The 144179-nt window shown below is 39.0% G+C and overlaps 2 protein-coding genes and 1 pseudogene across 9 annotated transcripts; 1 reads left to right on the forward strand and 2 right to left on the reverse strand.

Moving 5' to 3' along the window:
* Positions 1-15599: 15599 nt before the first annotated feature.
* Positions 15600-64776, reverse strand: Fhl5 (four and a half LIM domains 5). 6 transcript variants are annotated; one of them, XM_087547889.1, is made up of 8 exons: positions 64498-64776; positions 64032-64371; positions 63200-63264; positions 29350-29520; positions 28318-28492; positions 26537-26706; positions 22806-22992; positions 15600-15838 (listed from the first exon to the last, which is right to left on the reverse strand). In XM_087547889.1, the coding sequence occupies exons 4-8, from the start codon at positions 29506-29508 to the stop codon at positions 15675-15677; spliced, it is 855 nt and encodes a 284-aa protein (XP_087404015.1). In that variant the 5' UTR covers positions 29509-29520; positions 63200-63264; positions 64032-64371; positions 64498-64776; the 3' UTR covers positions 15600-15674.
* Positions 64777-69578: 4802 nt separating this feature from the next.
* Positions 69579-102713, reverse strand: Ufl1 (Ufm1-specific ligase 1). 3 transcript variants are annotated; one of them, XM_087548845.1, is made up of 19 exons: positions 102046-102687; positions 101608-101753; positions 100372-100400; positions 99577-99674; positions 98989-99103; positions 96660-96790; positions 91743-91801; positions 89278-89424; positions 87909-88084; positions 86311-86490; positions 84234-84354; positions 78594-78716; positions 75615-75732; positions 74360-74523; positions 74101-74231; positions 72575-72655; positions 72076-72161; positions 71467-71647; positions 69579-70854 (listed from the first exon to the last, which is right to left on the reverse strand). In XM_087548845.1, the coding sequence occupies exons 2-19, from the start codon at positions 101633-101635 to the stop codon at positions 70636-70638; spliced, it is 2187 nt and encodes a 728-aa protein (XP_087404971.1). In that variant the 5' UTR covers positions 101636-101753; positions 102046-102687; the 3' UTR covers positions 69579-70635.
* Positions 102714-137581: 34868 nt separating this feature from the next.
* Positions 137582-137680, forward strand: LOC120103222 (U6 spliceosomal RNA; annotated as a pseudogene).
* The last annotated feature ends 6499 nt before the right edge of the window (positions 137681-144179 follow it).

The following is a 144179-nucleotide window of genomic DNA, read 5'->3' on the forward strand; positions in this document are numbered from 1 at the left end:
TTCAGCTCTGCAGCCTAGAGTAGACTTCTGTGGTTAGTGGAGTGGACCATATTCTAGCATCTTGATCTTTAGGCTGCTAACAGTTCACGTAGAATTTCTTTTCTAAAAACAGTTTCAGAAAAGATAGCAGCTATTGGACAAGACCAGCAGTGCCTCAGTGACACCCTTTACAGATCCTTTCATGATGCTTTCCTCATAAGTTACTTTCTGGAAATCAGATTTCATTCCCCAGTGCCCAACCATACTCTCCAGGGCCAAATAATTCAATGATGAATTGTTCTAGGCGAAATTTAAAAATATGTATATATTTCTTTAAACATAATTCAATATTTTTGTCTTCCTTAAAAGATTTCTTTAAAATATTGATAGATGAATACTGTGATAATATGGTGTTTGCTTCAAAATAAATCAAGTAGGAGGAAAAGGAATATGTAGGGATATAAAAAGTCAACTTGGATTTAGTAGTTGAACTTGTCAAATAGCTTTTAAATATGTATTGTTTATACTTTATACTTATTACATATATTATATGCTTTTGCATATGTTAAGACAGTGTCATGTGGTGGTCATCCTTAGAAATATGTAGTTTACTTGGAGATTATTATCTTCACAATCACATTGCCCTAAAGGTAGTGAGACTGAATTTTCCTCACTGGTTCCCTTTGCCACAGGTCAACTTTAGTGAGCTACCTTAGCAAAAGCTGTAGTGGCTTCAAGGCAGGGCTACGTGCAAAGAATACAGTCTAATGGGCTGAGCGCCCTCACTGACTTCAGCTGCCTTAAGGAAGCCCTTCTCCCTGGATCCAGAGACCAGACAGAGAGCTGGAAAGACATGAGACTAAAGAGGAGGCAAGAGAATAGTTAGCATTTAGGTTCTATATCTAAAAGCCCTAGAGTCAAATTTATACACATTAAAGCTTGTAAGATTAGTTTAATTGGAAAATTAATGGAAAATTTTAGTGTCTGCATAGTATACTTTATGTCTTGTTTTTCTCCAAAATATTAGCCAGGGCTTGCTGAGTAGAAACACATTTAATCCTGGGATGTAAATGCAGTTTTGGAGTCGGTCTACCCTAGGTTATATTATGCCTTTTCAACTGTTCTATTAGATATAGAATAAGGCAGGGTTGATACCAGGAAATAATTTTTTTATGTATGTAGACACAGATATGGGTAAGTTCTTTAAACAGTCAACAATTTATTAGCAAATTATGGATAGCATTGTATTTTCTAACATCCCATGTACCTGTGAGGGGCACCAAGGTAAACTATGAAACATTCCCTTGGGCTCTCACAGTACAGCATAACCAAATTGGTATTTGGGAGAGATCTAGAATGGGCACAGCACTTACATTTGTTGCCCTTACAGTAATAGACACAAGGTTAGATGCTATTCGGAGCAGAAGTCCTGCATTATTAGTCTACTCCTCCCAGTTTACAGTTGAGGGTTGGAGACAGTTCATTAGCAGGTTAACTGCCTAGCATATATTAAGCTACAGGTTTGATCTCCCGGACTAGAAAAAAAGAAACCCACACTAAATCAAAATAAAATCAACTTCAGGGAACTTGGCCTGGGAACCAGCCATCGTGAGACCAAAGGTTCAAGATAAATCCAGACCCCCGCAGCTAGGGGCTTCCCGTTTGTGTCTCTCCAGCATCATGAAGGATAGATAGTGCCTGTGTTCTGCCCTGCCGCTCTCCCAGGATCCTACAGCTGTTCCACAAGGCGAAGCAATGCATCACAACCTATCATTAGCTGGCTCATACCTAATATTTATTGCCGTGAAAATGCCTGACTTCTCTTTCTCAGCTAAAAAATAGTGGTTTGCTTTAAATATGACATTTTTAGAAAGGGCAAGTGTTGCTAGGGGCAGAGTGGAAAGCAATGTGCATACTGCTGGGATCCCAAACTGTGGCTAGTTCAGTGACAGTGCTCTGGGCGGTAACAATTTTCTGCCATCTAGTGGATAACTCAGAGAATAAAGTGACTTTACTGAATCCTGCGAATAGGAGGACTTGTGCTGGTAAAACAACAATTTCCCCACCTACAAACTTAATTTCAAATGAATTTTTCCAATAAAAGATTAAATATGAAATTATAGCATTTTACTGATTCTCTTAATGCTGCTAATAATTACAGACATGCACAAAACATAGACACCCCATTTCTGAATGTTTAGGGAGATGTGTGATATGGGTAAATGTGCTTATATTTAGCTTTTAAATTTTTTCTTTCCTGTCTTGGAAATAGTAGTGTCCAGAGAAAACAGCAACAAATCTTCCCCTTCACCCTCCAACTTAAAATGTTGATTTTATTTGAACACATCTGTGGGGGCATAGAGAATAAATACTGCTTCTTTGTGTTTCTGTTTCTCTATCTGATAGTGGCAGCATATACCTCCTAGACTGGCTGGAATGATCTAATCCAGGGCCAAACAGTTTTCAATGCCATTGTTTCTACAGATACTGTTAGTGTGTTAACTTACTCCTCATGTAAAAGATTAGAAGAGGCCTTTCCTTGTGACAGGAGCCAGTTTACATATATGTATACAACAACAGTTAATGAAACAAGAGGTCATGAGTGTGAAAGAGAGCAAGAAAGGATATACGGGAGGGTGTTGTGTGAAGAAACGAAGGGAGAAGATGATGGTATTTTATTATATCAAAAATGAAAAATTGGAAACAAACAAAACAACAAAAACCCAGCCAGTAGCATGGTACAGTAACCTGTAGAATACAGTGGTGGTACACATACCTTGGTACTAACAAACAGCTCTCCAATTGACTTAAGGTAGGTTCAACAAGATGGAAATTACTCCTGGTACTGGAAACCCAGGCAACTACCCAGGGCTAGTGAAGACATAGATATTAGAGAATTTATAACCATGGCTTTACTAAAACAGCACAACCCATAACTCCATGGTAACTATTTATCTTTATTCTTTATATGATGGTAACCACATTGTAACTATTTATCTTTATATCATGGTAGTAGAATAGACAAATACTCCATTCTCAAGAATGTTTATTCCAGTGTGGAAAATACTGAGAGAGAGAGAGAGAACTGTAGAGGGGACAGATTTTGGAAATGAGATAACAGAGAGAGTGGAAGGCAGCAAGGTAAGATTGGTCCATGATCAGATTCAGAAACATTGTCAGGGAAGGATTATGTATGGGAAGGAAAGACAAGTGTGTTTTACATCACTGCAGCTGAGTAACTCTGGAGATCTGAAGCAGATGAAGAAACCAAGTAAACCTATCTGTGCCTTTAAGCCTGTGTTTATATCAGGTGTATATAGAGGGGAGGTTAGGTGATGATTTCATATACACAAGATAATTCACAGAGAACTTAAAGTATTACTCGCCATTGGGATCACAAATAAAAGGTTATCATTTCATTTTTGAATTTGAGAATCAAAGTAGTTATTAATTTTGATATTACTGTCCCTAAAAAAGTAGCAACAGCTTTACTTTGGCAGTTAGAAACACCTTACAATGAGGACTAAAAAGATTTTGTGGGGAGGGGGGGAGATGAAAATATCAGAATGCAGTCTGTTTTATTTCTTGCAGTTTTAACTCTTGTGGACTTTGGTTTCTCTTCCTCTGAGGTTTCATGTTGAACTTACTGTAGAAATATTTGGCAGCAGAAATGCTGCGAAGGTAGTGACTTTCTAGAGTAACCAGTCCCTTATTTTTTGCAATTCAAGCCAAAGTAACTGTATGTAAAATCTGAACGTACACTACTCAGCTATTAAAAACAATGACTTCATGAAACTCATAGGCAAATGGATGGAGCTAGAAAATATCATCGCGAGCAAGGTAACCCAATCACAAAAGAACACACATGGTATGCACTCACTGATAAGTGGATATTAATCCCAAAGCTTGGATTACCCAAAATACAATCCACAGACTTCATGAAGCTCAAGACGCAGATGCTTCAGTCCTTCTTAGAAGGGGGAACAAAAATATTCATAGGAGGACATATGGAACCAACATTTGGAGCAGAGACTGAAGGAATGAGCATTCAGAGCCTGCCCCACCTGGGTCCAGCCCATATACATAGAGCCACCAAACCCAGACAATGCTGCTGATGCCAGGAAATGCATGCTGACAGGAGCCTGACATAGCTGTCTCTTAAGAAACTCTGCCAGAGCATGACAAACATAGAGGCGAATGCTCACAGTCAACCACTGAACTGAAAACAGGTCTCTGTGGGAGGAGTTAAAGGATTAATGGAGTTGAAGGGGCTTGCAACCTCATAAGAACAACAATACCGACCAATCAGAGCTCCCAGGGACTAAACCAATGCCCAAAGAGTACACATGGACAGATCCATGGCTCCAGCTGCATATGCAGCAGAGGATGGCCTTGTTGGGCGCCAATGGTAGGAGAAGCCCTTGGTCCTGCTTAGGCTGGACCCCCAATGTAAGGGAATGTCAGGGCGGAGAGGCAGGAAGGGGCGGGTGGTTAGGTGGGGGGTTTATAGATGGGAAACCAGAAAAGGGGATAACATTTAAAATGTAAATTAAAAAATCCCCCCCCCCCAAATATCAGGGAGACATGGCAGTGCCGGGAACAGGTTAAGCTTACAGAGCAGGACTGAGAGGAAGGACCTATCAGTGAATGCAGTGAATGTATGATTAAGCAGTCTTAGGTTTTATTGCTGTGACTATGCCCAAGGCAACTCTTATAAGGAACAACGTTTAATTGGGGCTGGCTTACAGGTTCAGGGGTTCAGTCCATTATCATCAAGGCGTGAAGCATGGCAGCATCCAGGCAGACATGGGGCTGGAGGAGCTTAGGGTTCCACCTCTTATTCCAAAGGGAGCTAGAAGACTGGCTTCCAGGCAGCTAGGATGAGGGTTTTAAAGACCACACCCACCGTGACACACTTACTCCAAGAAAGGCACACTTACTCTATCTAACAAGGCCACACCTCCAAATAGTGCCACTCCCTGGGCCAAGCATATTCAAACCATCACAAGCTCACACTCAGCAGTGGGTTAAAAAACATTGTATGTAATTTTGGGGGACTCAGTAAATACACCTTGCAATTTGTTCTAGTTTTGCGGTTTCTCTGATAAACACCATGACCAATAGTATCTTGGTTTTATTTTAGCTTCTATTTCCAGGTCACAGTTCACCACTGAAGGAAGTCAGGACAGGAAGTCAAGCAGGAAATGACACGGAAACTATGGAGGAACTCTGCTCTCTGATTCTTTCCTCTGTAGCTGGGGCCCACCTGCTTAGGCTTGCTGCTGCCCACAGTAGACTGTGCCTTCTCAGTAAAATAACTACCCAAGGCTACAGTCCAATTTGATTGAAGCAATTCTTCAATAGAGGTTCCCTCTTTCCAAGTGACTTTAGATTGTGTCAAGTTGACAATGAAAGCTAACCAGAACACAGTTTAAGATAATTAAATGCAATTATATTTCCAATGGGCTATAATCCCATGATATGACAAATGATTCTTGATTTGGGGTGCTTGTTGGAAAAGGCATACAAACTCAAATGGTCAGAAGAAACTGGTGTCAAAATGGAAGGATCTAAGTGATTATTCGAACTTGCAGGAATGAATTTTCTATTTAGCTGCTTTTCACACAAGCAATTCCATATATCATGATTGAATTGACTTGCCATAGATACTTACACATGAATCATAGTTATTTTCAGCATAAGGAGAACATCAATGTAGCAATAATTCTTCCATAACTACAAGTTTGCTACTCACTGGGCTGTCAACCAAGTGTTAGACATTTATTTAAAGTGCTAATTCTATAAAATACAAATGCACATATGATCCAGAGCACACAGTAGGCCTAATTGATATTCATAAACCTATAATACACTGGAAAATGCCAGCTAGGTTTGATGGAGTCTTCATATATCTTTTTCATCTCCTCAGCTTTTTAAGGTTTATATTATAGTTTACCAATTGAAAATAGAAAATGGAGGTGAACAAAGTTTAGTACTTCACTAAATGCCACAGAGCAAGCAAGTAGAAGAGCTGGGATTCTTTTATTCTTTTGTTGAGATTATAATCACATCATCTCTCCCTTCTCACTCCCCCTCCACACCCTTCCACCTACCCTTCCTTAGTCTTTAAGTCCATGGCCTCTTACTTCATGAATTGTATTATACATACACACATATATACATAATTATTTCTAAATATTACCTGCTCAGACTGTATGTTACTCACATGTTTTGGGGCTGACTATTTAGTATTGGGTAGCCATGCTCTTCACTGCCATGACTATTTCTCCCATCTCAGCACTCCTTAGTTAGCTGTAGTTCTTTGTGTAGGGCTGAGGCCTCATGGACTTTCTCCCATACACTTTGGCGTGTCCTTGTTTGACTCACGTATTTAGGAAGTAGTGTTAGCGAGACTATATAGATGTAGTTTCCAGGATTACTAGGAGACAGGGTCTAACAGCAAACTCCCTGATCCTCTGGTTCCTGCAATCTTTCCATTTGTCTTCCACAATGATCCCTGAGCCTTAGATGTGTTCATTGCTATGTAGGTGATTTCACTGAGACTGCACTCCCCAGTTCTGCATTTTAATTGGTTATGCTTTTCTTTGATGGTCTCCATCTCTTTCAAAAAGAAGTTTTCTTGGTGGGGGATGAGGCATACATTTATCTGTGGGTATAATGAGCCACAACAAGGACCAACATGGCACACTAAGGGTGTAGTTGCAACATACATAACTGTACAGCAACTGGTGATTCCCTAACTGGACTTAAGATCTAGTTAACGCAGAAGAAATCATGCCCAGTACTAAAATCTCAGGGCTACCGAAGTCATGGATCTTAGAGAACATACAGCCATTATTTTACTAAATGAGTATACTCGCTAACTACATTCTAAACTTTTTTCCTATACTCAGAGAACTGGGATTTTAAACTGTTTTTCTTGCTATGAAATAATTTTTTTTGTTTAGAACATGTAACACCAGTTTATTGCTATATTAAAATCTTGACCAAAGAAAGTTATCTTTTTTTAGTATTTTTTATTGGATATATTTATTTATATTTCAAATGTTATTCCCTTCTCCAGTTTCCTGTCCATAAGCCCCCTATCCCCTCCCCCTTCCCCATAAAGGTGTTTTCCCCCATCCATCCCTCCCTTACGATTCCCCATGACATTTCCCTGCACTGGGGGTCCCACCTTGGCAGGACCAAAGGCTTCCCTTTCCACTGGTGCCCCAACAAGGTTAGTCTCTGCTGCATACAGTTGGAGCCCTGTGTCAGTCCATGTACAGTCTTTGGGTAGTGGTTTAGTCCTGGAAGCTCTGGTTGGTTGGCATTGTTGTTCTTATGGGGTTGCAAGCTCCTTCAACTCTTTCGATCCTTCCTCTAATTCCCCCAGGGGGGTCCTGTTCTCAGTTCAGTGGTTTGTTGCTAGCGTTTGCTTCTGTATTGGGCATGCTCTGGATGTGTCTCTCAGGAGAGATCTATATCTGGTCCTGTCAGCATACATTTCTTAGCTTCATCCATCTTATCTAGTTTTGGTTGCTGTATATATATGGGCCACATGTGGGGCAGGCTCCGAATGCTTCTTCCTAACTCTGATAGACCAAGATGTTTAAACATTCCAAAAAATTATACAACAAACTGAGGAAATGGATTTTTTCTGAAGGGGTATTATGAAGGGCTCTAGAGGTGGCTATTTTGACTTTGCTTCTGATGTAAATTAAACATTTGATAGGTGGGTGAGAGGGTGAATCTTTTGGTAAAATCAAACAAACAATAGGGCAGACCTGCAGAAAGGGCGAATCGTGACTCAGAGAAGGGATTTCAGTGAGCAACTGAGAAATTGCAAGTTTTCTCACGGAGCTTATTTCTGGGGGATTTAGGGGAGGAAGACAAATATGTTATTTTTAAAAGTCTCTTTGAGACAGTTTACATATCAGAGAGTTTACTAACTTTAATTGTACAAATAAATTATTTTTACTACTTTAGGAAAATGTTGCAATCATAACCAGGAGTCAGTTCTTGTTTTACTTTCAATCTTCCTTGGATGTTTTGATTGTACATGGTAGCACGTGAAGACATTTTCATATAAACATGTAATGTGTGTTGAGCATATTTACATCCATGCTGTGCGAATGCGTTTTAAAACATTAATTTCAAATTTAAGTTCTGGTGCTTTGTTTACATGTATTTTTGTCCATCAGTTCATGCACGTGTTGGATACCTTAGAACTGGAGTTACAGACAATTGTGAGCTACCCTGTGCATCCTGGGAATTGAACATGGGTCCTCTGCAAGAGTAGCCAGTGCTCTTACCATCGAGCCATCTCTCCAGCCCCCATAAATCAGTGTTAAAGTATTTTTGGTAGCAAAGATCTTCATGTCCATTTGTAGTGAAGAGAGAGCACAGAGAATTAGGAGAGGCACGTATCATGGATACCCTCAGAAGAAAGAATTCAAAGGAAGAAAGGTTAACAAAAACAGGCTCCTCACAGCAGGATACAAAGAGATCAATGGTGTTTTAGCTGCTGGCATCTGGGGAACTTCCATGGAAAGCAAAGGGTGATATTAAAATATAGGTATCAAGTCTACAATTTTATTAATTTTGTTTAATATATTTTGGTTCCTTGGAATTTCATGTAATTGTGATAGATCTTTATTAAATAGGAAAACCAGTGTTCATTGAAGTTCAATTTTAGCCTATATTTTTAGGAATGCCATTTTTTAAACCACCACTCCCAATTCCTCCTACTCCCATACTGTCCACACTCCACGTTTCATTTTCTGGCCAAGACCATGAGGAGGACCTACCAGGAAAACAATCTGGTCAATGACTTTGCAGGCACAGCTCAGGATTTAAGGAGAAAACCATTGTACTCAGGATGTGAAGTGAAAACAAAGGTTCTTTGGAAAGTCAGCTGTGTTAGGTGATGCTTTGCTGGGGCAAACGCGCGAAAGACTAAGGCAGACTCATGAAGGAACATTTCGCTCAAACATACACAGGAGCAAGGATGTTCTGCTAAAGCAAGCACATGAAAGGACCCGTGGTGAAAGATTCTTCGCTAAGGGCAAACATACATTGTTCTGCTCCACAGTGTGTAGTTGAGTCCCATCAGTCGGGACTCCATAGAGGGAAACACACCAAAAAACTTCTGGTGGTGTGCTACAGTTTCTTGCTTCGTTGGACTTGGCCTGATTGACTGAGCAATGTCAGTTGGGACAAGACATGTGCTGAGAGAAGATACATAAGACAAAAACCACTGAGGACACGTGATGTTAAGAGAAAATATAAATAAAACTTGATGGACAGTGATGGAGGCAGAGTTCCACTTGCTCAGAGAGCTATCCATACACTTTTTGGTCTCTCTTTGCTGACCTTTGCTTCGCTGAGAGATACAGCCAAGAACTTTTCTTAGTCTTCCTCCCTGGTCTCTCCTGGTGACTTATGCTGAGGCTGAGGCATGGCTGTCTCTGCTAGTATCACCACTGTTGCTAAGCTAGACTGCTGGTATATCTGTAAAGCGTTTGCGAATGGATGGAGCTGCCATTGCTGACCTGTGAACTAAACCACAGATCTCTGGACCACACAGATGGGAGTTACTCCAAAGAATCATTTCTAAACAGGTCCACTTCCCCATATCATTTCTCTTCCACTATCTCTGGAGAGTGATAGACTAAAAGAGAGGTTAAAGCATTTAAGAACCATGATTAAAAATAGACTTAAAAATAATTAAAGTTATAAGTGTGACTCATTCCACACACATCAAATTAGATTTTCCTTTCTGAATAAGGTAATGTCATTACTATGTCATTAGGTGAATGCTTGTTGAGCTCATTATTATTACATGGCCAAGCAACCTTTTATAGACATCTATTTCATATGTTTATGACTATTGCTGAGAAAATACATGATTAAAATACTCTTGTTTTAATTCTATAATTCTATATAATTATAATAATTAATTAATAATATAATGATTAATATTATATAATTATTATAATTCTATATAATTATAATAATTAATAATATAATAATTCTATATAATACTATAATTCTATCAAAGTGTGCTGTTCCTTTTCCCAACCATAGATGTATCCAGATCTGTGGCTACAGAAACACAAACTGTTTCTTCTTTAATACACTTAAACTTTGAGCCTGTATCTTTTGTGTTTGATTTTTCTCATTCTGATTTCCAATTTAAGAATTACTCTCCCTCCATCCATTATTCCAGAGTATACCAGACCCTGCAGCTAATCAATCAGGTAAAGGCAGAATTGTTCTAATTCTAATAATGAATTTTTCTATTTCTGGATGTATTTTGGGCCCATCTAAGCCCATGAGACATGAGTGACTAGTTAGGGAAACTCATTTCTATGTTCTCTTAAAAGTGGGGATTAGACAAAGTTTCATAAAGCTTTGTGTTATCCATATAAACTTTGCTTTTAATATAATAAAGTCTTAAAACACTAAGAGTTTTAACAATTCTTCCCACTGAGAAGAAATTCATGGATCAAATGAAGATTCTTACTGTCTTCTCCCATGGCATCTTTCTGTTATTGTTGATAATATATAATTTATATAAAGTTCAGATTTAGTAATTTCTGAGTTCTGAGTTTGCACCTGCTCTTTAAGTATACTGTCTCAAGTCTTGATAGGGAATGGTGAAGGACTCAAGAGCTCTGAGGTGTTGCTTTCCTTATTTGAAGCAGATCTTGCTATGTTGCCAGGTCAGCTTCAATGCTCCAGGCTGAAGTTTTCCTTCCCAATCCTTTCTCCTAAGACTCCAAGGTGCATGGATTATAGAAGCTCCTAATTTACCCGGCTCAGACTTTTTTTTTCCACTTTAAAAAGGATTTATTTTCTTTTTAATTGTATGTGTGCATGCATAAATGCATGCATGTGCATGAGTGCATGTGTGAATGTATGAGAGAGAGAGAGAGAGAGAGAGAGAGAGAGAGAGAGAGAGAGAGAGAGAGAGAGCTCATCAGAGTGCAGATGTTTGCAGACTTTAGAGACACTGGGTCCCCTTGGACCTGGAGCTACAGGTGCTGATGAGCAACTGGACCAGTATGAGGCACCCACACTGTTGGGTCCTCTCCAACAGTACTTTGTGCTTTTAACTGCTGAGCCATAAGCAGCCCCCAGACATTTCATGATGGTGAGGATATATGACATGTTCATAGTTTAATGACAACTGGTAGTTTAATGAGAACTAAAGGTTCAGTGGTCCTTCAGGGAAATGTTCGGGATGAAGGCAATTTTCCTAGCCACCATGATATCTAGTGATAGATTGACTCTCATAGAAACAATATTTGAAGACACAAGATCATAAATTTTAACTTTCATATATCCATATAAATAACGTGACTTTTAGAAAGTCATTAAAATAATAATAGCAACCTATAAATGTCTGTTTAGAGGTATTTTTCCAAACATTTATTGGTTCAAGCATTAAACAAATTTATTGTCTAAAGTAATTATGGAATGAAACTGGGTTTCAGAAAATTTTATGGGTACAAAAGCCTTGATTTCAATAAAATAGGCAAAAGCTTAAAACTACCAAGAGTTTTAACAATTCCTCTAACTCATAGAAAATAAGTAGACTGTAGTGAAAATATAGTCTGGATTATGGCAGGAATATCTTTCTAAAATGAGCTATTTTCCTGATCTCAGAGATAGTAATTAGAAATAAAAAAATCTTAATTTAGTAGTCTTCTAATCTGACCACTGTAAAAAAGAGTCAGGCAGGACATAGGTTATTTACTGATAAAGGCGTTCTGTTTGGATCAATATTTAGTTAAGATATTTCTCTATTCACACCTTGAGATGTTTCTAAATGTAATTTATTATAAAATGATAAGGAAGATACATAAAATAGAAGTAGAAATAAAAAAGAAGTTATTCTTTATCTGTTGTGTTTACAGCACAGGCAATGTAAAAAATTAATCTCCAAATCCATTTCAAAAATATCTACCATATGAAGTATATATATATATATATATATATACATATACATATATTTGTTCAGTATAAGAAACTTCTGAAAAACCACCATTTGTAAAACAAAAAGTTGTATTGTGGCAGCTACAGAAATAAAGTATCTATTAAAGCATTAGAGAATAATTTATGTGCTCAGTTAAATATAACCATATCGTAGTATAAAATTCATTTTTAAACTTAACACATGAACTATGTCAGCATGTCAAGTACTTTAAAAAGCATTTTTACTCTTACATTAAAAAGTGATATTACTAACATCAAAAATGCTTTGAGGCTAATTTTTCATGGTGGCATTTTGCAGTAGGTTTTTAATGAAGGTCTTTTGAGCTCAGAAGCACGCATTTTTCACCCTGACTGATCTCTTTTACTGCAGTGTATATAATGTGGTGTTCCTAAAATCATCATGACTGCGTTTTGAACCCATGATTGTGACATGGTCATGTCTCAGTTCCCCACTGGTACTAATCTGTCTCCGTCAAGGTTTTTAATGATTCTGTTAATTCAAGCTCGAACCCTTGGGAATTCTACCCATTTTCTCTGAAAGGGGAAATCCTGTTTTATCAGCTTCAACTCCAAATGTAACAGTGTAAGGCATCTTGCCACTTTCATTTGTACACTCACCTAGGTTGTCAAACACACGTCTGGCTTAACTTCCTGCTGCTTATTCCCTCACTGTTGCAGCCACTAATCCATGCACATGAGGAGCAGTAGGAAATCCAACTATGGAACTCCTGCCCACTCGACTCAGGTCCTCTGCCTCAGTATTCATACCAGCATAACTGACTTTGAACACTGTCATAGCATTTTTTCAGTCCTAACCAAGAATGCTGGTAACTCCCATGGCTTGTTACATACATTTGCATCCTTTGTCCTGACAGTTGACTTCCTCCCTTCCTCTGATTTTCAGTTGCGGCAATATCATTTCTCTCTGATCTATAGCTCGGTATCTTGGCAGTTGCCAAGGCATTTGGTGGGAGACTTGATTCTGACTACTCCCCTGCCCATGCAGATGTCCCCCTGCATCGTAGATGACCACTGCTCACTGAGGCAACTCATTCCACTTTTTGATTAAGTTAGTTAAGAGAACTTTTCGGTTTATAAATCAAATAAATTACCCACGGTTTCCACAGGTGTCTTTGTGTATGCCACTATGAAGAAGGCTTTCTTAGTTGTTTTGCATATGAATGCTGTGTCTACAGTAGCACTTTTCTTAAGCACCACGGAAGAGCTTCTTTGCAAATGACACCTCCAATTTTTGAAACTGGATCTGCCCTCTTCCCAACTCCAAGTCCCAGAAGCATTACATTTATTTCTGGGCAGCGCATATTTGACATATATGTGGTGACTGAGCAATGTTAAAGTAGATAATTATTTCTGTATATTTGTGAACTATACTCAAAACATGATGATAAAATATTTATCTAGCAAGTACTTCCATGCATTTAATTGTTAAGATGTAAAGGATGTGTCCCAGTGGTAGAGTCTTTGCACAGCATGTGTTAGGCCTGGGGTTTAATTTTCATTACAATCTCCACATGCCACAACAAAGACCTTATCTTATAAATTGTCTAACCAGAAAATATCATATGCTACATGCTTATCTGTAATTGGCTAATGGAGAGAATGCTGTATATTGTATGTGTATATAAGTTTTGAAGAACTTAGATTTCTAAAGAAGTAAATGCATTAATTTTTCTAGATCACAGAACAGTCAGCATGTTTAGTATTAGCTGTGCAATTTCACTCAATGCAAGAAAATACTGATTAATGTGCATATTACAATATTAATATGAGAAAATATTTTGGCCACCATTAATTTGAAAGTTCAATTGTGATTTTCAAATTTTATACGAGCCTGTCACTCTATTAGTTTCTCAAAATTTCTAACATCTCTAAACATCCCTTATATTTTACACTATTTTAATTGTTGCCATAGCAATTGTAATTGTATCTCTGGTGATGCAATTTCACCAATGTCATCTGGCATGATCTTTTGTTCTACTTGACTTAGGATTGTAACTTTTAAAGCATTTTCACTAGTCTGAAACTCAACATATTAACTACATCTGGGAGAGTTTTTCTCCTGAACTTTCTACAGATGAGTCCTTGTAAACAAGGGTGATGACCAAGCCCTGAGAGAAGAAACAGCTTTCTGTTTATCCTAGGCTAGAGAGGGCTGTGATCAATTGGTGTTTGAGACAAAGGTTGTATGAATGTAGAACCCCCACTAAATTTCCTATGTGACAGAATAAATGTTGATTTGTGGACTGATGTTTAATGTTTGGAAGTCTCCAGCATGCAGCAGACTAGAGCCCTGGGGTTGTTTGCTGGCTTTGGGACAGGTGGGTATGTGAGCATCACCTGGGGAGGTCAGGAGGGTGGGGGCTGTTGCACTGTGCTTATTTGCAGGTCCTGAATAAGCAGCAGTGATTTATTATTCATATGTTATTACTTTTACTAGCTTTCTTTAAGTCCCACTTCTATGTTTGACCATTAATCATCTAAGTAATTTTTGAAGGCAAAATGTGTGAAGTTTAGAAATAATTATGCATTCTATTATGCCTTAGATATCTGGATGAAAGTCATGTTCTAACATTGAATTGATTCCCTAACATTATTTTTTATGAGTGAAAATTTAATGATCTATTTACTCTAAAGTTTTGCTCTTGGGGAGAACAATTATTCTGGTTAGATTCACTTAAAAGAGTAGATAGAATGTGTCAGCATTTAGAAAGGCCATTGTGCCTTGGAAGTACAATTAATGTAAAATATGTTGAAATCCATGCTTGGCTTTCCCTGGGTAGAGATGATGCCCTTTTACTTAGTGTAAAGGTACTATAATTGTCCAATTCTATTGACTAAGGGGCCATTGGTAGTGGGGAATTTATATGAGGAAAACCCACAGTTTTGTTTTTCAACTCTCATTCAGTACTTGTGAACAAAGAATGACTTTAAAATCATTCTGAAAGAATGATCTGAGAAGCCCTTGGTCCTGCCAAGGCTGGAGCCCCCAGTGTAAGGGAATGTCAGGGTGGGAGGCCAGAAGAGGGGGCGTTTGGGGAGGGGGAACACCCTTATAGAAGAATGGGGAGGGGAGATGGGATAGGGGGTTTATGGATGGGAAACTGGGACAGAAGATAACTTTGACATGTAAATAAAAAATCCAATAAAAAAGAAGGAAAACAAATGTAAATAAAATAAATTTTAAAAAATTCTAAAGTATGGTGATTACTAATTAATTTTCTCATAAATCTTTTCCTGCCATTTATATTCAATCATGTTAGATGTAACCAACTAGCTAAAAATGCAGACATTTGTCTCTTGTATACTTCTCAATCTCGTTTTTCTTCTGCAGTTTGGAAAAATGTCCATCAGCAGGAACATTCACAATCACTAAGTATAGGCCATAAGTTCGAAAAAAAGGTATAATCCTGTTTCGAACAGTAGAGTGCAGTATTTAGCAAGGAGATATAGGTTTGATTGAGGCTTAGTACTTCATTTCCACTGGAGTGTGGTTTCTGTGTGTTTCTTATGATAGAGTTCATTTATAAGGCGTGCTAAACCTTTTATGCTATATACCCCACACTAAACTGCTTTCTAAAATAGAAATTAAAAAAATATTAGTGCCAATAAGTTCCAGATTTAGTGAGAGCAAGGACAAATTGGATTTCAGGTGGGGAAAGACTTGTCTCTTTCTACATGTCAGTGTCTGCTCCAGAGCCACACTTGCGGCATAAGATTTCCATGTTCTGGGTCAAGAATCCTTCCCCAACCAAGGAGACCGAGCACTTTCCACAGTTGAAGCACTCACTGTGCCACTGGCGGTCTTGAAAGCAGATGAACTTGGCACCTCTGAGGCCTGTAAAGGAAGTGGAGATGAATAGTAACTCATTCTTTCAATGACTAAAGTCAACAAAATCTCTAGAAACTCCTACATAGGGAGAGCCAGACAATGTAGACCTGAGTGACTCCACAGTGTGTGGCCCTCTGGCCTCATGTTCAATTGAGAATTTCAACGACAGAAGATTCCTAACTCAGTTCTTCTGTAATCCAAGAAGGTAAAATGAACTGAATATGCATTTTTAAATAATTATTTTGGGGAGGAGGCAGATGAAAAGTGTATGAGGTAGTTAAGAAGCTGCAGAGCAGAGGGGATATAGAAGTACACAGTATCCAAACATGAATATATTTTGCCCTCCTCTTCATGTGATCAAGTTTTCTTAGCTGCAAATTGAAAATACAATAAAAGGAATGTATACTTCTGAGCCTGGCTTGGATATTTTAGTGACTTTTCCTCATTTTTCAATGCTCAATTTTACTTGGAGTAAGTAAAAAAAATTTTTATTGGGAGGATTGAGGCACAATTTTCTGAAGACTTGAGTTGAGAATGTCTTCCAGACTATCCTAGAGCTATTCTATAGTAACAATTATAGCTTCAGCTCAGAATTTGAATGTAAATGGAGGAGTCTCTTCACTCTAGATACCTGGCCACTTTATTCAGAGATGAATTCCAAGATGGCTGTCAGCCCCCTCCACAACTTTGACTTTACTTGAGCTAAATTAGTTTTTAAAGTACACACTGAAAGACTGACCCTTGTCTGTCTAACATAATTTCAAGATACATTTCAACAAACTTATGTCTAATAGTTGTAGGGAGAAAGGAAGTTGGTAAGTGATTGGAATGTTACAGGTTGGATATTCATTTCATTTGACGTTTCTCTCCAAGTCATGTTCATGTCATGGGTTTCTGGTGACTTACGAAGCAAAGAAAAATATGTCCTTTGCTGATTCACATGCATTACCTAATTCTCTTATGATAAATGAAGCACAAAGTTCCTTGAAAATGATAATGGAGTTTTTTTTAACATTTTCTCATTTAAAAATGTTCGTATTTGTGTCTGTGTGCTTGTGCACATATGTGTGCAACTAACTGTCTTAGGATGCCAGACAAAGGTGTCAAATCTATTGGAGCGTATTCATAGGTGGTTGTGAATTAATAACATGGATGCTAGCATTTGAACTCTGGTCTTTACAGTTGAGCAGTAAGTGCTCTAAACCATTGATCCATCTCTTTATCTTTATACAGAGGTTAGCTCAGAAAGAAATTAACTCCTGCTAAGTTTCAAACCTGGCTTGGGTGACTACTTACCGTATCAAAGGGGCCTTGGCTACCAGGTTTTCCCAGTATCCTTCAGTCCTTACCTATATAGGATATGGCAGGCATATCTGGCCCTTACCCTAAATTCTCCACCACAGAGACTGACCTGGCCTTTCCCCAGAGGCTTTTTTCCCTATATAATCCAAGCCTTTTGTTTTCCACCCCTTTTGTATCTTTGGCCTCCTGGCTACTGTATTTGGTTCTCCTCTCTCCCTTCCTTCTTTCTCCTCACATGACTCATGTCTACTCAGAACTCTCCCAAATGTGTCTGTCTCTGTCTATGCTTTCCCTTTTACCTATAATAAACTTTTTCCTCCACCATACTTAAGAGCAGTCATGTCTTTCCCTTTTTTTAAAATTTCCTTTTCCACTCATATCTGACCTTCTTTTCTTTTATTGAACATGTACTTATGTATCTGTGATAGTCCTACAATAAGAGTAAATAGTAGTATAGTATACTCACTATTTTTTGTCAGCTTGACAGAAGCTTGAGTAATCAGAGAGGAGGGAGCCTCAACTGAGAAAATGTCTCCATAATATCTAGCTGTAGGAAACCCTTAATTTTCTTAATTACTAATTGGAGGGGGGTGTCCCTGGGTGAGGGGGGTATTGCTGGGCTGGTGGTCCTGCGTTCTATTCAAAATTAGGCTAAGCAAGCCATGGGAAGCAAGCAAGTAAACAGCATCCTTCCATAGGCTTTGCATCAGCTTCTGCCTTCAGGTTTCTGCCCGGTTTGAGATCCTGCCCTGACTTTCTTCAATGATAAATAGTGATAGGGAAGTTTTCAGTGATGGATATGGAAGTGATATAGAAGTACAAGCCTTCCTCTCCCTTTGTTTTCCTTTCCTTCCCTGCCCCCAACTTGCTTTATGGCCATAGTGTTTTATCACAGCAATAGAAACCCTAACTAAGATGTATACCAATTAATTAAAATTTTAAAGCTTTAATAAGATAACTGTAACAGTAAGGGTCCATAAATAGTCTCTCTCAAAGAACTAATGATTGAATGTGTATGACATTGATTCTTATGAGTTATTCGCAGTTTTATTGGAAAGCCATGTACAAGTGGCAAATGTAAAAGTAGCCGTGGAATTTTACAAGGAAGAAAAATGAGACATTTACAAGTGAAATTCTAAGCTCTTGCTCAACTTGGTAGTTTTGTTCAAATTGTTGCAAATTTGATTATGTTTATTTCTGTAGGACACCAGGGTCCTTTTCAGTAACGAACCCTTTTCGGAATCAATCCCGTTGCTAGATGTGGTAGTGCATGTGTTTAATCCTAGGATTTGGTAGGCAGAGGCAGGCAGATCTATGGGAGTTCAAAGCCAGCCTAGTCTACACATTGAGTATTATGTATCTGAGTATCTATGGGTAGCCAGAGCTACATAATGAGACCCCATCTCAAAACAACAACAAAAACGGAACAAGAAATTTTTGATACCAATTTCAACTGGTTTCCTTTGTACCTGATAAACCAATAAAATAATGGATAGTATTCATTGAGTTCTGCGGTTTGTCACTCTCCAACCTAAGTCCCAACATGTGTACAGAGCTCTTGTTTAACCTTCATAGGATAAATATGAGCATCACATTCAATTTGTAGATAAACACTAAGGAGCAGTGAGGTTCAGCCAGTTACTTAAGCTAACAGTTATCAAGATCTGTCTCAGACTTTGCAGTCTGGCCTCACAGCCTATGATATCGACCTCACTAAGTTAACTTTATCTTTATGAAGAGCACATTAATGCATCTTTCTGTAGAAACTCCATTTTTCTAAATCAAAAGAATCGGAAGGAAACTATTAATGATCCTTTCCTGTCTCATTTTGCAGTGATGGCAAGTGTGGGTATCCAGGGGGAGTTATTTACCAATAGTCACACAGTAGCCAGCAACTCAGACAGAGCCAAGGTCCTGTAGTGCCATCTTTAGAGCACTTCCATTGCATCAAGCTTCTTCATCTAGCTCAGAGAGTTCAAGAGGTAGTGAACATCTTCAAAGAAGAGAGATATTTACACTCCCAAGTAAGTGTGGCTCTCATCTCTTATAAAAAAAGCTTCTCTTTATAACAAATGGAGACCATTACCGAAAACCACAATTAGACAAAATACAGAGATCAATAGGTGGTGTGGAGCCCAGCCCCAACAGTTACAGCTCCAACACAGCTCCTGCATTTGACTATTGGGGGTATCTTTGAAGAGGGGAAGGACTGTGAAGTGCGTGAGATGTGTCTCTTAGAGAAAGCTGCATTAGCAGGATCTGAATAATGACATTACCAACAGACGCAGTGGTCGAGAAAAAAATCCCACTGATTCCAACCCCTAGACAAAGAACTACAGGGAACTCATGATCTCGAAGCAAGGTAGATTTGGTTCCTCCTAAGGAGTTCTGCCTTAATTAGTTATCTAGTACAAAGTAGTCATCCCTGAAAACATATGCACACAAACAGACTTAGTAGGTTGTACTTACTATATATCTCTACGTGTGTGTGTGTGTGTGTGTGTGTGTGTGTGTGTGTGTGTGTGTGTAGCATACAGACAATAGAAAGATCAAATTAGGAGTGAAGGGGGAAATGGGAGGAGTTTGACAAGAAGAGATGGGAAAGGATTGAGAGAGGAAAGTGAATGGAAGAAGTGATATATTTTAATTAAAAATAAAACTGGAGAAAGAAAAGTCATATCTGAAGTTAGATCAACTGAAGCCAGTTCATTGTAATGGCATCAGCAAATTACATGCAACCACTTTGTAGGTAGATTTAGTTAACATAGGATACTATACTAAAAGCATTCTAACATAAATAGATTCTCCTTAAAATTAATATTGATTTTAAATTGTATTTATCTACAGTATGCAACATGATGTCATATGCAAGCATTATAGAATGCCTAAATCAATCTAATTAACATGCATCACTTCAGATACATCCCTTTAAAATTCAATCTTTTTTAGATTTTCAATTATATAATAGGTTATCATTCACTGTAGTCAGCACAGTGTGCATTAACTTTCCCAAACTTGAATGTATCTGTAAGAATGACTAGCTCCTTAGATGCCTAAGGGTTTCCATGAATTCACAAATCTCTGAAGCATTCCCAGCATTCCCTGTTGTGTGTTAGCTCAGAGGGCTTCAGTTTAAAGAAGCCTGACTTTGGGCTTTATATATATTTAAGAAATATTAGAATGAGCTCGAAGGTTTTGTAGACATTTCAGTCTGGAGACAATCCTTAGAAATTCCTTTAGATTGTCTCTTCTCATTTAAATGCTACCACATTCAGATTAGATTTTAGTCTGGTATTTCGTTTTATGTTGTTCTGTAAAATAGTATTGGCTTCTCTCTCTATGGAATGAAGCTTGCTGCGGTCTGCAGATGGTACATTCACCAGAAACATCACGTAAGCACATGAGTCTGCCATGGATCAGAATTGAACCCCATCAAGTTAAGGGCTTTGTGTAGGCTCTATGAGATCACCATTAGCTGTTAGAGTTCTCAAAGAGCTGTAAAAATATTTTGAATTATTTAACATCTTAATTTTCTCATCACAGGGCCTCTTTTCCTCGCCTGATTCAAATGAAATTAGAGCAGCCAGGGATGGGAGGTTTTCCTAGGGAGACTCTGGAGTTCTGGTGCTATCGAACATCAGAAGCCCCTCATTCTGATGGAGGGATGGAGCTGGTAACTGCCTCCCTTTGCAGGGGCGACTAGACGAATAGAAGGAAAGAGAGTTGAGTGGTTAGGAGCACATTCTCAAAAGCTCAGTAGTCCAGAATTGTTCATGTGAGACCTTGAGAGAGCCAAGGAGTTAGGTAATGTAGTTTAATGGCAGAGGTAGATGTGAGAAACAGGTTGAAGGAACGCCCATTCAGAACCTGCCCCACATGTGGCCCACACATACACAGCCACCAAACTAGATAAGATGGATGAGGCAAAGAGGTGCAGGCCGACAGGAGCCGGATGTAGATCGCTCCTGAGAGACACAGCCAGAATACAGCAAATACAGAGGCGAATGCCACCAGCAAACCATTGAACTGAGAATAGGACCCCCATTGAAAGAATCAGAGAAAGAACTGGAAGAGCTTGTAGGGGCTCGAGACCCCATATGAACAACAATGCCAAGCAACCAGAGCTTCCAGGGACTAAGCCACTACCTAAAGACTATACATGGACTGACCCTGGACTCTGACCTCATAGATAGCAATGAATAGCCTAGTAAGAGCACCAGTGGAAGGGGAAGCCCTTGGTCCTGCCAAGACTGAACCCTCAGTGAATGTGATTGTTGGGGGGAGGGTGGTAATGGGGGGAGGATGGGGAGGGGAACACCCATAGAGAAGGGAGGTGGAGGGGTTAGGGGGATGTTGGCCCGGAAACTGGGAAAGGGAATAACAATCGAAATGTAAATAAGAAATACCCAAGTTAATAAAGATGGAGAGAGAGAGAGAGAGAGAGAGAGAGAGAGAGAGAGAGAGAGAGAGAGAGAGGGAGACGGAGACAGAGACAGAGACAGAGACAGGGAGGATCTGCCATGTAGCAGGGCAGCTGCTCCATTGCTTAGGAGTATCACTTGGGAGCTGTGGAGGCAGCCTGACTGTGGCAAGCTCTTAATTTGCTTTTAGTTGCAACAATGCATTTAATATTAATTCCCTCCCCAACCCTGGCAATTAAATATCGGCCAAGTCAAATCTGTCTGCTAGCCTAACACTTCCATGGACTCATGTGAATCTGAAAAACATGGCGCCCCTGTATAGACAAACAAGATTGTGCTTAACCTGGAAACCACCTCCTCTTTTTGCAAGTGGAAAACCTTCAATTTTAGCTTAGAGAGAGGGAGAGAGAGAGACTAACTTGAGGTTGGAGGAGGAAAGGGAATAACAATTTTTTGTTGTCCAATCAGAGAAAAAAATTAAATATGTAAGAATACTGGGAATGGAAAGTGGAAATATAGCTCTGTCGCATTATTAATGACAGTAAATTGTCTGGAAGGATAGCTGCTGGGTTTCTCAGGTCTCATGCTGGCTTCAGCCTCTTTCCCACAGGATTAACAGTTCAGAGAAGGTTCTGAGAAAAACATAAGGCACTCTTCCAGCCCTGTGAGAAGCTACTTAGTATGGGTCGATTTGTCATCTACATTATTTTTTCAAGCCATGTTTCATGTACTTTGCTTCTTTAGTAGAATACTATATCACTTTCTTTCATAATCAAAAGTTGCTGCAAGTGGAATACAGATAAGGGAGTAATGCATTTGTTAAAGGCATCTAAAAAAAGAAATCCAACTATTTCTGTTCTATGTTACTCTATAGCCTTGGATATTTTATAGAATAGTTGAATTTAATTAAAACCTTTTGTATTTTAAATCTGTTTTGGCTTTTGTTGGAAAGTAGCCCTTCTGACTCTCAGTTGGGCCTCTTTATTAGAGCTTTCTCTGACTTTTAGCTTACCTGTTTTCCTACCTTGGACTGTGACTGTCCTTAGAAACCATACCAGTAGGTTTAGTATTTACTTTTTATAGTGTCCACGTCTACATTATACTATAACATTTCCTTGAGAGGCCCCATGTAAAATTTAAATTTGTAAGTGAGTGATCTACTTGTGTTTATCTCAAAAAATGTAATTGATAGAAAATACATATTTATTTGCATTTCCATAGTTATGACCGCATCATGATGGAACACTTACCAGTGATGGGTTTGGTGCAGGCTGCACACTTTTTAGCATAGAGATGGTTGTAGCAATCCAGGCAGAATGGGAAATCATCCTTTGACATAAATGCCTCCTCATAAAGCTCTTTCCTGCAGCCGCTGCACAGAAAGCACTCTTTATGCCATATCTGGTCACGGAAGGTTATCCCACCAGAAGTTATCACCTGCGAAAGCATCATCAGAAAGGTAGTGAGCACGGGTACCCTTGCAATTCAGACCATCTCATGCTTCCCTGTCCCCACACTTGGTGCTGTGAACTATGTACCACACTGTGTTAGGATGCTTTGCTTCCTTGAAAACGTCTGTGAGTTTTTAGAAAACTACACGAGAAGCCAAATGTTATAGAAATCATACAGAACATCAAAGATGAAAATAACATCCGATTTCTTAAGCAATGGATCAGAAAAGAGGCAGAACCATTTTGGACTCAGGGACACTGTAAAGGAAGCAGGTACTTGATTTACTTCGCCTTTCAGGAGGTTTCCTATCTGTATCTTCGAAGATCTTTTGCTAGGTCTATTATAGTTCTACCCGACATATTTATATCAATTTCTGACCTCAAAGAATGCTGGAAAAGAAAACAGACACCGCAGTACTTTTCTTGAAACTTTTCAGCATGTCTGAGAGGACACTGAGGGGTGGAGATCCTGGGTAGAGCTGATGAGCATCAATCATTGTGAACAATGACCAGCTTTTTACCCCATCCTCAGTACTGGATTAAGGATGGGCCTTTGCGGATATCCTCAGCACCTCTACATGGCATAGACTTGGTCTTTCTGGAGATGAGCAGTCTCCAGATGATGTTTGATGGTAACAGGGTTATTTGCTATGGGTCCTGAGATTTTGAACAAGGAAGAAGTTGAAACTAACGGGTGATTTTTCAATTTTAGGGCTCAAATGATGTACAAAGTTTAGATTCCTAGCACCTGCATAGACTCACAACATTTGTGACATTGTACATTGAGCCTCAGTTGCTTCTCAGGTCTTCATTTTGCTCATATAAGTGCTGAACCCAGGGCCTTTTAGCTAGGGGGATATTTTACCGCTTAGTTAGCCCACACTATATCCTTTTAAAAGCCAGGTTAAACTTCATGTTCTTTTAAAGGCTGAAACATCTTTACTGAGTATCAGGTTGATAAATACTTGCTATGTCTTCCTGTGTGTAGCTACATTACAATCATCTCTTCTTTGAAATCCACAGATGTTGACCCTCATAGAGCTGCTGAGGAAACTGGAAGATGTTCAGGTCCATCTCTTACAAAGACCAAGGAAATGCGATATTGAAGGTATTAGACTGCTACAGATCTGTATCAATTTTACTAGATGTTAAAAATGTAGCCCCACGTTAAGCCATCTTTGTCTGCTAGTAAATACACGCATATTGTTTGTCTATCATATGAGTTTTTGAAAAAATATTCTAAACCCACTTTAACTTTCTATCAAGATTCTTAGAAACTAAAGATTTTTGGTATGAGTCAATTTTCCTAGAAGTGGAAAAGCATACTGCACTGTTCTGAATACGTAAATGAGGAGCACAGTGGTATTTGTGAGGCAAAGCAATTGAGAAGGCCTCCCACTGACTTCAAATGCCTGTCAGCAGGCGCAGGCAAAATCATGCTTCCTTTGATTTGTTTGGTCAAATGATTTGTAGGCTGTGCTTAAAAGATCAGAAACTTGAAAAATGGATTCTCTGCAAAAAAAAATAATATATCCCAAAGCTCTGGAACATTTGAAAAAAGTTTGCTCGTGATTGCATTCCTTTTGAAGAAGTAGGCAGCACAGATGAAATCTAATATCCAAGTTTGGTTTGGCCACTGACTTAGAACAAGTTTCTTCCCCCTGCAAAGTGGAGATAATAGTGTGTGTGTGTGTTTGTGTGTGTGTGTTTGTGTGTGTGTGTTTGTGTGTGTGTTTGTGTGTGTGTGTTTGTGTGTGTGTGTTTGTGTTTGTGTGTGTATATATGTATGTGTTTGTGTGCGTTTGTGTGCGTTTGTGTGTGTGTTTGTCTTTGTGCATTTGTGTTTGTGAGTGTATATGTATGTGTTTGTGTGTGTATAAGTGTGTGTTGTGTGTGTGTATTTGTATGTGTGTGTGCGTGTCTGTCTGTCTGTCTGTCTGTCTCTGTACAGGTTAGAAGTTCGCCTATTGCTCCCCACCTTAGTTAGTGAGACAGGGTCTATCGCAGGGCTTTGGGTTTTCCATTTCATCTGGACTGGCTCTGCTTGCAGATTTGTGTCCCCAGGCCCAGCTTTTAGGTGGGTGCTGGGGACTCTGAACTCTTGTTTGCAGGCTTATACAGTAAGTGCTTTACCCACAGTGCCATGTCCCCAGCCACGGTTTTGAACATAGCAGAGAGCAACTGAAGCATTGAAGAGCACATTAACTCTACTTTTTCCTGTTAAGAAATGAATTTGAAGCATTTCCAGTCTGACCTACCAGCTTTTTAGTAGAAAATTTAGTAACGAAATACAATGGGGGGTTACAATGGTATTTAAAGGTCTGGATGTCAAATAGTTTGGCTTTATTTAACCAAAGTTTTGGGTTTTCTGGTTTGAATTGAAAAGAATCTTTTTCCTTTCCTTTGATAGCAATTGTTTATATCCAGATTTTTTTAAAGGACTATATAGTTTAAAATTTTAAATAGAAATAACCTGCATCATTCTCTATATACAAGCTAATAAGAGCATTTCATTAGTGTCTAGTGCTTCAAATCCTATCCTCCATGTAGCACAGTCTTCCACAGCCTGGGAAGGTGAATGAGTCATCCAGCTGTCCAAATGCAAATGTAAAAATGGTTTTAAGAGAGCTGTCAGGACACTTAAAGCATCACAGTATTCCAGAACCAGCGTACCAACACATCACCATGATTCATTGTTCTTCAATGTACATCGTCATTCTAAACTCCTGATGCTTCATGAGTTAAGGACTTCTTCAAGCCTATCAATATATATTTTATGAGACACAGACAGGATTCATCAAGATGATGGACATGCGTTTTCATATAAAAGCATGGAGGATGAAGTACCAGGTCATGTTTGCTTTTTAAAAGTGACTTTTCCCTACTTGGAAGTGTGCTTTGAATAGAAAGCAAGTCAGCATACGATTCATTTTTGTGCTGCCATGAGAAATGAAAGAATTCGTAGCTCTTGGACTTTCTGTGTCCGCGTGCCAAATGGATTTCTCTCATGATCTGTCACCTACTTAAGCCAATCTCTTGAAAACACAGAGCCTGGAGCCCAGAAGAGATAGTTACTGGAAAATAATAGGAAGGTTTCCTAGTACCCTGTTTCCCTTAGTCACTCTGAGAGGCAAATCCTTGTTTCTCTGAAACACATAATAGTAAGTGGATCAAAACTGCATACTACATGGTTCAAAACTGTCTTCTAGGAAGCAAAGAGGAACGCACCTGTACCAGAACAAAGTCTCTATGAAGCAGTGAATGGGACTGGGAGATCAAGTCACCTGTTTACCATTGAATATTAGATTCATGATCTAAAGTGGAATTTAAGGCTACTAAAAAGAGTAGGCCATCTTAATGGTGACAGTTTCGGTTTGGGATGTGTTGAAATTTAAAAATTACCTCATGTATTAGTTGTAGTATGATTGGGTCACTTCATTCCAAATACTTAAGGCAGCTAAAAAACAAACAAACAAAACAAAACCAATGTTCTGGAAGGTTCTACAGCTATACCCTCCTTAGATAGTTACCTTCTTACAGAAGTTGCAGTAATGAGCAAACTCCTTCTCAAAACAGGGCACACAATAATTGCCACTCTCTTTCGAGATCAAAGGCTTGGTTCCTATTGGCTGTCGGCAGTGCTCACACACAAAGCAGGTTTCATGCCAGTAATTGCCCTTAAATTCCATTTTCCGAGAACCTGAACCCCAAAGTAAGACACCGTTAGTACAAGTCAGGCACATTTGTGTTTCCTATAAGAAAACATACTACAATATTTTAAAAATAATAGTAATAAAAGAATTGCCCTTTAGAGCAACAACATTTTTCGTTTTCTGAGACATTAGAGAAAAGAAGGATTGCTGAATATCTGCTATAATAAGAATGGGACACCCATAAAACAAAACAAAACAAAACAAAACAACAACAACAAAAACATCTTACAATCTCTGCATAAGCAATGGGAAAGTCCTGCATGTAGAGACTTAGAATTGCTCACGGTTTAAGCTGAGTCATCCTCATCAGGGATAATTACCAATACCCAGAGCACTACCCCTGAGATCCATATTGGGAGAAAGCCTTCTGAATTTATTTGAGTTCCCAACAATGATAGTGCTGATAGTAATAATAACTAGAGTTGGGGGATTGGTTGACTCATGGAATAGGAGAGGACCAAATTAGCAGAGAGGGAAGAAAGATTTTAAGAGCCAGAGAAACAGGAAATCTGCCATCGAATTGACCCTTTTAGCTACGAGAAGGGAGCTGCATCCACGAAATCTCAACATGGAAGCCTAAAGTAGACCCGAACACTTCCCAACACAGTTGATGTTCTACCATAGGGGAAATTCCATCAGGCCTCATACCTAGGTGAAGAACTACGATTAAGGGATGCTGAGGGAGAGATTCTTAGTATTTCCCGGATCTGAGTCCCGACTAGTTATCTAATAGTAAATGGTCAGTTCTAGAAAACACACCTGGAGGGAACATTAAAAAGACTCATTAGGTTGTGTTTAAATGCTTATTTGCTTACATATCCATGTAGGAACAAAGGTTAAAAGGAGGTTAGAAATTTGAGAGGGGACAAATTTAGGAGGAGTAGGAGGGAGAAGATGAAGAAGGAAAATGATATAATTATATTTTAATTAGATTTTAAATGAAGTTATCTACATGGACCATCTTCTTCCCTGAAAGAAAACAATTCCCCTCAAACCTGTTTGAAAGAAAACAATTCCCCTCAAACCAGTTTGAATCAAGCTATCAAATGATGCCTTTTGGTCCAGTGAAAAGGCCAGATAGGTAAGGGAGCTTTCTGCTCTGCCTGATGACTTAAGTTTGATCCCTGGACCCCACATGGTGAAAGGAGAGAACTCCCTCACACAAGTTGTCCATTCACATTCCCAAAAGAAAAAAAATACACGCAAATGAATGAATGAATGAGCGAGGACTATGACCAATCTCTTGTGAAGATTAATCCCTTTAATGCCACCGATCATGCTCAAGATAAGGGTGTTTTCAGTTTTCTGGTCTAAGCTTTATCCTTCAGTTCTATCTGTGGCTCAACAAGTCTGAACTGGATTTTATGAAAAGACGACATTGGTCCCTGCAATAATATTACAAAGTCGCAGAGCACCGGAACTTATTTGTTCAAGAAGAATAGATGAATTGGAAACCAGAGGAAGAAAGCAAGAACAACACTTCTTAAATCAGTGTTCTGAGCCAGTGATGCTCTGTGAATAGAGATGCAGTTTCCTTAGGCAGGGCTAAGGGGACCTCGCCCGGCATGATGGCTCTCACCCAGCAGGATGCCTCTCACCTGGCATGATGGTTCTCTTGCAGTGGAAGCACTTGGAGGAACACTCATTGGAATAGCAGTCTGTGCACAGCAGGCGCTCATCCTTGGCAACAAAAGGCTTTTCCACCAAAGAGTGATGGCACTTGTTGCACCTGAAGCATCCTTCATGCCAGTGACGGTTTTTGTAACAAAGATCCTTTCAGACAGGAGATGAAGTTAATTAAATGAGCTTGCAATAAAACAAGATGCGACCTTCTTGGGACCTAGTACCCAAGTAAGTTGTGCCACTAGCTTGAGGAGAGTTGTTGATACTGTTATCTATAAGAAAGAAGACTGGGACATAACCTGGGGCTTGTCTGGCCACCAAAGGCCACTGAAACAATAATCTCACTGGATTTTGTCAATATTCTCTGTCTTTCTCTTATAGCCTACCAGACAGGTTTTACATGGAGTAAATGTAATTTTTTAGTTGCAGTATCGTATTGTTCACTGAGACTTCAAACAAATGACAAACACTTAGTTAAAGCAAAGGCAAGAAAGAGGCGAGAGTGAGTACTAAGCACGAAGGAGGAGAGAGTGTGACGTGAGAAGGCACAGTCTTTGGGGCTAAGGGAGCAAGGCAGACTTTTAAGACGGAAAGCACAGGCTTTGAATCCAATTTTTTAAATGTATTTTTGTAGACCTTAGCTATTCCAGAAGTAACTCAACATTTAGGTTGTAAAATTCCGGGGAAACAGTTTAATTTCTTATATTTTTTTACTCACCTAAAAAAAACAGGTAACACACACACACACACACACACACACACACACAGAGAGAGAGAGAGAGAGAGAGAGAGAGAGAGAGAGAGAGAGATACCACAGGACACCATCAAATACATGAACCACACCCTACCACACACACAAGTCTTTGGATAGTATGAGATTAAAACATGTGTTTCACAGTCCCACACAGTAGAAAATGTGGGCAAAGCCAACACAGAGAAAAGGAGCATCCCGAAGCAGTTACCTACTGTACACGAGCGGTAGCTGTGTGAACAGAAGTAATTCCTACCTTAGAATCTGATTCGATTGGTTCTTTACACTGCTCACAATAGTTAGAAAAGATACGATCGTAGCAGGAGATGCAGTATAGATTATCATCCTTGAGTACATACTTCTTCCCAAGAAGGGATGCTGTGCAGTATTGACAATCAAATTGTGTACTTGTCATTTCAGTTGTATCCTGTGGATAATAAAGTGATTTTTGTACATTACATATTGGCATTACAAATGGTAAGTCCTTGATAAAATGTGAGTCAAGCATTTGAGTTTATACATTACTAGGCGAAATTTCACAAATTTGGGAAGTTGATTGTAGATGATTTAGGAAAGGCTACCCATATTGGCAGTTCTTTGATTTTTTTTCTCTCTCTCTTTTATTTTGCTTTTATGAGACAGGGTTTCTCTGTGCAGCCTTGGCTGTCTTTGAACTCTCTCTATAGATCAGGCTATCCTTAAACTCATGGAGATATACCTGCTTCCCCACCAAGTGCTGAGATTAAAGATGTGTGCCACTGCCACTCAGCCAGTGCCACCACCACCTGGCCTTCTTTTTCTCAAAACTGAAAGCACCCAAATCCTGAAACAAAATGTTTTTTTTTTTTTTCGGAGCTGGGGACCGCACCCAGGGCCTTGTGCTTCCTAGGCAAGCACTCTGCCACTGAGCCAAATCCCCAACCCCTGAAACAAAATCTTTTATTCACCATATGCCAATGTGGAAATCAGTGAGAATATGGTACACAGGAGATATCCCGCATCAACGTGATGCTGGGACCTGTAGACAGCGTAGTTAAAACTGGCATTACATAACTATCATGAGTTCTGGAAGTGGAATTTCACAGAAATAACAATTCCTTTTTTCAAACTTGCATAATTAGTACATTCCCATTTTTACTGCATTTTTTATTTCTATACATATTAAATTCCCAATAAGGGTCTTGCATATTAATCCCAAGGCCTTCCTGTTTTCTTCTCCTCACCTGCTCTTCTAGACAATGACTAAAAAAACTGTTTCCTGCTAGGTTTGGTCATCTGGAACTGTGCCTTGAAGTGTCCCCACTAATCTGAAAACACAAAGTTTTTCTGCAGGCAGGATTCAGTCCACACGCTAAATTTTTATGACTTTGGTTGAGTAATATCCCAAGTATGGAGTTGCAGGAAACACTATAGTATTCTTTAAGTTCCAGCACAGGACCAGAATACATATGGTACAAGTCAGTACAGTAGCCTCTAACAGAATAAAACAGACTTAAAATATAAATCTAGGGTTAGGGTAAGACTTGGAATTATTTTATAAACCCAGAAAAGCAGTGAGCATGCTATTTTCATTATAGCTAAGAACAATAGTACTGATTTTCTTTGGAAAAATAGAATTCACAATCTCTGGATTTGTTAGAATGTATTTTGATTCTCCCATCTAGATGTCTTTCATTTTAGAAAAACCAGTAGATCAAGTAATTCATACAATAGGGCTTTAAAATATTTGATGCTAATTTTTGCCCACTCCATGTAAAAGGCTATTATTAAACCTTATTTTCATATTTCAGTGGTGGAGTCTTTAACAGAGTTTCTTGGCAAATCCATTGTTATTAATTCCTGGGGTAGTGGTTTTGTTTATTGCTCTTCACAGCTAAGTAGGGGGAGGAAGGAGGATCTGGAACACAGGGGTCTTTTCCCAGGAAAGATACAGACTCAAACTAGAAAGCTCCCAAAGGGATGTGGCCAAAATTATCTGCAAGGAACACTGAATTCCTTATTTGATTGATTTCACAGAAATGTCTATTCCTAGTGAGTACAAACATACTCAAAGGAGCCTGAAAACAGCAGGAAACAGATCTATTCCCTTGAAACGTTAAAAATATTTCAAATTACATTTACAGCGATCCATAGGATACCTTTAACTTCTTTCACTTAATATGGAGATATCATTTTCATTATGAATATGTATTTAGTTTAAAATGAATAGTGTACCACCAAGGAGCATGGGTTCCCTCCTGGGATGGGAATACTTAGAGGACTTCCATTTTACGAAATTTTAGTATACTGGAAAAATAAAGACAAAATCCTTCAAAAGTGGTACTACTCCAATAGTTTATTTAAAACAATTATTTATATTCAACACTAAATATAAGGACAAGAACACACCATCCTCCTTTCCCAACTACACAACAGCCTTTGTTCTACAGAAGAATTCTTAAATAAGCTTAATCATATCTCTTTACTTTCTAAAAGATTAAGGAAAGCTGTTATATTCTCATTTGTAAAAACATCAGAGATGGGTAGGTTAAAAGCAAAATATGTTCAATATTTTAAAAATCTTATAAGTTTGCATCTATAAGATTATACTCAATATTAACTCAGTGTTAGTTGACTTTTTTCTACCAAGACACAGTTTCCTCACCTTATTCAGGGGATTGTGAATATAATCTGAAGTAAACAAGCAAACAAACTGTTTACTTTTGTCTTGGCAAAAAATGGAGTAAAAAACTCAGACCTCATTTCAAGATGTCCATCAGTTAACTATGGATGTATAAGTATTCAAATATTTTATTAAAAATAATAGGAATATATATGCATACACACATGTATATATATATATATATATATATATATATATATATATACACACACACACAATTTTTTGGGATTCAATAGAAAGACCAGTGGGAAAGGACTTTCCTTGGAAAAGATTAGGGGAGTTCAACTGCCAGAAATCTGCAAATGAAGAAAGGAGGGAAGGTGGAGTATCTTTTGGGTATATGTCTAGGAGCAGTATAGCTGGGTCTTCAGGTAGAACTCTTTCGAAATTTTCTGAGAAACCTCCAGGTTGGTTTTCAGAGTAGTTGTACCAGTTTGCACTTCCACCAGCAATGGAGGAATGTTCTCCTTGTTTCACATCTTTGATAGCATGTAGCATGTGCTGTCACTTAAGTTCTTGATATTAGTCATTCTGATGGGTGCATCATGGAATCTCAGGGTCCTTTTGATTTGCATTTTCCCGATGACGAAGAACAATGAACATTTCTTAAGTGCTTCTCGGCCATTTGAGACTTTTCTGTTGAGAATTCTGTTTACCTCTGTACCCCATTTTTTAATTGGGCTATTTGATTTGTTGGTATCTAACTCATTGAGTTCTTTTTATATTTTGTATATTAGCTCTCTGCCAGATAAAGCATTAGTGAAGATCTTTTTTCAATCTGTAGACTGCCATTTTGTCCTATTGACAGTGTCTTTTGCCTACAGAAGCTTTTCAGTTTCATGAGGTCCCATTTATCAATAGTCAGTCTTAGAACCCGAGAGCAATTGGCGTTTTGTTCAAGAAATTGTCTCCTGTCCCAGTGTGTTCAAGGCTATGTCCTACTTTTTTTTCTATTATATTTAGTGTATCTGGTTTTATTTTGAGGTCCTTGATCCGCTTGGACTTGAGTTTTGTGCAGGATGATAAATATGGATCGATTTTCATTCTTCTACATGCAGACACCCAGTTAGACCAGCACCACTTGTTGAAGAGGCTTTCTTTTTTCTAGTGCATGGTTTTGGTTTCTTTGTTAACTATCAAGTGTCCATTAGTGTGTGGGTTTATTTCTGGGACTCTGAGTTGATTCCATTGACTAACCTGTCTGTTTCTATACCAATACCATGCAGTTTTTATTATGATTACCCTATTTATAGTACAGCTCCAGACCAGGGATAATGAGGTCTCCAGAAGTTGCTGTTGTTGTTGTTGTTGTTATTTTTCTTCTTCTCCTCCTCCTCCTCATCCTCTTCTTCCTCCTCCTCCTCCTCCTCCTTCTCTCTCTCTCTCTCTCTCTCTCTCTCTCTCTCTCTCTCTCTCTCTGTGTCTCTCTGTATTGGGTATTTCTTATTTACATTTCAAATGTTATTCCCTTTCCAGAAGTTCTTTTATTGTTCAGGATTCTTTTAGCTCTCCTGGGTTTTTTGTTTTTCCTTATGAAGTTGAGAATTGCACTTTCAAGGTCTGCAAATCATTGTGTTAGTTTTGATGGGAGTTGCACTTAATTTGCAGATTGCTTTTGGTAAGATAACCATTTTTTGCTATGTTAATCCTACTGATCCATGAGCATGGGAGATCTTTCCATCTTCAGATGTCTTCTTCACTTCTTTGTTTTTTTTCCAGAGACTTGAAGCTCTTGTCATACAGGTCTTTTATTTGTTGGTTGGGGTCACACCAATGCATTTTATATTATTTGAGTCTATTGTAAAGGGATTGTTTCCTTGACCTCTTTCTCAGCCCATGTATAATCTGTATAATGGAGGGCTACTGATTTTTTTAAATTAATTTTGTATCCAGCCACTCTACTCCTGAGTATATGCCCAAAAAGATCCTCCGCCTTATCACAAGGACACATGCTCCTCTATGTTCATAACAGGTTTATTCATAATAGCCAGAAACTAGAAACACCCCACATGTTCCTCAGCCAAAGAATGGATATAGAAAATATGGTTCATTTACACAACGGAATACTACTTAGGTATTAAAAACAAGGGCATCACGAATTTTGCAGGCACACTATCATCCTAAGTGGGGTAACCCAGACCCAAAAGAACATGCATGGTATACTCACTTCTAAGTAGATAGCTATTACCCATAAACTACAGGATACCCATGCTGCTTGTCATAGATCCAAAGAAGCTAAACAAGAATGAAGGCTCAATCAAGGATGCTTGAGTATCACTTAGAAGGTATAAAATAGCCATACGATTGAAAGAGAGAACTGCATGGGTGAGAGGATGGGGAGGGGAATGGGAGTTTCAGGATCAAGTGTGGAGTGAGACAGAAGAGAGGGCCAGGGGAATGACTAGAAATCTGCAGCTGGCAGGTGTGGGGAGTGGTAGAGGGCATCTCTGGGATATACCAGAGACTGGGATGGGGGAGGCCCCAGGAGTGTATAGGAGTGACTTTAGCTAAGACTCATAGCAGTGGGGATCTGGAACCTGAGTAGGCCACCTCTTGTAGCCAGGCAAGACACCCAGTGGAGGAATAAGAACACCAATAAACACACAAAACTTTTGACCTAAAATTTGTCCTGACTACAGAAACTGCAGGGAAAAAGATGAAGCAGAAAGTGAGGGAATGCCTAACCAATAACCAGACCAACTTGAGAACCATCCCACGGGCAAACACCAATCCCTAATACTGTTAATGGTACTCTGTTATGCTTGCAAACAGCAGCTTTATAGCTGTCCTCTGAGAGGCTCCACCTGGAAGCTGACTGAAAAGAGAGGCAGAGACTCAGAGCCAAACATTGGTGAGAGCTCAGGGACTCTTATGGAAGAGTTGGGGAAGAATTGAGGACCCTGAAAGAGATAGGAAGTCCATAGTAAGTCCAACAGGGCCAATTAATTTAGACCCTTGGGAGCTCTCAGAGAACGAACAACCAACTGAAGAACATACACGGGCTGGATCTAGGCTTCTCCCTGAACTCCACACGCATGTAGCAGACATGCAGCTTGGTATTCATGTAGGTCTCCCAACAAATGGAGCAGGAGCTGTCCCTGAAGCTGTTGTCTGTCTGTGGCTAACTGGGTTTTCTTGTCTGACCTCAGCGGGAGAGGATGCACCTAGTTCTGCAGAGACTTGATGTGCCAGTGTGGAGATATGGGGGGAGGGAGAGGAGCTCCACCTCTTTGAGAAGGAAAGGGAGCGAAGTAGGGAGGGACTGTGTGAGATGGGCAATGATCAGGATGTAAAGTGAATAAATAAATAAATAAATAAATAGGAATTAACAAAAAGAAGGGAAGGAAGGACGGATGAACAAGCAAACAAGCAAGTAAGCGAGCAACCATTTTCAGTTTAAAAGGAAGGAGAAAAGACACGTAGGAGGTTGCTTCAGGAAGTGAGAACAGATTCTTACTGGGGTTGATGAGGCATACAGGAAGACCTTGAAACTGTAGGACTTTGAACCTCTGTCTAAATGGAGAGAGATGGAGAGGTTAGACAAAACACAAACAAACAAACAAACAAACAAACAAACAAAAAACTAAAAAAAACCCTCCGTTTAAGTTGTATAAAAATTTACCAGTCATCCAGTCATTGTGTGTGTGTGTGTGTGTGTGTGTGTGTGTGTGTGTGTGCGCGCGCGCGCGCGCGCGCACACACACCATTTTGTATTTTTCTTCTCTCCCTTGTGTACGGAATCACCATCATGTTTTAAACTCATAGCAGAACTGTATTGCCCAATGGGTGAAGCTGCAGACAAGAGGATGGGGCGTACCCCTCTCCTGGTGCTAACTTGTCAGAGACAGCGAAAAGTTTGTTTTTGAAGGTTTAAACCTGCTTTGATTATGAATCTTAAGAACTATTAGTATTAGTAATATGCCCTCCATGCGGTATGTCAACACATGTCGGTATACACTCCTAGTCATTCATGTGTGCTATATAACTGTCAAGCTTCCAAATTCATCCCACAGTAGATATAAATTTAAGCTCATAATTTTTATGCAGTACAGGTTTAGAAGGTTGCTTTAGAAGTGAAACGATGTATCACCCAGCACAGGGAGATAAACAAGATTGTGTTTTTCCTATTCTTGCTCTAGAGTTTAAATTTGTGTATACAAGTTTCCCAGCCGAGGAGGATGTTTCCTAGGTGCTAGTTTTCAAGTAAAGAATAGTTTTCTGTCAAGTTATATTTTATGTTGAGGAACTGATGAGGAGGCTGAAGTTGTGAGCAGCATATCTACTTATATTTTTTTAACTCTGCTGGCCAGAACCAAGAGACTCACCACTGGAATACTTGACAGAGCATGCCAAGCAAGGCGAGGGCAGTGAGGACTGGCAGCCATCCTTGAGGTCCTTAATATGCTCACAAGGCATTTACATACCTTTCCTTTATCTATAAAGTATATTTTATTTGTAAAAGAGCCAGCTAGTGGTTGTAAAGGCTATATAAAAACACATGACACTTACAACATGTTGGCAGAGAGTATGTATATAATCTACTAAGAGGGTTAGGGCATCTTATAAACATCTAAATCGGGTTAGGAAGTAGCAAAGTGAAACAAAAAGCTACAGTCACTGAAGCAGCATCCTATGCAGGCCAAATGTTAAAATGTTTTTTTTTAAACCCAAATCAGAATTTTGAGGGTGGAGACTGAAGATAAGTATTTTTCATTTCTCATATGATTTATGTCCAGCTGAAAATTACTTCCTCAAGGAAGGAGGCAGACACTATTTTCAGCAATCTCAGATTCAGGAACTACTTGGAGAAGCTGAATCTGCATGGGTGCAATGAGCATATTATAAGTCCGTCAACCTTGGCTCTCTTTTCTTTCTAGGTGAAAACATTTGTCAGCCCTAATTATCTCCTGGGTCTCCTATCAGTGAGCGAGTATTCGGGAAACTCATTTAGCCCTGCTAACTAGAAGTCTAGAAAGTAGATGTTTAGTGAATGAAGTGTTCCTTCCTAGTTTTGTATAGCATTTTCCTTTGAGCAGCTTCTTGGAAGAGATACTCTCTGACCTACAGCAAAATTTGTACTGTACTCTAGGGTCCCAGTATTCCTGAAATGTAGCCCATGCAGGGGTGAGCTTCCGTGATGCAACTGTCTTGAAGTCATTCCCACACTCCCGTAAGTATCTACAATAAACTCACTGGTTCATCAAGTTTAACTTTGGTAGTATTGTTGCTTTTGAAGATGCCCTATCTGGAGTGAGCCTATCAATAGTGTCACACAACATGCTTTGAATGGATGCCTACAGTTAATTTCCTAGGTGTTATAACCAGATCAGTGGTGGAGTTACAGGTAAAAATTGGTAGAAAATGATCAGGCTGATTTCTGAATCATAGGGCAGAATAGACATGAACTTTGCCAGAGGGTAATCAGTACTACCCTTGGTGTAACAAACATTAACAATGGGGTATAATACCCCAGCTTCCTGAAAGCTGCATATTATTTTATCAACATTCATAGATTCTTTTTATCTTCACAAAGACCTGTCAAAGCATAGGAATAATTTTCTCATTTGACAGGTAAAGAAACTATTTTATGAAGTCAAGGACATTTGGATGATGAAATGTGTGATCTAAGAATTCAAATCTGCACTTTTTAAAAACTGGAGTCTGGTATCTTAGCCAGCATAAGCATCTCTGTTCTTGAGTTTATGAGGTAGGCCATTTACCTATGTATTTGGCATATTCTGGTTGTGTCTCTCAGGAGAGATAAACATCCGGTTTCTGTCAGCCTGCACTTCTTTGCTTTATCCATCTTATCTAGTTTGGTGCTGTATATGTATGGGCCACATGTGGGGCAGGCTCTGAATGGGCATTCCTTCAGCCTCTGTTCTAAACTGTGCCTCCTTATCCCCTCCCAAGGGTATTCTTGTTCCCCTTTTAAAGAAGGAGTGAACCATCCACATTTTGGTCATCCTTCTTGACTTTCATGTGTCAATTCAAGCATTTGGGCTAATAACCACTTATCAGTGAGTGCATACCATGTATGTCTTTCTGTGATTGGGTTAGCTCACTCAGGATGATATTTTCCAGTTCCAACCATTTATTTGCCTACGAATTTCATAAAGCCGTTGTTTTTGATAGCTGAGTAATATTCTATTGTGTAGATGTACCACATTTTCTGTATCCATTCCTCTGTTGAAGGGCATCTGGGTTCTTTCCAGCTTCTGGCTATTATAAATAAGGCTGCTATGAACATAGTGGAGCACGCGTCTTTGTTGTATGTTGGAGCTTCTTTTGGGTATATGCCCAAGAGAGGTATAGCTGGGTCCTCAGGTAGTGCAATGTCCAATTTTCTGAGGAACCTCCAGACTGATTTCCAGAATGGTTGTACCAGTCTGCAATCCCACCAATAGTGGAGGAGTGTTCCTCTTTCTCCACATCCTCGCCAGCATCTGCTGTCGCTGGAGTTTTTTATCTTAGCCATTCTAACTGGTGTGACTTTTTTTCTAGTAGTTAAGTAACAGGCTTCTAGGTGACATTTATGAAAACTTAACAATAGTGATAGGAGTAAAGGGGATAATATTTAAAAATGTAAGTAAAGAAAATATCCAATAAAAATAAAAAAGAAGGTTTTTAAAGAAAATCAATCAGAAGGTTTTATTCCCACTTGACTGATAATAGTGTGTTGTCATTTTTAAAAATTGTTGATGTGTTTGAGAAGAATATGAAAGAGATTCAATGCTATCTTTTGCATGAAGAAAGTTATTAATGGAAAATTAGAATAAAATACAAATAAATTTCACACTGAATTCTATAATACATGCATAGATTAAATTACATAGAGTTAGATATGATTTTTACAATCATATCTTGCTACAGGCATGGATTTGTTCTGAGAAATATGTCATTAACCGATTTCATTGTTGTAGTAATGGCTAGTTGTTCCCGTAAGTGTAGATAGTACAGTGTGTCACATAGGCCATATGTGCAGTCTGAGAAGATGGAGAACAGAGCTGAGACAGATTGTTAGCTATTAAGAGAAGTAACACAACAGTGCACTCATGTATCTGCCTCTAGCACTGTGGGAAGCATGGCTGATGCAGGATAATGACACTGGCAGAAGGGATGGAAACCTGGAGGTACTCAGGCTGGAGGTGATATCTTACTCAGAAGAGGATGATGTGAGATGTGTGGAGGTGAAGCAAGAGTTAGTAGGACCTAAGTGAATACACTGAGGAGTCAGAACAGATCATCCTGATATTTTATCTGTGACTTCATTGGAGGATTACTGTGCTGAAGAAGATGGGGCATAGGAGAAAAACTAATTGAGAAGCAAGATAACTTCAAATTTATATGCACTGATTTTGAGGAGCTAGATTTAAGAGGCATCATGTTGTCTGTCCACATTACATCACATTATATTACACTTCACAGAAAGTTTGACTTTTGTCATAGCTGAACCATTTGATGGTGGATAAGTTGTGGTGGGAGCTTATCATACTGAATGATGCTGTCAGAGAAGTTGTGGTATGGAAAAGTAGGAAACATAAAAGTCTTTTGGATCAACACAAGCTATAGAGTGTTAGAGGAACAAAGCAGTAAAGGAAAAAGAACATTAGAAAGGAACTTAGTACAGGTGAGGGACAATTTCAATAAGGATAAGAGGAAACTTTCAAAATTGCATTAAATATTACATCACATAATACAGACCCAAAAATACATATGTATACATTGTCACCAGATTTCAGAGTTACAAAATAAAATGTATTGCTGAACTGGCAAAAAACCAAAAATTCAAAGTTAAAGTTGTAAGAAATCAGTAAGCTAGGAAGAGAGACAATCTCAACAGAAACTTCCTCCCCACAGAAACCTTCTCAGCTATGGTGACACCTAAGCCAGCTATGGCGACTATGGCAACCGGTGAGGAGTGACTTCTGTGTTCTTCTTCTGGGTTTTAGTTTAAAAGACTAATGGAATTAGGTAGCTATTGTCCAGAACCTGGCGTGAACACAGGGATACTTACAGATTATCTATGTCATTCCATGTCTGAAAAATTCAAAAGAGAGAATAAACTGAAGGTCAAAGAATGGGAAGGAAAGACATTGGATAACATTAAAAAAACAGATTATTAATGTGATAAAAATGTGATTTAAAGTCATTCCAATCAAACTTTCAGTGTCATTTTTTTTTACAAGAAAAACACTGCCTATGAGTTGTAGTTGTGGTTTTTAGCTCCAAGTTGTCAGACGTGAGGATAAAGCCTGGAGGACCCTCAAAACCCAGGAAAGTACAAAAGACATGCCAGTTGGGGAGAAAGAGCCCTTGCAAAGAGAATAGAAATTAGCCAAGAATCCCTGCAGCAGCTATTTCTTTTCAGCTTCTCCAGAAGTCACAGACTGCATCAAAGTAAAAGAGGGGAAAAAAGGAGCAAGGATGGAAAGGAAACAAATACATTATTTTTTGGTGATCTGATTGGGGGACCAAGTATTCTCTTATGCTTTCGGGTTATTAGAATGGATAAAATATGTAGGTGAAAATCTATCCTATTATCATCCATGGCAATAGACAGGCAGTAAAATTATCAATGCAGTTTTAAGACATCGTATCTGCTCAGCTGCTGTGTAATAGGCCATTACATAGAAAGTTATAAAAGTTTTGACGGAACATGAAGAAAACCCAAGTGGAAGGATGTAAGATATTCATGGAGTTGAAGATTCACTGTTCTGAATGTGCTGTGCTTTTCTTTTCTCTCTCCTCTACTTGCTTGACAGATCAAACTAAAACACGGTTGGGCTATTTTTGGTGGAGTTTATGAGCTTGTTCTATAACCCACATGGGAATGCAGAGGCTGAGAATAATCCAATCACATTCAGTGAAGAGCACGATGGGAAAGGTCCGACTGTCAGACATCAGGCCAGGCCCGAGCTGCTGCAACACAGTGTGGCAGAAACAGTGTTAGCTACACAGATCCCTGGAATGGGAGGCAGCTCAGGAAGCAATGGACCCACCCGTATGCACATGGGACCTGAGAGACACTGTCGCAGGTGGCAAGTTGGAAGGGACTAGTGTCCAAGATTAAGTGACGAGGGACAAATGGTCTTTTCAGTTAATAGCTCTGGGACAGTTGAATTTCCAAGTGAAGAGGCAAGAAATTAGGTAGGTACTATTTTTTCTTCATGTGAAAACATCGTTTCTGCGAGATTATAATGTAGGGTAAAGCAGAAACTATGACAGTATAGACAGTATGAATGTGTCAATGTGAACAAGTTCTCAGGACAGAAAAACTACTATCCATATGGATTCCATGTTAAGTTACACATAAGAACTTCTGTTTGTCAAGAAACTAAATTAGTGAAAGTAAGTCATTAGGCCAAAGAAGAGTTCAGACCCAGAGCATGGAAAGATTTCAACAAACGCATAAAGAAGAAAAAGTGGGCAGCTAAACAAATACCTGAGAAAACGCATAAGAGGAGAACCAAGAAACTACGTGAAAATGTTCTCAGTCTAATCCATAGTTACTAAAAGAATTCATCAAGTTCTATTACATAAATCAATAAATAAATCAATAAATAAATCACACAATTGTATATGCATGCTCAGACAGCAGACTATCTATAAAGCAAGACACAGCCTGTGTGTTCACGGAAGGCAAAAGAACAGATCAATAACTATATGTGTCTATACCATCTCATCGTATGGTAATAAAAGCAGATAAGGCATAGACATCCTTTCAACACCAAACTTGCAACCTGTAAAACAGGCAGTGACAGAAGGCTCCATAAAGGCTATATTATTCACATAAATTCTAACCAGCAAAAGATAGTAATCAGAAAATTTCACACACACACACACACACACACACACACACACACACACACACACATGCACACAACCACAAGCACACACGTGTAATGTATAAACACACTCATGCACACACAATATGATAGGATTTTTTAAAAAACGTATGAGGGTGATTATAACATCAGGGTTCAGATTTAAATTAACTTTTGACTTTTAAAGAGTTTGGGAAGTTAGATAAAAGACTGAATATTCAATGAATTCTTCCGTATAAAGCAGATTTGTTATTCTTGTATTGTACACATTACATTCTGCTCCAGTGTGCAAAATGTTAGCTAATGCAGTTTTATGAAAACCTGACCTTCCAGCAATTTTTCGAAATTAAAACCCTAAATGAGAAAGTAAATCCAATGAAGTACAATTTAAATTAAGAATCCTCATCCAGTCTGCTTCTCCGAGTTTCATCCATGCAGCAGACAAATTTCAGATTTCAAAATTTTCCACTAATGTTTTCCAAGAGCATTTTAATGTTCCATGCTTACTATTTGAATCATATTTATCCCTAAATATATCTAAGACAAATGAATCATCCCCCCAGAAGGTAGTATTTGAATATTATATGTATATTTGTATGTTTTCTTACTTTTTTAATATCAGAGATACAAGGTTCTCAAGTAAGAGAGCTTTTATTTTTTTATTTTTTGAGCTAGAGTTGAAATAAATTTGACCCTATGGATTCCAACAATAGCTCTGTGCAGTTGTTCTGAAAGGAACTTTTGTCATTGTGTTCTAGCTTGATGGAGTTTAATTATCATATATCCTCAATTCTAAATCCAATTATAAGCTAACCTCATTGATTTGATTATAGCTTTGTACTCACCAAGGAGGTGGTAATGCTGTTTAAAAATAATCCCAGTGATTACATGCCTTACACAGAGATTGTGCGGCAATTGGTATTTAAGATGGCTTTCTTCTCTAATGTATGATTTAATTGCATAGATGCTCATAAGTTACTTTCATATAGATCAGCCATTTTCAATTCACAGGGGTTGCATAGCAACAAACCAGAATTTACACCGTGATCCATTAGCAACAACCAAATTGCAGTTATGAAGTAGCAACAAATAATTTTATGGCTGGGGGGTCACTATGACATCAGAAACTATTTTGAAGGGTGGCGGAGAATCAGTGGTATAGATGCAAATATATGTACTCTTTAGACGCTGCTGGGATTTCCGGCTTAATTTCATTTTTTCCTGACTACCTTCTGGGGAGTGATTCGTTTGTCTTAGATATATTTAGGTATAAATATGATTCAAATAGTAAGCATGGAACCTTATTAAAATGCTCTTGGAAAACATTAGTGGAAAAATTTGAAATCCTGAAATTTGTCTGCTGCATGGATGAAACTCGGAGAAGCAGACTGGATGAGGATTCTTAATTTAAATCGTACTTCATTGGATTTACTTTCTCATTTAGGGTTTTAATTTCGAAAAATTGCTGGAAGGTCAGACAGACTTAGATGAGCAGGCAGAAGCATTTTTAAATGTCATTGATCAAGGTACAATGTGCACTATTCTTTACAAAGGGTCATAGAAGAAATCTACAGGGCATAGTTATGGCCACCCTGTGCTTGCTAAGGCAGGTCTCTCATGTGCTCTAATCTCTTCTCTGCACCCCTTACACATGTCCTCTACTGAATAAAGCTACAAAATTTACAAATGTGTTTTCTGTCTGTTGGTAAATACAATTCCCCCTTAGAGTTCACGAATATCTCCTTCAGCAGTAAATGGCCATGTTGGCTTTTTGAGTTCAGCTTGATCCTGAACCCACTGAAAGGAGAAGCAGAAGCTGTCCTCTAACCTTCTTATGTACTCTGTGGCTTGCCAGTATCTCTACACATCATACACATGTACACCACACTCATACACACACACACACACACACACACACACACAAAGTCCATGAAAGAATCAGAAAAACTCATAAGTAGGATTTACACTTATGATTTCTTTCATGTTTTTCCCTGTATTTGAGGATAGAGAAACTTATATGTGGTTCCTTACTTGATTACTTGCTTTAACCAAAACACAGAAGGAATGTTGGCTTGGAAATTAGAAGCTAAAGATTCTCATGCCACTTACTTTAGTGCAAGCTTTTGCCTTGTTATTATAGAATTCATCTTACTTTTTGGCCCTTATTTTTCCTAACCACAAAATAAGAATACTATTGGCTACTTATGATCTCACTCAAGTATGAAAAAATGAAAAAGTTATGGTAGCCCTTAGCTAGAAACTATGGTTCACATTTTGAAGGAGTAGCTATTTTTGCCACCTCAAAATGCTACTGACAAAAAAAACCCACAACCAAACAACCAAACAATCTTAAAATAACCAAAGTCATAACTTTCAGACATCAATCAAAGATAACCTAAATCAAGCAACAGAGAATTGTGGTGGAATGTTTGTTATTAGTCCCTAGGGAATCTTTGCAAGCTCAGATCGTTGGAAGCTTGATGTTTTGTGTGGAGAGTTCAAACATGAATTCTCCTGAGAGGCAATGAAGTACTCTCCCATGAAATAGAACAGCTGACTAGACTTTTCCATCTGTTAACTTATTCTGTGGAGATGAGCAAAGAAAACAATGTATGCTTTCATGGAGAGAATACTTTTAGAATGGTACTGTGATAGAAGCCATTAACTGAAGCAGAGTTAAAACACCACTCTCATGAAGCTATGAATGTCACATTTTATCAGCTTTTCATAGTAAACAAATAAGGTTTCACAGGGCACGTTTTAATCCAGTAATGTATAAATAACTTTTCTTATTTATTAATTTATTTATTATTACTTATTCATTTTACATCCTGTTCACTGTCCCCCTCCTGGTTACCCCTCCCACAATCCTTTCCCCATACCTCTAGCCCTTCTATCCTGAGCAGGTGAGGCGCCCCCTGGATATCCCTCTACCTGGCACATTAAGTCTTGAGGCAGCTTCTCCCACTGAATCCAGACAAGGCAGCCCCGCTAGAACATATCCCACAGACAGGTCACAGCTCTTGTGGTAGCCCCTGTTCCAGTTGTGTAGGTCCCACATGAAGACCGAGCTGCATGTCTGCTATATATGTGGGGTCAGCTCATATATGTGTTTTGGTTGATGTGGTTCAGTCTCTGAGAGCCCCAAGGATTGAGGTTAGTTGGCTCTCTTGGTCTTCCTGTGCAGTTCCTATCATCTTTGGGACCTCAATCCTTCCTCCTATTCTTCCGTAAAAGCCCCTAAGCTCCTTTGCTCTTAAGGTAACTGGGTCCTAACCACATCTCTGCTTTCCATTAATCTATCATTACAAAAGGAGCGATGATCATTTCAGAAGATGCGATTTGAACCCATCCTTCCACTCTCTGTTCTTGCTTAGTCATTCCTGGAAAAGATATTTTAGGAGAACAAACCCAATTCCTGGGTTGTTTTAGTCTTCTTGAGGCCTTTTCAGGAGTCTTTGCATCAGGCCTTGTTGAAGACATGCTTAGAGAGCTGACTCATCTAATGGTACAACGCAGGTTCCATGTATACTGGGGGCAAGGCAACTCTGTTTCCCAGTGATGAAGTCTATCAGGACAAACGTAACACACACTGGTGTATGCTTTGTATATTCTCGGTTAGTCAGCAATGTATCTCTGAAATCCTAGAGAGCTATTTTAATTTTTGTTTTTGGTCATCCTTTCTTGCTAGAAATTTCATCATCAGATGCATAACTACTGCCAGCTAATGGATGATTTGAGTGTTGTTGGACAGTCATTGATATGCCCACCCCAAAACGTTCCTAACTGCTGCCCTTGTTCCTAATGACAAACACAAACTTGCCAGCAAAAAGTATCATTTGCCATTGTAGAAATTAGGACTAGTGAGGACAGAACACACCTGTTACCAGGGCTATGTCTGCACTGCACATTAATCATGGGGCTAACCCTTATCAAGACAGACATTTGGGTGGCTAGGTCAGAGGAAGTTGCCTTGGGCTGCAGAAGCAGAATCAGAAAGAGAAGCTGTGGCCTTTCCATGAACTTTTCATCAGTGATCTCAGGGTTATAAGCCATAAAGAGATGAGGACCTGAGCACTCATCAAGGTAGTTGGTTTATTTCCCCTATATTTTAAAGTAATTTCACTACTAACAAGAAAAGTCAATTCTTTTTCTATTAGTCACCATAAACAGATGACAAATATATTCATGTTAGCAGTTGCTGCAGAGGAGAGCCAATTTATAATTTCTATTCTAAGGAATTGGAACATTGCTCAGGGCTCAAATTACTATCTTGTAGTTGGTCAGTTCCAACATTGTATAATCTTTAAAAAGGCAGGAAAAAAATCATAAGAGCATATCAAAAATTATCTTCTATGATTTAAAAAAATCAATATGCCTTTAAGTATAAGAAATAGTTTCCACTTCTGTATTACATGTACAGTAATGGAAGCTACATAATAAAATGAATAAAATGAAGAATGTTTAGTATGTAGTAATTTGTAATGATAGTTTAAATATTCTTTGTTTAATAGTGCCCACATTCTTTCAAAAGCTACAATTTACCTAAATCACAACTCCAGGTTAAAAAAAAAAAGTAAAGAACTTTCAGCCATCCAACAAAAAGCAATAAATAAGTTTCTACAACTAATCACATATTATTCTCTGAGCTTGTAGCGGACTAGTCAAATAATTTATTTATTTGTACATTTCCTCACATTGACACGAACCTCCTGGTTTATGATCCTTTTGATTCATGATCTTAAAATTTATTAAACACAAGAATGAAAGAAGAAATCATTTCTGGTTCTTTTATGAAATGTTAAATTCTCAATTAAATGGTTTATGAGAGCACATTTAGAAATTATGTCATTTGTATCTGTTTAATTAAAGTGATTTATGATTCTCTTAGAAATATTAAACTTAGACCCTGTATTGCACACGTTTTCATCTTAAGCTCAGTTTGACAAGTTACATCTTCTTCATGCTGGTCCTCAGGCTGGAGTCACGTCTCTCCTCCCTTCTAACAGGCAATTAACAATGTCTCAGATGAAACTGATGGCAGTTTGTGAAGGGTTTCTATTGTAGAATATGTGATCACATTATGAACCCCAAGTTTGTTTTATTTACTGAAAAGCCCTGTTTCTAGTTTTAGTGTCTCTCCGTACTCAGCACACATTTTTCATCCCTGTAGCTGGAATACAGACATGCCCTTAGTTCACATCTTTAATCTAAAACAATAATGGTAATGCTAATTTGTAGGAGGAAACACTCATATTTGAAAGTGGTGTCCAATTGAGTGGCAAACAAGGAGATGAATCAGAGAAAGACTTGACAGAATAGGATGTGTCCAACTCTCACGAGAAGAGAAAGGAAACGGAAGCTACTTAAGAGAGAGCAGTGCAGAGGAAGAAGGCAGGTTTACTGGGACAGTGATAGAAAGACAGGTTGTAGAGAGAAAGAACAAGCTAGACACAGGTGAAGACAGAAGGGGCCAGAAAAGGAGCCGCCAGAAGATTAGATCATATTGCTAGAGTTACTTTGAGGCCAATTGGAACAATTCAGGAGAAGCCAGATTGAATCAGTCAGATTTCAGAAAAAACTGAGTCAGAAAAACTGAGTTGTAGCAGACAGACAGAGATCAGAAAGAAGCAGAAAGGGTGAGCATATTCATCATCAAGTCTCAGAGGCTGAGAACATTCTATGCCTAGATTAGACTTTACGTGTTAGGACCGAGGTAAAATGTTAAAGCCTAGGTAACTGTTATCTGGGTAACCTGCCACTATAAGGAAATTTCTTCATATGTTAAGTAGGAAACTTTCTAATGCCAAGACTGAGTATATATTCTGTTACGTTCTGTGGCCTTGGGAACCAGTCACAACAGAAGTCAGTAGAACTGTTTTGTATATTTACTTACAGTAAACTTGGACCTGAACCAACCACCCAAAAGCATCTATGTGTAAGCTTTTATTGTATTTGCCTTTATAAGCTGCCCCTGAAATGAATTCCAGCATAAGAGAGACACTTGCACCGATTTAAGAAACGATTTGGAGTAAGACTTCCATTTTGAGTAGTGGCCTTGTTCCCAAGACCTCCCCGGAAGCTGACATCGTTCTTGGCAGAAAGAGATATGAAGCTGGATAACTGACATCCTGGTTGGCAAATTAGGACATGAGTGTTACATAAGTCCCATCCTGGTAGACAAGTAAGAACTTGAATATTAGACAAGGCAAGTTCCCTACCACAGTTGAATACTCTGTGGACAGGTGAACAGCAAAGACATGTTCCCAAGGAAATCTCTTATCTCTAAATCCTGATTGGTAAAATAACTTGGCACAGATGTTTGTATATTTTGGGCTTCAAAACCCTGTAAAATCTTAACCCTGTGTCGTGGTTCAGTTCCTGAATATGAACCACGGTCCTGGTTGACCAGTGCTGGGGTTTATGCTTAATAAACTATCCCTATCTGACTGAGATTGTTGTTTTTGTGTGTGTTTTGTGAGGCGATTCCTGGACCCCAACAGTACAGAGGCTAGAGGCTTCCCGGTCTCGGCCCAGATCAGGCTCTAAGAGGACAGTTACATCAGGTGAATAAAAGTTGCTTTTTATATATTTCTACTTTACCAGATTTTTCAAGGCCCTCAAAATAGATCATGTGGCCTCCAGCCTTGGAATGCTCCATGGGGGATGATGTCTCATTTCCTTCCTGTCTGAAGTGTATCTTGTAGTTGTAGTTGTTTCTACAAAGTCTGCAGATTTCTTATTTCTCTTCCTCTGGCTATATGTGCTAAGTGATAGAATATAAAACTCTACCTTTGTTCAAGTCTGACAGGACATTTGCTGAGAGATAAAATAAATGTATGCGTTACAGATTCACTGTCATATCTTTCATTCTACTTCAAAAATGGTGGGCCCTGCAGCCTTCAGACTCTTCCCGAGTCGGCAGAGGACTAAGCAGCACAAGGCTAAGTTCTGATAACCAGAACGGTTTCCAGCTCTGCACAGACCTGGGGAGGTCCCAGCTCCAGGCACCTATGGGATGAGGAAGGATTCATCATATGACACGTACTCCTTGTTATAGGCATAAACTTTCAAATAGATGGCAAAGTTTAATCTCAGCTGCCAGTTTCCATGTTGTGGAGGGATGGCTATACAAAACAATGCACTATCAGCATTGTATCAGATATTTTGACAATAATATGTATATTGACAATGTAAACACATACTTGGCAAAACATATCTATAATATGTCTTTCAATGTAGAATTTTTGATATATTAAGAGAACAAATTAGCTAACATGTACCAGGTTATCTTAAAATTACCAGTTATAGATAGGAACCTAATATAGCTGTCTCCTGGGAGGCGCAACCAGAACATGTCAAATACAGAGGCGAATGCTGGCAGCAAACTATTGAACTGAGAATGGGATTCCCATTGGAGGAATTAGAGAAAGGATTGAAGGAGCTGAAGGTACTTACAATCCCATAAGAACAACAATACCAACTAACCAGAGCTCCCAGGGACTAAACGACTACCCTAAGACTATACATGAACAGACCTATGGTTCCAGATACACATGCAGCAGAGGATGGCCTTGTTGGGAACCAATGGAAAGAGAAGTCTTTGGTCCTGCCAAGGCTGGACCCCACCAGTGTAGGTGAATGTCAGTGGGGGTGTTTGGAGAGTGGGAACACCCTTATAGTAGAAAGAGAGGGGGATGAGATAGGGGGCTTATGGCTGGGAAACCAGGAAAGGGAATAACATTTGAAATGTAAATAAAAATATCCAATAAAAAATCTAATACATATCATAAAAAATTACCAGTTATAGAAATGCAAAGAAATGTTGAGGAGGAAACCACTTGGGAAATACAGGATGTATAGACAGCAATAGTGACAAGATATTTAAGTATTTGTGTGTTGTCTGTAATCTGTCACCACAATGGTTCCGTAACATTGGAATTTACTCAAAATCTACCCTGCTTTCCAGTCAACTAAGAATTTACTTAAAAAGCACACGAGGCATTGTGATGATAATGTAGGAAGACATGGTTTTCTTTTCTCAGGAGAGCCTTTCATAGCTTTGGGACTTGGTATCACATGCAGGAATTGCCTGTCTCAATTTTTTAAATCAAATCTCAACACATATCTCTACGCAGTCTCTTGGTGGTGAGCATGAAATGTAAAAACTCAGTTCACTTTAACATTGCCACGTTACACATGGGAACTAAGCCACAAAGAAGGCATCTACCATACCTTAGGTCTTCCTTCTAGTGCTGTCTCTGAAATTTGAACGCACCTTTAAATCAAAATTTTTAAATATTTAATAGAACAGCATTACATTGTTAACTACATTTACTTGAATGAGCTTTGCTTTTCATTACAAAATTCCCATGTATGATCTTTCGAAGCCCAAGCTTCGTTAACTAAGGGGCTAAGAATGAGAGGTTTCTGTTCAGATCAGATCAAGTTAGATGCTACTGACTGACTGCCTTACACTTGTTACTGTTGGGGTCACCTCACACAAATTGCTACTCCACTTCACCTTCGGTGAGCTCATTGCCTCCTCAGCAAATTAGTTACATAGCGAATTAATATGCCATGCAATGCTATATAAAAATGTTTAGCCCTCAGGACAAAGAGGAAGAGAAAGAGAAATGGAAGAAAAAGGGCAAGTCGGGAAGGAAACGCCGAGTCTTGTCTGGAGACTCCTTGAGTGGCACGCAAGACTGAGACAGCAGTCTCTTAGTGCTCAATTTATTTTCCATTCCCCTAAAGCAAGCTTGGGAACACCCTTTCACAGATCCTGTCTGGGAGCTGAGTGGGAACTGGGGGCGGGAGGGCAAGGGACCGTTTGAATTCCTTAAGTTTGTTCTACTTTGTTTTTCTTGTCTAACAAATGGGAAAATTGGGTTCAGAAGAACACACTCACTTCTTTCTTTCCTTCTTTCTTTCTTTCTTTCTTTCTTTCTTTCTTTCTTTCTTTCCTTCCTTCCTTCCTTTCTTTCCTTCCTTCCCTTTCCCTCCCTCCCTCCCTCCCTCCCTCCCTCCCTCCCTCCCTCCCTTCCTTCCTTCCTTCCTTCCTTCCTTCCTTCCTTCCTTCCTTCCTTCCTTCCAAAGATGAAATAGTAGTTAGCAAAAATGCTTCAATTCAGTATAGTTTAGGTTCCTGGTGCTTAGATAATTTACTTTGTGCTGTTTTTTTTTTTTTTTTTTGATGGCTTTCATTACAGATCTATTTTCTGAAAATAGAAAAAAAAAGCTGCTTGTCTGCACCCCTCTCCAGGTTTTAATTACTGTCAGGTAACAGCATCCTACCCGTAAATGCAGAGGTTTGCTCCACGGCGGAGACCAACCTGCTGGCAGCTGTACCAAGGGAAATAATTATCTTCCGAAGAAAACACAAGTCCCATCCAACCTTCAGTGCAAGCCAATATTTGATTTTGTTTATTATGATAATTATTGGATTACTGTGGCTATTGGAAGGAAGGCTCTCATTTCTGGCTCATCAGACAAAATAATGTGGTGGGTAGTCTACTTCCCAGCAGAATGTGATTAAGAATAATACAACCACAGCCTGTAGAGTGGCGATAACACCAATCAGTAGCTGTAAACTCTTTTCTGGAGAGTCTAAAATTCGTTGATCATAATGATGATACTAAGTGGAGAACAATGTTTAAAGTGCAGTTTTAACTTGTATATGTTCTTCCTCTCAAAGATTAAGCAGAGTTGATCCTCAGCATTGGTCATAGTATTTATTATAGCAATAGAAACTAAACCAGGACAGAGACATAACATCTTTCCTCCATTTCTCTTTTAGACTGGACTCTGGATCATGGCTCTCAGAAGAGTAGCACTTGTACCTCTCATCTTCTCTAGTTAATAGTCTTTCCTGTTCTGCAGAAAGTGCAAAGTAAAACCTGTTTTCAGTCAGGTTCCTAACACGGGGAACACTCATCCATTGCTGGTGAGAGTGCAAACTTCTACAGCCACTAAGAAATCAGTTAGGCAGTGGTTCCTCAGAAAGATGGTAATCAATGTACTTCAAGATCCAGGTATACTATTCTTGAGCTTTGTCTTAATTTAGGATATTACTATTATAATGAAACACCAAGACTCAGCACAGACCATCACTGATGTACAATTCTGAGTCCCCAGTAATATCTGTAGATGAAATGGAGTGTGAGAATAAAGGAAAGCGCCTCTTTGAAAATGCTTTGAGGTATGGAAAAGGTGGCCAGGGAAGCCACAAAAATTTTTAGAAACTGCAGGTAAAATTCAGAGTTATGTTTTAAAAGCTGAATAGTACAGAGAGTCAGAAACAGTTTCTGAAGCTGAGGGAAGCTGCAGCCACAGGCTATAGAATGGGAGGAGTATTACAATTAGAGGTATATTACAATAGAGCAGAGTTGTAGAAGGGCTTATAGATAGCAGTCTCCTTGTCCATACCTGTATAACAACAGATGGTCACAGGTAAAACTGTTTCTATAGGCCTTAAAAGCTCAGCTTCACACTCCACTACAACCTAGGCCACAGTTTGCTTCTTGGCCAACTTTAGAGAGTATTGGAAAAGCAGATCAATTACTTTAACTTAAATTTTTAATCTTGCTTGTTGCTTCAACAATTTTCACATGTGACTAATATTTAAAACAGACCAAGACTGCATTTTTTTTTTAAATTAAAGATTCTGTAAGAGAAGATTTATCCTTCCATATTCTCTTCTTTTGCATGAATTTCTCCCATTTGGAAGCACTGAGGATAAAATTCTCCATTCTATATTCCCCAAGTTACTTCAACTCTAAGTAAGAGAAAGGAGTGCTCCCACATGGTGCACTTCTCATTTACTTTGCTGAGGACTCAGGTGCCCTGATCTTGCTGTGCTGCCTTTCCTGCAAACAGCTCTCAGTATCTTCCCAGATTATGAAGGTGCTCTGCCTATGTCTACACTCTGGGCAAAAGTGAGGCTCATGGCAAGAGTGAATCCTTCTTCTTCACACAATTGTGCTCTTAAGACAGCTTTAATTAACAATAATAAAGTGGGTAATAAATTGGTCCATATACTATAGTTGTGTCTAATTTTGATTGTTTCATAAGTTCAAGAAGACAAACATGGAAGTGAAAATTCCAAATGTACATATACAGTACAAAATATGTGGCTTCATGCTTATCTAATTTTGTGTGTATGTATATATTGAGAAAGAAGAATCAAGGGTGTGAAAGTATTACATTAAAGATCTTTTCACCCAAATTATTATGTGAGAAACATGTATGAGAGAACATGTGTTCTCTTTTTATACTGGTTACTATAAAAATGTAACCTAAAAATAGTAAAAAAAAAATTCCCCCAAAAACTAATTAATTTTTTTGGCAGGGCCTCACTATGCAGCTATGGCTGTTCTGGAACTCAAAATGTAGACCAGAATGGCTTCAAATGCATAGAGATCCACCTGTCTCTGCCTCTGAGTGTTTGGATTAAAGCCATGCACCACTAGGCAAACATGAGCCACCAGGCAATCAAAATGAGCAAATTAAACAATATATGTATACCCCAATGAGATTTCTTAGAATAATCACTAATTTATATTTAAAGTATCCTTGGAATTCAACTTAATTTTTCTTTAGGTATAATGAATTACATTTTGTGGATCTAGAGTATCTGAATTTTCATGTATAATGTTAATTTATGTATATTAATCAATGTTTTTATGACGAAATGAGTAATGACATGAATGAGTGATAAATATACATTTTAATAGTCATATATGGTAGACAAAGGACATTTCTGTATAGTATTCGAAAAGTTTCCTTAGTCAGTTTTATGTTAGAATATCTCAGCATTAGATGAAAACTACCTGCCATTTCTTATGAAAAAGCACATGTATGTGTATGTCCACAGAAGCTTCTGAAACTCAGGCAGATAGAGTGCCTAGGTAGAGGCTCTAGAGAAGTCTGCAACTTCAGCCAAAGCTCGGCACCACCTGTCTGTATGTCTTGAGCCCTGAATACACTGTTTGTATTTCTAAATGACAGAAATCATAACATAACATTTTGAGATTATACTGTTTATATTTCTAAATGACAGAAATTATAACATTTTGAAATATATAAAGTTCAAATTCAATTTCCTAAATAAAGTTGTATTAAAATTCAGCCATACCCATGAACTTTATTGTCAAAATCTCCAGTTACAGTGGAAGGCAGTCGTGCACACATGACTTAACGCAATGTATTGCGGTGTCAAGTTACAGTAGAGAGAAGCCACACTCATGCACAGCATGCTGGCTGGTTGCAGTGGTGCAGATATGCTCATGGAGCACTCTTGCTTTGCCTTCATGGCAGCTGCAACATGAGGGTCAGTAGTTATAAAGCCCAAACTATTTAATTGTGGCTCCTCACATGAAATATTTGTTGACTCGTGGTGAATAGTTTCAAAGTATTTTTTGTGCTTTTAATTATAGCCTTCTGGATAGTTGTTAAACTTAAGTTGGACTAGGATTTTAAAGGGTTTTCTTTAAAATAACATTAGACATCATTGACATGGTATTTGTAATGGTATTTAACAGTATCACTTTGACTGAAATTAAGTAGAATAAGTTAAATATCCATTACATCAATATTTTTAAAAAGTTAGAATAACACACGCTCTGATGTTAAGCTTCTTAATTGAGGTCAGAGAGTTTTAAAATTTTTAATCTGGGTCTTCCTGGTTGCTGCCGCTGCAGAGAGCCCGTGGGCAGCACCCCACGAGCGAACCTGAGCCTCGGGACCACAGGTAAGACCAAATTTTCTGCTGCAAGAAAGCTGCCTGGTGAGCTTGGGACACACAGAAGCAGAATTTCTCTAGGACCGGGCACGTTCTGTGTTTACCGGAAGTCCCACACCCGCGGATCCCGGCCCACAGCAGCTCTCTGCTCCCAGACCCGGTGAGAGAGAGACCCAACCGCCTGGTCAGGTGGGCACTCCTGAGGTTGCAGAGCGGAAGAGACCACCAACACTGCTCACCCCTGCCCACATCCCTGGCCCAAGAGGAAACTGTATAAGGCCTCTGGGCTCCCGTGGGGGAGGGCCCAGGAGCGGCAGGACCCCTGCCAGAGACACCGCCGGACCCTGAAGGAAACAGACCGGATAAACAGTTCTCTGCACCCAAATCCCGTGGGAGGGAGAGCTAAACCTTCAGAGAGGCAGACAGGCCTGGGAAACCAGAAGAGACTGCTCCCTGCACACACATCTCGGACGCCAGAGGAAAAAGCCAAAGACCATCTGGAATCCTGGTGCACTGAAGCTCCCAGAAGGGGCGGCACAGGTCTTCCTGGTTACTGCCGCTGCAGACAGCCCCTGGGCAGCACCCCACGAGCAAACCTGAGCCTCGGGACCACAGGTAAGACCAAATTTTCTGCTGCAAGAAAGCTGCCTGGTGAACTCAAGACACAGGCCCACAGGAACAGCTGAAGACCTGTAGAGAGGAAAAACTACACGCCCGAAAGCAGAACACTCTGTCCCCATAACTGACTGAAAGAGAGGAAAACAGGTCTACAGCACTCCTGACACACAGGCTTATAGGACAGTCTAGCCACTGTCAGAAACAGCAGAACAAAGTAACACTAGAGATAATCTGATGGCGAGAGGCAAGCGCAGGAACCCAAGCAACAGAAACCAAGACTACATGCCATCATCGGAGCCCAATTCTCCCACCAAAACAAACATGGAATATCCAAACACACCAGAAAAGCAAGATCTAGTTTCAAAATCATATTTGATCATGATGCTGGAGGACTTCAAGAAAGACATGAACACACTTAGGGAAACACAGGAAAACATTAATAAACAAGTAGAAGCCTACAGAGAGGAATCGCAAAAATGCCTGAAAGAATTCCAGGAAAACACAATCAAACAGTTGAAGGAATTAAAAATGGAAATAGAAGCAATCAAGAAAGAACACATGGAAACAACCCTGGATATAGAAAACCAAAAGAAGAGACAAGGAGCTGTAGATACAAGCTTCACCAACAGAATACAAGAGATGGAAGAGAGAATCTCAGGAGCAGAAGATTCCATAGAAATCATTGACTCAACTGTCAAAGATAATGTAAAGCGGAAAAAGCTACTGGTCCAAAACATACAGGAAATCCAGGACTCAATGAGAAGATCAAACCTAAGGATAATAGGTATAGAAGAGAGTGAAGACGCTCAGCTCAAAGGACCAGTAAATATCTTCAACAAAATCATAGAAGAAAACTTCCCTAACCTAAAAAAAGAGATACCCATAGACATACAAGAAGCCTACAGAACTCCAAATAGATTGGACCAGAAAAGAAACACCTCCCGTCACATAATTGTCAAAACACCAAACGCACAAAATAAAGAAAGAATATTAAAAGCAGTAAGGGAAAAAGGTCAAGTAACATATAAAGGGAGACCTATCAGAATCACACCAGACTTCTCGCCAGAAACTATGAAGGCCAGAAGATCCTGGACTGATGTCATACAGACCCTAAGAGAACACAAATGCCAGCCCAGGTTACTGTATCCAGCAAAACTCTCAATTAACATTGATGGAGAAACCAAAATATTCCACGACAAAACCAAATTTACACAATATCTTTCTACAAATCCAGCACTACAAAGGATAATAAATGGTAAAGCCCAACATAAGGAGGCAAGCTATACCCTAGAAGAAGCAAGAAACTAATCATCTTGGCAACAAAACAAAGAGAATGAAAGCACACAAACATAACCTCACATCCAAATATGAATATAACGGGAAGCAATAATCACTATTCCTTAATATCTCTCAATATCAATGGCCTCAACTCCCCAATAAAAAGACATAGATTAACAAACTGGATACGCAACGAGGACCCTGCATTCTGCTGCCTACAGGATACACACCTCAGAAACAAAGACAGACACTACCTCAGAGTGAAAGGCTGGAAAACAACTTTCCAAGCAAATGGTCAGAAGAAGCAAGCTGGAGTAGCCATTCTAATATCAAATAAAATCAATTTTCAATTAAAAGTCATCAAAAAAGATAAGGAAGGACACTTCATATTCATCAAAGGAAAAATCAACCAAGATGAACTCTCAATCCTAAATATCTATGCCCCAAATACAAGGGCACCTACATACATAAAAGAAACCTTACTAAAGCTCAAAACACACATTGCACCTCACACAATAATAGTGGGAGATTTCAACACCCCACTCTCATCAATGGACAGATCATGGAAACAGAAATTAAACAGTGATGTCGACAGACTAAGAGAAGTCATGAGCCAAATGGACTTAACGGATATTTATAGAACATTCTATCCTAAAGCAAAAGGATATACCTTCTTCTCAGCTCCTCATGGTACTTTCTCCAAAATTGACCATATAATTGGTCAAAAAACGGGCCTCAACAGGTACAGAAAGATAGAAATAATCCCATGCGTGCTATCGGACCACCACGGCCTAAAACTGGTCTTCAATAACAATAAGGGAAGAATGCCCATATATACGTGGAAATTGAACAATGCTCTACTCAATGATAACCTGCTCAAGGAAGAAATAAAGAAAGAAATTAAAAACTTTTTAGAATTTAATGAAAATGAAGATACAACATACTCAAACTTATGGGACACAATGAAAGCTGTGCTAAGAGGAAAACTCATAGCGCTGAGTGCCTGCAGAAAGAAACAGGAAAGAGCATATGTCAGCAGCTTGACAGCACACCTAAAAGCTCTAGAACAAAAAGAAGCAAATACACCCAGGAGGAGTAGAAAGCAGGAAATAATCAAACTCAGAGCTGAAATCAACCAAGTAGAAACAAAAAGGACCATAGAAAGAATCAACAGAACCAAAAGTTGGTTCTTTGAGAAAATCAACAAGATAGATAAACCCTTAGCCAGACTAACGAGAGGACACAGAGAGTGTGTCCAAATTAACAAAATCAGAAATGAAAAGGGAGACATAACTACAGATTCAGAGGAAATTCAAAAAATCATCAGATCTTACTATAAAAACCTATATTCAACAAAATTTGAAAATCTTCAAGAAATGGACAATTTCCTAGACAGATACCAGGTATCGAAGTTAAATCAGGAACAGATAAACCAGTTAAACAACCCCATAACTCCTAAGGAAATAGAAGCAGTCATTAAAGGTCTCCCAACCAAAAAGAGCCCAGGTCCAGACGGGTTTAGTGCAGAATTCTATCAAACCTTCATAGAAGACCTCATACCAATATTATCCAAACTATTCCACAAAATTGAAACAGATGGAGCCCTACCGAATTCCTTCTACGAAGCCACAATTACTCTCTTATACGTAAACCACACAAAGACACAACAAAGAAAGAGAACTTCAGACCAATTTCCCTTATGAATATCGACGCAAAAATACTCAATAAAATTCTGGCAAACCGAATTCAAGAGCACATCAAAACAATCATCCACCATGATCAAGTAGGCTTCATCCCAGGCATGCAGGGATGGTTTAATATACGGAAAACCATCAACGTGATCCATTATATAAACAAACTGAAAGAACAGAACCACATGATCTTTCATTAGATGCTGAGAAAGCATTTGACAAAATTCAACACCCCTTCATGATAAAAGTCCTGGAAAGAATAGGAATTCAAGGCCCATACCTAAACATAGTAAAAGCCATATACAGCAAACCAGTTGCTAACATTAAACTAAATGGAGAGAAACTTGAAGCAATCCCACTAAAATCAGGGACTAGACAAGGCTGCCCACTCTCTCCCTACTTATTCAATATAGTTCTTGAAGTTCTAGCCAGAGCAATCAGACAACAAAAGGAGATCAAAGGGATACAGATCGGAAAAGAAGAGGTCAAAATATCACTATTTGCAGATGACATGATAGTATATTTAAGTGATCCCAAAAGTTCCACCAGAGAACTACTAAAGCTGATAAACAACTTCAGCAAAGTGGCTGGGTATAAAATTAACTCAAATAAATCAGTTGCCTTCCTCTATACAAAAGAGAAACAAGCCGAGAAAGAAATTAGGGAAACGACACCCTTCATAATAGCCCCAAATAATATAAAGTACCTCAGCGTGACTTTAACCAAGCAAGTAAAAGATCTGTACAATAAGAACTTCAAGACACTGAGGAAAGAAATTGAAGAAGACTTCAGAAGATGGAAAGATCTCCCATGCTCATGGATTGGCAGGATTAATATAGTAAAAATGGCCATTTTACCAAAAGCAATCTACAGATTCAATGCAATCCCCATCAAAATACCAATCCAATTCTTCAAAGAGTTAGACAGAACAATTTGCAAATTCATCTGGAATAACAAAAAACCCAGGATAGCTAAAGCTATCCTCAACAATAAAAGGACTTCAGGGGGAATCACTATCCCTGAACTCAAGCAGTATTACAGAGCAATAGTGATAAAAACTGCATGGTATTGGTACAGAGACAGACAGATAGACCAATGGAATAGAATTGAAGACCCAGAAATGAACCCACACACCTATGGTCACTTGATTTTTGACAAAGGAGCCAAAACCATCCAATGGAAAAAAGATAGCATTTTCAGCAAATGGTGCTGGTTCAACTGGAGGGCAACATGTAGAAGAATGGAGATCGATCCATGCTTATCACCCTGTACAAAGCTTAAGTCCAAGTGGATCAAGGACCTCCACATCAAACCAGACACACTCAAACTAATAGAAGAAAAACTAGGGAAGCATCTGGAACACATGGGCACTGGAAAAAATTTCCTGAACAAAACACCAATGGCTTATGCTCTAAGATCAAGAATCGACAAATGGGATCTCATAAAACTGCAAAGCTTCTGTAAGGCAAAGGACACTGTGGTTAGGACAAAACGGCAACCAACAGATTGGGAAAAGATCTTTACCAATCCTACAACAGATAGAGGCCTTATATCCAAAATATACAAAGAACTCAAGAAGTTAGACCGCAGGGAAACAAATAACCCTATTAAAAAATGGGGTTCAGAGCTAAACAAAGAATTCACAGCTGAGGAATGCCGAATGGCTGAGAAACACCTAAAGAAATGTTCAACATCTTTAGTCATAAGGGAAATGCAAATCAAAACAACCCTGAGATTTCACCTCACACCAGTGCGATTGGCTAAGATCAAAAACTCAGGTGACAGCAGATGCTGGCGAGGATGTGGAGAAAGAGGAACACTCCTCCATTGTTGGTGGGATTGCAGACTGGTAAAACCATTCTGGAAATCAGTCTGGAGGTTCCTCAGAAAATTGGACATTGAACTGCCTGAGGATCCAGCTACACCTCTCTTGGGCATATACCCAAAAGATGCCTCAACATATAAAAGAGACACGTGCTCCACTATGTTCATCGCAGCCTTATTTATAATAGCCAGAAACTGGAAAGAACCCAGATGCCCTTCAACAGAGGAATGGATACAGAAAATGTGGTACATCTACACAATGGAATATTACTCAGCTATCAAAAACAACGAGTTTATGAAATTCGTAGGCAAATGGTTGGAATTGGAAAATATCATCCTGAGTGAGCTAACCCAATCACAGAAAGACATACATGGTATGCACTCATTGATAAGTGGCTATTAGCCTAAATGCTTGAATTACCCTAGATCCCTAGAACAAACGAAACTCAAGACGGATGATCAAAATGTGAATGCTTCACTCCTTCTTTAAATGAGGAAAAAGAATACCCTTGGCAGGGAAGGGAGAGGCAAAGATTAAAACAGAGACTGAAGGAACACCCATTCAGAGCCTGCCCCACATGTGGCCCATACATATACAGCCACCCAATTATACAAGATGGATGAAGCAAAGAAGTGCAGACCGACAGGAGCCGGATGTAGATCGCTCCTGAGAGACACAGCCAGAATACAGCAAATACAGAGGCGAATGCCAGCAGCAAACCACTGAACTGAGAATAGGTCCCCTATTGAAGGAATCAGAGAAAGAACTGAAAGAGCTTGAAGGGGCTCGAGACCCCAAAAGTACAACAATGCCAAGCAACCAGAGCTTCCAGGGACTAAGCCACTACCTAAAGACTATACATGGACTGACCCTGGACTCTGACCCCATAGGTAGCAATGAATATCCTAGTGAGAGCACCAATGGAAGGGGAAGCCCTGGGTCCTGCTAAGACTGAACCCCCAGTGAACTAGTCTATGGGGGGAGGGCGGCAATGGGGGGAGGGTTGGGAGGGGAACACCCATAAGGAAGGGGAGGGGGGAGGGGGATGTTTGCCCGGAAACCGGGAAAGGGAATAACACTCGAAATGTATATAAGAAATACTCAAGTTAATAAAAAAAAATTTTTTTTAATCTGACCATCAGAAAAGTATTAGATAAAATTAGAGTACAGCTGTTCAAATTAGAAAAGTTTTTGATCAAAGGTTAGAAGCTTCTGTCAGAGTATAATTATAAAAATGTTCCTGGAATAAACAAGCATGTGTAATTTAATTGTAGAACTAGAAATCGCTTTAAAAACAGAATCTTAATTTAGACTGCATAGCACCCTAGTGTCAACTGCATTTACATTTTCCCAAGTGACAGTTACATCACATAGCTGCTAAAGAAATGTTAACCTTTATGTGTAGAGAACATGCACATATTAGAAGCATTATTAGTTCTATACTGGCAGGAATTTAACCCTCTGCCCATAGTAGCATCAACTGAATTGCATGTCAGTATAGGATTGCTAACATTTTTTAAGAGTGCTAACACTTCTGACAAGAGTATTAAATCTTCCTTTTTATAGACACAGGACTTTATATCTACCTATAGTCTGTTCATTCATGTATTAACAACTCATCTACTCATCAACTAGATTATGCCAGTGCAGCACTGCAGAAAAACCTGGTTAAGATGTTCATCTCTTTTTAACGTCTAGCGCTGAGGACCACCAGAGGTGCTCTTTGAGCACCAGCCATCCAGTCCAAGAGTTATCCTTGCCCTTCAGTGAGGCCTGTAGACTAATAATGTTAGCATCCCCAGAACCTACTTTGAATGCAAAACTGTCATGAGTGGGGATTGGGCTCATGAGGACTCAACAAGAAGTTGACGGAGTTGGGGGTAAGGTGGGGGGAGTTATTCATTCTGCTAGAGGCAGAGGGGTTTGTTGAAGGGCTAATGTTAACAAGTGAAAAAAGATGAGAGTAAGAGAAGCAAAAAGGATTCTATCCTGTGTCTGGACTGAGTCACGAGGTGGATCATGATATCTTTTTAAAGGAGTATATCTGAGAAACATGCTATTTGAAGCAAAGGGAAGAAATTAGTTGGCTTGTATGAGGTTTGAGAATGCATCAGACAAACAAAGGGAGATGTACAGCTGGGGCCAAAGAGGCAACTGATGGAAATAACATAAGTTACCAGGGCATATTATTTGGAAGGGGTCTTATGTTGTCCCAGTCAGGATCTCTAGCAGCTTTGCCCTGGATGCCCCCACAGCATCCAATTCATTATTGTTATTCTGAGAAGAGTCCGTAAGTCACAAATAAGCTCACTGTGATCTGATTGGGTAGTGCGTACACTTCTGAGCTGATAATTTTAAGAGGATTCGAGGTACTTTGAGGGAAACATTCCTCATTCACTCCCTATCCTCTGTAAAGGTCCTTCCAGTGGTTACCCAAGTAGCAGACAGGCATATGATATTTATAAGAGCAATGAAATGCAAGCTTAGTTTAACTGATAGCTGATTCCATGCTGCCTGTATTGAAAACCATCAAAATAATCAACGCTTTCCTAAAATGTTCTATAAAAACACATACTTTCAGTATAATAAGTAGAAAATACTTTAGGTTTGCCTAATCCAAATTAAGTCTTTACTCAAAATACTGCTGTGAGCAACCATGTCAGGAATGAGAGGAAATTTTATCAATGAGGTACCATTTCATTAGACAGAACTGGCATTCAGCTAATGTCAGCATGAGACATCTATAGAACCAGAAAGCAGACGTGAGTATACCTTCTCCATCAAGCGATTTGGCTTGTGATTTCAGGCATTTATCTTAACATACATCCTTAGAAATATCTTGTCTGCGATTTGTGTTAAGTTTGCAAGGATTTACACATGACAGTGTTGTAAATCTGAAATAGTGGCCAAAGCCACTCAATGCTTTTTCTTTCATTATAGGTGCAAGAATTACACATTTTATTGATGTTTTAAGCTCCCACATTTCTATACTCCAAAACAGTCAGCATGCTGAGTTTGCCTTCTAATGGATGGCAGGTACCAAAGAAGTATGACTGAAAATGGAGAGAGACGAGCACATTTTGCCTAAATAATGGAATCTTAATGTCAAAAAATAGCACTTCAGATGCAGGGCTTCATATACTTACTTATGTGGGTGGGACACGGAGTCATTTTACTTCTGTCCTTTGGAACAGATTAGGAAATTGCTCAATGCCCACTTTTGGAGAGAATTAAGATTCTTCTAGAAAACAGGCTTCTGGTTACCTTATTTACACAAAGGCTTTAACATGGGGTTCTGTACTTAAACACTTTAACATGTTCTGTATAAGAAATTCAGTCATGAAACATCCCCACAATAACGTTATTCACTCAAATAAATTATACAGAATAAAGACTTGGACTATTTCCCCTTCCCCCCTCTTATGAAAATAAGCATGTCCATGTATTAAGGAAGATCACAAACCCAGAGAGGCAATTCCAGTTATCTGCCACTGTGCTGCATCCATGAGTTTCATCAAAATGAGAAATCTGTAAAACCCAGAAAGAAGAAAGAAGTACCAATCGGCTCTTATTGCTAAGAGTTCACGGTTTGCACACATCCTCCAAGCAAAAGTTTATATTACGAATTTTCTGGAAAGTTTGTAAAACTCTCATTCTTAAATTTTAAAAGCCAAAAAAAAAATGCCATATAACCAAACATAAAGGAAGCAGCGGGGAGAAAACTCACTCTTTCTTCAGCTGCTTTTTCCTTTTACTTTACAGTCTAGGAGAACAGATGGTGGGTTCCCTTCTCAATCACAGACAGGTCGACTCCAGAATGAACAGAGTTCTTGTCAGCATTACTTGAGGGCTGCTCCTTGCAGCCTTTCAATTTTGTAGGAAAAAATAAATTCTCTCCTACAACTCTGTGACACGTACCCAAGACTCCTCCTAAGCCAAAAACCACCCGTGGTCCATTCTACTTAAAATCACAAGGAAAAAGTTCCCTTCAGAATATCCTTAAAGGGAAATTTGACTAGTGTTAGCATCTGAAGTATCTGGCAAAGCCACAAAGTTTAAAATATAGAACATTTATGCAGACACACACACCCTTGAGAATTTCCACTGACTAAGTTCAATTAAGGTCATGATTGTAAACAAAGTGTTCTCCGAAAATATGTATTTTGTATTTCCTTAATCGATCCATTTTTGGTTTTGTTTTCTGGTAGCTATGAAACTCCTCTTTTTGGTGGGAAACAACTGAAGTGCAGATCTAGTCTGTTGAGCTGTTCGGGAGGGATGAGGAGAACTCTTACCTTTGGAGTTCTTTGTAGAGCAGCAGATGAGATGTTCTTTCTTGCCGCGATCAGTTCTTTATTGGGAAATGTGAGAACTCTTGAGTGTTGGATTTGAATAAAATAACTCAAGATAGTTACCTGCTTTCTGAACTGTCAGTGTGGTTGGACCTCTGCCTGGGCGCCCTGGCGGACCTTCTGATTGTTATGTCATGATCCACACTGTGTGACTTCATGTGAGCTCAGCTGGTTTCTTGAGATCCTCAAAATATGAAGTGTCCAGAGAAGTCAGATAATGTCAGGAGAGAGGTTTGTTTTTTGAACTAATCCATCCCAAGAATTCTCAGTGGGTCACGCTGACCTATATGACAAATGGGAACTGTTCTTAGAATTTCCATTCGAGACCATTCTTTCAGTTTAGAAGGTTGGAGAAAAGAAGAAATGCTCTGTCTGTCACATCCCCATATTGTTTCCCAACCACACTTACATGTTTGTTGCTTTAAGCCATAAAGGCACATGTAAATATTTCTCGAAATCAGACTCAGCTAAATATAACCAAAGGACTGGGGACTGGGGACAGGAAATATGGGGCCAATTAACTGCTTTTTTTATTCACATGGATTTGTCACATGAAGACAAAACATTAGGATTAGCAAGAACAAAATCTGATCAGCAAATGTGTATCTGCCTTTCACTGGTGATAGAATCGAGTACTGCTAAACTGGCATTTTCTTCCACTTATAAGAAAGGAATCCATCTTGGTGATGTCACAGTGCCTCTCCCCATCAAGTTATGAGGCAACTGACTTCTGGATTTACCCATGCACTTTTCAAAAGGATAGTTTTCAGTCTGATTCAACCTCACTGATCCCCTCAATTTATTTTTTACTTGAACTGCTCCAGCAGAAGGAAGAAGAAAATCTTTAGGGTCATGCAATACGTTGAGTAGAATCTCTGAGAGCACTGTCAGATTCTACAGGAAGTTCTGGCTAGGCCTGTTCTTGAAACCTGCTTCCTTACTTTCCCTAAGTTAGACTTCGGTTTCCTCTCACCTAAGTTAGACTTCCGGTTTCCTCTTTTTTTTCCTGGCGGTTTATTCTTGGTTCCGTGTTTTTCTGTGAATTCCAGTGTTCCTTATGAGACTCTTTACATGTTATGACCAGCAGATCTTTAGTGTTATCTGACATGACTCTAATAGGCACCTTGTGATTTGCTGGAATCTTTGGGGTTTGTAGCCACCGAAGTCCTGAATGAAACCTTTTATCTTCTTAGCCCTAGTCTCTTAGTGCATGGCACTGCCATCCACCCATCATCTTAGGTTCCCTCGCCTATACTCCACCCGCCTCTATTTCTAGCCCTTCTGTCAGATGTCATTTAGTAAATGACATTTCTTAGAACATATCATTATCCTTTCATTTTAGTCTCAACATAACTATATAAATTGCTTTATCAACCATAAGCACTTGCCTCTGCCCTAGTGTGGTTCCTTCTACCCTTTCTTTATATTAATAAAAAGTAACATTTGCTTTAAAATGTGTTATTGATTTATGAAAAATACATGTTGCCTACATTCTGGAAGAAACAGAATTTAAAATTTCTTGCATGCTTAGGAACAGGCATAACCTCAGTATTTACATTTCTCTAGAATTTTGTGTGGATTATGTATAGGGGAAATATTTAGGTATTTGTATAAATAAACACAGCTTCAGAGGTACACACTATACTTAAATAAGAAAAGATCAACTGTAAGCTATACAGAAGAGTTCCCATTGCTAGGTTCACAGATATAAAGGCAAATTAAAGAAAAAGCTTATGTATTAGTTTTCCATTGCTGTAAAAAAAAGACCATGTCCAAGGCAACCTATAGAGGGAAGAACTTAAAATTCGAGGTGTAAGAGTACATTCCCATCATAGCAGGCAAGTATGGTGGCAGGCAGGCATGGTGGCTGAAGCAGTAAGCTGAGACCTCACGTCTAGGCCCCAAGCCAGAAATAGAGCAAAAGAAGTAGCATGCAGCTCTTGAAACTTCAAATTCTGCCCTCATTGACCTTTGGATACACACCCCAAACCTACCCAAGGAGGACTGCTAATGGGAGCCATGTATTGAAACAGCTGAGCCTATGGAACAGTCTCAGAAAAAGCACTGCAACAGATGAACGTATTTACTTGGCCTGGAGCTTTCAGACAGTCGAGATTGTTTTCTTAAATGCGGGGGTTTGTGGCAGAGTGGGAAGCTGTGCCTTACGACTGGACAGGGACGAGCAGGATATCAGAGAGGGCAAGCAGAGGGCATGTCAGGAAGCCAAGACTTCACACTCTTCTATCTCACTAGGCTTTTATTTAACACCCTCGAGACTTTCTGAATCAAGAAAACATTCTCTTTAAAGTAGCTGGGAATAACAGCTGTGATAAAATTTATGACGAAATGGCCTTCCTCTCCTCACAGCCCACTGCTTGTTTCTGTCAACGATAAAAGTTCTATCAAGTGTTTATTAACTCAAGGATCAAGGCAATTGATTAGGAGAATGGCAAGGACAGGAAGTCTACTGCATTAAGTTCATTCACATTTATTAAATATTACATGAACAGTTGCATTCTCTCTGTTCGTTTTGTCTGAGACATCTACAAATGACTTTGACTTTATAGTCCACGTGAAGTTATAGGTATGCGCTATCGTGCCTTAAACATGTATTTTCTGTACTACATTATACCTTCAGTTGTTTGTCCAACCTCGATGAAGTTAAAGGCCTAAGGGCTCAGAAAGAAAACAATTTTACTTTCTCCCATTGAAGCACAAAAGATGAACTTCTGTACTTTTGGCTGGACGAGGCAGATAAAGGGTTTCTCTCTTGTGCACTAGACTGTGAACATGAGAAATGTATAGACACTTAATCATACTTAACTTAATGTTACTTTTGTGTGTGATCCAACTGTTCTCTGAAATCCTCTAAGTCATGGTTCTTATTGAGGGTATGAGATTCTATTTTCTCATTTGTTTTCTTTCTTTCTTTTTCCCTTTTAAATAGAGTTTTTGATTCATTTCCAGAAAGTAAGAACCATTTATTCTTAATTAGAACCTGTTAGAGATATTTGTTCTCTAGTGTTCTTTTTTTCCCATTTTTTTATTGGATATTTTTTCTACATTTCAAACCCCTTCCTGCTTTCCCTCCAGAAACCCCTTATCCCATTTCCCCGTCCCCTGCCTCCATGAGGGTGCTCCTCACCCACCCACCCCCTCCCTCCTGCATTCCCCTACACTGGAGCATCAGGCCTTCACAGGACCATGGGCCTCTCCTCCCATTGATGCCCGACAAGGCCCATCCTCTGCTACATATGTGGCTGGAGCCATGGGTCTCTCCATGTGTACTCTTTGGTTGGTGGTTTAGTCCCTGGGAGCTCGGGGGTGGGGGGCTTGGTTGGTTGACATTGTTCTTATGGGATTGCAATCCCCCTCAGCTACCTCAGTCCTTTCTCTAACTCCTTCATTGGGGACCCCCTTTCAGTCCAATGATTGGTTGCATCTGCCTCTGTATTTGTCAGGTTCTGGCAGAGTCTCTCAGGAGACAGCTATATTAGGCTCCTGTCAGTATGCACCTCTTGGCATTCCCAATAGTGACTCGGTTTGGTGACATGGGATGGATCCCCATGTGTGGCAGTCTCTGGATGGCCTTTCCTTCAGTTTCCACTCCACACTTTGTCTCATATTTCCTCCTGTGAGTATTTTGTTCCCCCTTCTAAGAAGTAACTGAAGTAACTGTCCAAAAAAGTAGAAATACACACACACACACACACACACACACACACACACACACACACTTATGGGGTTGCACCCCTCTCAGTTACCTCAGTTCTTTTATATATATATATCCCTTTTTAAGGCTATTTAGTATTTTAATTTTTTTAATAGTTAAAAATGGTTAATTCATTAAAAAATTACAACCACATCAGTAATAGTGACTCAAAATGCATGTAGAATATCGTCCCAGAGTTTGCAATGTGTTTTTTTACTTTATCTCTCAGGTCTACTTCATAGAATTTAAAGAAAGCAACGCTTTCTTCCCACTCTCCTTTCATTCAATTTGTTGTAAGTAGTTTTTGATAGAAAAACAATAATGGCAAAACATTTACTCCCGTGGCTGATGGCATTTTGACAAAACCAATGGTTGTTTATTGGTATACTCTGGTCTCGCTCATCATCTGAGTAAAGCACTTGTCTAGCACGTTCAAGGCAGACACTTGTCATTAGTCTTCTCCAGCGTTATGGTCTTTACTCAAAGCGCAGTGAGAGTCTGTCTTCTAGGGCAGTGGTTCTTAATACTGTGGCCCTTTAATATAGCTCTTCATGTTGTAGTGACTCCCAGCCATACAATTATTTCATCGCTATTTCATAACTGCAATTTTGCTACTTTCATAAATCAAAATGTAAATATATGTGTTTTCCCATGGTCTTGGGCAACCTCCATGAAAGAATCCTTCGACTACTAAAGGGGGTCATGGATTTATTTTAACGAAAGTTGAGAACCACTGTTGTAGATGGTCAGAATAGGTTTACTTTATAATGGAGTGAAGCTAGAACACGACAGAGCATGAAAACTTGGGGCCTGTTTTCCCATATCTCTATTATAGTGGCAAAGAGTCAACAGCCGTGAGAGTGTTATATATTTGCTGAAATCTGGCTGAGAAATGATTTAGTAAGATAAATGGTAAACTTCCAAGCAACAAAAAAAAAATACAAGAATGCTAGGAATTATTTTTGTGTAATAAGAAAATGTCACTTCCTTCAACAATCATAATAATTCAAAATATAAGCATTATAAAGACTGCATTTAATTACTTTCAGTGTAGCATATAAAATTTCATCAGATAGACAACTTTATTTTAAATAATGTTCTTAACTCAGTCCATTAAGAAAATATCAGAAATTAAGTCTTTACAGAGAAAATCAGCTATATGATTTATAGAGACTTTTATTTACTAAAGAAAAATAGGAATTGTTTGGACAAATTAAATAAATGCAAGTAAGATTAACATAGCTTTACATTTTCCTACTTTACTTTTGTAAATTAACTTAAAATGAATATGTGATCATCTGTTTATTTTAATGGTAGACTATGTATGAAGCAAATATGTATCACCTTTGTATTTTTTGAAACAATGTTACTAAACAAAAGTTGAATAGGTTGGGTACTAATTTGGAAGTGAATAAGAAAATAAAGTGATTTTCCAGTCATAGACAACTTATTATTTTTCTTCCTTTGCTTATTTGAAAATATACAATAAAAATTACCCATATGAAACCATTGATATTATTTTCTTTTATGTGTATAGATGTTTCGCAGGCATGTGTACATATATATCCTGTGTATGAATGGTGCCTGCAGAGGCCAGAAAGCATTGGATTTCCTGGGACTAGAGATACAAAGCACCCATGAGTGCTGGAAATCACAGAGGCCAGTATCTTACCCACTGAGCCACCTGTCCAGCCCCTGACTGTTGTCTATAACGTTCTATCATCAGCTTTAACAAAATGTTCAGTTAGTAATTAAGTATTTCTATGTAGTAGTAACACTTTGTCGGTTCAGAAAAGAGGTAGTTTTATTTATGTATTTAAACATATTAAAATATAAAATTTCATTGACATCATATAAAATAGCATTCCTTGAACATTTGGGTTTTAATTTTATTACATTCAGAATACTAAAATTTTGACAATAGGATGTTGCTTATAACTTTCTTTAAATTGTTGTTCCAAGGAACTGTTTTAGTACATCTTCCCTAATAGTCACAGAAAACAAAAATTCAACTTTTAAACATGTCTACTTTTGAGTAAAATTTCTGCACGGTTTAAACACACACGGATTCTGTGTTCAAAAGAACAGCCTAGCTATCTGTTATACAGGTTCCAACAAAGAACTAAGGGTCAAAGCAACCCTTGAAATCAAACAGCCGAACCTTAGAACATCTCTGTTCTTTTAGCCACTCAAATACACACGTGCTTTGCACAGTCTTGCAGTGTACCTCACACTTTCCCTCACTGTGCCCTGTGGCTTGCTCTATTGAAACACAACAATGCATGCTTCTTCAGTGTTCTCACTTGTTAAACCACTTCTGAGGCCTCCGGAGACCTTCGGGCAGGAGGCCTTCTATCTGTTAAAAGCAAGAGTTGGAGCTTAGTAATACAAAACATGTTCGAAAATTTCTACTTCGAAAGCATTCTCTATTAATTTAAAAGTAAAACTGACTCATTTTTATTTCAGAAATATAAACATTTTCCTTGTAAAAATATACCACATAAATTAAATAGCAAACAAGTTCTTTCCTAGAGATAAAAAGTATTCTATTTTATTTTTCATTTTAACATCTGGAAGAACATTAAAGCATATATTCTAGATTCGAACTCTTTGAAGAACTTTTATTACATGAAAAGTTACACATAGGATTATGGGAAAAGAAAATGTTTCATGGAGAACTCAACAGTAAAGCTTCCCATAAAATGTTCATCTATTACAACACCACCACTTTATTTGATTGCGTGGGAGGGCTGATGGGGGAGTAGGATGTACTGAGTGACTGTGATCACTCATCTACTGGAGAAAATACTATGTAACAAAAGTAAATTAGGGGCACTACTCCTCTGTCACAGATGATTTCCTGGGCTTCAGAACAAGGTCCTTAATGGATAAAGACAGTTCCTGAAGCTCCTTCCGAGTAGTATTGGTGACGTCATGTTGTTCCTTGTCTAAGTCATCGCTTGACGGATCCTCTCCCTGTCCACTCTTCTTATTTTGACTGACTAACTGTTTCACAACCAATCCTTGATATTTTACCAAGAGAGTATGTTGATCCTGTGAAAGGAAAGAAGAAACTGAACCAAGCACATCTGATTTTCTGTGAACAGAGAAAGTAGGATTTGTTTGAATGGTACAAACTGAAGGGCCTTATCTTCATGACACAACAGCCATGTTAGTGAATCTGGCAAGCAAGGTCTGTGTTCTCAGAGTGTGGATCAGGAGCTATAAGACCTGTGCAAATATGTCACCGGAATCTGACTTAGCCAGGTTCTATGACCCAAGACACAAAACAAAAGGAACTAAAGAAGCCAACCTGCTTTTAGTTAGGGGTTGATGAACTGGACAAGACTTTTGAAGTTGGGGCTAAATCAAAAACTAGGGAAACCAAGACAAAAATTCAGAGATTCTTGTATCTTTCCTGAAAACTTAAGCTCTAAAATCAGAGAATTTTTCACCATGGATCTTACAGAATGCTGAAAGATGCTCAAACAATTCCCCTGCCTGCCTGCAGCAGACAGATGTTTACGGATTCATTCTCTCTCTCTCTCTCTCTCTCTCTCTCTCTCTCTCTCTCTCTCTCTCTCTCTGAGTACTGGCGATGATTCACATCCAGGACACTCTTATGTTTAACAGCTTGAAAGTTTCCCGTGTATTAAGATGTAATACCTCTGGGATTTTGTTGTGAAGAAAGGCGATGATCTGTGGGACACATCTTCCAGGTGCATGGAGCATGCTGTGGGTTGAGAACTGAAATAACAGGACTGATGTGAGATGTAAAATCAGAGCAGGGTCTTCTGTGACCTTCAGCTGGTCAGCCAGAGCCTGCCGATGCTGGAAAAGGATTTGCCTGCAAAACCCAAATCACGGAAATACATAATTAGCAGGGTCTCATCATTTAAATATTTTCCCTTCAGCATTAATTTTTCACCTTCTCTAGTTTAATGACTCCACAGCATTTTAATGAGTTCTTTAAATATGGGTGATATGATTACATCTTACTCTAACTTTAGTTGGCATAGGTGGACTAACATTACAGAGAAAGCTATATAGCAAGTAAACTCAACATATACTTTTGCTCTTAGGTTGCTGGGATCAAACAAGGTATAATGACTACAATAAGGTTTTCTGTAACAAAGGTCTCAATCCTAATACAATGTCCTACGATTAGGGGCACGAGTCGACTGGAGGTCTACAACTCTATAAATGGCTCAGACAGTCGTTCTCAAATCTCAACTGTGAAGAAGCTCATTTTAGCAACGACAGAATCAATGTTACCTTTCCCTTTTTTTGTCTCCCTTTTTCACCATAATGTCACAAGCTTCTGTTGCAGAATCCAGACAAGAAAGGAAGTCTTCTATGCTCTGAAGACATGTAATTCCATAATTTAATTAGACATTTAATATTGTTTTATAATTTTACATCCTAAACACAATTTTTTTTCATCTTTATTAACTTGGGTATTTCTTATCTACATTTCGATTGTTATTCCCTTTCCTGGTTTCCCGCCAACATCCACCTAACTCCTCCCCCCCCATGGGTGTTTCCCTCCCCATCCTCCCCCAATTACCGATTTTTAACAGGGCATTTTGCAAATAGAAACTGATTTAGGACTAAAAATGTTAAGTGCTCCCTTCTTCCCTTCTTCACCTTCCCAAAAGGTGCCTGCACACAGAGTACTAGTCTTAGATTAACCTTGGAATGATTCTGACTGGGAGTTTGTAAGGAGCTGTATACATAAAACGCTAACTGTAGTTGCCAGTTAGCACTGACTTACTTTTTCATTCAGGGAGTTGTGGAGTTTTGTGAGAGCTACTTTAGTTTCTTCTGTCAATTTGCTTAAAATTTTTTTTCTCATCTGTAAGGGAAAAGATTCTTTTGGCATTGTGTTTTTATCTTATATGCTGGATATAAGATCAAACAAAAATACCCTTAAGTTCAGTAGAAGAATAGAATGCTAAATGTAATATATTTGGGGATTTTGAATGTTAGGTCTCAAACTAGAGATAAAAATGTTAAAATACTACAGAATCACAGAGTTCAGCCCTCATCTTCACAGCCTCCAGTAGACTAGTGACTGGGCGTGTGGAAACAGAACTTGGGTAAACACACTGTCTGTGGCTTTTCTTTACAGCATCTCCAGAAGAGGGTTATGAAGCCACAAGGCTCTCACACAGCAGGGATGCCTGCAGAAAGGGCAGTGGATCAGTTCTGTCGCTCGACACTTGTGTAGTATGTGGTCATAAGGCAGCTTTCGTCACCTTTCATAGATGGGATACTGTGAATTTCAGGGTCTTGTAAACCACACAAACCATAGATTCTTCTAATACATTTCAGGAAGGATGACCCGAGGGCACAGTGGGCCTCAGGGCTTCCTTGTTCTATCTCTTAGTTCTTTGTAAGGCCAAAGAGCAAGAATGGCAATAGTGTATTTTTCAGAGAGGGAGTTGGTAAAGAAACAAGAGATAGAGAGCATTCCAGAGGCTGGAGATTGTTGTTCAAAATGAAAGAGGAAGAATCCAATATCTTCCAAGTAGTAGTAGGGGGTCAATAATGCACTTCTGGCTGAGGTTGGAGGATAGACTTTATTATGTAAGGGAGTTACCTAAAATTAAAACACACCAAGGAAAATCATGCCACCTCCATGGAACAAAGCATAGTTACAGAGGCCACAGCATTAGGTGGATGAGTTTTACCACATTCAAAGCCAGTTATAAATGCAGTCAGCCAGAGAAGACTTTCTCACTCAGCTGTCCTGAATCTCTGTAAGCTGTCAAGTGGTCCCAGAGTGAAGAGGAGGCAGAGAGAGAGAGGTGGAGGAATGGTCATATCGCCATAGGAACAGCCCAAGCCTTTCCACCTGTAGGTAACTGAGCCAGGGCTCTATCTCGCAGGGCAAATTCGAACGTGACGGTCTTGGCTCCAGCTTAAGATCACCGTTTTAAACATGTAAACTTAAGAGTCTATCTCAATAGTTAACATACTGCTTTCAAAAGAAAATGACCATGAGCTTAAGAAAATGGGAATAATTATTCAGGGAGTGCTAAATCAATAAGGGGATTAGACAGACAAACCATTAGAAAAAATCTTATTTTTTATAAAGTAATTGAACCTTTTTACTATAAGTAGTTTGATCATATTATCAATCCTTGTAAAATTTATATAAACATTGAACAATTACTTTAATTCTTTAGTATTTTTTTCTATATAAAAACTGTTACTTTACTTTTCCTTTAAACTCGTTCAAAATAAAAACAGGCTCAGATCCCAAGACATCAAGCAGCAGGCAATTCTCTAACATACATCACTTGTAATGGTTGCAGGGTCCTCCACCGCCATCATCAAGTCTGAGGCTAGGAAGTTGAACATGAGGTTAGTGATATCGGTACACACTGTCTTCAGCAAGTGCTTGGTCAGAGCAGTCTGTGTGTCATCTGGAAAAGAAGGACCCTTCATTACAACTGACTTCCTTGCAGAATTACCAGAATCACTGAAGACTTAATATACAGAATACAGAATCTTATAAGAAAACTTAATACAGAATCATTGCAGCTTAATATACCTGCAAAATATTTCATCCCCTTTTCAAATAATCTGATATTATTGTATAGATTTGAAACCTCTTCTTGTAAGTCCTTGATCGTGCGTTTTCTGCCAGTTCCAGAAGCAGATGTTGACGACATGAAGACTGAACGTACCACCTCAAGATACATTTTATTCAGAGGCCTGGGACAAGATAAATAAGGTTAATTAAAATGTAGTAGATTTAAGTTAGACAAGACATTGAGCTTACAGTGAAATAACATTTTAAAAACCCTCCATCTTTTTAACAGTTAAAATTAATATGAAGGAGGTTCAGTAAAGAACTTGTAGATTCAGGAATAATTTTAACAATTTTCACAGTTTTAAAGCATTCAAAGTAACTGCAGTAAAGACGACGGAACGATAGTAACACCACTCCATAAGAGACTTCTAAACATTAATTTGGAAAATAGCAGAATATAAGTTTGTTCCTCATTCTCAGGATTTACCACAGAAAAACTCTCAATTTCCAAAGTACTATTAACATAATATATTTTTAAAACCATCTATATGTGCTACAATAGATTTTTTTTAAAAAATCAATGGTGCATAGCTAATAGTATTTATTTTCTATTTTTACAGACTATAGCTCTGTAATATTTTTATGCATAAAATTTACTAACATTAAAAAAATTCCACTATAAAAGCTGTACTTCAAAATAAAAATTTAGATTTGCCGAGTTTATCTCTGTATATTTGCTGTATATATTTCTATGAGACTTAAGTGCTGGGTCTAACCTGAGAGATGACCAGGTATGGTTAATAGAGACATAACTCAATGTAAAATTTCCTTTAATGTTTCATGTAAACTCAGCTCGGCTGATTCACAAGTTGTTAGTTTCTACACTTACTGTTTCTGGGGTCAGTTGTTCCCCATCAAGAGACTAACAGTAACCTCTGTTTACTCTTTGCCAAATCAAGACAGAATGACTGCCTCTGCTTTTAGGCGCTGTTTCTTCTAACAGATGAGTTAGTCCCAAATAAGACCCAAAACTGCAATGGCTGTAAGCACTTCAGAGGTTCTCAGTGTCTCCTGGCCATTCTGTCAAGAGCGCTTACTAAATAAAGGCTGAATGGAACTGTCTCTGAAGGAAAATAATTTTGGAATTTCATGTTTAAATTAAATCCAAATGGTTGACCAAAAAAAAAAAAAAAAAGGCCTAAAACTGGTTTTTGAGGATCTTAGTGAAAATTACATGCTATCAGAAATGAGAAGACGTATAATTTCTACTTGCTTTATTAAGTGTTCTGCAAGTTCTGAAATAAACTCCTCAGGGGCATCTGGAATGTGTTTCCTTAAGCAACCTTCAATTTCATCCTGGAACATGAAGGTGATGTCTGGCTTCTTCTTTCCTGTAACATATGTCAGCAACAGGAAAATAAACACACCCCAAAGCAAAGACAGACAGACAGACAGGGAATATACACCTCACCAGGCGGCAACACGCTCTGACGTCAACAAAACTGCTGCTTCTAAATACAAGTATCTAGTAAAGTTAAAATTTAAAACTCCATATAGGCGGCTTTCTTTTAGGTGACCATGTTTCAACTTGCCTTATAAGTGACTGGTTTCTATCAGCTAGCCAGAAGGCAAGGACAACTCTTTCCTCCATCTAACTTGAAAAATGCAGATAGCTGGGCATCAGAACAATCAAGTAGGAGATCATCTTTCAGAAACTGTGATTTCTCCTCATTCAACAGCAGACACTGAGGAGAACCTCCTCCTTCACAAAACTGAGTACTTACTGAAGTCAACAGCCTTTGAATTTATAGGCGAGCTTCAGAAACTGACAGGACTTAAATTAAAATTTATCTTTTTGGAAAAATAGAAATGAAAAGGAAAAACCCTTATAATTTATTTTTGCTTTCTCGAAGACAATTCTATACTAATACACAATAAAATTAGGATGCAGATACTGTAATGGAAATGTTGTTAATTGTGGAAATGTCATGCTTAACCACTCACTTAAAACGTATTGGTAGCAAAGGCAGCAAACAGTATTTCCATTATAAATGATACAACTGATTACTTTTAGCTAAGTCAGATTATTGATTCTACAGGTGAAACCTTAGCAATAAAATAAAATGTCTCAAAAAATCAATGTTTAGTCTTAATGAGGATCTAAAGAGTTGAAATCATGGCTTCAAGGTAGACACCCAAAGTTCTATTCTCTTCTGAGATCTTTCTCCAACCCTGATGTTCAGTCGATAGTCTTCTCCTGTTCGCTTTCTATAAGCGTTTTACAGGCTGTTAAATTACATTCCCTCCAGTAATCTGTCATACTGACTTGATTCTGTATTTTAGTTGAGAACCTAATTTCACCCTCCATTTCAGAGATTACAACAACCCTTTTCAAAGCACTGAAATTACTTTTAAGGTAGAATGGTTTTACTGCTCTTACAGTGCCTCAATAATCTATGCACAAAACAACGTCACATGCCTCATTTCTCTAAGATTACAGGTATTGGGGAATAACTTTTTAAAAATTCCTCTTTATCCTTGTCCCTCTTACATCTTGGGAATGCATAAATAAGCACCCAAGGAGAAATGGCAGGCACATAAAGCCATGCCAATACTGCACAGAATGAGGGGACACAGAGTAAACAGTTTCCTTCCTTATTAACATTATTTCCTGTTCATTACAATAGTAGTTTTTCAGTATTTCTTAGTTTATTTTAGGAAAGCCTAATGAGCATGGCATTGTGATGCTGCCAACAGTAGTTATTATCTTCGTGAGTGCGTGTGGCATGCGTGTGTAAATGTGGGTGAGTGTGTGTGTGCTTAACTGTTCCTGGGGATACAACAGAGAGTAGTATTGTTTCACGATCCCTTCTTAAAAATGAAAAAATTGCATTTAAAAAAGCAAAATATGATGTCGTTTGCACAGTTAACTTTGGCAACCATTAAGAAGTCTAGGAACTAGAAGATGAAAAGCAATTATTTAATTCATCTTAGATGTATGTAGCAAGCCAGCCATGTATTGTCAAAGTTCAAACAAGCACATGATTCTCTGCCTCAACTTCACGTTTCAATATCTTCAGTTATTTCCTAGAGTTCTTTCAAGGTAAAAAGGTATTCGGAACATAAACGTCTACATTCACAAATAGCACTGGTGAAACCAGGAAGGGTAAACATGCGGGTTGTTATTTCAAAGGAAAAGATGAGCATCTGTTTTCTGTCTGGAGGTGGGGAATGGAGGTGGCTGACAGCCTAAGGCGATCCAGGATTAGGCCATACCAAGCTCCCACATGCAGGACCATATAATCTAGGTGACCTCTGTGCTATCTGCATGGCCAGGGACTCCCACAAATTCCTACAACCAGGACTGGCATGGCCAATAGCCTAGATGACCTCAATAATGTCTTAACCAAAACCGTGCCAGATCTTCCCCTACACCCTTTAGACAATGCACGTAGCTTATCTCTAGAACCCTACACATGGAAGAAGTCACATGTACTTTGACAAGAGTTTTGATGTAATTATGCCTCTTTGTTCACTGAGGATTGAGATGTACCATGAAACTTTGGTCAAATTGTACTTTACTTAAATATGCCCACAATAACTACCTGTGTCAGACTCTAGACGTTTGAACCGGTGCTGGCTGTTGAGAAATGTTGAACCAGATTTCCTTCTTGCCTCACATGGATCAACACTCTGCTGTCCCTGGTGGTCACAGAGACCCCTGATCTTTTGTTGTTAGTTTTTTGTTTTTGTTTTTGTTTCCCCCCTATTTCACATCTTCTAAAAAATTTTCAGCCCTTTTCCTAAAATTCCATCAGGAAATGAGCCAATACCAAGTTTCTCCATTTACAGCTAATCTCAGGAAGGTTGAGTCAGATTCTCCAGATATGACTCCAGCATTAAGCTTGACCTCTCAGTTTTGACTTATCTGGAGACAGGGTCTCATGTAGCCCAGAGTGACCTCCATCTCAAGGCCTCTACTTTGTATGTGCTGAGATTACAAGTGTGTGCCCCATGCATGGCTTGATTGACTTTTAGGATCATAATAGGCCCCCCTTCTGTTTATAAGATAATTTTCGGCTTGAAATCTAAAAGAGGTTAATAATTTATATTATTAAACTATAAAACTTGTGGTCACTAATAATGCAAGATAAATACTTTACAAACATATAAAGCTGATTATATTCCTCTTAAGAAAAATACTAAGAAAACCATCTACACATAAATCAATAGTGGACTGGAAGCTACACACCAGCATGCGATGACTGAGACTCATCATCACTGTCCTCGTCTTTTCTTCCCTTCTTCTTGACTTTCTTAATCTTGTATTCTCTGGCATTGCCCCCTCCTCCGCCTCTTACACTTCCAGAACCCTCTGGAAGAAATACATCAGTTAGCATTATTAATGAGTTTTGGAAAATGATGATACCATATTGCTATATTAAACTATATAACAGAACAATGAAAAGCAAAATTCTTTTAAAGATCAGTTTCCATATTAAGGTACTAAGGACAATAACAATAATAAATAAATTAGACCACTAGATCAGACAATGAAAGGAGGTCAAAGGGATACAAACTGGAAAGGAAGAAGTCAAAATATCACTATTTGCAGATGATATGATAGTATACTTAAGTGACTCCAAAAATTTCCACCAGAGAACTACTAAACCTGATAAACAATGTCAGCAAAGTGACTAGGTATAAAATTAACTCAAACAAATCAGTAGCCTTCCTCTACTCAAAATATAAACAGGCTGATAGAAATTAGGGAAATGACACCCTTCACAATAGTCCCAAATAATATAAAATATCTTGATGTGACTTTAACCAAGCAAGTGAAAGATCTGTATGACAAGAATTTCAAGTCTCTGAAGAAAGAAATTGAAGAAGATCTTAGAAGATGGAAAGATCTTCCATGTTCATGGATTGGCAGGATTAATATAGTAAAGATGGTCATTTTGCCAAGAGCAATCTACAGATTCAATGCAATCCCCCTCAAAATTCCAACTCAATTCTTCATAGAGATAGAAAGAGCAATTTGTAAATTCATTTGGAATAATAAAAAAACCCAGGATAATGAAAACGATACTCAACAATAAAAGAACTTCTGAGGGAATCACCATCCCTGACCTCAAGCAGTATTAGAGAGCAATAGACATAAAAACTGCATGGTATTGGTACAGAGACAGACAGATAGACCAATGGAATAGAATTGAAGACCCAGAAATGAACCCACACACCTATGGTCACTTGATCTTTGACAAAGGAGCTAAAACCATCCAATGGAAAAAAGTGCATTTTTAACAAATGGTGCTGGTTCAACTGGAGGTCAGTATGTAGAAGAATGCAAATTGATTCTTATCACCCTGTACAAAGCTTAAGTCCAAGTGGATCAAGGACCTCCACATCAAACCAGATACACTCAAACTAATAGAAGAAAAAGCGGGGAACAGTCTCAAATACATGGGCACTGGGGAAAATTTCCTGAACAAAACACCAATGGCTTATGCTCTAAGATCAAGAATCGACAAATGGGACCTTGTAAAACTGCAAAGCTTCTGTAAGGCAAAGGACACTGTGGTTAGGATAAAACGGCAACCAACAGATTGGGAAAAGATCTTTACCAATCCTACATCCAACAGAGGGCTAATATCCAAAATATACAAAGAACTCAAGAAGTTAAGACTCCAGAGAACCAAATAACCCTATTAAAAAAATGGTGTACAGAGCTAAACAAAGAATACTCATCTGAGGAATATTGAATGTCTGAGAAGCACCTAAAGAAACATCCTTAGTCATCAGGGAAATGCAAATCAAAACAACCCTGAGATTCCACCTCACACCAATCAGAATGGCTAAGATAAAAAACTCAGGCAACAGCAGATTCTGGTGCAGTTGTGGAGAAAGAGGAACACTCCTCCATTGTTGGTAGGATTGCAGACTGGTACAACCCCTCTGGAAATCAGTCTTGAGGTTCCTCAGAAAATTGGACATTCCACTACCTAAGAACCCAGTTATATCTCTCCTGGGCATATACTCAAAAGATGCTCCAACATACAACAAAGACACATGCTCCACTATGTTCATAGCAGTCTTATTTATAATAGCCAGAAGTTGGAAAGAACCCAGATGCCCTTCAACAGAGGAATGGATACAGAAAATGTGGTACAGCTACAAAATGGGGTACTACTCAGCTATCAAAAATAATGACTTCATGAAATTCATAGGCAAATGGAATGAAATAGAAAATATCATCCTGAATGAGGTAACCCAATCACAGAAAAAACGTACATGGTATATACTCACTGATAAGTTGATATTAGCTCAAAACCTCAAAGATGCAATCCAAAGATCACATGAAACTCAAGAAGAAGGAGGACCAAAATGTGGATGCTTCACTCCTTCTCAAAAGGAGGAACAAAAATATCCATAGGAGGGGATATGGAGGCAAAGTTTAGGGCAAAGACTGAAGGAACGGCCATTCAGAGCCTGCTCCACATGTGGCAAATATATAGACAGCCACCAAAACTAGATAATATGAATGAAGCTAAGAAGTGCATGCTGACAGGCACCGTATATAGATCTCTCCCGAGACACACAGACAGAACACATCAAATACAGAGGTGAATGCTAGCAGCAAACCACTGAACTGAGAACAGGATCCCCATTGCCAGATTAGAGAAAAGATTGAAAAAGTTGAAGGGGCTTGCGACCCCATACGAACAATGCCAACCAACCTGAGCTTTCAGGGACTAAATCACTACCAAAAGACTGTACATGGACTGACCCAGGGCTCCAAAACAAAGGATGGCTTTGCTAGGCACCAATGGAAGGAGAAGCCCTTGGTCCTGCCAAGATAGGACCCCCAGTGTAGGGGAATGTGGGGCGGGGGTAAGGTTGGGTGGATGGGGGGAACACCCTTATAGAAGAAGGGGAGGAGGAGGAGAGAGGAGGCTTATGGACAGGAAACCAAGAAAGGGAATAACATTTGAAATGTAAATAAAGAAATACCCAGGGGTTGGGGATTTAGCTCAGAGGCAGAGTGCTTGCCTTGCAAGGGGCCCTGAGTTCAGTCCCCAGCTCCGGGGGGGGGGGGGGGGGAGAAATTCCCAATTAGAAAAAAATGAAAAAAATAAATGCTGAACCTAATGAAATAAAATTTCCAAGAAAGAAAAAAAAAATCTCTTGAATGTAAGCAATCTCCTGAAAGTGTTTTAAACTGTAATATACTCAAGGCTAACTGTTTTCTGTAGCTTATCTTTTTTTAGCTAAATCCATTCCTTCATATTTTATTTCTCCTCTTTTTTTTTAAATTAAGAGTATTTGTATATTATTATATTTTGTCTCCATGTGTTTGTGTACCACATGCATGCAGTACCCCTTATGGCCAGAGAGGGCGTCAGATCCTCTGGAACTAAAGTTACAGATGGCTGATAGCTACCACATAGTTTCTACTACTTGAACCAGAGTCTTCTGGAAAAGCAGCCACTGCTGTTAGCCACTGAGCCATCTTTTCAGACACCCTTCACCTTTCTTGGCCATCAAAGAACCATTCTTTCACTTGCTCATGTCTGCTATCACAGCATCATTTAATCCTCATTACTACGACATTTCACAGTGGCTTTGCCTTCCTGGCTAAGAGTGATTACTGCACGTTTGGAGGAGTCAGACTCAGCCACCACTCCCCTAAATTATGAGTTTGTGATATGAAAAGGTTAAAAAGTCACAGAAACTTAATAAACGTCAGTTATATTAAATCAATAGCAGAAAACTAACACCATCAATTAGTTTAAGTTATCAATCATCAAATTATTTTCAATTACTTACTAAGAGTTAAATACAAATCATTAGAGAAGCCCAAGTACTATGCATGAGGGTCAAGACATATTACTGAGGTAGTTTTCTGCCTGTAGATGTCTACATTTAGGATATCTTGTCTATAAAACAGAATACTCAACTTATAATGGGTTATAAGTGTTAAATAGTTTTAATCATAAGGGTTATTTAGTAAAATAGACTTCTATAAACTAAATATACTTTTCTAAAATCTAAGCACAATTATCTTAGATTTTATCATATTTTATAATTTATTTTCCTTGGCTTTATAAAGACATGAATGAATGAATGAATGAATGAATGAATGAATGAATGAAAGAAACCACACACCTAAAGTGAAATGTATCTTTAGTAGTTGTGAGTTCCTTATGGGAGACATCTAGTTGGACTTGATTCCATGCACTCTAGTTAATTACTGCCGTACAACTGCAGTCACTCAGAACGAAGTACGAGATGACCTGTAACTCTTGAGAAAGAAATATATCAACTTTACTGACTTTAGCATTAATCAACATTCGTGTATTCTAAATACCACTCGAAATAAAGTGGCAGAATAAACGTATGTGAGGATTAGGAGTCACTGGAATAACTTACTGTGGCTCCTCTGGACAAATGGAGAAAATATTAAAAATAGTTCAAGAGTCTTGCAAAAAAGGTTTTTACAAGAGAAACATTCTTAACTAATAAAACAAGACTCAATTTTCATAGCCAAAACTGTGTTTTAAGCATATGTGTTTGATACATGTGTATTTATTAATGAAAAAGCTGAATATCAAAGTTTTTGGCACCGACATAGCAGTAATAATTTGTTTCTACTAGTAAAAATAGAGAAAATAGATGTGTGTCTCAATGGTAAGATACTAACGTACTTACTAAGTACTACGTAGAACGATTACCACTGAGTATAGATTTAAAAGAGGTTAAAATATAATGTTAGCAGGAAGATCTGCTTGCTTAGAAAACCTTAAATTATGCTACGTGGTGCTTTAGATACTAGGGATATAACTTCAGGCATTGTTTCCAAACAATATAACACACCAGTGTGTCATCCGAAATGGGAAAGATAATACAAGTATGGTCTCTACTGAGAGGTATTAGAAAGGCACCCAAGGAGGTGACATTGGAGTTGAACTAAAAAAAAAAAAACCAAAACCAAAACAACAACAACAACAACAACAACAACAACAACAACAACAACAAAAACCAGCTTCTTTAGGTTTAGAAGAAGCAATAAAATTAAGCAGCCCCGTTAGTGCAGAGCCATGAAGTGAATATGAACCAAGCAAATATGAGAATACAGAAGAAAACACAGAAGAGAGGCAAAGTCACAAATAAACACAAAAAAAGGCTTTTTATATTTTCATGAACACATATAAAACCAGAATACACTGTGTTATTTCCATTTTCATGATTAAAATTAATTTAGTAGGGGCTGAAGAGACAGCTCAGTGGTTAAGAGCACACTGTTTGATTCCCAGCACCCACATGACAGCTCACAACTGTCTGTTACTCCATTTCCTGCCTACCCTGATGCCCACTTCTGGCCTCCTCAGGGACCAGGTACACTTGTGGTGCACAGACATATATAGAGGAAAAACATCCATACTCACAAATTAAAAATTCAGCAGCAAGATTTGGTTCAGATTAGCCATTAAAATAAAAAAATGAATCTATTAAAAGAAAACCTTCAAATGGCCTTAGTTCAAAAGTAAAAACTTTCCCAGGAGCAATTGATAAAAAAGCATCATTTTTTCCCAATGTTTTCAGTCCCTTTGTCAGGGTCTGACTGCTGAAGCTACTCGTGCTGTTCTATTCCACACACAGAGCCCTGGGTCTAACTTGTGCCAGTACCGTGCTGTCTGCTCATACATTGTCACTGTGGTACGGTGTGGTCAGACACTGTCCCAGCTCCAGCACTGCTTTTACTTCAGGTTTGTTTTCAGAGGGTGGGCTATCTGACATGCAAGAACGGAAATGTGCAACGAAACCCCTTGTACACCGAACACGTATTTACACACCTTATCTTTGGCCTTACTTATCAATGATTTATTACCTGTTGCTTTCTTCCTGCGTTCATCTTTTTTATCCTTTTTATTTGTATTAACACTTTCTAAAATGGATATTTGTTTCAGATCTTCTTCTGTGATTAAATGCACAGGATTATTTTTCATTTCCTGAAATAAAACATGCTCTTTTGGTAGGCAGAATATATGTAGCATTTCAAATAGCAGAGAAGTTGCTTATTTAGTTACTTGCACATCCTAGTTATACTTATTACGTTTCATAGATAAAGATGATAAAATGTACGACTGCTGCTCCGCGGCTGTCTGCCCTCCTAAAGCATCAACGGCACCTGCTGCTGTGTTAGCTTCGGTGCCAGCACGTAATTACGGAACAGCAGAGTGCACAGCAGCAGACGCAGCTCTCCACACTTACTGCCTGGTTCTACCATGACTAGGAGAAACGACTTGTCCCCTACTCCCCCTTTCTTTTGTTCCTGAGACTCTTGAGTACCATGCTACCTGGACACTTGAAATGACAAGACAGTCATGGAAACTGCTGCTCATGATTACAGGCTGCAAACCAATTCAAATAAATCTATTTTTCCCTTGACTTCGTTCTGGATGATCTCCACTGTTCACATTTTATGTTAGCAAAAAACAATGAACTATTTCCAGCTTCAGAAATCAGATCTTCTTTATGAGAAATAATTCTTAAATTTCTAGTGACAAAAGAAATATTTTTACAGTAAAATTACTATCATTTCCTTTTTGGTTTTCTAAGAAAAATGCTTAATAATGAGGATTCCAGTGATAAGATTACCTTTCTTTAAACTCATTTTTCTTAGGTAAACAAAGTGTTCAAAGAGACATATATCCTTTCCAGACTATCATTTTTTCTGAAAGTAACACAGAGGTCTACTTGTTCATGTACAGAATAAACATATTTCAACTTAACACTTACTAATGTTACATCTATATCTTCTTATTCTTGCCTGCTTAACAGGCCAATTGCAGAAAACAATGACCTCATACTGTACTGTAAAGTTTGAAAGAGGACAGCTAAGCACTAGTGGTTTACACATTTAACAGGTCTGCATGAGTTCATGACAGTTATTAAGACAGAGGGCTTGTTTTATCCGAGGAGAGGCTATATAGTTTTAACTATAATCATGAATTGGATGCTATGAAGGCACTCTGCTTCAAAAATACTTTTATACAGTAGTTAAAAACTAAAAGATTAAAAAGCAAAATGGTTCAGGGGTTGGAGCGATGGCTCGGCAGTAAAGAGCACACCTGCATCTGCAGAGGACCCAGATTTGGTTCCCGCACCCACACGCTGCCTCACAACTGCCTGTAACTTAATCTTCAGGGTCCAATAGTCTCTGCTGACCTCTGACGGCATCCACATACACATGTGCGCACATATACATGGACACACAAGGATAAAGAAAAATTAATATTTTTTAAAAGCATCTTTTTTAGATTAAGAAAGACTATATATAATTATATATAATTAATATATATATATATATATATATATATATATATATAAAATTCAGGTGGACCTTGAGCTTAAACAGACTGAAACTAGTGCTCACTGCCTTTAGCCACTGAGGGCTGGAATTATAGAAATGTACTATTATGCTTGAAAAACTAGTAAACTTTGATAGTAACATTTCTTTTCTCACCAAGTTACCTTATTTATTCTAATGGGGTAAAATTAATGAGGCTACACCAGATGTGGTGATTGTCTGTGGCACTATGCATGCTTTGTAGTAATATGTACAATGACACTGCACAAGAAGAGTCAGACTTAACATAGGTAACACTACTACATACTGGACTGTTCTAACAGTGGGTCAGATCCATTGGCAACTCAATCTGAAAACTATGTAATTTTATTGATAAGATTCTAATTTGTAAAATTAGTTCTCTAACTTTTAATAGGTTCTAATGAAGATTAGGAAGAGGAATAATAAATCCTAGAGGAGATAAAGAAAGAATTACATAAAATGATATATTCCTTGGTGGGCAGACTGTTTATTGCATTTCCCAAAAGACATCAGATGATCCTAGTGGGAAAGAAAGGACTGTTAGGATGAGCAGCTGGAAGAAAGTCTGGAATACCTTTTCAGCTTTTTGGTGCATTCGTTCGCTGAACAGTTTTGTACAGTCATTGATGAATTTCTCGCTGACCACAACAGTGTCACTAAAGACTGTGGCTGACGCATGCTTGCCAAATGGTCTCATCACCTGCTGAAGCAGCATAGCAGCATCTTCAACTGACAAAGAACTGGGCAGCAGAGGCTAAAATTACGAGCAAAGTGAAAATGAGAAAAATGCAGGGAAACAGGTTATCTGTTTTGTATGTATAATATACACGTATGTGAGAACATATATTTATAAGTATAATTTCCCTCAAATAACTGCATTGAAGCCACTGGCTTTCAGAAGCAGTCATGATCATAACTTCCAAACCTGTTTTCTGGGTCCATCAGCACTTGGCCCTCTAGAGTCATTTGCCATTTTTTTTTAAACCCAATTTTTCCACTTGCACGCCTTATACAAATGTCAAGTTTGGCAAACCACCACCAGAACCCACAAGACCACTGTGCTTCTTCTCTTATAACATACAAACAATTCACCAGCAAGTCTTGATAACTTTTCCTGTTCAAAGTTTCATTTTAGCCCTATCAAATTATTATTTTGAATTACTATTTTACATATTTCCCCCTAGGTGCTGCCTGTCCTAAGAGAAGACACTTGTTTGTTCACCATTTTTACAGCATATACAATGGTGCTTATCACACTGAAACTATCTAACGCCTTCTGTACGGATAAGATACCATAAGAAATTCAGTAACCACGGCAGGAGTCTTCCTACATACAAAACATTTCTATACTCTGACTAGAAATAACAGACTGGCCTCTGGCTTGCTTTTCCCACACTGCAGTGTCCCTGTGGAGTAAAGAAGGGCAGGTGCAGCATGAACAATGATGCTGATGTATGTAAATACAGCAGCAGAGATTACTAGAGAAGGGATAAGCAAATACAAGAGGATGTCTGAGGCCAGGGCAGTTGTGCACGCTTGGGTAAGAAATCATAATGGTCACTTTCAACCAGTAAGTTGACACAGTATAGAATCACCTGGGAAGGGAGTCTCAGTGAGGGACAGTCTAGATCAGGCTGGCCTGTGGGCATGTCTGTGGAGGACTGTCTTGACTGTTAATTAGCAAGGGAGAACTCGGGCCCTGGATTGAATGAAAGGAGGGAAGTAAGTCAAGCACTAGCCAGCATGGATGCCTCAGCTTGTTCTCTACCCTTGACAGTGGCTGTACTATGACAGCTGCTTCACAATCCTGGTCCTGTGACATCCCCTAATAACAGGTTAGCAACTTGGAACTGTAAGCCAAAACAAGTTTGTTCATCCTGAAGTTGGTTTTATCAGGGTATCTGTCACAACAACTAGACAGTCTCATCAATTTCACTATCGGGATCAATATGGTTGCTATATTATTTTCCTGTTTGTTTTTGAAATTTACAGAGTTCTAGATTTGGTTATGTACACTAAAAACATCAACCTAAAATAATAAAATTTCTGTTATGACTGCTAGAAGCAAGACTATCTTTACATGGCCTATTTCTAAAATGTGTACATCCTAATAAAACATCACTTATCATCAGTTTAAACAAAAATTAATATGAGAAAAGAGGTTAAACATACCGAAACGTCAACCCATGTTCCTGAGCTGATGGCCTCCTCTACCGATGCTTCCACCTGGTCCACGAGCCCTTGGCCAACACAAGTTGCCTTCAGAAACAAGAGTGGGGTATTCTTATACCTTTTCTTTATATAGTTCACAGCATCTGGGATTCCAAGTCTGGATAAAGCGTCAAATTCTAGAAATACACAAGGAAGTTGAATAGAACTGTCAATCACTCACATCTTCCAGAAGCCTCACAAGTTAAGTTGTATACAAACCCTTTTTTGACTGTGGATGTAATGTACTCTAGAATTTTCTGAGGAATAAAAGAAAAGAACCATAGTGTAACTTGTTGCCTGGGCATATTCTTAGATATCTACTATTGAAGGTCTCTGTAGGAAACCTGCTACACTGTTTCCAGTGCTCCATGAACACAAGTTGAGTGGTCCCTTCTCCAGCTGAAGGGCTGCAGAGCAATGCAGTGGAAAGCAGCAGTAAAGGAAATGGAAACGGTCCAAATTAAAAATCAAAACTGCAATCTAGTTTGCTTATTTTAGTTAAAGGGATGGATTTTATTTTCAAAATGTGTTACTGTGCAACAGGACGGAGCCATTCTCTAAAGTAGATGATTTAGCTTAACAGACTCTGAGTTACAGAAGTTCTAATGTGTTTAGCCTTGAACACACATCATCAGAGATCAAGTGACCACATGCAAAGCCCTGTGTCTAACTAAGGCTGTGTTCAAACTGTTCTTCATAGATGTGAGAATGTACAGTGCTATGCAGATGACAGGACTGGATTCAGCAAATCAAGTGGCCACTGCTTTAAATCAGTCCACTTTACTGAATCACGGCGGAACCTCAGAAATACACCTCAGAATAATATTACTGTTTCTGAGTAGTAGATGGCTGACAAAAGTAAGCATTGCAAAGTTGTCAATAGACATTTCTAAGATGAAGTAACTGAGAAGGGATAACAATAAAACAATAAACACACTATATTAAACATATGATACTTACTTTGGAGGAATAAAAACTTAACTTTTATATCACCTTTTATATCATAGATAATTGAAGGTTAATATCTGTCAACATTTTTTGGCATTTTAAAATTTCAGTATTTCAGCAATAATGGAATTATCTTCAGTTACTAAGCCCCACAGAAGTGACAACTTTGCAGTCTAAGGAACCATGAGAATCTATGTAGTCAACCACAGGAAGGTGCTTGTGGAGTCTGGAGTACAATACTTTCCAATACTATTTAGGGGTTAGGCAGACATTTTAGTTTCAAAGAAAAGAAACATGGTTACCTAGATAGCCGTTCTGCCTGAAGGAAAGAAACATAGTTACCTAGATAGTTGTTCTGCCTGAAGGAAAGAAACATAGTTACCTAGATAGCCGTTCTGCCTGAAGAAGGAATCCACCCAAGTACTCTGTGTCCTGGAATAGATGTCAGGGACAAACACTGCTTTGTCCTGTCGCCCGCCAACCACCGTGCCTCGTAGGCGGCCAGTGCTAACAAGTTCCTCAAGCACAGCTTAAAGCAAATGCACACAATACAGACAGATCAGAACAGGGACACATTTGTCAAGGTCAAGGACTTTCCAGTCCATCTTCCCAAACTTTATGCTTTTAAAAGAATACTCAAAATTCTAACCCCATGCATAAAATTACAGTTCAAACAAAAAAAAAATGCTGATACTTATGACACTACTCAGACTGTAATTCAGGGCAAATTTAGAAACTAGTGTAACTCTAACCAGACAATATGTATACACTTAGTAACTGTGAACAAAAGGACATTCTGGTCACGAAACCAGACAGCAAGGCCAGGGGAGAGGAGAAGGCTCTGTAAGGGAGTGGGAAGAGGAAAGGGGGCTAATGGGATTGATATAAAGCAAAAGGAGGGGACTATTTGGGGAGGGAGGGGACCAGTAAGAGAAAGTGGTAGAAATGGAGACAACTAAACAAAAGATGACACATAATGAAACCATTATTTTGCACGCTAATCAGAACTTAATAAAAAACCCAGCATTTCATCATTTATTTTATAGTTTAATGTAATGCAGGAGACCAAATTCCTAGAATAGCTAAGTCTACTCACTAGCATTACATCCAACTTTCTAACAGTTAGAAGAACCAAGCACTGTGTGAAGCAAAGTCCTGGAGCACTTTCCTTTGCTGGAACATTTCTGACTGACATGAAGCAATACATCAACATTCCAACCCTTCTTACAGCAGAAAGAAATCCCGCAGATCGGAGGGTGGGCTCTGCAGCTCCAGTGCTCAGAGACAAACCTCAACTCTGCCATCTACTAACTATAAAACACTGAGTAAACACCGAGTAAACAATTTCCTTTGCGCCTTTATTTTCTTATCTGTGAAATGGGGATAGTAACAATAACTATGCTATAGGCTCCTGTATTTAAGTAAAGTGGTACCATCAGCTGGTCTATCATAAGCATTCAGTAAAGATTAGCTAAAAATTTTACCATCACCTTTACCATTATCATAATTCTAGAGCCAACTGGAAAACTAACTGGACCTTAAGCAACAAGAGGGATATCATGACTTGTATGGTTATGGTACATGGGGCTAGTGAAGTCTTGGATCTTGGAGGAGAATCAACAACCAACACTTTATTAAAACCAGAATAATACAAAGCTACACTGAGAATATTTGTCCTTATGCCCACAGTGTAGTTCTAACTCCTCATCAAGAAAACCTGTCTGCAACACACTGAGACCATTCTAGAAAACCCCAACCAATCAGACAGCAGAGCTGTGGAATCCAGACTCAATGGACATCTATGAAACAATGGACATCTATGAAACAATGGACACCTATAAAACAACGCTTGTGCCTGAGGCTCAGGGACCACTGTGGAAGACAGAGTGAAAAGAGATAGAGAAACAGGGAATTTACTGTGACATTGTGTCTCCTAGGAATGTCAAAATCTCACCAACACAGATGCCCACAACAAGAGGCATGCTAATGTGGATAGAAGAAAGTCCAGGAGACTTCAACCTTAACACAGGCATCTAAGAAATGCTCAGAGCAGGAGAAAGTCTTCCCCAATTAGTTATCCAATAACACACACACACACACACACACACACACACACACACACACACACACACACCCCTACCTCCGCACCACCACCATCAAACAACAATTAATAAAGATGCCATGAATTTGCAGAAGAGCAAGGAGGCATATATGGGAAGTTTGAAGGGCAGAAAGAAAATGGAGAAATTACATGATTATATTATAATCTTAAAAAAAGACATAATATAAAGAAAAAATGAAATCACTCTGTTTCATTAATAGTCATTCTATAAAGCAGTGCTGTACTTGGCATGCTGAATGTCTTCTTGGTCCTAGAGAGGTGCTACTGGGTGCTGACGGAGTCGTAGGAGGTAGAGCCTCCTGGGTAGTTCTTGGGCATTAAATGTATGCCCTTGAAGAGATCTATGTGACCCTGGATTCTTCCTCTTTTCTGTGTTCCTCACATAGTTTTATTCTGCCAAACGATCCTCACACTATCAACCAGCAATACCCTGAGATCCAAGGAAAGGAGGCTACCCAATTTCAGGTGGGTACTTCTAAAACCGCGTGAACCACAACACCAAACCAAACCAAACCACCTCTCTTCCTCTGACCCCCACTTCTATTTCCTTCTTTTCTTCACCACTCCTTTTTTTTTTTCCCCTTCAAAAAACAAAGTAAAATAAAAAGAACCTTTCTTTCTCTTATCCCTGGGGAAGAAAGTCAGGTACTTATGAATTCTCAAAACACACTGTATTACTCAATTACTCCTACAACCAAAGTAGTACAAATTTAAACAAAACTCACAGTAAAGGAGCTGTTCCTGAAATCCATATTTTGAAACCAAAGAGTTCACTGCTGTAGGCCTTTAGGGGAAATTAAAAGAAAAAAATTGAGACTAATTTAGTATACAATTACATATGATTAGGATAAATAAGAACTGGCGTTTATTAAAGGAAAACCACCAATGTATTTAAAGAAAAAAGTGATGAAAAAGTTATACCAAATTTTAGACACCTGACCAGGGTTGTGTACCCAGAGAGCAGGAGTCAGTCTTTGTTCACAACCCAGATCAGTTTCTATTAGGATTCCACCGAGTGTCTCCTTTCTGCCCTTCACTGGGCAGCAGTGAACAGATCTCTCATATGAAATGCTGTAGGACATCCCTATACCCTGCACACTTACCATTTCTAGATTTCCTGATTTTTCTAATGCAAGCTGTGACTTGAACACCTTTAGTGCATACATAACTTTCTTCCCAAATATCTCTGGTACACGGTTGCATCCAAGAATGGTACAGAACTCAGAGACATGTGAGGACTGGGTGTATGTAATTTTCCTCATGGTGCTTTCCCTCTCTTCTCTTAGAAATATTTAAGTGAGTGATAGAGGATTTTGTTTTTGAAAAAAGTGTGATAATATATGTACTTAAATATATTTGGAACAAGGTATTTCTAGTCAAAAGTGTTTGAGAATCTAATTTACAAATGCTCTTTTATTTATGTGTATTTTCTGTAACATTTTCTGAACTACTTTAATAGGATATAATCTTCACTTAACTAACACCCACTTGATTCCAAGCACACAGATCAATGGTCTTAGTAAATTTACAAACTTGTGAAAGCATCGCAACACTCCACTTTTCTAATTTACAGTAGCACGTCAGTCGCTACTGCCACTCTGTAGGAGTCATCTGATTCCTGAGTCTGTAAATGTGCCCGTCCAGACAGTCAGTATAGTTGAATCAATGGAGGTCTCGTGTCTCTGTCTTCTTTCACTTAGTATCATGTTAGGATGTTCGTCAATGACGAAGCATGCACGCAGTGCTTCAGTCCTGAACAGCACTCTATCACACAGATAGTCCACACTTTCATTTTAATCAGCTGATTGATATCTGTCTGTCACAATATGATGGATTTAATGAGTATCATATATTCATGTCCTTGGTATGCATGTCTTTGTGTGGGCATTGTATGTGTCTGTGGTACTGAAATAACAGCGTGCTATGATTCATTCATTCATGGGCCTGTGCATGTGTAGATGACTCCATTACATATAGGTGATTATCACTAACATATCCCCAGGCCAATACATCCTTTTAGCTAGCTGACATATTTCCAAGTGTATATCTTTGTTTCACTGTGTGTTTATATGTGTGCGTGTGTGTGTGTGTGTGTGTGTGTGTGTGTGTGTGTGTGTCTTCAGATATGTCAGACTATGTGTGAGCTTGTGGAGGCCAGAGGGACAACTTTGGATATCTTCCTCTGTCTCCTATTTTATTTTTTCAGACAGTTTCTCACTCATTTTGGAGGTTCCTGTTTAGCTAGAATGGCTCGATAGAGAGCTCTCGGGATCCTGCTGAGGCTCCATGCAGGTCCGTATGCTTGGAAAGAACGAACTTTGCCACGGGGCCATCTCCACAGGCCTTCACTTTTCACTGCCTATGGTTTTAAAGTAAGATTCTGTTTCTATTTACCTTAAGCCATCACCTGTTCTTCAATCAGCTTCTATTTTTATGCATACTCAGTCCTTTAACCAATTCCAACTTTTTAATGCCTTACTGATTATTTAGAATGCCACAACTTTATTTTCTTTTAAATCATTTAAGAAACTTGATAAAAATAGAACCACTTATTTAAAAATATAAATGAAATACTTAACGCTCCTCCTGTGTTTGGAGAATTTTGACTAAACTATTTAACAAAATTTCATGTAGATCCATTTGCTTTTTTTAAATTGTTTGAATTAGATTCCACTATGCTGTGAATTGTGTCAACTCTGTTAATCTTACAGTAATCATCACAACCTTCTTACATGTTATTCTGTGTGTTTCTCCTCCTGCTAAGAAACCTAAAAGCAGTCCTTCCTTAAAGGATTCTACCTTAAAGGACTACACCTTGGAACTCTTAGGTATTCCTCATTGTGCATATTCAACAAATGTACTTAGAATTTCTAAGTTTTTTGTTTGATGACTTTGTCTTTCAGTTTGGAACAGAACTAATGTTGGTTTAGTGTTCCTGCATATCTCACTCATCTCAGTATTTACTTCCTGATCATTTAGCTACCTGTACAGCTGCCAATATGACCTTGTGGATGCACAGGGCTTCAGACCAGAAAAGAGAAGTGGTTCCTAAGTTTCCAGCTATTCTATATATATATATATATATATATATATATATATAATTTAGCTTTACTCTGCAGTTGACAGTATTTCTACACAGTAGCTCAGAGCTACTATGAAAGGAAATAAAACAAAACTGCTGATCATGACAAAATTTATACTTGCTACAGTAATCAGCAAAATATAAAGGGCAAATATATTAACAGAAAAGTATTTTTAGTTTTTGACTAAAAATTCAAAGGGCACAAAAGTTTCAAACCTGTCTCCCTCTATTTATTGCTACCAATCAGCTTCCCAGTTCTGCTCTCCCTAAAGACCAACACTTCTTTGTGTTTGGAGGGAGACTGCATATGGGTGGTCAGAACCAAGGAGGAGAGAGTACATGGAAGAAACTATAGCAGCAACAAGAAGTCAGGTACATGATGGGAGTTAATGAGATAAATAAACATGTTACAGGTCATCATTACTCAGTCTCCCATGGTTGAAGAAGAGAATTACAAATACAGGAAATGAAAAATAGAAAGAAAAAGAAAATAAGAATGAAGTTTAGTATTTGTTTGAATTGGAGCTATCAGTCTGAACACATGGTTTTGTTGTGTATGTTTACAATTAAAGCCACAGAACATGCATGGTTCTGTGTCAGTGTGTTCTCTCCTCTTTACCAAAAGGGCCAAGGAACAGTGAGAATCTAATAGTGTGAGAAGCATCTAAGTACCCAGATATGCTCCAAAAGAAGAAATCAGGTGGCCTTGGAGAAATGGCTAGACGGGGAACTATGAACTGAACCGAAAACATTTTGTCATATCTGTAAAAAAGTATACCACAGAGGAATGATAGGGTCATGCCAGGTCAAAGCCAGCCTTAGGGCCATCCTCTAGTAAAATCAACGGTGATCGGAGAATGTAACGTATAACATCCTAAAGTAAAATAAAAAAACTTAGGGAACACTAGGTCCCCAATGATAAAAACAAATAGACAAACTATAAGTCTGAGGAGGAATGGGATACACGGTCCTAAAATTTCATCCCTGTATGTGACTGTTTGTTTGTTGTTTTGTTTTACAAAGAAAACAGCTTTATAAGAATTTCATCAGATATATGTTAAGTAAATATAACATGTTCGTCAGTAATTGAAAAAATCTAATTGTGTATCATCTGCTAAGATTTAATTAGAAGATAAAGTGTCCCTTCTGTGTGTCCCTGCCAATGATGGCCAATGTAAACATTGACACTCATATGCACCATCAAGCAGACAGCAGACAAGAGAAGTTAACATTTTAAAGATCTGTGACCTTTAAAATATTGGTATCAGGAAGTCCGAGAAAGATTAAGCAAATGTTCCAGACTAAAGTGAACAAAACCCTTTCACTATTCAATGAAATGCGTGACCTGAACTGAACCTGAAACAGCAAGAGAGGGCAGTGTGGAGCAATGTGCACATCGAGATGGATCCAAAGACTACAGGAGTGCATGCATCCATGCCAATGTTCTGACTGTGAGTCTGGATATATTATACAGAATAATTCTCTTTTTGTAGGAAACACAGATGAAACTATCTGTGGTAAAATTTAAGCAACTTCGATATTGGTCATAGAAAAACTCTCTAATCTATAAATTTTAAATTATTTAAGAATAAAAAAGAAAAAAAAATTGTTTCACCAGACTACAAGCTTCCTCTTCAAACCTTTCAGTTCTCCTTTGCCTTGCATGTGTTCAGTATTCAATAAATGCACTCTGTGGCTACATGACTACAGCTTCCCTATCTGAAAGAAGTGTGTGCAGTTAAAGGCTGACATAAAGACAAGTACAACAGGATAGAAAATAGACATTAGATTCGTGATACTGACACTGTAAGTCGGAGAAACCGGACTAGTGGCCTGGAAGGGGACAGAGGGTAAGAAAATGAACAGTGAACGTAGACATATGGTCTAAAAACATTCACAGATATTAGAGGGAGTGGAATATGAAATCCTGAGAGGTGTCTGAAATGAAAATCTTGGCATCTCAAACGCTGATAGAACACAAAGCCACTCGACAGAATCTGATGTGAAGGTGAGGAGATAACTAAAAATGTAGGCTTTCTAAATTCTATATTTTAATAAATCTAAACCGGCTATACACTTGGTTTTAAAATGTCCATGTCTAAAGTAACACTGCTATTAACACTGTGCACTTTTAATAAAAAGGATACTAAAAATAGTGCCATCTAAACGCCAAGTAAGTTAGGCTACTGACTTAACAGCCCCACATCATGGGGCTACTGTGTAATGTAACAATGAACCCAAACTTCTATTTTAGTAACTGCATGGTCTTTTCATGATTTCAACATGATTTTTTTTTAAGTGATCCCAGCATCAGATTTTAAACTGCTTTCTGAATAGTACAAAAGTTATTGGAGCAGGAAAAGGAGGGTAAAGTGGGGAGACAGGCTGAAGTTTGGCACTTGGCCTTATAGTCCCATTCCAGAGACACTCTCCTTCTGCCTGTTTAATAAACTCAGACACTCAAAGAGATTTTGCTTAAAAAAGATTCAGCTGCTAGGAAAAATGCAAATAGTGTTAAATAAATGTGTAAGTTTCTACATATCCTTGGAAACATGTTTACCGGGTAATAGCACTGAAGAGTCCACGGATGCGTGCTTTATGGCGAGCCACAAAGGCCTCAGTGAAAATCACTCCTCTGTTATCAAGGTCAAGATGGCCATTGATAATCCGGCCAAGTCGCTGAGTTAATGCCTGAGAATAAGAGGTCAATTTTTATTAATTTGAAGTAACAAAATTAAAATGTGCGTTTGTACAATCCTACTCAATTCATGCTATGTACTGTGACAGAAATTTCGACTGTACAAATTACATAATAACTAAACTAAAATGATGTATTAATATCTAGAAAGCTTCATTGTTTCACAGCAGAGTCAAGAAACATACCAAATTATTAAAGGATTATCTATAATAGTAATAATTATTGATTATTATTATTAGTTAATTGATAGATATTTAACCACAATAATATCCATTTCTTACAATCCTTATTTCTAAAGGAAAATAAAAATGATGGATCCGTCTTAGAAAGGACTCTATTTGCACCTTTGGATACTACAGGAACAAATATTGCTCCATGATTTTGCAACTAAGGGAAATCTAAGTCTTGAAAAATTATTTCTCTAACAGTAACAAAGACTTTTTCCTGATTTAAACTGGCAGATTATCTGGCTTCTTGACTGGCTTTCAAATTTGGGATAGAATTTAATTCTTCTCAGCTATATGACATCTGAACAAGGCCATGTGAAACAGGTCTGGACACATTCCATACTTCCTTCCCTGACTCAAAGCAGATGTATTCAAGTTGGTTTGATAAATTTACAACAAAGAAAAATCTAATAAGCTTTGAGGAAAACATCTGTGATATTCAAACAACAGAACTAGAAACTCTTGGTGTAAGCCTTATTTTTTTTAAACCTGACTTTCTATGATTTATAGTTACTCAAGTAAAAAAGGATTTAGATCCCTAATATGCTTTGTAAGACATTTATATTTTCTAAATTGTGTTCTAATTGTGTTTTACCAGCAGGAAAGCTTATTCTAGTAATATAGGTGAGTGAATAAGTCTACACTACACACTGGTCTCCTGTAATTGAGGTTTGGTAACTTTCTAAAGTCAGATTTCCTTAAGGTGAAGGATACTTATGATTCTTTGAATGACAATGGACCCCACAGGCTCCTTTGTTTGAATGCTTGGTTCCCCATCAAAGGAACTGTTTGGGAAGAATTAGGAGGTGTGGCCTTGTTGGAGGAGGCATGTTACTGGGGCTTTGAAATTTCAAAAGCCCAAGCCAATGTCTGTCTTTCTGTCTGTCTCTTTCTCTGTCAACCTGTCGATAATCAATAAAACTCTCAGTCCCCTTCCTGCCTGCACACCTACTGCCATGATGACATTGAACTAATTCTCTGAAACAATTAAATGCTTTTAAGAGTTACTTCAGTCAAGGTGTCTATTCACAGCAATAGTATAGTAACAAAGGCAGTAGTTAGAATGAGATTTGGCTGTTTTCTTATTTTAGTAAATTAAAAACAAACTACTGCTCCTAGAGTGCTGCCTCTGGGCTAACCTTTCATTAGGTAATCTATTGTTATTTATGCAAAGGACACTGTTATTCCTTCTCAAAAGATCCAGCACCGGAAACAACATACAGATGAAACAACACTTCTTAATGTCAGGGAACTACGAAGTCACATTGACAGAACTCAAATCCAGGTGTGTGTGTTACTAAAGCCTATGGGTTTCCCACTGGACCACACTGACCATAGTCAGTATCTATGACTGTGAGATAACAAACTACTTTAAAAATACAGACCACGTATAGCCTCAGTTCTTAGCTAACACTGTTATTACACTTCAGTCATGAGACCTTTAGAAACAGCATAAATACCTCAGTGAGGGAATATGTGAGATTCCTTGTTCTCCTGACACAGCTACAGCTCAGAGGAGGAAAAATATGGCAGCAAAAATAATGCTTCTACTGACATTTCGATAAGAAAGTTCTTTGCTGAAAGTGTTTTACACTGCAAAATATTGAGTGGCATTCCTAATCTTTACGCCCTCTATGTTATAATTTTTAGCAATTATACCAAAGCTGTATATATCCTGGCTAGGTTATAAACAGCAGACAAGGTAAGTATTAAGGAAATCCACACACCTATGGACTTGAGCATCTATGGCGTCAAGCAAGTCTTAGGAATCTGGAACCCCGGGGCTTGGATGACTGACTGTAATCACTTTGAACAGTCTCTTCAGAGCCATCAAATAGGTTACACCCCCAAAATACATGGCTCTGAGTTACATCCACTTGGACCTTATATAAAACCACCTGATCCTGACCCCTACTCAGATTCTTTAAAATTCTTTACATTATTAAGAAAAAAAAAAAAAGCACCTGTGTCAGAAAATCCCCAGGAAGGTCATAGGTTTTACACAGCTCTGAGACGGTTACTTGACCACTTTCTTGCAATTTATCATTCACCTCTTCTGATAACCGATCCAGATAGTTCCTAATGTGGAAAAAGAAGTTCTTGTTTTAATTAAACACGTTTTCCATCTGTATCTCTCCCTTTCCTGCTTTTCTGCTAGGGTATCATAGGCCCCCAGCTAATGGAGGTGAAGGAGCTCCCTGCTCAGACTCTAAACCTTATTTTTTGCTCATGGATATAATTAAATGTAAGGTCAATCAAATGGCGGTGTTTTTTCCTTTGGGCCAACAGAAATTTTATAGTCATTTCACATTATTTCTAGAACATATTTGCTTTGGGTTCGGTTAATTCACAGTGAATAGTAAGTTAAAATTTTATATTGTTTTAATAAGAAATGAATATGTACTTCCCATAATTAGCACTTACTTTTAAAATAGAATGGTTTTTATAATGAATGTCTCTATGACATGATCTCTAAACGAAAGCCAGGTTGGCCTCACCTGGCCTAAAGCATTTGGAAGGAGGAAAGAGAGCACCTCCAAGTAGTTACTTACTCATCGACCAGCTGTCCCAGTACCATCTGCACATGCTTCTCCGACTTAATAATGTCGCCGACTCTATTTTCAATATGAGTCAGGTCCACGTTAATAACCTAGAATTACACAGAGATTACAGTTTCCACTAGTTTTAAAATTTGAGATCATACCTTGAGAATAAAAAGTATATTTTATATATATTATATATATTATTTATACATTCTTTATATATCATTCTTAGATAAATTTGAAATTACTTTAAAACATCTGAATATTGTGACAACATGGAGAATAACAACTACAGTTCGAGGCCAGTGTGGTCTATATAGCCAGTTGTAGGCAAGGTGAAACGGGATCACAGAGTGAAACAATCTCTGTGTGTGTGTGTGTGTGTGTGTGTGTGTGTGTGTGTGTGTATGTCTGTATGTATACAGTGTGTGTGTATGTGTATGTATATACATTACATGTATGTATTACATATTATATTTGTTAGAGGAAGTGTGTTACTGTGGGGGTGGGAAAAGAACTTCCTTCTAACTGCCTGAGGACGCGAGTCTTCTCTTGTTTGGCTTCAGAACAAAGATGTAGAACTCTCAGCTCTTCCAGTAGTACCATGCCTGTCTGGTGGACTGAACCTCTCAACCTGTAAGCCAGCCCCAATTAAAAGATGTCCCTTATAAGAGTTGTCTTGGTCATGGTGTTTTCTTAGCAATGGAAACTAACTAAGACATGTGTAAAGAAACTCAACAAATCCATAGTATTTATAAATTAAGAAAGCTTTAAGAAATCAAAGCATAAGTTTTATAAATTTACCTGTTGTAAGTCGACAATGTTTACTCGACCTTTGAACAAAAGAGAGGACTTACGTTACATGGAAGTTCAGCTGAACAGCTTCAATTCTAACAGACAGTGTTGATCACTATAAGTCCTTCTACAAAGGGCATAGACATAGATAACTAATGGACTTAGATACAGATTACTAGCCTATCAATCTTCATGGTTAAAGCCACAGGCAACACTGTTTTCAAAGCTGATTTTAATCACATCAGACTAATTGTGAACATCAATGGATACAATGTAGACAAACCTATAGGAGGCATTCAATTCTTCTCACAAGTCAGTTTGGCTAAAATGACCAGAGAAAACACCTACCACTGAATTAAGATGATTTCCCATTTCATGAAACTAAAAAGAATGTCTATCAGCAAAAGAGAATCTGTTAAATATTGCAAATATTGTAAATCACAGCTCACATTTTATTAGCACTACTACAGAGAGAAAGAAGGCACCAAGGCTATACCCAGTATCTAGTGATGAGTTGTTTCTGATTAAATCAAACTGCGCTCAATCTGCTTAACACCATGTGCTCAAATTTTTAAAATATAAAGCAAAACAGTATTTTGTGTTTGATGGTACTAACTATACTTCATAATACGATGGGTCTCAGGCAATAGTACATCAATTTACAAAGTTGCTTTTTAATTAGTTTTTTAAATTTAATTTTTAATGCAGCTTTAATATTTAAGATTAAATATTTTAAAATCTTATGAAATCCCTATTACTCCTTTATAATTAACTACCTGATCACTGGCAGCTAGGTACTCACCCCTGGGTCATGAAGTAAATTAATGTACATACATATACATTATATATATATGTATATATATATACACACATATGTATATATTATATATACATACACACACACATACATACACCTATATTTAATTCAACCCAACAAACACATGGTATTTGTTAAGTGACAAGAGTTAAGATCATGTTTGCATGAACCTGTAAGATCACGTTCATATATACATACAAAGGGTGACTGCCTAAACCTGTGAAGGTTGATTATCATCAAGTTATCAGTTGAGAAGGGTTACAGCTTGTGGTAGTATTTGCCTAGTATGTCCAACACAAGGAGGAAAGAAAAAGGAGCAATTGAGGAGAATGCTTTATAAGCCCCATGTAGTTATTTACTTATGATTTTAGTGTATTTCCTTCAAACATCCAGTAAAGACAAAGGCAGCCCACTGAGGAATTACTTACCACCTCGGACATGTAGCTCATCTCTCATTTCTTTACTGATCTGGGCTGGAGTGATATATTCCTTCCCATCAAGCGTATGAACTACTTCCAGCTGTTTCTGAGAGATCAATTTATTCACAATCTCAATGCAGTTCCGCTCTGACAGCCTGCGAGAAGGCATAAGTTTAAGAGTGTTCTTGATATGTTCCACAAAAAAGTATTTGAAAACAAAATTCTGAGTAACTTCTACACTACAAAATCCGTCCTTTATTAGTATAATAATACTGGTTGAGTAATTAAAAAAAAAAAAAAACCTCGAGAGTAAGCAAGTTTACATTCCCTTGAATTATTTACTTAGTTCTCACACATCACTGTATCTAAAGATGTTCTCTTCTAGTCCGGCCTTCAAATATCAACATTTTCAGTTGAAAACAAAACTTTTCTTAAAAATCACAGTACCTTACTGGTACGGTAGTTGGTGGACAGACAGGACATCTGACTCAGCCACGCAGTTAACTTGCACTAGGTTTGGTTTCTTTGGTTTTGTTTGTTGTGAGGGTGTATGTATGTCTGTAGCTCTCAATGTTATAGAACAGCATCAACGAAGTGGTGTTTTTAGGTCCGGAAGAAATAAAATACTACAAGAACTCGTTTACAAGGAGCAAAAGTCTATTCGCCTTCTAAATGTGATCTGTAATCATGGGCGCAGATTTTGGCCACTCCCCCAAAGGTTTCTGAAGTGTAGAAAAGTCAGTGTCCGGGAGTTCCTAAAAATGACAGATGGCGAGTGGGTCTGTCTTAGACCTGTGGCCGCAGGTAAAAAGGATTTAGAGGAGGGAAAGGCTACTTGCTGCGCGCTGCACTGGCGTCTTGGCAAGCTTGCTCTAGGCCGGGCAGCAGCGAGCACTTTTACTGACAGCCGCCCACCGATACCCAGCAGGCAGTGCGGGAACGGGGCAAGCGTCCGGGCCTAAGCTGGCTCCACACCGCAGGGAACCAGTACCTTTGCGTGGACTCAGCAAACTGCGCCCGCTGGAAGTCAGCCGCCAGACGCCGGATCTCCTCCCAGGCGTCCGCCATCATTGCTCCGCTCTCCGCGACACCGGGAAACGGCAGACACGTCAGCCTTCAGCCCTCCACTGGCACCCTGAGACGGGCCGCGCGGAGGGCCAAGAGACCTGCGTCAACAAAAACCGCAAACAGAAACGCTAAGGCGGAGCGCTCCGCCCTCAGTTGGGCGTGGCCTATGTGAAGTGGCTTTATAAACTGCTACAAAGCACTTCTAAAGCTGACTCAGTAATCCTTCTTTTTGTAAGGTTTCTGTCCAGCAACCATCAAATGACCTTCCGCCCTTGTAGAGCGGACGAGACATACTTCTTTTGTCGGACTTTTACAAACTGTGACTGATCCACTTTGAACAGTGAATGGGGCTTTTACTTGAGCCAAGAATGAAGTCCGTTTTAGAGAAACTTGTTGATCCACATTACTGCATCAGTTTGAGTTTTGTTTTTCCAAAATGAGTCTATTTGGATATTGCAAACAACATGGAGTTGAGTTTATGTGTTTTAGAGCTTGTTGTTGTGGTGGTGGTGGTGGTGGTTCTTCTTCTTCTTCTTCTTCTTCTTCTTCTTCTTCTTCTTCTTCTTCTTCTTCTTCTTCTTCTCCTTCTCCTTCTCCTTCTCCTTCTCCTCCTCCTCCTTCTCCTTCTCCTTCCTATTCTTATTCTTATTCTTATTCTTATTCTTATTCTTATTCTTATTCTTATTCTTATTATTTACTCAGACAAAGGAGTGACCATTGCTGGGAGTGAAATGTGGCGTGGGGGAGGCAGTTGCCTTGTACTTCTTAGACAAGAAAACTGCTGCTATTGTTTATTTCCACACACCACTCTCCCATCTTAATCAGTGGGAAATTCAGAAGCCTGGTTGTACTTAGTAAAGAATATTTTGCTTCTTTCCCATGTAAATATACTAGTCTATATAACATGTCCAGTAGATAAATCCATTAGTCTTCTAAAGTGTCTAGCTTTAATTAGAATTTAGAGATCTCCATCATAAAGCCTGACTTTTAAAATTCTCTCCACCTTATCCTTTGAAGCTGGGTCTCTAGTAAGGTAGGTCAGCCTTGCCTCAGGTAGGTTCACTGGTCAGCGAGCCCCTGAGGAGCCTCTTGGCTTCACCTCCCAGGCAGATTGCTCATACCCAGGTTTCCAGATGAACTTTGGGCTGTGAATTGACGTCTGTATGCTTACAGAAAGCACTGTAACCATCAAACATCTTCCCACCCACCATTTTCACTATCCCTGAACTCAAGCAGTATTACAGAGCAATAGTCATAAAAACTGCATGGTATTGGTACAGAGACAGACAGATAGACCAATGGAATAGAATTGAAGACCCAGAAATGAACCCACACACCTATGGTCACTTGATTTTTGACAAAGGAGCCAAAACCATCCAATGGAAAAAAGATAGCATTTTCAGCAAATGGTGCTGGTTCAACTGGAGGTCATTATGTAGAAGAATGCAGATCGATCCATGCTTATCACCCTGTACAAAGCTTAGGTCCAAGTGGATCAAGGACCTCCACATCAAACCAGACACACTCAAACTAATAGAAGAAAAACTAGGGAAGCATCTGGAACACATGGGCACTGGAAAAAATTTCCTAAACAAAACACCAATGGCTTACGCTCTAAGATCAAGAATCGACAAATGGGATCTCATAAAACTGCAAAGCTTCTGTAAGGCAAAGGACACTGTAGTTAGGACAAAACGGCAACCAACAGATTGGGAAAAGATCTTTACGAATCCTACAACAGATAGAGGCCTTATATCCAAAATATACAAAGAACTCAAGAAGTTAGACCCTATTAAAAAATGGGGTTCAGAGCGAAACAAAGAATTCACAGCTGAGGAATGCCAAATGGCTGAGAAACACCTAAAGAAATGTTCAACATCTTTAGTCATAAGGGAAATGCAAATCAAAACAACCCTGAGATTTCACCTCACACCAGTGAGAATGGCTAAGATCAAAAACTCAGGTGACAGCAGATGCTGGCGAGGATGTGGAGAAAGAGGAACACTCCTCCATTGTTGGTGGGATTGCAGACTGGTACAACCATTCTGGAAATCAGTCTGGAGGTTCCTCAGAAAATTGGACATTGAACTGCCTGAGGATCCAGCTATACCTCTCTTGGGCATATACCCAAAAGATGCCCCAACACATAAAAAAGACACGTGCTCCACTATGTTCATAGCAGCCTTATTTATAATAGCCAGAAGTTGGAAAGAACCCAGATGCCCTTCAACAGAGGAATGGATACAGAAAATGTTGTACATCTACACAATGGAATATTACTCAGCTATCAAAAACAATGACTTTATGAAATTCGTAGGCAAATGGTTGGAACTGGAAAATATCATCCTGAGTGAGGTAACCCAATCACAGAAAAACACACATGGTATGCACTCATTGATAAGTGGCTATTAGCCCAAATGCTTGAATTACCCTAGATGCCTAGAACAAATGAAACTCAAGATGGATGATCAAAATGTGAATGCTTCACTCCTTCTTTAAAAGGGGAACAAGAATACCCTTGGCAGGGAAGAGAGAGGCAAAGATTAAAACAGAGACAGAAGGAACACCCATTCAGAGCCTGCCCCACATGTGGCCCATACATATACAGTCATCCAATTAGACAAGATGGATGAAGCAAAGAAGTGCAGCCCGACAGGAACCTGATGTCGATCTCTCCTGAGAGACACAGCCAGAATACAGCAAATACATAGGCGAATGCCATCATTAAACCACTGAACTGAGAATGGGACCCCCGTTGAAGGAATCTTAGAAAGGACTGGAAGAGCTTGAAGGGGCTCGAGACCCCATATGTACAACAATGCCAAGCAACCAGAGCTTCCAGGGACTAAGCCACTACCTAAAGACTATACATGGACTGACCCTGGACTCTGACCTCATAGGTAGCAATGAATATTCTAGTAAGATCACCAGTGGAAGGGGAAGCCCTTGGTCCTGCTAAAACTGAACCCCCAGTGAATGTGATTGTTGGCGGGAGGGCGGCAATGGGGGGAAGATGGGGAGGGGAACACCCATTCAGAAGGGGAGGGGGAGGGATTAGGGGGATGTTTGCCCAGAAACCGGGAAAGGGAATAACACTCGAAATGTAAATAAGAAACACTCAAGTTAATAAAAAAAATAATAATTCTAAGCACTTAAAAATAAAGAAAAAAGAAAAAAAAAAGAAAAAAAGAAAAGAATTAATCTGACTTTTCCTTGGAAACCCTAAAAGCCAGAAAAGGGCATGGACAGATGTATAGTAGACTCTAAGATAGACTTCTCATATTGTGGTGATCCCTAACCATAAACTCATTTAGTTGCTACTTCATAACTGCATTTTTGCTACCATTATGAATAATAATATAGATATTATTATTTGTATGCAGGATATCAGATATGTGACCCTCAAAGGGTCTAAGAGATCACAGAAGTTATTCCAGACTACTATATTCAGTAAAACTTTCAATCAACATAGATGGAGAAAATAAGAAATTCCATGATAAAGCCAAATTTAAACAATATATGTCTACAAATCCAGCTCTACCAAAGGTTCTAGATGGAAAATTCTAACCTAAGGTTAACTATGCCTATGTAAACACAGGAAGTAAATAATCTCACATTAGCAAAAGCAAAAGAAGAGAAATACACACATACCACCACCAACACTGCCACCCCTACCACCATTCCCCATCATCACCAAAATAATAGGAATCAACAATCATTGGTCAGTGATATCTCTCAGTGTCAGTGGTCTCAATTTACCAATAAAAGCACACACAGAGACTGACAGAATGGATTAAAGGTACAGGATCTAGCCTTCTGCTGCATCCAAGAAACACATCTCAACATTTAGGATAGACATTATCTCAGAGTAAAGGGTTGAAAAAATATTCTAAGCAAATATACCTAATAACAAGCTGCAGTAGTCCTTTTAGTATCTGACAAAATATACTTCAAACCAAAACCAATCAAAAGAGTTAGGGAAGGACACTACACACTCATCAAAGGGACAACCCATCAAGATGACATTTTAGGTTTTACATCCATACCCCAAACACAAGGGGATGCAAGTTTGTAAAAGAAACATTACTACAGCTTTAATCACATGTTGACCCCTACACAGTGATCGTGGGAGCCTTCAGTACCCCACTCTAACCAATGGACAGGCCATCTAGATAAAAACTAAGTAGAAATAATGGAGCACACTGGGATTATAAAGCAAATGGAGGTAGCAGATATATACAGAACATTTCACCCAAACACAAAAGAAAATATCTGCTCTGCACCTCATGGGAACTTTCTCTAAATTTGACCACATACTCAGTCACAAAGCAAGACTCATGAGTTAAAAAGAAATTGAAATAACTTCCTGCATCCTATGAGACTACCACAGAATAAAGATAGATGTCAAACTCAACAGAAACAACAGAAAGTTTATAAACTCATGGAGACTGAACAACTCCCTATTGAATGAACAATGGGTGAAGACAAAAATAAAGAAAATAAAGACTTTCTGGAATTCAATGAAAATAAATACACAACATACCTGAAGTTATGGATTTTCATAGCATTAAGTATGTACATGAAAACAAAGAGGAAGGGAAGGAAGAAGAGGAAGAGGAGGGGGAGGAAGAAGAGGAAGAAGACAAAGGAAGAAAAGAAATTGGGGAGATCTTATACCAGCAACTTAACAGCATACCCAAAAGCTCTAGAATAAAAAGAAGTCATCACACACAAAAGGATTATACCAGTAAGAAATAATCAAACTGGGAGCTAAAACTCAATAAAATAGAAACAAAGAGTACAATACAAAGCACATGATAATTAAGCTACAATCTTTAGATCCAGATGGGTTAGTAAATAAGGAGGGGCCGAGCAGGGATGCATGAATCTCCCTAGGAGGGGGGATAGAATAGATTTTAGGGAAGTAATGGAGGCAAATGGGGACAAGAGCAGGGGGTCAGGTAGAGGGTAGAAGTGGAAGGAGAGAGTTTGAGGAGAGACAGCTAGAATGCGGAAGGGGGATGCATTTGGACCAAGGTGTAGAACTCTACTACAGCGAAAACTTCTTGGAATATGTAAAGGTGATGATTCTAATGAGGACTCCTAGTAATGGGGGATAGGAAGTCTTAACGGACCATCTCTTGTTGCCAGTTGAAGTTTCCAGTGGCATGACTGTGTTGCATTCAATTGAATTGTGGGGCAAAGGGGGCCCATGAAAATTTCCAAACAATACAGGCTCTTGCTAAGAGTAAGGATTGTGCTACATAAATTGACAGTGGGGCCATTGTCATTAAAAATATGCTAGGGCTTCTTTGTCAAATATCAGGTGACCATAGGTGTGTAGGTTTATTTCTGGTTCTTCAATTCTATTCCATAGTTCTACCTGTTTGTCTCTATACCAATACCATTTGGTTTTTATGACTTTGCTCTGTAGTATAACTTGAAGTCAGGGATGGTGTTTCCCCTAGAAGTTCTTAGTTCTTTTATTGTTGAGAATAGGTTTTGCTATTCTGTTTTGTTGTTGTTGTTGTTGTTGCTGTTATTCCAGATGAATTTGAGAATTGCTCTTTCTATCTCTGTGAAGAGTTGGAATTTTGATAGGGATTGCATTGAGTCTGTAGATTGCTTTTGGTAAGATGGTCAATTTTTAAAATATTTTTTATTTACATTTCCAATATTATTCCCTTTCCCTGTTTCCCAGACATAAGCCCCCTATCCCCTTCCCCTCCCCTTCTTCTATAAGGGTGTTCCCTCCCCAACCACCCCCTTCCTGCTTCCTGACGTTCTCCTACACTTGGGGGGGGGTGTCCAGCCTTGGCAGGACCAAAGGCTTCTCTTTCCATTGGCATTCAACTGCCATTTTTACTATATTAGTCCTGCCAATCCATAAGCTTGGGAGATCTTTCCATCTTCTGAGATCTTCAATTTCTTTCTTCAGAGACTTGAAGAAACCAAAACCATCCAGTGGAAAAAAAAAGACAGCATATTCAACAAATGGTGTTAGTTCAAGAGGCAGTAGGCACGTAGAAGAATGCAAATTCTTATCTACTTGTACAAAGCTTAAATCCAAGTGGATCAAGGACCTCCACATAAAACCAGATACACTGAATCTAATAGAAGAGAAAGTGGGAAAGAGCCTCGAACACATCACCACAAGGGTAAGTTTTCCAAACAGAACACCTGTGGCCTCATAAACTGAAAAGCTTCTGTAACACAAAGGACACTGTCATTAAGACAAAACAGCAACCTACAGATTGGGAAAAGGTCTGTACTAACCCTATATCTGATAGAGTGCTAATTTCCAATATATACAAAGAACTCAAGAAGTTAGACTCCAGAGAACCAAACGACCCTTATGAAAAATGGGGCACGGAACTAAACAAAAAATTCTCAACTGAGAAATCAGGAATGGTGGAGAAGCATGTAAAGAAATGTTCAATATTCTTAGTCATCAGGGAAATGCAAATCAAAGTGAACCTAAAATTCCATCTCACACCAGTTAGAATGGCTAAGATCAAAAACTCAGGTGACAGCAAATGCTGGCATTGATGTGGAGAAAGAAGAACACTCCTCCATTGTTGGTGGGATTGCAAGCTGGTACAACCATTCTCGGAATCAGTCTGGCAGTTGCTCAGAAAATCGGACATAGAACTACCTGAGGACCCAGCTATACTACTCCTGGGCATATACTCCAAAGATGCTCCAACATACAATAAGTACACATGCTCCACTATGTTCATAGCAGCTTTATTTATAATAGCCAGAAGCTGGAAAGAACCCATATGTCCCTCAACAGAGAACTTGATACAGAAAATGTAGTTAATTTACACAATGGAGTACTACTCAGCTATTAAAAACAGCGGCTTCATGAAATTCATAGGCAAATGGAATGAACTAGAAAATATCATCCTGAGTGTGATAACCCAGTCACAAAAGAACACATATGGTATGTACTTATTGATAAGTGGATATTAGGAAAAAAGCTTGGAATATTCAAGATACAACTCACAGACCATATGAAGCTCAAGAAGAAGGAAGACCAAAGTGTGGAAGTTTCTTTCCTACTTAGAAGGGGGAACAAAATAATCACAGGGAGGAACCTGGGAGGGAGAGTGGGGAGTAGGGGGGTGGCAGCAGGATCAAGTGTGGGAGGAGATGGGGGAGAAGTACAGAGGGTCAGGAAACTGAATGGAAGTGTGTAACAATGGGGGATAGGGGTAGCCATTAGAAAGTCCCAGGTGGGGGTTTGGGATTTAGCTCAGTGGTAGGGTGCTTGCCTAGTAAGCACAAGGCCCTGGGTTCGGTTCTCAGCTCTGAAAAAAAAAAAGAAAAAAGAAAAAAAAGAAGGTGCCAGGGAAGCAAGAGGTTCCCAGGACCTAATGGGGATGAAATTAGCAGAAATACCCAACAAAGAGGAGACAGAACCTGTAGAGACCATATCCAGTGAACAGGCATGGCCTCTGGTTGAGGGATTGAGACACACACTCATCTCAAAAATTTTAACTCAGAATTGTTCCTCTCTAAAAGAAATACAGGGACAAAGAGTGGAGCAGAGACTGGAGGAAAGGGCACCCAGACACCATCCCACCTGGGATTTATCTAGTATGTAAACACCAAACCCAGACACTGTTGCGGATGCCAAGAAGTGCTTGCTGACAGGATCCTGATATAGCTGTCCTCTGAGAGCTGACCAATACAGATGTGGGACCAATACAGATCTGAATGCTTGCAGCCAACTATTGGATTGAGCATGGGAACCCCAATGGAACAGTTAGGGGAAGGACTGAAGGAGCTGTAGGGAATTGCAACCCCATGGGAAAAACAATAATATCAACTAACTGGACCCTCCAGAGCTCCTAGGGACTAAACCACCAATCAAAGAGTACACATGGAGAGACCCATGGTTCCAGCTGCATATGTAGCGGAGGATGGCCTTATCTAGCATCGGTGGGAGGGGAGGCCCTTGATCCTGTGGAGGCTTGATGCCCAAGTGTAGGAAGATGCTAGGGTGGTGAGGTGGGAGTGGGTTGGTGGGTGGGTAGAGGGGGAGCACCCTCATAGAGGCAGGGGCAGAGGGAGGGGATAGGGTGTTTCTGATTCTTGAGAGCAACCCATTCAAGGAGAGATCTGTTGGAACTATCATGTCTATACTAAAGCAAGATTAGTTCCTATGCTCTCTCTGTGTTTTCTTTGGGTGATATGTAGAATAAGTGTAATATTTCTTTTATATGACAGCTGTCTGAGTATATGTCTATCTTGTTTGCCTTTTCAAATTGAAAAATCTCAGTTACATCTCCTGGTAATAGTTTTATACTTGTAAATTTTATGGCAACACAGTTAGTTTAGAGTGGATTAACAAATTACTGATGTAAGTTTTGAAATGCGATGTCCTTATGGAATTTAGTACTTTATACATATATATGACAAGACGGAATGATAGTGAGATTAATTTTGCTAGACATTTTCCTCTGTTAATTGTTCTCTTGACTTAAATTTAGTGGTTATAAACCATTTCTGGCTGATATGTATCTAAATTACCATCAAAACAGGTTTAGTCTATTGTTTATCTGAAAAGGTTTTATATGATTATTTATCCTATTCTTTAACAAATAATTTATGATTTTTTATTTATTTTAAGCACATTTTTCAGCAACAATGACACTGTTAGAATTATAACAATTTTTTAGGGTTTTTAAATTCCTGGTGTTATGTGTTTTAATTAATCAGTTTTCCCAGGAGTTTTAAGAAGTTTTAAATTTTGATGATTTTAAACATATGTCCAACAATTCTCACACTCTATTATTTGGCTATCTATACTCCATGTTTAGGAGTAAAATGCATTAAGTTTAGAGGTTCTTACAAAGAACTCGTCTACAGAAATATTCAAATGATAAAAATAATTTAAAATTCAAGTCTCACGAGTTTGTTCAAAGGACTCATAGGGAGTGAGTGTGTAAATTCAATGTGAATTTGTGTAGCGTTTTTTCTTTCTGAGATTGGTGACCTCACTTAATATTACGCATTCTATGTCTATTTTTCTGTACATTTTGAAAATTTTTTCTTTAGAACTGACCAGATTTGCATTATCTATTAATCTGTTGAGGGATAACTAGTGAGTAAAGCAGTCATAAACATGGGTTCAGATATCTCTGTGAGGTTCTCCACGAATATGTCCAGTACTGAAATAGCTTGGTCATATGGTAGCTATATTTTAAATTTTTGAAAACCCCAAACTCATTTTCACAATTGGTGTATTCATTTGAACTTCATCAGCACTGAATAAGGTTCCTCTTTTACATATTTTAGCCAAATTTTGTTTTTAGGTTTCTTGTTGGCAGTCATTCCGATGTGGGTGGGGGTGGGAGCTGCGATGGTATCTCACAGTAGCTTTAATTTACATTTCTGATGTTGCTAGTGATATTGAACACTTAAAAATAGCTATTGCTATTTCTGTTTCTTTCTTCAAGCAAGCAAGCAAGCAAGCAAACAAACAAACAAACAAACACATAAGCGGCTATCAGTATTATTGGCAGTAGTTTTATTTCCTCAGTGTTTAATTTCTGCAATTGTTTGAAGTGTGGAGATTCGCCCTGTGAAGTGTAGCTGGCAAAGATTGTCTCCCGTCCTGTGGGCTGTCTATGTACTCTGATGATAGTTTCCCTTGGCATGCAGAGACCTGTTTTACATTTGTTGATGCCTGGGACTAGTCGCTGTGCTATTGATGTTCTGCTAAGAAAGTCATTGACTACCCAATATATTTTTTCCTCACAATTATCAAAAATCAAAATATATTTGCGTTATTTTCCCACCCCTCAGTTCCTTTTAATTTATCCCCTCCCCCGTGCACTCTCTCTCAAATTTATGGTCTCTTTTTTTAAAAAAAATTATCGTTGCTATGCATTAAGATCTTTGACATATTTCTATTTGATTTTTGTACAAGATGAAAGTTATGAACCTAATTTCACTCGTCTACAGGTAATAACCAGTGTTTCCAGCACCATTTATTTAATAGTCTATCTTTTCCCTAAAGGGTGTTTTGTCTCACTGGTTAAGAATCTGGTGGGCAAAGCTTTATAGGTTGATTTGGGGGGGGTCTTCTGTCATACTGTATTGATTTTATACCAGGCTGTCTTATCTCTGTAGTATAATTTGCTGTAAAATTTGAGGTAAGGTATTGGGCTGCCTCCAGTCCTTACAACCTTTATTAAGAAGGCATATTGAGGGGTTGGGGATTTAGCTCAGTGGTAGAGCGCTTGCCTAGGAAGCGCAAGGCCCTGGGTTCGGTCCCCAGCTCCGAAAAAAAGAACCAAAAAAAAAAAAAAAAAAAGAAGGCATATTGAACTTGTCCAGTGTCTTTTCTGCATTAATTGAGGTAATTATGTGGTTTCTCTCCTTATGTTTGCTTATATGGTATATTATGTTTTCTTGATATGCATATGTTAGAACAATGTTGACTTTTCTGGGATGAACCCTACTAGGTCATATAGTTTTAATGTGTTCCTGGATTTGTTTTGCAAGTGTTTTGTTGGGAAATTTTACATTTTATCAAGGAATGTGACTTGCAGTTTTCTTTCTTTGTTGTCATTACCTGGTTGTGGGATGAGAATAATATTGGGCTTCACAGAATGAATTTGCTAGTGTTCCTTCTCTTTCTATTTTGTTAACTAGTTAGCAAGAATTGGTGTGAGGTTCTTCTTGAAATTGGATAGAATTCAACTGGATGGGTCCATCCAGTCATGAGCCATCCAGTCCTGAGTTTTTCCTTAAGAGGATACTTGGTTACGATTCTATTACATTGCTTGTATGGGTCTGCTTGTTGTTTACGTCTTGTGGTTTTAATTTTGTCAGGTGATATGTGTTTAGGGATTTTACTTATTTTGGGTTATCCAGGTTTTTAGAGCATGAATTTAATTGTAATACATAGAAATACCCTGTATTTCATTGGAATCTGTTGTAATGACACTGTGTGTGTGTGTGTGTGTGTGTGTGTATCTTTCCATATATTATCTCTCTCTCTCTCTATCATCTATCTATATCTATCTATCTATATGTCTGTCTGTCTGTAATATAGCCTTCTTTCATACATTTATTCATACATTACCTCATATATAACCATAGTTTACCTTCCCTCCACTCTTCTTAGTCTCTCCCCCTACCCCTCTCCTCTCTGCCAGATCCACTCCTCCTTAATTTCCCTTCAGAAAAAAAGCAGTCCTCCCAGGGATATTAACTGAACACAGCATATTAAGTTACAATAACACTAAGCACAAACCTTCATATCAAGGCTGGACAGTGCAACTCAGTAGGAGGAGAAGGGTCTCCAGAGAAAGCAGAGTTTGGAGACAGTCCCCATTTTCACTTTTAGGAGTCCCACAGGACCACCAAGAGAGAAAACCATAACATATACGCAGAGGTCTTAGCTGAGACCCTTACAGGATCCCTGACTGTTACTTTATTCTCTGAAAGCCCCTATGAGTCCTGCTTAGTTTGTTCTGTGGGCTATGTTCTTGGAGTGTCCTCAACCCCTCTGACTCCTGCAATCCTTCCTTCTCAACTCCTGTCAGGTTCCCTGAATTCCAACTAATGTTTGGCTGTGGGTCTCTCCATCTGGTTCCATCAGTTGCTTGTTGAAGCCTCTCTGATGATGACTATGCTAGGCTCTGGTCTATGATTATAGCAGAATATTATTAGTAACTATTTCATTGATGTCTTCTTCCTCTTTCTCTTCTTCCTCCTTCTCCTCCTCCCCTCTCCCCTCTTCTTCCTCTTCTTTCTCCCTTTTTTACCCAGCTATGTTTGTTTTTTTATCCTAGGTTTCTGGGCTATCTAGACTCTTGTTTCTGGTCATCCAGACTGTCAGGCATGGGCTCCCTCTTGTGGCATGAGCCTCAACTAGGGCCAGTCACTGGTTGGCTACTCTTAAAAGTGTAAGGACACCCTTTTGATTTCTACTTTTGTTAATTTGTGCCTCCTCCTCCTCCCCCCCTCCTCTACCTCCTCTTCCTCTTCTTCCTCCTCCTCCCCCTCCTCTTCTTCCTCCTTCCTTTCTGATGTTGCTCTCTCCTGCCTCCAAAGAACCAACTCTTTACATTAAATTTTCAGATTAATTAATATTTACTATCATCTTCTGGAACTGGGACTGTTTTTTGAGAGCCTTGAAGTATATGGTTGTTGATGTAATACCTCTCAGATTTTTTGATGTGAGTTCTTATCATTATAACTTTCCTCTTAGGGCAGCCTGGGAGATGTCCCAGAGTGTCTGATAGGTTTTTGTTCTTATTAGCATTTGTGTCTAAGAATTTTAAATTCCTTCTCTGTTTTTTGCATTATTCACTGTTCAGTAAAAAAATATTGTGTAGTCTCCAACTTTTAAAAAATCATTTCTGTATTTTATTTTGTGGGTGATTTCAAGTTTTATTCTGCTGTGGTATGTGATAGGTCACAGACAGTTATTTCAATTTTATTTTATTGTTGACACATGATTTGTATCTTATGATATGATTGATTTTGGAGAAAGTTCCATGTGCAGCTGAGAAAAAATGTGTATTTCCTATCTTTTGGGTGGAATATTCTATATTCAACTTTTATGTTCAGTTGATTCCTGGTATATTCTACATCTGAATTTTCTACTCATTTCTAATTTAGGAGGGTTATATAAATATGAGAGTTGGATAGTGGATAATTATTGTATCAGGGTTTGTGTGCTTTTAATGACTTTTAGTGTTTGTTTTTTGAAATCAGGAACTCTAATATTTGGTACATCAATATTTATAATGGTTACATCTTCCTGGTGAGCTTTTTCTTCTATTAATATGAAGTGCTCCTTTTTACATGAATGTGTATCACATGTGTGATTGATGCTCATGAAAGCAATAAGAGGGTAGCAGATCTCCTAGGTCTGAAGTTGCTGATGGTTGTGAGCTGTCATGTGGGTGCTGAGAGAGTTACAAATACTCTCAAAGAACGCAGTCAACTTTCCAGCCCTAATTCTAGGTTTTGAGCTAATCCTTTAGTCTATGTATTCTCCTGGTGAGTGAAGACAATTTTGAATATACAGTTACTGAAAGGGGTCTTTGAAGTGGAAACCTGAGTTTTCTTTGGAAAGCAGTTTTGTTGAATGGTGTTTTGCTGGGGACAAACATGTAATGGAGTTGTTTTCCTGAATTGGACACAAGTGAAAGACTAAGAAAGGCTTGTGAAGGAACATTTCACTGAAGCAGACACAGGAGAAAGGGTGTTCTGCTAAAATAAGCACGTGAAAGGACATGTGATAAAAGATTCTTTGCTAACAACATGCATGTATTGGTTCACCTTACTTTGTATAGTTTCTTTTGTTGGGACTCCATAGAGTGAAATGCACCACAAACCTTCTGGTGGTGTGGGGCAGTTTCTTGCCCCTTCCAAAGACTTGGGCTGTTTGGCAGAATGGTGTCAGCTGAGACAGACACATGTGCTGAAGCAAGTCATGTGCTCAGGCAAGATCCATGGAGAACATGCGGGGTTTGGAGAGGATATAAAAAAGACTCCACAGCTGGAGGTTCCTCAGAAAATTGGACATTGAACTGCCTGAGGATCCAGCTATACCTCTCTTGGGCATATACCCAAAAGATGCCCCAACATATAAAAAAGACACGTGCTCCACTATGTTCATAGCAGCCTTATTTATAATAGCCAGAAGCTGGAAAGAACCCAGATGCCCTTCAACAGAGGAATGGATACAGAAAATATGGTACATCTACACAATGGAATATTACTCAGCTATCAAAAACAATGACTTTATGAAATTCGTAGACAAATGGTTGGAACTGGAAAATATCATCCTGAGTGAGGTAACCCCATCACAGAAAAACACACATGGTATGCACTCATTGATAAGTGGATATTAGCCCAAATGCTTGAATTACCCTAGATGCCTAGAACACATGAAACTCAAGATGGATGATCAAAATGTGAATGCTTCACTCCTTCTTTAAAAGGGGAACAAGAATACCCTTGGCAGGGAATAGAGAGGCAAAGATTAAAACAGAGACAGAAGGAACACCCATTCAGAGCCTGCCCCACATGTGGCCCATACATATACAGTCATCCAATTAGACAAGATGGATGAAGCAATGAAGTGCAGGCCGACAGGAGCCGGATGTAGATCGCTCCTGAGACACACAGCCAGAATACAGCAAACACAGAGGCGAATACCAGCAGCAAACCACTGAACTGAGAATAGGACCCCCGTTGAAGGAATCAGAGAAAGAACTGGAAGACCTTGAAGGGGCTCGAGACCCCATATGTACAACAATGCCAAGCAACCAGAGCTTCCAGGGACTAAGCCACTACCTAAAGACTATACATGGACTGACCCTGGACTCTGACCTCATAGGTAGCAATGAATATCCTAGTAAGAGCACCAGTGGAAGGGGAAGCCCTGGGTCCTGCTAAGACTGAACCCCCAGTGAACTAGATTGTTGGTGGGAGGGCGGCAATGGGGGGAGGATGGGGAAGGGAACACCCATAAAGAAGGGGAGGGGAGAGGGGGATGTTTGCCCGGAAACCGGGAAAGGGAATAACACTCGAAATGTAAATAAGAAATACTCAAGTTAATAAAAAAAAAAAAGACTCCACAGATAGATTGGAGGCTGAGATAGGCTTGCTTACAGAGGTAGCTGTGCAATACTTGATGGTCTTGTGTCTTTGCTGATCTTCATTTCACTGAGAGGTACAAACAAGAACTTCTCCTGGCATTGCTGTTGGCCCTGGTCCCTCCTGCTGATTCATGCCAAGGCTGAGGTCTCTGTTAGGTTGTGTCACTGCTGCTGTTTCATGTTTGCTAAACCAACTCTGCCAAACTGGACTGCTGGTGTATCCATGAGGTGTTTGGGATTGGATTGAACTGGTAACCTGTGAACTGAACTGCAGATTTCCAGACAACACAGACGGGAGGTGCTTCAAAGAACCTTTCTAAACAGATCCACTCCTCCGACCCCCAATCCCCATTCCTGCATCCTTTCTTTCCTACTGACCTCTGGTGGGTGGTGGGCTAAAAGGGAGGTTAAAATGTTTAAGAACCATCATTAAAAATAGGGTTTCAAAAAATTAAACTTACAGGTCTTCTATCTCTTATAAATGTTTGGTTTTCCTGAATTATTGGTATTTATTTTTTCTTCCTTGTTAGATTCAAGGGTTTGCTGGGTTTCTGTCTTGGATATGGTTGTTTCTTTCTTGATTCCAATTTATCTGTCTTTTTTTGTTTTCGTTTCTTTACATAGAGAGTACACACTTTTGTGTATTCTCTCAGTGGAAGCTATTTTCCTCTTCCTCTGTGTAAAGTATTTCATTAAGAAATTTCTGCAGTGTTGGCTTGCTTATCAAGAATTGTCTTACTATCTGTTCATCTTAAAGGACCTTTACTTCTCCATCAATTTTTAATGATAACTTTTCAGGGTATAGCATTCTTAACTTATATCTATGTAAGTGATCTTCTATGCTCTTCTGCTTTTCCTGGCTGCTTATGGAATGTCCGTGGTAATTCTGAGATTTCTGCCTTTGTATATGGGTTGATATTTTTTGCATGCTGCGTTCAGTGTTATTTCTTCACTTGTAGTTTTGGCATCTTGACTGTGATATGTGATGAGGAATTCCTTCTCTGGCCATGCCTATTTGGAGATCTATACACTACTTGTGTTTGGATGCCTACTTCTTCCTGTAAGTTTGCTTGGAAAGCATTCTGCTGTAATTTCCTTAAATAGTCTGCCCATTCCATATGGTTACATCTCTGTCCAAGGAGAGATTATAGAATACAGTTTCTCAGCTTTAGACTCCTGAATATATCCCAGACTTCTTAGAAATGTCATTCGTGGTCCTTAACCCCCTACCCTCCAATAGACATCTATGTGCATGTCTCAACTTTGGCTTTTTGTATTCCATCCAAGAAATTTCTTCTGCATGTTCATGATGTTTTTATTTTATTGACCACCTCCTTCATTTCAACCATCTCTGTCTGGTTCTTTTTCAATGTTTCAATCCTCTTATTTATTTTTTCTTTCATATTTTAGATTTTTGTCTTCAATTTACTAACTTTTCTTTCACTTTGGACACTGTCTTGTTGAGGTCTTGGGGGGATTTCTATAACCTCTGCTTATGTTTGTTTTAATTTTTGTGTTATTGTTAATTCTTTAAGAAATATTACTCTGAATTCTTTCTCAGATATTCCAGCTGTCTCTGCAACTTTTAATTTCCTGATAGGAGGGTTGACTGATTGGAGATGGTGGATCATGGGGTATAGTTGTATTATATTCTCTGTCTCTGTCTCTCTGTCTCTCTCTGTCTGTCTGTCTCTCTCTCTCTCTCTCTCTCTCTCTCTCTCTGTGTGTGTGTGTGTGTGTGTGTGTGTGTGTGTGTGCACATGTGTTTATATCTGTGGGAATAGGTTTGCCTTTCAGTCTTGATTTTTCCTTTTTCTGACTCTATTTGAATTTTGTTTTCTGTGAACCTTCCTAGAGGATATTTGTATAAAGAATCACTTTGGGAACTGGTGAAACTTGGTGTTGATTGTCAAAAATAATAGCTAAGAGGATCCCATTTTGCCTATATGCTAATGTACCAACAGGACGTTTGTGAAGAGATACTATGACTGACCAATTCTTATTTTAAAAAATCATTTAAATAGGGCTAACCAGCAGTTGCAGAGGTCTAGCCCATTATCATCGTGGCAGAAAGTATGGGGGCACACATACAGCAGAAGAAGACTGCTCCACTAGGCCTGGCTTACACTTAGAGAACTCAAAACCCTCCTCCACAGTGACAACTCCTCCACCAAGACCACACTCACTCCCACAAGACCACACCTCCTAGTAGTGCCACTCCCTATGGGCCAAGCAGTCACACACATGTGTTTGTGGGGGCCATAACTATTCAAACCACCACAAGGACCAAGGCTGAGGTGTGCACTTACCCCCAAGGAAACATAATGGAGTAAAAAACTTGGTCACTCTTTAAATTCTTTGAACTGGTTAGGAACAGGATCCAATGTCAGACAAGTCTGTATACTACCAGCAGACGATGGTTAGGGGTCCAGGCCAGAAGTAATCTCCAGGATAATAAGAGTATGAACTCCCGGTTCTGCAGTGATCACTGGAATCCCAGAAGTCTAATCCCTATACCCACACAGGCCTCAGAGAAAAGTAGAGCTAAGTCCTTTTAGCTTTCCTCTGGGGCTTTGCACATACTGGAACCAAAGCTTGGTTCCTGCATTTATCTCTGAGGCCACTATTTGTATGGTACTCTCCAGTCCTGTGGTACTTTCTGCATCTTCATTAGCTGCAGCTCTGTTGCAGGATGCTCTTGGATCCTTTAAGTGCGAAAAACCAGTTTCTATGGTGATCTCTGATCCAGTAGAAGTGGGAGACCTAACATAGGGCTCTCTAAACACGTAGAAATCAAACACCTGTCAGATATCAGGATTTTTTGTTTAATAGTATCTTTGCTCTTGGAGTAGTGTAGAAAAGTTTAAATCTCTTGATGTGATTTTAAAAAGTATATCCCATTTCACATTGGCACCAGAGATTTGATAAGGATTATACATTTATTAAAGTGGGTAACACTATTGATTGAAAAAATTAAAGACAAGAAAGTGATCCAATTTATTAGACTCCTATATTTCTAAAACAAACTGGAACTAGAGGCTACCAGATCTGTTTGGTTTATGGTAGAGGTTAAGACATTCATTTGGTGCTGAAGAGATGATTCAGTGGCTAAGTTGTTACAAAAGACCAGGGTTCAATCTTCAGCACATATGTCATGCGGCTCAGAACTTTCTGGTTATCTGATGCCTCTGGCTTCCTTCCATAGTTGCTTCACATACTCCATGCTTCTTCCCACGACACCCACAAAAAAATAAATTCCTTAAAAAGCTATGTTTTTGTCTTAAGTCTTGCACCTCAATTAGAAGGAAGTCAAAATTATAGGATTCCGTTTTTAGTTTTGTAAGTTTCTCTAGTTTGACGTTAAGGAACTCGTACTGATGCTTAATCACTATTTGTTTAATGTAAAGCCTGTGACCTAATTCTTTTTTTTTCTTCTTCTTCTTTTTTTTTTTACCGGAGCTGGGGACCGAACCCAGGGCCTTGCACTTGCTAGGCAAGCGCTCTACCACTGAGCCAAATCCCCAACCCCGACCTAATTCTTTTATTTATTTCCTTTAGAATCATTCTTGTTTCTTTTTTTGTTTTTGCAACACCCCCAACAAAGGGTAAAGTCCTTTTACTAGCAACATGTTTTACTTTTTCATTCTTTAATCCTTTTTTACAGTCCAGTCTTCATCTGCCCTCCCGGTCCCCATCCTTCCCTTATCTCCAAGAAGATGTCCCTAGCTCACCAGACCTACCCACTTGCTGGGGTTTCAAGTATCTCAAAGGTTAGATGCATCTTCTCTCACTGAGGCCAGGCCAGGCAGTCCTCTGCTGTAGATGTGTCAGGGGCCTCATATCAGCTGCTGTATGCTGCCTGGTTGGTGGCTCAGTGTCTGAGAGGTCTCGGGGGTCCTGGTTAGTTGAGACTGTTGGTCCTCCTATGGGGTCTGCCCTCCTCCTCAGTTTCTTCCAGCTTTCCCCCAATCCAATCACAGGGGTCCCTAACTTCTGTCCATTGGTTGGGTGCTAGTATCTGCATCTAACTCTTTCAGCTGCTTGTTGGGCCTCTCTTGGAGGACAGCCACACTGGGATCCACTCTGCAAGCACACCACAGCATTAGTAACAGTGTCAAGCCCTGGGGCCTTGCCTTGAGCTGGATTCCATTTTAGGCCTGTCACTAGGCTCTTTCTCTTAGGCTCCTCTCTGTTTTTAAACCTGCAGTTCCTTTAGACAGGAACAATTCTGGGTCAGAATTTTTGACTGTGGGATGGCGACCCTATCCCTCCACTTGATGTTCTTTCTACCGGGGGAGGACTCCACAAATTCTCCCTCCCCACTGTACAGTACTTCATCCAAGGACCCTTTGAATCCTGAGAGTCTCTCACCTCCCAGGTCTCCAGTACATTCTAGAAGCCCCCACTCCACCCCTGCCCCACTTCCTCCCTCTTGAGGTTGCCTGCTTCTATTCATTCTGCTGTCCCTCAGGGCTTCAGTCCTGTTCTCCCCTCCCAATACCTGATCATGTTCTCCCTTTCCTATCCCTGGCAACCTGTTTTCTTGAAGAACAAGGAGCCCAGCTCTCATCATTATCGTCCCCAACCCATCATTATAGCCCCACTGTTAGTAAAACAGTCTCTTTGCTATCATTTTATCATTTCGTATGTAATTTTTGGATTCTGACCTGTCCAGTCAAATCTATGCAAGTGCCTTTAAAGATAGAAATTATCTCCATATGTCTCTACTTCCATTAGTAATAGTTGTGATTATGTTGTCAGAATTACATCTTGGTCACACAGCTTTGTGAAAATTCTGCAGTAAATATGTTTTTCCAGAAACAGCAAGTATTCTTTTGTTTCCAAGGGAACACATTCTATATTAGTCTTTTCTCTTTTTTTCCTTTCTTGCACAATGGCAGATTTATTAGCTGTAGGCATCATTTTCCTATGAACTTCTGTACAGTGTAACCCTCAGGCAAATGAGATAAGGCAAATCCACTAAAGAACTGTAGTGTTTTTGTCAGGGCGTGGATTTGTCTCACTCCGAAAGGAGCTGAAAATTCTATTTTATCCACAAAATGTGATTTTAAAGATATATTTTTAGCATTGTTTGAACAGCAATCTCAATTTTTATTTGCTCTTTATTTTTAATTGGAAACTTTATTTACATTTCAAGTGTTATCCCCTTTCCCAATCACCCCCTCCACAAACACCCTCTCCCATCCCTCTCCCCCTGCTTCTATGAGGGTGCTCCACTACCCATCCTCCCACCCACCTACTCCCGTCTCCCCACTCTGACATTCCCCTACACTGGGTCATCAAGCCTTCACAGGACCAAGGGACTCTCCTCCCATTGATGCCAGACAATGTCCTCCTCTGCTACATATGTGGCTAGGGCCATGGGTCGCTCCGTGTGTACTCTTTGGTTGGTGGTTTATTTCCTGAGAGCTCTGGGGGGTAGGTCTGGTTGGTTGAACTTTCTTTTTTTTTTTTGGTTCTTTTTTTTTTCGGAGCTGGGGACTGAACCCAGGGCCTTGCGCTTCCTAGGTAAGCGCTCTACCACTGAGCTAAATCCCCAGCCCCTTCGTTGAACTTTTATCACTGCTCTGCACTAATGTTCACAGTACTGGTAATAGTTGTAGGAACTGAAGAAATAAAGTTTCATAGATGTGAAAAACAAAGTTGTAAAAACAAGGTTTTGAGAAATACATCTGGTGGTCAGGATGCCTATGGCAAACTTGTGACCTTTCTGAGATGTATCATCTGACGTCAGGATGCCCAGTGATATGGTAAAGTTTTGGTGATCAAGATATTGAGGCAATTCTGACTAAGCTAATTAAGATAAAACAATAACAACTGTTCTCAGAAAGACCCCTATCCCTCCGGGACTGTGGTAAATTCGGAGAACAACCGTGAGATGTCATCCTGACCCTGCCCGATCACCCAGTTCACCCCCGTCCCTCTAAGAAACGTGCCGACTTAGCCCTTTCCCAGTGATTCTTCAAGGCCAGGTGTAGGGCTGGATGAGTATCTAACTGAGCCAAGAACAACCCCTTGAGCAGGCCAGCGAATACCTGACAAGATCCTTTGTCCTGTGTACCGCCAATGAAAATAGGTCAGCTAACCCTGTTGCTGAAGTCTGACCTCTGTAATGAATAAAAGTTGTGTGCTTTTTGGGTTTGGGGTTGCCTCTCCCTGCGTGGATGAGCAACCCCACGTACATAGATTAAAAGCCTTATACCCTCTTGCTACTGCAGGGTCACTTTGTCAATGTGTGCTCTGTGGGTGGTGCTCCTCGGGTAGGGCCACTTCGGGGGTGTGTGTCTTACAACAGAACACATTAAGTAAATACAAAATACCGCCTCACCTGGGAAGGAGTGGAAAGCCAAGACTTTCCTCAATGTTTAGAAAGAGCTTACATTCTCCTTCATTTCCTGTTCCTTCTCCATCTTCCCATTTATTCCCGTTGCCTTCATGCACCAGGGATGAGTCATATCCATGAGATCATATACTATGATTAAACTTACAGAAACAGAACAGAACTGATGTTTTACCACAGCAGCAATAGTGACAACAACCAGAATAGATTGTGGCCACGGGCGGCATTTCTAAAGTCTTCCAGTGTTCCATGCTGGAAAAGTCATTTCTGAAAACAAGATCTGCCTAAGCTCCTGAAAGTGACAATATTAAGAGGAGTTCATATTTAGTTGTTCTCTTAGTTTGATTTTTATTTCTGTGATAGACACCAGGACCAAAAGCAATCTGGAGAGGAAAGGGTCTATTTTAGTTTACATTTCATAGTCTATCATGGAGGAAAGACACAGCAGGAACTCAACACAGAAATCTAAAAGCAGAAACTGAAGCAGAGGTGAAGTTAGAATGCTAATTATTGGCTTACCCAACCATGGCTTGCACAGTCTGAGCTTTTATATAAGCCAGGACCCCCTCACTACTTCCAGTAATTAATCATAATTAATCAAGAATATATATTACACACAGACCGTGTTTATAAAACCAACCTGCTGAAGAAATTTTCTTAATTGAAGTTTCACTTTCTATATAACCTTAGCTTGTCTTGAGTTGCCAAGACATAACAAGCATAGGTATGTCGATTTATAACCCATGTTGTTGCAAGCTTCACAGGAAATAGTACATCCTTGTGTATTTCTTTCTTTTGTTTTCATTTTAAGCAGATCCATTTTCCTGATGACGGCAATGCTATTGCAGATTTTTGTTATTGTTCCACATAGTAGTTATATTTCCGTGAAATTTTTTACCTGGACAGGACATTTAATGTCTTGTTCTCCGCGAGTTGACCATGGTGAATTCAGTTGATTCCATAGAGTTAACAAATACACTGCATAGAAGCTAAGGTACACTGGGAGACCACTAATCAATTATGACATTTGTCTTACTAAGCCAGGAAACAGCTTGGAATCCTTCTAAAACAGTGTTCCAGTCAGCCACTGACAATGTATCAAAACTGACGCATGCTTTGAGATATATTTGCCATTGCAGAGCAAGGCCATGCTCTGACGAATAGTATCAATTTTAAAGTAACCTTTGAGTGATGGCAGCAGCAATATGAGGGTCACTGATGGAGATCAGAAATCTCTCTGAATGAGAGATAGTTGCCAGGAAGTCACCATAGAGATGTCACAGTTTATTATCAGCAGCTAGAAAGTAGCAAGTGTTTGGCCTTAAGGTAGACACAGAATGGAAGTAAAAATGAGTAAACATTTTTTAGGAGCTTTCCCAGATCCATAGATTGCCTGTCTCAGATGCTAATACTTAGACTCCTATCTTTCTACTGAATTTTTGTGTGACCCCAGTGTTGTGCCTAATGGTGACATCATGGGCATTTCCTATGGTAAGTGATCCAAAGGACTAGTGAGAAGGAAGGGTTCTACCTTGGTTTTAGTTTTCCCATAACACTGAACGATGGGCCACTTCCTTGATCTCATGGTTCTTATTTTTTTTGTCTTAGGAAACTTGTAATATTAGACATTCAAGAAGCTAGTCACATCTAGAGTCAAAGATAGAGAAAAAAATAATGTATCATGCCTACTAGACAGCATATCCCTCTTCACTAATATTCAGTCCAGACCTCAAGCTCCAGGAATCAATTTATCCACAGTGTTCTGGGTCTTTCCACATTAAATAACATTATCAAGATAATCCTAGTCTCATAGGCCACCCTGATTTTGACCATTCTAAATCAAAACTCTCTTCCCAGATGGTCCTGGGTCATGTCAAATTGCCAAATAAAACTAACTATCGCAAATGTAATGTTAATTTGCAACAAACTTTATATTGATATAGTGCCATCATTTTACGTTTTCTCAAGTACTTTAAATATTTGACTTACTAGAAGCCTGACAACTATTTCATTTAATTTACGGCACTATATATGACAGCGTATTGTTTGACATGTATCCTCAGGAGAAAATCAGAGTGCAAAAGAAAAATGAGTTAGTATGGTTATGGAAACAGTTTTAATCGGGTACCTCCTTTGAGATTCAGAAACACTACAGGTTCTTGGCTTACATTTTTGGGAACTGCTGTTTTATCCATTCCTGAAGTGACTCATGGCTTCATGTAAGACGTATGCAGATGCCGAATATCTCCTGCTAGGCTGTTGTTAGCATTGCATCATTCAAAAAAGGGTAGAAAATTGCACAGGACATCTAGTATGCTGGCACAACTCTATTAAATGTTCATTGACTATACTTTCAGTACTTTTTATCTTGTTTGCCAGGCTATAAATTTAGTTGATTTGTTCATTTATTAAAGATTTATAGAACACATGTTCTGGAAATAGGACATGAACAAATAATTAAGATAAATCCAATTCCTACCCTTATGCTGTTTTACTGTAGTTGTGTAATTTATATTACAGGTAAAGCTTTGAATCGTACTTTAGAAATAATAGAAATATAATAGAGAAGTATAAATAATAGAAATAAAGAAAAATAGAAATAATCAGTTACATGATTAATTCTGATCAAAAATTAAAAGGACCCATTTAGGGATACAAACGTATTTTGAAGATGCATTAGGAAATTTTCATGTAGTAATGTCATAACCTGCTTTTGAAGCTTTGCTTCTATAGCTCCCACTAATAAAATCTGAGGGCTGAGGAGTAACAAAATAAGTGCATTTAAAAATATGATATGAACTTCTATTGGGAGAAGAAGTATGATTTAATTGTTTCCAGTTGTTTTACTTGCTTCTCTACTACTGTGACAAACTACCACGACAATGGCAACTTATAAAAGAAACATTTAATTTGGGCCTTACAGTTTAAGAGGGTTAGAGTCCAACATTAGAATGGCAGGGAGAAGGGCAGCAGACAGGAAAACATGGTACTGGGACAGTAACTGAGAGCTTAAATCTTTTACCCCCAATATGGGGCAAAGAGAGAGCATCCCCACTGACACACCTCCTTTAACAAGGGCACACTTCCTAATCCTTGCCAAAGAGTTCCAGAAACTGAAAAATAATCATTCAAATATATGAGCCTATGGGGACCATTCTCATTCAAACCACCATATTGGCTTTATGAGACAATGGTTCCAAACTTAAATTACATCCCTTTCTTCTACTCTAACTTTTAAAGTGTAAACCTTCCCAATCATTTAGAAATGTAGGGTTGCCTACTCAAACTTGGTTCTAACATTTTTTCCTATAGCAAGAGCCTGAGCAAAATGGAAGACACAGCATGCCTGGAGAGATTTGATTCTGATGCAGCTGGTAATTTAAAGTCAGCTTTTAGATAGAAGGTTTTTATCATTTCTTTTTAAGAAAGGGAAAGATTGGTATAAGTTATGGGCTAAATTCTGTCTTTCCAACATTTGTAGGTTAAAGGCCTAACTCCTAGAGCTTCCGAGGATGTGACTGATTATTTGAAGATAGAATCGCTAATAAGGTAATTTAAGTTAAAAGGAACTCATTAGGTTAGGCCCTAATGCAGTGAGTCTGGACAGTTATAAAGTAGACTCAGGTACTGCTGGTAGGGAGAGTATCTGCTAACACATGGCAAGAGGACCATAACAGACCATGGAGAGGATTCAGAAGAAACCATGTCTCTGGATACCTGAGTCTCTCTGACTCTGGCTTTCAGCCTCCTGGGCAGTGGTAATGTGTTATGGCAGCCCCTGCAAACTGAAACAGTGATGGAGAGGAGAACGAAGTTAAGGAGAGGGAAAGATCAGAGAAGAAAACCTGAGGTGTAGTAGAGAAAGAAGGACTAAAGACATAGACAGTGGTGTGGTAGGATAAGAAGTCGCAGCCAGGAAAACCCATGTCAAGGTGCTTGGGATTGTGGCACCTACCATAGCAGCACTCAGAGAGGAGGCCAAGACAGGAAGCTCTCTGGCTTGGACCATGTATCAAGACCTCAACCCAAACCGAAACAATGTCACATTCCTGAAACTTGCTTTATATAAGAGATTTGATGAGTTTTAAGGCTCTCAGGGGAAATAGTTCATACCTTATGGTGTAGGTAGGCCTTAAAGACAACCTTATATCTACTTATTGGGCAGAAGTAGAGACTTGTTTAAGACTGAGATACAGAGAGTAAGGTTAGGGACATGTGACCTTACACACTGAGAGTCATGAGAAGCTAGAAAATTTCAGCAGAGAAGGAGGATGAGAAGGAGGAGGAGGGGGGAGAAGAGGCATTTCTGTTGTTTCAAATGAGAAATTATGCGTTTTTCGTTCAGAAGTCACAGTGACTTAATATAAGCAGACAATAGACAGATTCCTTCCTTTGAGACACAGTATACAAAAGTGCTCTCACAGTCTTGGAGACGACCATGGTGAGTAATTAATGTTTAAATTATATATATTGCATTCAGAATCTTCCTAGCTTTTCTGTTCAGTAGTGTGACTGAATATTAAATAGAATTTAAAACGGGTTCTTTTAAACTTTTGACCATTTATATCAATACAGAAACGCATTTGATTCTATGTCTTTTAAATTTTCAGTATAAATAATGAATCAGATAGTGAACAAATTGTTAATAATGCCATATCTGTCTCAAGGTATACAAGACAACTTGTAAGTTGTTGAGAGTTTCTAATTGCTTTGGTTAAAGTAGAAACAACATTCATAACAAAATTGCTTCACTGAAATATTGAAATGACACAGAGTTCTACACTGTGATCCCCCAACACATTACAGACCAAAGGGTTTTCTTCATAAAAGTTTGCAATTTGGCTATGGTTGAACACTGTTTGGAAGTTTTTAAATATATTATCTTTCTAAAATCTTTTTTTTTGTTCATGCTTACTTTGGCAGCTGAAGGTGGGAGGGTGCTGGGTGATGTTTGCTGTTAGAGGATGAATTCATTTTACAGCAGGTGTGACATTCAATTAATTACAATTCATTCACAAAACATGGTTTACTAGCGTTTTTCAACACTGTAACAGAGAGGCACACCTGCCCTTGCAGTATAGAAAGCTCATCTTTGGAGCAAATGATGAGTGCTGGGATGGATGGCATAGAGAATCTCTTCTATGCATGCAAAGGCAAACCAGTACTCGGAGGCTTCACATGATCTACTTTTGTCATTAAAACCCATTTCAAAAGAAAACAACGCCCTGAACAGGGAAACAAGAACCCAAATCCAGCAAGCATCCCCTGGGAACCGGAAGGCCACTTCTGCCAGGGAAGGAGGTAGGCTGACTGCTGATCTTCAGCTCTCTGCCTTCTTTTCCAGATTCAATCCTCCTGTCTCAACCCCAGCTGTGCAGCAGAGCATGCACTGCACCTCCTTCCTGTCCTGCACCTACCTCCAGAGGACAACACAGATTTCCCCCTCCCAATCTTTCCCCATCACATTGCTTTATCTAAACCCCACCTTGCTCTGAGTCCACCTTGCTCTGAGTCTAGCAGGCACAACCTAGAAACCCACAGGTCATTCCAGATGGAGAAGCAGCTAGGGTAACTACAGATCACTGCTACTCCCTCCATTCCTACTAGCCTATCCTCAGTCTCATTCCCAGCTCTGTAACATACCACTTGCTCTGGCTATTTATTCTTTGCCCTCATTTCTAGGGGACTAAGCAGATTCTGGTGGAACACCATGTTTTCCTCTCTCCTGTGGATACAAGTGATTCTCCATTCTGAACTGACAGCTCCCAATATCCAGAAACACATTTTACCTGCAACCTCTAGGACCCTAGGAAAATTTCCAGAGCTAGAGAGGAAACAGAAATCATAGAACAAATCACCATCCAACAAAGACAATACCAGATATCAACACTGAGAACTACAATCTTTCCAATCTCAAATGCCTGTAGACGTGAGCATAAAAAGAAAATCAACAAGAGCCAATAGAACACAAAAGATGGAAAAGATTGAAGATATGATAGAAGAGGATAGAAGACATGATGGAAACGGAAAAAAAAAACACTGTCCAGTTCATTTCATGAGGCTATAGTTACCCTGATACTCAAACCAATTAGAGAGCCAACAAGCAAAATTACAGACTATTTTACCTTCTAAAGAGAGAATTTTTTCAACAAAATAATTGTACACTGAAGCCCAAAAAACTTCAGAATGATCTTCCACCATGATAAAGTGGGCTTCAGCCCAAAGATATATGGAGAGTTCAACATATATAAGTTGATAAGGTAATCTACTCCATAAACAAACTGAAAGATAAAAACTATATAATCATCAATGAAGGTTACTTTAAGGGGCAAGTTCGTAGCACTGCCTATGTGAAAAAAAGTTGGAGAGAACTTATACTAGAACTTTAATATTGCACTTGAAAGCTCTAGAACAAAAGAAGAGTTTTTGATAAGGAAGCTAATAATACACACTGCAAAAAAGACTATCCTCAACAAATGGTGCTGGTCAAACTGGTCAACTCCATGTAGAAAGATCCAAATAGATCCATATTTATCCCCTGCATGAAACTCAACTCTAGATGGTCAAAGGCCTCAACATAAAACCAGATAGAAGAGAAAGCAGGGACTTGGTTTAAAGTCATTTGCACAAGAAACAGAATACTTATATCAAAGGAACAAAAAGCAACAATTAGTTCATTGAACTTCAGGAAACCGATAGGCTTCTGTATTGCAAAGTACACTGTCACTAGACAAAATGGTAGCCTACAGAATGGGAAAAGATTTTACCAACTCCACATTCCACAGAGGGCTTATCTCCAAAATATAAGAACTTAAGAAACTAGATATCAAGAAAAGTAATGACTCAATTAAAAATTGGTACATATATATTTACCCAAAGAGTTCTCAAGAGAGGAAACGCAAATGACTGAGAATCACTTAAAGAAATATTCAACATACATAGCCATCAAGGAACTGGAAGTCAAAACTCCTTTGACATTTTGTTTTACACACATCTGAATATTTAAGATCAATAACAAATGATCACTCATGCTTGAGAGGATGTGGGGTAAGAGGAACATTCATCCGTTGCTGCTGGGAGTGCAGACTTATACAGCCACTGTGGAAATCAGTGCGGAAGTTCACCAGGAAGATGGAAATCTATTTCCCTTGAGATCTATCTATATTACTCTTGGACTTATACCCAAAGGATGGCTTATCCTACTGTAGACATACTTTTCCACTCACTTATTCATAATAGTCAGAAATTGGAAAAAATCTAGATGTCCCTCAATGGAATAATGGATAAAGAAAATGTCGTATATTTACACAGTGGAATATTACTCCCTAACCTCAATCATAACATTCACAGGTAAATGGATGGAACTAAAAAGAAAAAGAAAATCATCTCAAGTACTTTAGCCCAGACAAGGAAAGACAAATACAATCAGTGCCTTGCTCAGCTATCATCAGAGAAGCTTCCCTCTGAAGCAGATGGGAACGAATATGCAACCGGACATTAGGCAGAGAATGAGAGACTCTGAAAGGGATGTCTCCATCAGATCCTGCTCTCAATTTTTAGAGAATCCTGCTGAAGAGGAGGCAGGAAGTAGGAGCCAGAGGGCATGGATGGCACCAAGAAAACAAGGCCTTCTAAACACAGCAAAAAAAAATGTACATAGGAACTTGTTACTATGTGGGTAGCAAGGAGCTAACACTAAGATGTTGCAAAGTAATATGTATAGGTATATGTATAGTATATGATATGTATAGTATATGATGTATATGTATAGTATATGATGTATATGTAGAGTATATGTATATGTATAGTATATGATGTGTATGTATAGTATATGTATATGTATAGTATATGTATATATAGTATATGTATAGTATATGTATATTATAGTATATGTATATTATAGTATATCTCTATATAATGTATATGCTTATGTACACACACACACACACACACACACACACACACACACACACACATCCATGCCAAACTTGTATATTCTCTTGGTAAGAGAATGCAGCCTTGACCAAAATCAAGGGATCTTCTTTCTAGTAAAAGACCAAAAGTGGAATTTTGCAGTGACTTTTATGATCATGGGAGTGTTTTACTGTTTATCGTTTCAGTCATTGTAACCCCTCACTGCGTGTTCTAATAATTTATTGATCTGGCAAGTAGCATGAAAGTTCAACAAAAGCCCTATCATATTTCTGTCCAGATGAGCAGCTGAGCCACAGTACCTGCTGGGAAAAAAATTAAGTATGGATGAACAAGCTTTGGTCATTTCACTCCCAGTAGGCTCTAAAACAAAACCAAAACCAAACCCAAAACCTCCTCATTTCAGGAAATCCAGAAAAAAAGAGAAAGTAAAGAAAAACAACAAGAATCCAAAGCAATAGCAGTGATATAAATGGAAAAGGAAACTAAGTTAAAAACTGTCCTTGGAAAGTGTAAAGATCAGACTGCACACAGAAAGGACTTGCAAAAAGTGGCTTGGCAAGGGAGCATGGGAAACGCCTAGAGTCAATTAAGTAGCAGTTGACTTGATTCCCAGCTCTTGGCATCTCTTGCAGGACTTGGGTCTGGGCCTCCTATCAGCTTAGCACCCTGGGGGATTTTACGATGAGCATTAGGTAACATGCAGCCCTACTTAGTTTAGTTGTTCCATTTAATTTTGGTACTGAGAATTGCAGAGATTGCCAATACATTTTATGGCACTTTATCGTGATATTTGTCTGGAAGACTGGGTGAATTAGATATATTTCTGGCCTATAAGAATTGTTCAGATTGTCCCCCTACAGACATCTCTGTCCTCATTTTCCGACCTCCACTTCGGGAAAGTTTGAAGAAGCAATTTCTTTCAAAGCTCTGGGATTGCTCAACCCTCCATAGCATCAGCCGCAATATTTGTCCAGCCCTTGGCTCTTCTCTGCCTTCAAACAGTACACAGTGTATGTAGGATTGCTGAAATCAGTAGACACTTGATTAACACAACCACAGAGGATTGTGATTTTTATTTACAAACAAAGCAATGGCTATTAGTTCTTACAAAAAAATGATAGCAGAACTAATATAAGTAGAGTAGAAAAAGAAAGAAAGAAGGAGAATAAAAGAAACCCGGAAAATATATTGATCCTTCAGGTTCTCAGAAATGTTGCTTATGGGTTTTATATGATATTCCTCTGTGTCTGATTATCCCCTGCTCCAACAAAGAGAGGCTATGTGTGTGGAGCAGTTATATCAGCCCAACTCCAAAAATCCCTTGCACTGACAGAGCCTAAAGAACGGGGATTATTTCTACCTTACTTTTACCCTTGGCTTTCTATGCCCAACATAAACCTACTGTATTATAGCAGCTCGGGGATATTGGAGAATGAATGGGTAGAAATTAATTGACCCTAATCAAGAAGTACAGATTTAGCTGATGAAATACATGTCTGATGTACCCTTGAAACCCAAAACAATTCAGTTACTATGTTGACAGTGTGGCCTTTTAGAGACCATTCAAGAGGAGTTCTATTCTATTCTGAGGTTTGTCAGCTTTGTCTCAAATGGCCTCTTATTTGGCAGTTTCAATTGTTAATATTGACAACTTCAGAGGCTGAAACTAAAATGAAGTCTGAGGGTGTCGTCGACAAAAGCCAAACAACCACCAATCAAACAAATGCATATCAACAACATAAATGGAGACGAATGTAGAATAATGACCTTTAAGTAGAAGACTGATGGGTATCTTTAAAAAGGTTAAACCAGGTTAGTTAAAAATGTCTTTCATGTTCAAAACATATCCTTAGAAAATATAAATATTAAATTATGATGTACTAGATGTACATAGTGTCCCATCAAAGGGACTTTATGTGAGAGACATGGTCTCCCTGTGCAGCCCAGGATGAACCCACACTTCCTCCGCAGCTGAGCCTGGCCGGGAATTACAAGCCCTCCCACCTCAGCCTTCTCAGTAGGTAGGTGACAGTCCTCTACTTCCATGGCAGCCTCATCGACAAGACTTCCCATCAGTATAAAATCTACTTCCTGTTGCAGCACAAGAGCTGACACTGCAGTGCTCCAAGGCCAATTCCCCTGACTGCAGCACCCTCTGAAGATAATAAATTTCCTTTGCTTCTTTTGAAGAAAGGTAATGACTATAATGACAGCTGAAGCAGCAGAAACGTTCAGAACAGCTTTAACGAGGCTGAGCATACATCAGAATACTTCGTATGTGTTATAACCGAGGATTTACAGGAGGATAATTTATTCGGTTTGAACGAGAGAGCTAACCAGAAAATGCATTGGTTGTAGGCATGACTGGAATTGCCACTGTGTGAACATCTGTGTGACCTTAGAGACTCAGTCTGTTAGAGCCTTCGATTCCTCATCTGAACAGTGTGACCGATGACACTCACTATTATGGTGTATGGTAAAGCTCAAATGGGTTAATATGAAGTTCATAGAGAGTGATTAGAAGATAGTAATTGCTAGATGTGTGGTTTGTCTCCCATCATTTCACAAAATTGTAAACAAAGCTCTACTGATTTTTTTGTGAGGAGAAAGAAGAGCAAGCAATCATATCAACATTATTTCTATCAGTACCTTTCTTATATTCTCTCTACACTACTAATCTTTTTATGAATGTCCTGTTGCAAGGTCACTGCCATTCGGGCCCCTTGGATATTGGTTTATGCTGATAGTTCTCTATTCATGAGCAGTTTAGTGAGTTTGTTAGAAACTGATATATCTTTTGAGATTCAGATTGAGGCACTGTATCGAGTTTTCACCTTGTGTTCTGGGAGACCACTGTATTTCTCATCCTTGTCATAGTGAGAGAAGTCTGCCATCTTGCTCTTGCTACACAGAGATCCTGGACTAGAGTCAGGCCTCTCAAATCCTCCCACTTACTCTTCAGGACACTTCAGTATCTCTACTGAAGACCTCCTTTGCTCTTTTGCTCACAGAGCCCTATAAACTCTCACACACGAAATTCTCCCAAACCCTGTCTCTAAATGCACCACTGACCTGATATATTTTGAGTAGTCATCCAACTTCTTTTCAACCATATCAGTTTGAAAGCATGTAAGTTCTTCGTACTCTTAGCTCTTAATTTAGTTCCTGGTGTTTTAATCATATGACAATGTCTTAGTTGAAGTTTTTTGTTGTGTATTTTATAGAAACAAAACCTTAGACGTATGAAGATATCAGCGAGTGATTTGTGCATACATCGTGTGAATACTTGTGTGTGTGTGATTGTGTATGTGTAATTAATGTTGACAGGGGTGTGCATGTACACACATGCCTATGAATTTGGAGACAAATGTTTTCTTCAGTTTCTCTGTAGCTTTTGAGGCATGTTCTAGGACTGAATGTGAAACCCATCCATTGAACATTAGACTGGCTAGCTGGTGAACTCCAAGAACCCACCTATTTCTTCTCAGCTGTGGGGTCAAAAGTATATACTACCACACCAGATTTTAGGATAGTTCTGAGCATCTGAACTCAAGTTCCCATGCTTTTAAAGTAAGCGCCTTAATTATTGATCTATCTCTCCAAGTCCTCAGTAATTTATTGTTAAAACATTTTTAAATTAAATTTTTATTTTTTTCTTTGACAATTTCATACATATTATTTACATGATGTTCACCCCTCTCTCCTTGTTTTTATATCTTTTGTATATTTACAATTCACTCTCAAATTAGTGACCTCTTCTTTAATTATTATTGTTGTAATACTTAGATATGAACATATAACTTACTGAGCACATTTAGTGTTGTTATTCACACATATGTTTAGAGCTGTTCACTTGAGATTGAAACACTTACAGTGGGCTCACTACTGGAGAAAACTGATTTTCCCTCTTCCAGCAGCCATTGATGGCTAGTTGGGTAGCTCTTAAATCCACATTTAAAGTCTCACCCTTAACCATAGAAGCTTTTTTTCCCCTGCAGCAAGTGTAGGCTACTGTAGCGACCCACAACTGGTCAAAATGAAAAGAATAAATGACAATGAGGATTCTATCCATAACACAGGCCCTACAGCTAATGCTCAGGGGGAACTGGGGAAGAAGAGGCAGAAAGACCATAAAAACCAGAGGATCAATATGCCTACACCGTGGTGGTGAGCTTTAGGCATGGTAGGGATGCTACAGCTATGGAATCTTAACATTGTGGTTGTACTACAAGGCCTGAATAACATTTATATGGGTTGACATGTTAAAGTGAATGGGAGAAATTTTACAAGGCCTTGCCTTTGCCATCAGGACTAGCTGGTATATCAGAAGGTACTGTGCAAACTTTTAAGGGAAAAATCATCCAATCCTATTTAGTTGTAAAGACTTTAGTCTTAGGGTTACTATTGTGATGGAACACCATGGCCAAAGCAATTTGGGGAGAAAAGTTTATTTTCCTCACTCTTCCACATCATGGTTCATCACCAAAGAAGTGAGGACAGGAACTCAAGGAGACCTGGAACCTGGAAGCAGATGGAGGAGTGCTACTTACTGGCTTGCTCACATGCTTTCTTATAGAACCAAGAACCACCAGTCCAGGGATGGCACCATACCTAATGGGCTGGGTCCTCCTCCATCAATCACTAATTAAGAAAATGTCCTAAAGGCTGATCTACAGCTGGATCTTGTAGAGACATTTTCTCAATTGAGGCTGCCTCCTCTCTGATAACTCTAGCTTGTGTCAAGTTGACATAAAAATAGCCAGTATATCCATGAACCATGAAATGACTTGCCTGGCAAGGTATTACTAATGATGTAGTAGTCACATTTATATGAGGGCAATAACCAACACCTGTCTAATTGGACCAAAGCCAACTCAATAGGTAGGAATTCATGCCTAGGATGCCATTTACCTATGGCTAGATGTCATAGACCTTGAGGAGAACTTAATTTCTGTTTTCCTAAATTAATATTGTTTCTAACTGAACAATTAAAAATATCTACAATGTTTGTTTCTGGCAAACTCATTTCAGCCACGTGTGATGTCCTTTACCCTTCATTCTTCACATGATATCCTTTCCACAATCTAATGGTCTCTGTCTATCTGCTCATATTTTAGATCCTGGTAGTAAAACTTGACAGGAAGTTGTCTTTGAATGGCGGCTGGGCTGTCATTTCACAACTTTGCGATAGTATGACCAGCTGGGAAGTTTCACTGTGAAACTAGTGAAAAGGGACTCATTAGGTTCTTCCTTTCATTGATGAAAACAATGCTCAGGTTTCCCGGTTATGTCTGTCTGTCTGTCTGTCTGTCTGTCTGTCTGTCTATCTATCTATCTATCTATCTATCTAATTTTTATTTTTCCATTTTCCTTAATTTTATAAATTTTGTTTTGTGATCTCTCTCTCTCCCTCTCTCTCTCTCTACATATATATATATATATGTATATATATATATATGTTGTGTGTGTGTGTGTGTGTGTGTGTATAAACACAATGCATTCTGATTCCTCTCTCCTACATACTTTCTCTTTTCTCCCCCATCCCTTGCATGTTTCCCACACATCTCTACTAGTCTCCTTCCAAGGTTCATGACTTTTGGATTGATTTTTGTGACCCAGTTTAACCAGGGCCATCTTTGTGACCCTTGGATTGGAACTATTCAGTGGAGCCTGATGGGGTCATCAGAGGATATACAACTGAAGGTGACGACTTCTCCTTCCTTGAATCTTATCGCTAGCAAATTGTTCAGCAGTGAGAGTTAGGGACTGGAGCTACTATTTCACCTTGACTGTTAGTGTGCTTATTAGTGTGCACACCCAGTGAACACATCTTTAGCTACTGTGAGACTGTGAGCTTGTGAGCTTGTGATTGTATCATGCTCAGGAATGACACTTTAAGTGCTTCTTAGTTTTGGGCCCTTATAGTTTTTGTAAACCCTCTTCTGCAATGCAATATTTTTTGAGCCTAAAAGACAATGGTATCATGCTTGTTTCAGCAGCACATAACGGAACTACACAGAGAAGATTATCATGGCCTCTGCACAAGGATGACACACAAATTCATTCAGCCTGGAATTGATTGGCAGGGGGGAAATTTTTTAAACAGAACTCCAATGGAAGATCAAGAATTGATAAATGAGATCTCATAAAACTGGAAAGCTTCTGAAAGGCAAAGGACAAATAGGCAACCTACAGATAGGGAAAAATATCTTAACTAACCTCACATCTGATAGAGGGCTAGTATCAAAACTATATATAAAAAACTCAAAGCTAGCCACTGAGAAAACAAATGACCCTATCAAAAAATGAAGTATAGAACTAAATGGAGAATCTAAAACAGAGGAATCTTGAATTGCTGAGAAGCACTTAAAGAAATGTTCAAAGCTCTTAGTGATCAGGGAAATGAAAATCAAAACGACACTGAGATTCCACCTTACAACAATCAGAATGGCTAAGATCAAAAACTTAGGTGACAGAACATGCTGTTGAGGATGTGGGATTGCAAACTGGTACAACCACTCTGGAAATCAATCTGGAGGTTCCTCAGATTGGAATAAAGACCCAACTATAACACTCCTGGACATATACCCAAAAGATACCCCACTATTCCACAGGGGCATATGCTCCATTATGTTCACAGCAGCCTTATTTGTGATAGCCAGAAGCTGGGAACAACCCAGGTGTCCCACGACAGAAGACTGGATACAGAAGATGTGGTTCATTTACACAATGGAATACTACTCAGCTATTTTTTTTAAAGGCGTACTAACAATTTATTAAAACAAATACTTAAAAGAAACACAACATAAAAAGAACCATAATAGTAAAAAGGCCATTTCTCAGAGGGAGGTGAGGGTTGGCTGTGGGGCAAGGAAAGTTGCTATATTGAAATCAGGGAATGGTTCTGCCAGTACATCAGACAGGTGCTGTCTGCAGAGCAGATGAGAGACCCCACAGGTGATAATGACAGGGTCATTCTCTAAGGAGGTCAAGAAGGGTAGAAGATACATGAAAGGCCATTGTGTCAGCTGACACGGTGAGGCACAGGCTCCACAGCTGCTAGCAGGTATGCTGGCTGGGCTGCTGCTGTCACGTCTAGTCCCAAGAGATGACCTTTATGGTGGATTGTGGGGTCTCTGTCTCGTGTGGATAAGCTGTTTCTGGCTGCACTTTCACTGACGGAAACCACACTTCGATCTCTAAATCTCCAGAGGTGTGGCTCCCCACTTCTACAGATGAAGACAAATCTGCAGCCGATGCAGTCTTGTAGAGAAGGGTAACTGGCAGTGAAACTGAGTCGTCATCCTTTCCGTCTGACTCACTGGACTCTTGCCGCAACTCCTTGAGGAGCATATGGACACGGAGATTCAGATCGAAGGAGGGCATGTTCACAGTCAAGTAGGTCTTCAGCTTTTTCAGAATGGTCTGACTAAACTCCTCAGGGTACTGGTCTATCCATGTGTCCAGGAAACAACAGAGAGCGCTCTTTATTTGCTCATTCTCTTCACAACCCAGGTAGAAGTACGCAAACCGCGTCAACAGCAGATCCAGCACGTGCTGTGTGGTGGTGAACTGTCGGTATGCGTACAGGAAGGCAGGGATAAAGAAGGGGTCCCCGCCCTGCAGAGATGACACCAGACGATTCACCATATTTTCCACCATGTCTGCACTGATGCGGGACTCTCTACAGGGCTCCGTCACAACCTTTGGGGCACGCTCATGCTCGCCCTTGTCTGCGTGGTCCTGGGCCTGGTTGTCCTGGGTCAAGTCTGTTTCCTTCTGGGCAAATGGCCAGAAGCATTGCAGGCAAGAAAGAAGCATGAATTTCCAGGTCCCTCCCTGGCCTTCATTTTTGTCTTTCTTCAGGCCTGAGCCTCCAGTAGTCCAAACACAACAAGAGAACATCCTACTCTCTCTAAGCTCTTGGACAAGTGAGCCTGCTGGGCTGTCACTAAGCAGTTGGCTGCCTGGTCATCAGGATTCAGGATTGTTGGGTCATTGTGAAGGAAGTGAGGTCACTTCCTGGGGGTCCCTTTGCTGTCCCCTCTTCACATAGGACTTTCCCTAAGTGTTTCTAGGTCCCTTCCCATTCCACAGGTACACACTTAGACACAGTTACATAGGTGTGTCCCATTCCACTGCTCCAAGGGATGTCTGGGTACAGGCAACACCTCAGCTTTGCAGTCTGAGTTCAGGGATAGTGATTCCCCCTGAAGTCCTTTTATTGTTGAGGATAGTTTTAGCTATCCTGGGTTTTTTGTTATTCCAGATGAATTTGCAAATTGTTCGAACTCTGAAGAATTGGATTGGTATTTTGAGGGGGATTGCATTGAATCTGTAGATTGCTTTTGGTAAAATGGCCATTTTTTACTATATTAATCCTGCCAATCCATGAGCATGGGAGAGCTTTCCATCTTCTGAGGTCTTCTTCAATTTCTTTCTTCAAAGTCTTGAAGTTCTTATTGTACAGATCTTTTACTTGCTTGGTTAAAGTCACACCTAGGTACTTTATATTATTTGGCAGTCCTTACACTTGAATGGCATCTCTATCCCTACACCTAAACTTAGCCCTGCACACCCAGGCCCACCTTAAACCCTAGCCATGCTGCCTTCTTCCATGCTACCTTGCATGTGCCCTGTGTGAAATGCAAGTACACATACACACTTGTACCAGCCCTGAGCCACATAATGTCAGTGCTCTTGCATGGAAATTGTCTTTCTCAGATCATTTTAGAGCTCATTCCCAAAGGCTTGTGGCCCTCTGTAAACTGCTGGCTCAGCCACATCCACCAACTTACAAGACGGAAGCTGGCCCCCAACTCTGTTTCAGAACGGATTTGTCCTCCATTGTTTGTTTCAAGTTTCTGCTTAAGTCCTTATCCTGACTTTCTCCACTGATAGACTATGATCTATAGCCTGCAAGAACCCTTTGCAAGAGTTGACAGTATTGGTTTTTGTTTGTTTGTTTGTTTTTTGTTTCTTTCTTTTTTCTTTTTTTATATATAGATAGTTGTGAGCCACCATGTGGTTGCTGGGAATTGAACTCAGGACCTCTGGAAGAGCAGTCAGTGCTCTTAACTGCTCTTATGTTAAACTCTTTTGCCCCCCATGTTTATTAACTTGAGTATTTCTTATTTACATTTCGATTGTTACTCCCCTTCCCAGTTTCCGGACCAACATCCCCCTAACCCTTCCTGCTCCCCCTGTATATGGGTGTTCCCCTCTCCATCCTTCCCCCAATACCACCCTCCCCCCAACAATCCTCTTCATTAGGGGTTCAGTCTTGGCAGGACCAAGGGCTTCCCCTTCAATTGGTGCTCTCACTAGGCTATTCATTGCTACCTATGATGTTGGAGCCCAGGGTAAGTCCATGTATAGTCTTTGGGTAGTGGCTTAGTCCTTGGAAGCTCTGGTTGGTTGGCATAGTTTTTCATATGGGTTCTCAAGCCCCTTCAAGCTCTTTCAGTTCTTTCTAAGATTCCTTCAACGGGGGTCCTGTTCAGTGATTTGCTGCTGGCAGTCGCCTCTGTATTTGCTGTATTCTGGCTGTGTCTCTCAGGAGAGATCTACATCCGGCTCCTGTCTGCCTGCACTTCTTTGCTTCATCCATCTTGTCTAATTGGGTGGCTGTATATGTATGGGCCACATGTGGAGCAGGCTCTGAATGGGTGTTCCTTCTGCCTCTGTTCTAAACTTTGCCTCCCTATTCCCTCCCAAGGGTATTCTTGTTACCATTTTAAAGAAGGAGTGAAGTATTCCCATTTTGGTCATCTTGACTTTCATGTGTTCTGTGCATCTAGGCTAAATTGAGCATTTGGGCTAATAGCCAATTATCAATGAGTGCATACCATGTGTGTTTTTCTGTGATTGGGTTACCTCACTCAGGATTATATTTTCCAGTTCCATCCATTGATCATGGTGGATGATTGTTTTGATGTGCTCTTGGATTCGGTTTGCCAGAATTTTATTGAGTATTTTTGCGTCGATATTCATAAGGGAAATTGGTCTGAAGTTCTCTTTCTTTATTGGGTCTTTGTGTGGTTTAGGTATAAGAGTAATTGTGGCTTCATAGAAGGAATTCGGTAGTGATCCATCTGTTTCAATTTTGTGGAATAGTTTGGATAATATTGGTATGAGGTCTTCTATGAAGGTCTGATAGAATTCTGCACTAAACCCGTCTGGACCTGGGCTCTTTTTGGTTGGGAGACCTTTAATGACTGGTTCTATTTCCTTAGGAGTTATGGGGTTGTTTAACTGGTTTATCTGTTCCTGATTTAACTTCGGTACCTGGTATCTGTCTAGGAAATTGTCCATTTCCTGCAGATTTTCAAGTTTTGTTGAATATAGGCTTTTGTAGTAGGATCTGATGATTTTTTGAATTTCCTCTGATTCTGTAGTTATGTCTCCCTTTTCATTTCTGATTCTGTTAATTTGGATACACTCTCTGTGTCTTCTTGTTAGTCTGGCTAAGGGTTTATCTATTTTGTTGATTTTCTCAAAGAACCAACTTTTGGTTCTGTTGATTCTTTCTATGGTACTTTTTGTTTCTACTTGGTTGATTTCAGCTCTCAGTTTGATTATTTCCTGCCTTCTACTCCTCCTGGGTGTATTTGCTAGAGCTTTTAGGTGTGCTGTCAAGCTGCTGATATATGCTCTCTCCTGTTTCTTTCTGCAGGCACTCAGAGCTATGAGTTTTCCTCTTAGCACAGCTTTCATTGTGTCCCATAAGTCTGGGTATGTTGTACCTTCATTTTCATTAAATTCTAAAAAGTTTTTAATTTCTTTCTTTATTTCTTCCTTGACCAGGTTATCACTGAGTAGAGAATTGTTCCACTTCCATGTATAGGCATTCTTCCCTTATTGTTTTGAAGACCAGCTTTAGCCCGTGGTGGTCTGATGGGATGCATGGGATTATTTCTATCTTTCTGTATCTGTTGAGGCCTGTTTTATGACCTATTATATGGTCAATTTTGGAGAAAGTACCATGAGGTAGTGAGAAGAAGGTATATCCTTTTGTTTTAGGTTAGAATGTTCTATAAATATCTGTTAAGTCCATTTGGTTCATGACTTCTCTTATTCTGTCTATGTCTCTGTTTAATTTCTGTTTCCATGATCTGTCCATTGATGAGAGTGGGGTGTTGAAATCTCCTACTATTATTGTGTGAGGTTCAATGTGTGTTTTGAGCTTTAGTAAGGTTTCTTTTATGTATGTAGGTGCGCTTGTATTTGGGGCATAGATATTTAGGATTGAGAGTTCATCTTGGTGGATTTTTCCTTTGATGAATATGAAGTGTCCTTCCTTATCTTTTTTGATGAATTTTAGTTGAAAATTGATTTTATTTGATATTAGAATGGCTACTCCAGCTTGCTTCTTCTGCCCATTAGCTTGGAAAGTTGTTTTCCAGCCTTTCACTCTGAGGTAGTGTCTGTCTTTGTCTCTGAGGTGAGTTTTCTGTAGGCAGCAGAATGCAGGGTCCTCGTTGCATATCCAGTTTGTTAATCTATGTCTTTTTATTGGGGAGTTGAGAACATTGATGTCGAGAGATATTAAGGAATAGTGATTATTGCTTCCTGTTATATTCATATTTGGATGTGAGGTTATGTTTGTGTGCTTTTCTTCTCTTTGTTTTGTTGCCAAGACGATTAGTTTCTTGCTTTTTCTAGGCTGTAGCTTGCCTCCTTATGTTGGGCTTTACCATTTATTATCCTTTGTAGTGCTGGATTTGTAGAAAGATATTGTGTAAATTTGGTTTGGTCATGGAATATCTTGGTTTCTCCATCCATGTTAATTGAGAGTTTTGCAGGATACAGTAACCTGGGCTGGCATTTGTGTTCTCTTAGGGTCTGTATGACATCTGTCCAGGATCTTCTGGCTTTCATAGTCTCTGGCGAAAAGTCTGGTGTGATTCTGATAGGTCTGCCTTTATATGTTACTTGACCTTTTTCCCTTACTGCTTTTAATATTCTTTTTTTGTTTTGTGCATTTGGTGTTTTGACTATTATGTGACAGGAGGATTTTCTTTTCTGGTCCAGTCTATTTGGAGTTCTGTAGGCTTCTTGTATGTTTATGGGCATCTCTTTCTTTAGGTTAGGGAAGTTTTCTTCTATGATTTTGTTGAAGATATTTACTGGTCCTTTGATCTGGGAGTCTTCACTCTCTTCTATACCTATTATCCTTAGGTTTGATCTTCTCATTGAGTCCTGGATTTCCTGTATGCTTTGGACCAGTAGCTTTTTCCGTTTTACATTATCTTTGACCATTGTGTCGATGATTTCTATGGAATCTTCTGCTCCTGAAATTCTTTCTTCTACCTCTTGTATTCTGTTGGTAATGCTTTTATCTATGGCTCCTTGTCTCTTTGTTTGGTTTTCTATATCCAGGCTTGTTTCCCTTTGTGGTTTCTTTATTGCTTCTATTTCCATTTTTAATTCCTTCACCTGTTTGATTGTGTTTTCCTGGAATTCTTTCAGGGATTTTTGTGATTCCTCTCAATAGGCTTCTACTTGTTTATTTCTGTTTTCCTGCATTTCTCTAAGGGAGTTCTTCATATCCTTCTTGAAGTCCTCCAGCATCATGATCA

Source organism: Rattus norvegicus, chromosome 5 (assembly GCF_021556685.1).
Source record: "Rattus norvegicus strain SHRSP/BbbUtx chromosome 5, alternate assembly SHRSP_T2T, whole genome shotgun sequence".
In the NCBI taxonomy this organism is placed as follows: Eukaryota; Metazoa; Chordata; class Mammalia; order Rodentia; family Muridae; genus Rattus; species Rattus norvegicus.

Bases quoted from the DNA above. Each gene is read 5' to 3' on its own strand.
- Fhl5 (XM_087547892.1), bottom strand. From the start codon at position 29,508: ATGACAAGTACACAATTTGATTGTCAATACTGCACAGCATCCCTTCTT. The intron at 26,707-28,317 runs GTGAGAGGCATC...TTTGGGGTTCAG, and splicing joins CAAGAGAACCATCATGCCAG to GTTCTCGGAAAATGGAATTT. The intron at 22,993-26,536 runs GTAACTATCTAA...ATGCTTTCGCAG, and splicing joins ACTGCAACTTCTGTAAGAAG to GTGATAACTTCTGGTGGGAT.
- Ufl1 (XM_087548845.1), bottom strand. From the start codon at position 101,635: ATGAGAGATGAGCTACATGTCCGAGGTG. The intron at 96,791-98,988 runs GTGCTTTTTTTT...TCTTATTCTCAG, and splicing joins CTGGGGATTTTCTGACACAG to GCATTAACTCAGCGACTTGG. The intron at 70,855-71,466 runs GTATTACATCTT...TTCCTTTCACAG, and splicing joins TTCACAACAAAATCCCAGAG to GATCAACATACTCTCTTGGT.